At 44.4% G+C, this 144,179-nt stretch overlaps 2 protein-coding genes across 5 annotated transcripts; one reads left to right on the top strand and one right to left on the bottom strand.

Moving 5' to 3' along the window:
- The first annotated feature begins 36,070 nt into the window (after positions 1 to 36,070).
- Positions 36,071 to 36,851, top strand: LOC138772895 (E3 ubiquitin-protein ligase RNF182-like). The gene has a single exon (XM_069953652.1). It carries the CDS (start codon positions 36,071 to 36,073, stop codon positions 36,770 to 36,772), a length of 702 nt encoding a protein of 233 aa, XP_069809753.1. The 3' UTR covers positions 36,773 to 36,851.
- Positions 36,852 to 47,910: 11,059 nt separating this feature from the next.
- Positions 47,911 to 115,195, bottom strand: ZNF335 (zinc finger protein 335). 4 transcript variants are annotated; one of them, XM_069952154.1, is made up of 29 exons: positions 114,957 to 115,195; positions 87,716 to 88,594; positions 86,121 to 86,322; positions 84,140 to 84,214; positions 82,529 to 82,747; positions 82,023 to 82,127; positions 81,765 to 81,893; positions 80,541 to 80,739; positions 78,490 to 78,667; positions 76,933 to 77,045; positions 75,938 to 75,956; positions 74,768 to 74,884; positions 74,586 to 74,662; positions 63,720 to 63,880; positions 63,051 to 63,274; positions 61,912 to 62,014; positions 61,688 to 61,779; positions 60,548 to 60,807; positions 59,932 to 60,031; positions 59,681 to 59,857; positions 59,427 to 59,569; positions 59,165 to 59,244; positions 58,482 to 58,552; positions 55,794 to 55,871; positions 53,364 to 53,447; positions 52,558 to 52,623; positions 52,250 to 52,334; positions 52,032 to 52,169; positions 47,911 to 47,956 (listed from the first exon to the last, which is right to left on the bottom strand). In XM_069952154.1, the coding sequence occupies exons 2-28, from the start codon at positions 88,577 to 88,579 to the stop codon at positions 52,081 to 52,083; spliced, it is 4,110 nt and encodes a 1,369-aa protein (XP_069808255.1). In that variant the 5' UTR covers positions 88,580 to 88,594; positions 114,957 to 115,195; the 3' UTR covers positions 47,911 to 47,956; positions 52,032 to 52,080. The 4 variants fall into 4 exon arrangements, with proteins under 4 accessions (XP_069808255.1, XP_069808252.1, XP_069808256.1 ...); XM_069952151.1 differs by lacking the exon at positions 47,911 to 47,956 and having other exon boundaries at positions 50,615 to 52,169; XM_069952155.1 differs by lacking the exon at positions 47,911 to 47,956 and having other exon boundaries at positions 50,615 to 52,169; positions 52,250 to 52,331.
- Positions 115,196 to 144,179: the final 28,984 nt, after the last annotated feature.

Below are 144,179 nucleotides of genomic sequence, written 5' to 3'. Positions count from 1 at the left end.
CACCAAAAGGCTATGTTCACACAAGGTGAATGGTTTCCCGTCCAGTTTTTGGACGGCCATCACTTTGGTGCAGAATAGTGCCCATTTGATGCAAATTATGGCAGCAATTTGCATAAACCACCTATAATTTGGCACCAAAGTAACGGCCGTCTGAAAGAACGTCTGCAAAACGGGCGAAAAACGTTAACAGCGTTTTCCTATTGAACTCCATTGAGTTCAATGGGTACGGAATAGCAAAAAAATCTGCATTTAATTCAGCCCTGATTTTTACAGTGTGAATAGGGTCTTATTCTGAGCATCCACAGTCTCCGTCTCTGGGAGCTCAATTCTGGTTCTTCTGATTTGTACTACCGATTTGTAGTCAATATTTTCCGATGCAAAAAATGTCATTTTCTGCTTATGGACCGTTACGCTTATAGTCTGAACAGACTCTTTTTCTTGTACAAAAAGCCAAAATGAATAAAAAAAAATAAAATAAAAATTTATAAATATGCTGAAAAAATTATAAACCTGCATCATAAAACACATAAAAGTGTAGATTTTGTGGCATTTTTTTCAAAACCAAAAGAAAAAAAAAATTGCAAAAAGTGTGTGTGAAGGAAGCCGAAGAAAAGTTTTACTATCCTGGTGAGTCCTGACAAACAGCTTCCGTAGCGATACAGAGAAAGGTGAAATATAATGATGGAACCCAAAAATATGGGGTTTTTTTATATTAAAATAACCATGTGCAAAGCTGGCATATAAATACATTGGTTTACTACCAGATTTACTAGTTTTGTTGTTGCTTGCACATAGTTACTAGCTGACTACCCTGGGGACATCGAAATGAATGGGGCCTGTGCCAATCCGAGCCAGGATTTATCTTACTGATTGACGCTCATTTGTATCCTTGCACGGCCAATAAAAGGACCCTTAGATCTGTGACAAGAATTCCCTTATAAGCTTCAATAAGAAATCTTTTTTTTTTTTTTTTTTTTTTTAACTGTTGACGCACCCACTTTGTCAGGTCAAAAATGCAGGTTGTGGGTTTGTTTGGGTTTCTTCTTGTAACATGCCACCAATAGCTAAACATTGTGGTACACGGCCTTAAACCGGGGATGGGAAATCTTGCTTTGCTATGGCTATGTCTTTGCTTTGCTATGGCTATGTCTATGTCTTTGCTTTGCTATGGCTATGGCTATGTCTTTGCTATGGCTATGTCTTTGCTTTGCTATGGCTATGTCTTTGCTTTGCTATGGCTATGGCTTTGCTTTGCTATGGCTATGGCTTTGCTTTGCTATGGCTATGGCTATGTCTTTGCTTTGCTATGGCTATGTCTTTGCTTTGCTATGGCTATGTCTTTGCTTTGCTATGGCTATGGCTATGTCTTTGCTTTGCTTTGCTATGGCTATGTCTTTGCTATGGCTATGTCTTTGCTTTGCTATGGCTATGTCTTTGCTTTGCTATGGCTATGGCTTTGCTTTGCTATGGCTATGTCTTTGCTTTGTTATGGCTATGTCTTTGCTTTGTTATGGCTATGTCTTTGCTTTGCTATCGCTAGGTCTTTGCTTTGCTATGGCTATGTCTTTACTTTGCTATGGCTATGTCTTTGCTTTGCTATGGCTATGTCTTTGCTTTGCTTTGGCTATGTATTTGCTTTGCTATGGCTATGGCTATGTCTTTGCTTTGCTATGGCTATGGCTATGTCTTTGCTTTGCTATGGCTATGTCTTTGCTTTGCTATGGCTATGTTTTTGCTATGGCTATGTCTTTGCTTTGCTATGTCTATGTCTTTGCTTTGCTATGGCTATGTCTTTTCTTCGCTATGGCTTTGCTTTGCTATGGCTATGTCTTTGCTATGGCTATGTCTTTGCTTTGCTATGTCTTTGCTTTGCTATGGCTATGGCTTTGCTTTGCTATGGCTATGTCTTGGCATGATGGGAATTGTGGTTTTGCAACAGCTGGAATCCCTGCCCTAAACTGTTGGGGTTTGGATTGGAATAGTAAATCTGGGCAACTACCTGAAACCCCTGTGTTAAAGGGGAACTCCTGCAAAAAAAGTATTTCAAATAAACTGGTTTCAGAAATATATATGTGTGTGTATGTAAATTACATCTATTTCCAGTACTTATCAGCTGCTGTTTGTCCTGCAGGAAGTGGTGTATTCTTTCCAGTCTGACACAGTGCTCTCTGCTCCATCTCTCTCCATGTCAGGAACTGTCCAGAGCAGGAGAGGTTTTTTATAGGGATTTAGTCTGTACAGTTCCTGACACAGACAGAGGTGGCAGCAGAGAGCACTGTGTCAGACTAGAAAGAAAACACCACTTCCTGCAGGACATACAGCAGCTGATAAGCACTGGAAGACTTGAGATTTTAAAAATCTATATAACTTTCTGACACCATTTGATTTGAAAGATTTTATTTTTCAGGAGTGCCCCCTTTAGGCCCAAAAATAAAATCTGTAATAGCTATTTGATTAAAATTTTGCTGTTTATATGTGTTGCAGAGCCTCTTACCCTACCTTATACATAGTATTACCGTACCTTATACATAGTATTACTGTACCTTACACATAGTATTACCGTACCTTACACATAGTATTACCGTACCTTATACATAGTATTACCGTACCTTATACATAGTATTACCGTACCTTACACATAGTATTACCGTACCTTATACATAGTATTACCGTACCTTACACATAGTATTACCGTACCTTACACATAGTATTACCGTACCTTATACATAGTATTACCGTACCTTATACATAGTATAACCGTACCTTACACATAGTATTACCGTACCTTACACATAGTATTACCGTACCTTACACATAGTATTACCGTACCTTATACATAGTATTACCGTACCTTATACATAGTATTACCGTACCTTATACATAGTATTACCGTACCTTATACACAGTAAAAAATAAAATTAAAAAAATTCATATATCAATAACAAATAATAGAGGAACTAATAAAAAAAAGTCTATTACATGGGTAGGAAACCTTGGCTCTCCAGCTGCTGCAAAACTACAACTCCCATCATACCTGGACAGCTAAAGCTTTTGCTGTCCAAGCATAATAGGAGTTGTAGTTTTGCAGCAGCTGGAGAGCCAATGTTCCTCATCGCTGGTGTATAAGAACTCCATGATGGCAGCGAGCAGTGTCCGACTGGCCCACCGGGGGACCGGAGAATCTTCCGGTGGTCCCGCAGCTTTACAGCCCACACTGACACTGACATGATTTCTTACTGGTTGTTCATTGGTGGGCCCCCAGAGATTTCCTCTGCTGGGCCCTAGATACCCAGTCCGACACTGGCAACGAGTACATAAAATAAGATGGTAAAATATCAGCAAGTTCTGGAGAAGGGGGGTGGGGCGGTCCCCTCACAATCTGCTGCTGCTGCTTATAGCCGAAAGGGAAGGACGCTGTCCCGGTCTCGTGTGAACAGATGGAGACTACGACACGGAGGAAATCATATATTTATATCAATTTGTCGGAGCTGCAATTTTTCCTTGGAGTCTATATACCACGCTATGCCCAGATAACATACAGAATGACAATGTCATGCTCCGCATCCCTCTCTGCATATAGAGGATGTGCCGCGCCATGACGTGAAAACCAATTACAGTCTAGTAATTGGCTGCAGGTGGCCACGACTGTAAACCAGAGACATTTCCAGGGATAACAATCTCCCCCAGACAAATTTTTGAACCCTCCCCCCTCCCATGTTTCATCTCTGCTGTCACATCGGTGTCTGCAATCCCACCGGGGTCATCGAGCAGCCGGCCGAAATCAATACCTAATAAATGGAAGAGACGTCCGGCCGGCAATTCAATTATGTTGTAAGGTTACACAGACTTGTTTCATGCATGAGGTGCTGCGGCTGATAACAGCAAGGAAGTACTATATTACTAACTGCTACATCTAGGCGGGAGCTCCCCCTCACCTCCGCCGCCATTAGGGACATCCGTCATGGCTCGCATCACTAAAGGGAGACGGCTCGGCCCCAAAGAGGTTACCGTATAGAACGGATGAGGTGATAGATTCAGTGTCTGGTTTACCTCGTCTTCTCACAGCCGCGTGACTTATACGAGCGGACAGAGATCTATCCCGCTATCCCACTGTAATGAATATTTTAAACTACTGAATGGAGAAGCCGTAGAAGAGCGGCTACACCATAAGCGCGCTCCGTGTGATTCCAGGACGCAGCTAAAAGCCTTTATCTTCCATCCGACATCGCAAACAAAGGAGGATATGTACTCTGGCGGAAATCTTTTATTTCTTTTAAATCAACTGGTTTCGGAAAGTTATATAGAGTTGTAATTTACTTCTGTTTAACCCCTTCAGGACCAGGCTAATTTTCATTTTTGCATTTTCGGTTTTTTTTCTCCTTGTTTTTAAAAGGCCATAGCGCTTGCATTTTTTTTTTTTTACCTACAGACCCACATGAGCCCTTATTTTTTGCGCCACTAATTGTACTTTAAAATGGCCGACTTCGTTTTTCCATAGAGTATGCTGTGAAACCAGAAAAAAATAATTTGTGCAGTAAAATTGACAAAAAAAGGAATTTTTTTTCATTTTGGGGGGGGGTTCGTGTTTACGCCATTCGTAGTAAAACGACATGTTATATATGTTCCTCACATTTGTATGATTACAACAATATGAAATTTATATCACTTTTATTTTATCTGACTACTTTTAAAAATTTTAAACCTTTTGAAAAAACTAAATGTGTTTTAAAATCGCCCTATTCCCATCCTTATAGCACTTTTATCCTTCGGTCTATGGGGCTGTGTGAGGCGACTTTTTTTGCGCCATGATCTGTTCTTTCTATCGGTACCTTGCTTGCGCATATGCGACTTTTTGATCTGTTTTTATAACAATGTTTATGGATTTGATGCGATAAAATATGTAAAATTTTGGTGTTTCTTTTCCACTTTTGCCGTTTATCGTGCGAGATCAGGAATGTGATTAATTAATAGTTTGCGCGATTACGCACACGGCGATACCAAATACATTTGTTTATTTATTTTTATTTATAAAATGAGAAAAGGGAAGTGATTTAAACTTTTATTAGGGGAGGGGATTTTTTTATTAATAAAAATACTTTTTTTTTTTACTGTATATTGTTACTTTTAGTCTCCCTGGGGGACTTTCAGTATTACTGCAGTGATTTCCCATAGAGATGGCTGCAGGATACTTAATACAGCAATGACCGATTAGATCGGTGCTGTATTACTCTGGTCTGCAGCAGACCAGACACAGATTGCCGAGCGTCAGTGCGCCGCTGAGCCCCGACCCGGCAAGCAGGAGGGATCTCCCCTCTGCAATTGCACTGCGGGGGGGGGGGGGGAAATCCCCATAGAAAACATCAGTCCATGTTCCTGACATGGACAGAGATGGCAGCAGAGAGCGCTGTGTCAGACTGGAAAGAAAACACCATTTCCTGCAGGACATACAGCAGCTAATAAGTATTGGAAAACTTGAGATTTTTCAACAGAAGAAAATTACAAATCTGTATAGCTTTCTGAAACCAGTTTATTGGAACAAATAGGACTTTCGCCGGAGTACCCCTTTAAGCACATTCTTCAAATCTTGTTATATAAGAGGCAAAGAAAGTTGTGAATCTAACTTTGATTTAAAGAATTTGACCAGTTATACAAAACTGTATTCAGCTGTACAAGTCATGTTAAAGGGGAACTCCAGTGAATTTTATTCTCTTTCAAATCAACTGGTTTTAAAAAAGTAATATAGATTTATAATTTCCATCTATTTAAAAATCTCAAGTCTTCCAGTACTTATCAGCTTCTGTGTGTCCTGCAGGACATGGCGCTTCCTTTTTCTATGGGGATTTGCTGCTGCTCAGAACAGTTCCTGACATGGACAGAGGTGGCAGCAGAGAGCACTGTGTCAGACTGGAAAGAATTTTTTTGTCGGAGTACCCCTTTAAAAACCTCTTCCCACATCAATCAGTACATTTACATCCTGATACGTCCGCCATAATCCCAGGTGCTGTTTGTAGCCCGGGAACACTGCTATACAATTAAATGCAGCTGTCAAAACTGACAGCTGCATTTAAATGTACTATGTCCCCCTTTCCCTGGTTTCTAGTGGGGGATCTCCCCCCGCAATGTGATCGCAGAGGTAAGATCCCTTCTACTGAGCCGGCTGGGGCTCAACGTCGCACTGATCCTGGCTCAGCAATCCATCTATCTGGTCAGCTGCAGACCAGACTAATACAGCAATGATCTAATCGATCATTGCTGTATAAAGTATACTGCTGTAATCTCTATGGGAGATCACAGCAGTAATACCGAAAGTCTTCCAGGTGGACTAAATGTAACAGAATACAGTAAAAAAGTGGGTTTTATTAATAAAAAATCCCCTCCCCTAATAAAAGTTTGAATCCCCCCCCCCATTTTATAAATAAAAATAAATAAACAAACATATTTGGTATCACCGCATGCGTAATCACCCAAACTATTTAACTATCACATTCCTGATCTCGCATGGTGAACGGCGTAAGCGCAAAAACTTGTCTAAGTGCAAATTTGCACATTTTTTTTTGTCACATCAAATGCATAAAAATTATAATAAAAAGTGATCAGAAAGTCGCATATATGCAAGCAAGGTACCGTTAGAAAGAACCAATCATAGCGCAGAAAATGTCACCTCACACAGCCCCATAGACCAAAGGATAAAAGTGCTATAATTCTGGGAATAGAGCAATTTTAAACACATTTAGTTTTTAGTTTTTTTTTAAAAAAGGTTTTTGTTTTTTCAAAGTAGTAAGATAAAATAAAAGTTATATAAATATTACACATCATTGTAATCGTATTGACTTGAGGAACATAGATAACATGTCAGTTTTACTATAGAATGAATAGAGTAAACACGAAACTCCCCAAAATGAAAACAAATTCCTTTTTTTTTTTTCCAATTTCCCTGCACAAATTTTTTTTTCTAGTTTCGCAGCATACTTTATGGAAAAATTAAGTCTGCCATTGTAAAGTACAATTAGTGGTGCAAAAAATAAGGGCTCGTGTGGGTCTGTAGGTTAGAAAATGCAAGGGCTATGGCCTTTTAAACACGAGAAGGAAAAAACGAAAACACTAAAACAAAAATTAGCCCGGCCCTAAAGGGGTTAAGGCCTCTGCCCAGTGCTGGTTTACTCATATCCCTAAACTCCTGTGGTGTTTCATGAGAACTGACAGAAGAAGAAGAACATGATGTGTTCATCACATTAAGCATCCCCTTTAATTCCTGTACTGATCACACAGATCACTGCAGGGCAGGGAAACAGAGAACTCTGCATCTGGGATTAAACAGCCCCACAGTTTTCTTGGCCCCCGGCCGCGTTTTAATGTTGTTGCAACAGGCAAATATCTACCAGATCATCTATATGGGTCAAGCTGGCGGCACTACTGGATAGATCTCAGTGAAAGCATCCATTTTTATTTTCATTTTTTTTAAAAACTTCATTTTTTATGTGAATAGTGTCAAAGGGGTGGAGCCTATTGTTTCCAGGTTCCTTGGATTGCGACACAGCGTATGTCCTTGATTATGCAAATGGTAGGAAAACAGCATGGGCGTATAAATGCTCGGGCCTAGAGCAGCGTTTCCCAACCGGGGTGCCAGGAGAACCAGCCAGGGGTGCCGCGGGATCCCAGTGGGAAATGTGCGCTGTCTCTTTAAGCATCCCGAGAAGCTGCGGCTGCGCAGCTTCTCCGGATGCACAGATCACTTTGATGTTTCGCTCGTACTATGATCGGGCGGAACATTAAAGTAAGCAGAATATAGGAGCACTTCATACCAGCAGCCTATGGGAGGCCGGGACGTGACCTCTCCGCCAGGCGTGATGATGTGACGTCATCACGCCTGCCGGAAGTCCCGTCCCCGCGGCTCGCAAGATGGAGCCCGAAGTGGAGGAGGAGAGCTGCTGCCTACAGCGCGGATTAGGTGAGTAGGATGTTTGTTTGTTTTTTTAGGGGCAGAGCAGGGGGCACAGTGGCGTAGCGACCGTGGTCGCAGCGGTCGCTGCTGCGACCCGGCCCGCCACGGAGAGGGGCCCGCGGCCCCTCTCCCTGTATCCTCTGCGCCCGCCGCTCCGCTCTCCAGGACGGCCCCCGGCTGACGCTGGCTCCCTCCTTTCATCCCCTGTGCCCGCCGCTCCGCACTCCCGAACTCCCGGCCGATGCTCCACTACCTGGCGGTGTCCCCGGGATTCCCCTGCAGCACATGCACCAGGAAGGTCAGTGTGCGCGGGGGCTTTTACTTCCGGGTCAGGGAGCGCTCCCTGACCCGGAAGTAACAGCCCCGGCGTACACAGCTCCCTGATGCGTGTGCTGCAGGGGAATCCCGGGGACACCGCCAGGTAGTGGAGCATCGGTCGGGAGTTCGGGAGTGCGGAGCGGCGGGCACAGGGGATGAAAGGAGGGAGCCAGCGTCAGCCGGGGGCCGTCCAACACCGCAGATGAGAAGAGAGCTGCAACGGGGGAACGAGGTTAAAGGTGAGTTGTTGTTGTTGTTTCCCCCCCCCCCTTTTGTTTTTATCTACTTGACAAGGGGGCATATACAGTGGGGGCAACACAGTGGGGGCATATACATGGGGGCAACATGGTGGGAGCATCTACATGGGGGAGATGTATACGAAGACAACACAGTGGGGGCATATGCATGGGGGGCAACATAGTGGGGGCATATACATGGGGGGGTAACATGGGGGGGGATGTATAAGAAGACAACACAGTGGGGGCATAAACATGGGGGTAACCCCCCTCGGATCTCCCAGCAGTCGCGAAGCTTCCGTCAAGCCGTCCGCGCCTTTCAGCTTTTCGACCTCTGGCGAATCCACAACCCCTCTGCCCGTCAATACTCCTTCTACTCGCTACCCCACAAGACGCATACCAGGCTGGACCACTTCTTTGGTAACGTACTCGCCCTACGCACCCTCACCTCCTCCCACATTGAACCTATCACCTGGTCGGACCACGCACCTGTGCTCCTGAACCTAGCTGTCTCCCACCGAGCCTCGCGTAGATGCCATTGGCGACTGAATGAGAGGCTTCTTAAGGTCCCGGAGCACAGAGACGTCCTGAAGCGACACTTGTCTGCCTATTTCTCCCTTAATGATCACTCTGTCTCCTCCATTGCTTCACTGTGGGAGGCACACAAGGCGGTCATGAGGGGTCACTGCATCTCCCTGGCGTCCCATCTCAGGAAAAATAGGATAGAACAGGAGGCCCACTGGCGGGCCCGCCTTCAGTCCTTGGAGACTCGAATGCTTCTACGCCCCACGCTCCCGGTCCTGCGAAAGATTGTAGAAATTCGGGCAAAGCTCAAAGACTTGGCCATGTCGCAGGTCGAAAAGCTCATGCACTATTCTAGACGCCTCTACTACGAGAGGGGTAATAAGGCCCATACACTCCTTGCAAAACAGCTTAGGGACCGCCAGGCGCAGACTACTCCTTTTAGTATCCGCTCCCCGTCTGGCAACCAGGTCTACGACCCGGATGGGATCGCGGACCTCTTCCGAGACTACTATACCTCTCTCTATTCTCTCCCCTCCGCCCTGCCCGAAGACCCTCTCGAAAGGCAGTCACTTATCTCCTCGTTCCTCTCTACTCTCCCCCTCCCTAGCCTCCCCTCGGAGGCCCGGGACCACCTGAACTCAGCCATTGACTCCGAGGAGCTGGAGGAGGTTATTAAAGCTCTGCCCAACGGCAAGTCTCCCGGTGCGGATGGGTTCCCTTACCTGTACTACAAATCGTTTGGAGAGGTCCTCAACCCACACCTCCTGAAACTGTTTGCTTCGTTTCTCCAAGGGGACCCCATCCCAAACACTATGCTCTACTCACACATTGTTGTTATCCCTAAACCGGGAAAGGACGGCACAGCATGTGCTAGCTATCGGCCCATCACTCTTCTCAATTCTGATTTAAAAATTTTTGCTAAAATTCTGGCCAACCGCCTCAATGTCTGGCTTCCGCAGCTCATTCATCATGATCAAGTGGGCTTTGTCCCTTGCCGCCAAGCAGGAGACAACACCCGCCGGACGATTGACCTGATTGATGTTGCCGATAGACAAAACTCCTCCATGCTCCTCCTGAGTCTCGATGCCGAAAAGGCCTTTGATCGCCTTCTCTGGCCGTTCCTTTTCACCACCTTGGACCACCTGGGCTTCCGGGGTGAGTTTATTACTGCCCTTCATGGTCTGTATTCCACCCCGATGTCTGCAGTCCGACTCCCCCACGCCACATCCTCCTCCTTCCCTGTGTGCAACGGCACACGCCAGGGATGTCCGTTGTCCCCGCTGATCTTCGCTCTGTGTATAGAGCCCCTTGCGGCCGCTATCCGAGCTCATCCGGACATCCATGGGGTGCGCTTGCGCGACAGGGAATTTAAAATCGCCCTCTACGCAGACGACGTCCTCCTTACCATCACTCAACCACTGATTTCCCTGCCCTCCCTACACGCCCTTATCTCCTCCTTTGGCAAGCTGTCCGGCTATAAAATTAACACCTCCAAGACCGATGCCCTCCCCATTAACATCCCTAGTCCTCTCCTGGCCTCCCTCCAACAGTCCTTCCCATATACTTGGCAGTCCTCTTCCATCTCGTACCTCGGGGTCAAGCTAACTCCCTCATACTCCCTCCTGTTCCAGGCCAATTTCACTCCCTTAATCGCTGAGGTCTCCCGGCTGTTAAATTCGTGGATGCACTTACCTATCTCCCTTATAGGTCGCATTAACACGATAAAAATGGCGATCTTACCCAAATTCCTGTACCTCTTTGAGACTCTCCCTGTTATGGTACCCCGCCCCGCCCTCCGACGTATCCAGGCTCTTTTCCTCAGGTTTCTCTGGAAGGAGGGGCGCCACAGAATTCCTCTCTCGGTCCTCACCTCGCCACCTCATAGGGGCGGGTTGTCGCTACCTGATATATCTCGCTACTATTTGGCCGCACATTTGCGCACTGTCCCCGCCTGGGCGTCCCTCCGTTCCTACAAGAGATTTGTGGAGATCGAGAAGCTCTGGATAGCCCCTATTCATCCTTGCGCCCTCCTTTGGGCACCACGCCGTGTCTTGTCAGACTCGGCGCTTCTAGCCACCATGGCCTTTCTCGTATCGATTTGGTCCCAGTGTCGCTCCAAATATGATCTTTCTGCCCACTCTTCCCCGCTCGAACCCTTCCTCTTCACCCCCGACTTCCCTGTCAGTGTCACCTCCTCCATGACTCAACCCTGGTACTCTGCGGGCCTGTTTAGGTTCTATGACCTAGTCAATCCGGTTTCCCGGAAATTCCCAGACTTCTCAGCCTTGCAAGAGAAATATGGTTTGACACAGCGTACTTACTTTTCCTACTTACAGATCCGTGACCTCTTCCGCTCCCGTTTGGGCTCATTGACCTGCCCCCGCCCTAACCAATTTGAGCTCTGCTGTTTGAGAGGTGCATCCTCCAAGGGGCTGATTTCAGACCTTTACCGTCTGCTCTTCCCGGCTGACCCCTCGGGGCATGGTTATATGCGCAAATGGGAGCGAGACCTGGGCCTTACGATCACGCCATCTATGTGGCAGGTAGTGTGGCGTAAAGCGGCCACTTCTTCCTTATGCACACAATACAAGGAGGCCCAGTACAAACTACTCATGAGATGGTACCACACCCCTCACCTCCTCCATAAATTTAACCCCGCTTTCCCCAACACTTGCTGGCGGTGCTTGTCCGCCCCTGGGACACTACTCCACATATTCTGGGACTGCCCCCTGATCGCTCCTTATTGGGCGATGGTGCAAAGCACCATACGAGAGGCCCTCGAGATACAGGTCCCACTGACCCCCCTACACTTCCTCTTTAATATCCCCCCGAGGTCTATTGGGGCACGCACTGCCAAGGTCCTCCTCCACATTCTTACGGCGGCGAAATGCCTTATTTCCCTGCATTGGAAGAGTACTTCCCCCCCGTCCTCGCTGGATTTGCTGACGAGGATTAGAGATGTCCGCAGTATGGAATCCCTTACGGCCATCTTGAATAACACAGTGGATGGGTTCAGTGAGGTCTGGGCGCCATGGGATGCGTTCTGGGACAGACGTCCGAGATAACCCTCCCCTTCTACCCTTCTCTTTCCCCCCTTCCCTCTGATCTTCCTTCTACCCCATCTCTTACTCTGTCCCCTCTTTTTCTATCCTCTTCTTATCCGAATCCTACCCCGGACTCGGGCCCATCCTCACTCTGCATTGCCTGCGGAGCCTAGGGTTCTCCTTATGCCCTGCTGTCAATCACTGGGTCGTCCCTGGCCCACACCCGTCCGGCCCACCGGGTCATGCACTCTTTTAGTGCCTATCAGCCTAGGTGGCACCTTCTACGGGCCCTTCTCCGGGCAACTGTTTGGTTTAAATTTGCAAATTGTTTTTGTTATGCTTGCTTACTAGTCATGTTTCCTTACTCTCCCCATGGACTTCCTGACTATGCTTACTACCCATGACTATGCCAGCTTTTTCTTCATTTTGCTTAATTCTGTTGTGTTGTCTTATACTGAAAATCTTTAATAAAAAGACAATTATTAAAAAAAAACATGGGGGTAACATAGGGGGGGTATTTATAAGAAGACAACACAGTGGGGGCATATACATGGGGGGTATGTATAAGAAGACAACACAGTGGGGGCATATACATGGGGGGTATGTATAAGAAGACAACACAGTGGGGGCATATACATGGGGGGAATGTATAAGAAGACAACACAGTGGGGGCATATACATGGGGGGAATGTATAAGAAGACAACACAGTGGGGGCATATACATGGGGGGATGTATAAGAAGACAACATAGGGGGGTATGTATAAGAAGACAACACAGTGGGGGCATATACATGAGGGGGAAAGTATAGGAAGACAACACAGTGGGGGCATCTACAAGGGGGGGAAACATAAGGAAGGCATCTATATGGGGGAAAAGATAAGGGGGACAACACAGAGGGGACCATCTAAAAGGGGGGACTACACTGAGAGGGGCTGTCAAGGAGATGCACATGGGGGACATATATATGGAAGACTGAACAAGGGGCCATCTCTACACAGAGGGGGACATATACTATAAGGGGGGGGGGGGTAACAGAGTCAGCCTACCCACTAACTGAGGGTGTAAAGGGGCCAATACAGATGTGCAGTTTGTATAGAGATGAGGATGGTGACAGAGTGAGGAGCCTAATATCTCTGTCTGGCAGATTATGTGGATTCATGGCTCGGAGAAGTTCTCATAATGGCCCAGATGGAGAAGATGATGAAAAGGGAAGAACTCTGATCAAAGAAGACGTCCCCTGTGAGTCACCTGATGTAAGTGCACTGTAATGTATATGGTGTACAGAACCTGTGTAGAGCTGGGTCTGCCTCTTCTGGATGAGGTGATAGTGATCTGTGTACAGTGGATGTTATTCAGTACCAGCGGTGGTATTAGTCAGTATGTGGTGGTGTTAGTCAGTAGCAGCAGTGGTGGTAGTATGTGGTGGTATTAGTCAGTATTGGTCTTAGTATACTGGATTTGGTCAGTAACAATATGGTGGTGATGGTAGTGGTTGTGGTGTGGCGGTAATATTTGCGCCTTGGTAATATTGGTCTCAGTATACAGGATTTGGTCAGTAACAGCATGGCGGTAATATGTATGGTGATTATATTTCCATCCTATATACTGGTATTATTGGTAATATCAGTCTTTATCTATCTATCTACCTATCTAAGAAATTCAGAGTGAATGCAGCACTCGTGTAGCGATGAATGTGGTGTCAAGCGGTATATACCAGTGACCACCCGGTATAAGTTATATAAATCAGAAGAATACCGCAGCACTCATGGGATAGACACGTTGTGTTGAATTCTATCCCATGAGTGCTGCGGTATTCTTCTGATTTATCTATCTATCTATCTATCGCATAGCTTGGTCAAGGAAGGGGGGGGGGGCCCAAGTTGAACTCTTGCACCAGGGCCCAAGGGACATTAGCTACGCCCCTGAGGGGGCATTATTAGTTCATGGGGGCACCTCTGGGTGCATTATTAGTTCATCACAGCAGGGGATCCTACATACAGGGGGCACAGCAGGGGATTCTACATACAGGGGGCACAGCAGGGGATCCTACATACAGGGGGCACAGCAGGGGATCCTACATACAGGGGGCATCCCACATTCCTACTCGCTTTACTGCACATAACACCAAACAGTGCAGTTACTTTGGGAGCCGACAGGAGGGAGAAAGGAAAGGAAGTTGCTAGAAATGTGTGGAGCCTAAATTGTTTGTCTTGCAGGTTCTGAAGAGATGAAAAGTAGCTGGAAGAAATCATCATGGCGGATGTAGAGGAAAGGGGAAAGTGACGCCTCAGATCAAAGAAGACGTCACCTGTGAGTCCCTGTATGACCGTTTTCTTATTTTGTAGAACATTATTTAGTAGGGGTGCCCCGAGGAAATTTTTTTTTCCAAGGTGTGCCCCGAGGTGGAAAAGGTTGGGAAGCACTGGCCTAGAGAATATTCAGCTCCGCCTCTTTGACACTACTCACTGTCCAAATAAAGGTTTTTTTTTTAGTTTTTTTTTAGAAAATAAAAATAGACACAGACAATAGAGGTATGTTCTGAATGCTTTAAATAATATTTATCCATCGGTGGCGCCAGCTCCATAGGAAGTTAGAGGGTCACAGATTCACTTAAAACAAATTCTAACCTACTCTTCTTATTAGATTTAGGGTTTGTTCTATTATTTATACTACACATATGTATAACTGTGGTGCCTACCCCATATGGAATACATGAGGGCTGCAGCTTGAGGTGATAAAAAGGGACGGGGATAGCTTCCTCCATTGAAGTCTATAGGAGTCACAGAAAGAGCTAAGAACATCAAAGGAAGAAGCCATGCATGTGTTTTTAATTTCCTCAATTTGTGTCAACAAAAAAATCTAAGAGCGGAGCACCCCATAGTGCGATACATTTTTAGGCTAGGTTCACACACAGTATTTTTGGTCAGTATTTTGCAACCAAAACCAGGAGTGGATTGAAAACTCAAAAAGGCTATGTTCACACACTGCTGAAACGGAGTGGATGGCCGTCATTTAATGGCAAATAACGGCCACTGTTTTAAAACAACAGACTTTTTTTGCCATAAAATGGCGGCCATCCACTCAGTTTAAACTGTGTGTGAACATAAGGGGAGATCTATCAAACATGGTGTAAAGTGAAACTGGCTCAGTTGCCCCTAGCAACCAATCAGATTCCACCTTTCATTTTCCAAAGAGTCTGTGAGGAATGAGAAGTGGAATCTGATTGGTTGCTAGGGGCAACTGAGCCAGTTTCACTTTACACCATGTGTAATAAATCAATCCACTTCTGGTTTTGGTTGCAAAATACTAAGTAAAAATGCCGTATGTGAACATAGCCTTAGATTGCAGACTGATAACCAAACCTTTTAAGAAAGCCTTCTCATCTTTGAGAGGTGCAAACAGTGTAGCTCATAGAAACTCACATTAAAACCAACGAGAGTTACGCTAACTGCTGTATTCTGTAGATTTTCGCTACCACTTCTGGGGGCTGCTAACAGGCCGGAGGGGTTCGGGAAGCCGTCAGCCTTAAAGGAGCTGTTCATCATTTTTTTTTTCTTTCAAATCAACTGCTTCCAGAAAGTGCCAGAGATTTGTAATTTACTTCTATCAAAAAAATCTCAAGTCTTCCAGTACTTATCAGCTGCTGTATGCCCTGCAGGAAGTGGTGTATTCTCTCCAGTCTGACAATGCTCTCTGCGGCCACCTCTGTCTGTGACAGAAACTGTCCAGAGCAGTAGCAAATCCCTATAGAAAACCTCTCCTGCTCTCCAGATGGGAAATAATACCACTTCCTGCAGGACATACAGCAGCTGATAAATACTGGAAGATTTGAGATTTTTTAATAGAAGTAAATTAAAAATCTCTTGCACTTTAATATACCCCTTTAATATAAAGTCTGAGAGGTCTGGGACCCGCATTTAGGAAACCCTTCTGGCATATCCAGTGGATATATATATATATATATATATATATATATATATATATATATATATACCCTTTGTGTCTGAAAGCTCACAATGAGTTAAGCCTGTTCTCTATGGTAAACTGTGCGCCTCCACAACTGCTCAGCCCACTCACAGCTCCCCTGCTCCATATCCTCCTTAGCGCCAGCATCATTGAAGTGTTCAGAATCAAATTATTATTAAAAACATACTCCCACTCTGAGTCAGAAAAGTGAAGCAGAACTGAGGGAAGGAGATCAGAAGGAAAAGTTCATGCAAAAATCTGCGTCCCTATTCACACCCAGAATCTCACAGTACAGCCCCCTCCCTCCCGTCCGCCTTCTCCATGATGTTCTCTTTTACTTCAAATCCTAATTACAGAGTTTTCCCACTAACCATCTCCAATGGGGGTCAGTACTGGTTCTCACCGTAATACTCAGCTATAGACAAGCTATAGGTAGGAATACAAGGAAGAAGATGTAGATTCATTCATATTACCTATTAGTTGTGCACAGTAACCCTCTAAAACAAGACTGTGGCATATACAGCTTTCGGTATAAGACCAGAACTGTCAATCACACTGCACTCATTTTTGTTTTCGCGTTTTCGTTTTTTCCTCCTTGTGCATAAAAGGCCATAGCACTTGCATCTTTCTACCTAGAAACCCACATGAGCCCTTATTTGTTGCGCCACTAATTGTACTTTGCAATGACAGGCTGAATTTTTTCATAAAGTACACTGAAAAAAATTCAAAGTTTGGTCAAATTAATAAAAAAACTTTTCTTTTCTTTTTTTATTTTTTTATTTTTTACGCCGTTCGCCCCGGGGTAAAACTGACTTGTTATATATGTTCCTCAAGTCGTTACGATTACAACGATATATAACATGTATAACTTTTATTGTATCTGATGGCCTGTAAAAAATTCAAACCATTGTTAACAAATATATGTTCCTGTTCGCTCCATTCCCAGGCTTATAGCGCTTTTATCCTTTGGTCTATGGGGCTGTATGAGGTGTTTATTTTTCCGCCATGATGTTTACTTTCTATCGGTACCTTGATTGCGCATATACGACTTTTTGATCGCTTTTTATTACCATTTTTCTGGATTTGATGTGACCAAAAATGCGCAATTTTTCACTGCGGGATCAGGAATGTGATTAATTGTTTGGGCGATTACGCACGCGGCGATACCAAATATGTTTATTTATTTATTTTCTATTTATAACATGGGAAAAGGGGGGTAATTCTAACTTTTATTAGGGGAGGGGGCTTTTTATTGATAATATAACACTTTTATTTGTACTTTTACACTTATACTAGAAGCCGCCTTGGGGTTAGAGTTATTCCCCCTGGGGGACTTCTAGTATAAGTGCACTGATCTCTCATACAGATCTATGCTGCATAGATATGCAACATAGATCGATGAGATAGGCACATCGATTGCTTCAGGCCGCTGCAGCCGGAAGCAATCGAGTGCAGAGCCGGGATCAGCACCATTACGGCACTGACCCCGGACGGGGTAAGATGTGTGGATCGCTCCTCTGGGACAACCAGGGAACGGGCTGCATCAAGTAATCGGATGCAGCTGTTAACTTTGACAACTGAATCCGATTACTGTATTAGTGGGCACGGCGATCGGACCATGCCCGCTAATAGCCGCGGTCCCATGCTACGAGCGGCAACCGGGACTGTGGCGGTTCAGAGTGCGGACGCCGCAAGGCCCCGTTCTAAACACATGGAGGCGGCCCTGGACGTACGGGTACGTCCAGGGTCGTCTAGGGGTTAAAGGGAATCTGTCGCTAGGTTTATTCTGCCTTAAATGAGGGCAGCATAAACTAGTGACAGAAATGTCGAACAGATGGGTGTATTACTTACATCATTCTGTTCAGCCGTTCTCCTAATATGCAGAATAGGATTCTTGCCACACCCCTCCAGCTGTTGATTGACAGTTGACTGCCTATACATAGCATGGATAGATAACTGCCATTCAGCAGCTGGTGGGCGGAGTTTTCTGCTTCTCATGAATATCCAGGACTACTGGGCTCATGCACATAATGGAGAGGACTACTTTTTGTCCACGTTATTCAGGAGGATCTCTATGGATCAGCTGCCCAGAACAGTGATTTAAATTACTTCTATCAAAAAATCTCAAGTCTTCCAGTACTTATCAGCTGCTGTATGTCCTGCAGGAAGTGGTGAATTCTTTCCAGTCTGACACAGTGCTCTCTGCTGCCACCTCTGTCCAGAGCAGTACCCCCCCACACACACACACACACAAGTTAATATCAACACTTAATGATAAAATAAATTAAACATTGGGGGGGGGTTGTATGTCTGCTGTCTCCGACCTAGCATCTAATGGAGGTTTTCCTCTGGCAGCTCGCACCATCATGTGCTGGCCTCCTCCTGATCTCTACAGTCTGACCCCTGCCATATGCGTCTCTGTCTCTACTGCATGAGAGATAAGGGTGGCCGTGCTCTGCGGAGGAGACAGGTGGTGTGCCTTGGTTTCTGGGGCCGCTATCATCTATCTGCTGGACACCTCTTCTGCACTGCTGAACTTCCAGCTGGCTAAGATGATAAACCTGCAAAGCCTGTATTTATATCAAAACCTTCCTTTGATGGTCTGAGCCTCCTGTATCTGTATCACTGCACAGCTCCATTGAGAAAACAGGGCTCCACAAACGACTAAACTGGGATCAGGCCATATTTTTCATCCCTTTTTTATTTGGTCTTACTACGTTTATAAGAGAAAATACATTGGTTTTAAAACACTTGGTGTAAGAAAGTTATAAAAATGTGTAAATTACGTTTATTTTAAAATTTCAAGTCCAGTACTTATCAGCTGCTGTATGTCCTGTGGGAAGTGGTGTGTTCTTTCCAGTCTGACACAGCACTCTCTGCTGCCACCTCTGTCCATGTCAGGAACTGTCCAGAGCAGGAGAGGTTTTTTTTTTATAGGGGTTTGTTACTGCTCTGGACAGTTCCGGTCTCAGACAGAGGTGGCAGCAGAGGGCACTGTATCAGACTGGAAAAAATACACCACTTCCTGGAGGACATACAGCAACTGATAAGTACTGGAAGGCTTGAGATTTAAAAATAGAAGTAATTTACAAATCTGGATAACTTTCTGGTACCAGTGAATTTAAAAACTTTTTTTTTCCACGGAGTACCCCTTGAAATACCCATTGTAACTGGTAATACGTTCCGGTTTCTCCACTCTATTTTGTATATTTAGATTTATACTTTTATAACAATTGACGCTGATAAGAGTAGAAGGTGTGCCAATAGGGGAATGCCTATATCTGGGGGCAGCTCTGAAACCGAATATGGTTATTAAAACATTCTACAACCCTCCATGGATCCAAGAAATAAGTTTGTGGATGGAGATTTAATTCCTGAAGTGCACAGCCTGTAGTATCTGCAGCTGCCAGTTGTGGCCCCTCCCACCTGTCAGACTAAGGAGGCATTCACGTGTTCCATAATTGCGGTTCGTGCACAGAATTTGGAACTCCCGACATCATCATCATTACGATACCAAGAGATCCGAAACTGTTTAAATCTTCGCGCTACTGTACTGACACACTATTGTCAGTATAGTCAAAAATTCCTTTGCTGTCAGATAACCCAGGTTATTGTATTTTTCCTGGAAAGAAAAAAAGAGGACAAGCTGAACTATCTGAAAGCCAAGATAAGTTTTCTAAGAAAACACTAGATCAGAGAGAAATGATTCAGAAAAACCTTAAAGGCAATCCGTCATAATGAAAATGCTACCTAAGCTATTAGGACCAACTTATAGAGCAGAAGGAGCTGAGCGGATTGATATATATCTTTATGGGAAAAGATTTAGTAAAACTTGTAATTTATTGACTGAAATCTCTGATGTTTCCATGTTAAAGAGTCCTGTCCATTGAGTGACCCCGCCCACTGGACTCCTAAGCCCAAATGATCAGGAATTTCTATTAAGATGTTACAAGTTATACTGATTTTTTTTCCAACAAAGATATATATCAATCTCCTCAGCTCTTCCTGCTCTATAACATGATGCTGATAGATTAGATAGTATTGTCTTGGTGAAAGATTCCCTTTAAGCACAGAAAATTATCTAAAATAATTATACAGATGCAAAAAAACATGTGTATCTGAGCCTATACTGCCCATTCACAAGCACTCTACTGAACTAGAACAGATGGTCTATACCAGGGGTGGGGAACCTTCAGCCCTCTAGCTGTTGCAAAACTACAATTCCCATCATGCCTGGGCAGCCGAAGCTAAAGCTATAGAAGTTTGTCATTATGGGGTGAGTAATTCTCAGACTGCAGTAGTCATTAAGAGCAGCACTTTGTGTTGGATTCGGAGAATCACTAGTTTGTGCTATTTTAATGGTTCTTGTTTGATTGTTATGTTTCTGCACACAGCTGAGTTTCTAATTGTTTGGAATAAACCTAATTTGCAATCGGGGGTTGAATAATTTTTACTGCGGTTGCATGTACACCGCATTATCTTATAGCTGCATGTAGTTAGTTTTCATTATTGATGACATTCCAAGACTTTCTAGTAGCATTCCATCTGACGGCAATACACCTGCATAGTGGTGATGGAACCATCCGCGGAAGCACTAGTGTTGCAGACTTAAAGGGCTTATCCAGCGCTACCAAAACATGGCTACTTTCTTCCAGACACAGCATCACTCTTGTCTCCAGTTCAGGTGTGGTTTGCAATTAAGCTCCATTCACTTCAATGGGACGGAGTTCTAAAACTCCACCCAAACTGGAGACAAGAGTGGGGCTGTGTCTGGAAGAAAGTAGCCATGTTTTTATAGCACTGGATAACCCCTTTAACCCCTAGGCGACCCTGGACATACCCGTACGTCCAGGGCTGCCTCCACGCGTTCAGAGCGGGGCCGCACTCTGAACCGCCGCGGTCCCGGGTGCCGCTCGTAGCCCGGGACCGCTGCTATTATCTGGCACGGTCAGATCGCCATGCCCGCTAAAAGAGTTTGACAGCTGCATCTGATTACTTGATGCAGCCGTTCCCTGGTGTCTAGTGGGGACGTTATCCTGGAGGAGCGATCCACACATCTTACCCCTTCCGGGGTCAGCGCCGTAATGGCGCTGAACCCAGCTCGGCACTCAATTGCTTCCGGCTGCAGCAGCCGGAAGCAATCAATGTGCCTATCTCATGGATCTGTGCTGCATATCTATGCAGCACAGATCTCAATGAGAGATTAGTGTACTTATACTAGAAGTCCCCCAGAGGGAATAACCCTAACCCCAGAGGGAATAACCCTAACCCCAGGGGGAATAACCCTAATCCCAGAGGGAATAACCCTAACCCCAGGGGGGCTTCTAGTATAAGTGTAAAAGTACAAACAAAAGTGTTATTATACATAAAAATCCCCCTCCCCTAATAAAAGTCAGAATCACCCCCCTTTTCCCGATCTCGCAGGGTAAACGGCGTAAGCGCCAAAAAATCCCAAAGTGCAAAATTGCGCATTTTTGGTCGCATCAAATCCAGAAAAATGTAATAAAAAGCGATCAAAAAGTTGCATATGCGCAATCAAGGTACCGATAGAAAGTACACATCATGGCGCAAAAAATGACACCTGACACAGCCCCATAGACCAAAGGATAAAAGCGCTATAAGCCTGGGAATGGAGTGATTTTTAGGAACATATATTTGTTAACAATGGTTTGAATTTTTTACAGGCCATCAGATACAATATAAGTTATACATGTTATATATCATAGTAATCGTAATGACTTGAGGAACATGCATAACATGTCAGTTGTACCCCAGGGCGAACGGCGTACAAACAAATAAACAAAATGCGTTTTTTTTTTTCAACTTCACCACACTTTTTTTCTGGTTTCGCAGTGTACGTTATGAAAAAATTCATCCTGTCATTGCAAAGTACAATTAGTGACGTAAAAAATAAGGACTTTCTAGGTTTCTAGGTGAAAAAATGCAAGTGCTATGGCCTTTTAAGCACAAGGAGGAAAAACCAAAAACGCAAAAATTGAAATTGGCCCGGTCCTCTAAGGGTTAAAGGGCTGGCTGCACTTTTCAATGTCACAATGACTAGAGTTTGTCCTTCTCTCTGACCCGCGAGTAACACCTTAAGCAATGACATGGCTGTACTGTAGATATTGCTGTAGTTTTTGGTGCACTAGGGCTCATTGGTTTACAATGTCATGGCCTGCTGCAGTTGGGGCCCCCTTGTTCGTATATGTGCCAAGACGCCAAGACACTAGGGTAGGGCTGGGCGATATGAACGATATGCAAAAATATTGTCATCAATTCGGATGACGATATAGATTTTCGCCATATCGTCATATCGCGATACATGCCCACGGAGCGGTAGTGAATAAGCTTCTCACTTACCGCTCCGTGATACCGCGCTGCAGGGCCTTTCATTCACGCATCGTCAGCGCGCTAGCCAACGATGCGTGTGACGTCAGGTCTCTCCCAGTGCATGCTGGGAAGAAGACGCGGCCCGTCTCGCCTCGCGGACTCCATCAGCCAGCCCTGCAGGAAAGGTAAGTAGCAGAGGGGTCGGGGGGTGCAGATGGCTATGGCATGGGGCTGATGATGGCCCTGGCTGGGGGGACATGATGTGGCAATGGCATGGGGCTTGGCTGGCACATAGGGAAAGCTGATGATGGCATAGGGGAGGGGGAGATGACTGGCACCGGAGGGGGGGGGGCTGATGACTGGCAACGGGGGGCTGATAACTGGCAAGGGGGGGGCTGATAACTGGCAAGGGGGGGCTGATAACTGGCACAAAGGGAGGACTGATAACTGGCACAGGGGAGGGCTGATGACTGGCACAAGGGGGGGCTGATGGCACAGGGGAGGGCTGATGACTGGCACAGGGTGGGCTGATGGCACAGGGGAAGGCTGATAACTGGCACAAGGAGGGGCTGATAACTGGCACAAGGAGGGGCTGATAACTGGCACAGGGGAAGGCTGATAACTGGCACAGGGAAAGGCTGATGACTGGCACAAGGAGGGGCTGATAACTGGCACAAGGAGGGGCTGATAACTGGCACAAGGAGGGGCTGATGGCACAGGGAAAGGCTGATGACTGGCACATGGGGGGCTGATAACTGGCACAAGGAGGGGCTGATAACTGGCACAAATAGGGGCTGATGGCACAGGGAAAGGCTGATGACTGGCACAAGGGGGGGCTGATAACTGGTACAGGGTGGGCTGATGGCACAGGGGAAGGCTGATGACTGGCAAGGGGGGTGATAACTGGCACAAGGGGGGCTGAAGGCATAGGGGAGGGCTGATGACTGGCAAGGGGGGGTGATAACTGGCACAGGGGAGGGCTGATGACTGGCACCAGGGGTGGCTGATTGCACAGGGGAGGGCTGATGACTGGCACAAGGGGGGGCTGATGGCACAGAGATGGCACAAAGGGGGCTGATGGCACAGGGCTGAGCCGCTGATGGCACGTGGGTGTGCCGTGGTGTGTGTCACATTATCTTGTTAATGCCCATGCTGTTTGGTTCTAGTCTTCTTTATTGTTAATTTAAGATGTGTTATTTTCGTCGTTGAAAATAACGCTTTATAAGTATAAAAAAAACCTTGGCTCCTAGATTCTGATGAAATTTGTCAAGCCCTGACATAAGGGATGATGGTGCTGGCTGGGAGAAAGGATGATGGCAAAAAATGGCATGGGGCTGATGTTGTATACACACACAAAAAAATTGATATATCGTGATATATCGTTATATCGTGCATGCATCAAATTATATCGTGATATAAATTTTAGGCCATATCGCCCAGCCCTACACTAGGGCTTGAGAAGTTGCTTTATATTGGGTTACTAAAACATATAAACCAGAGATGAGTGTGACTTGAGCATGCTTGGACCCATCCGAACCAGAGTTTACCAGTGGCTGAAGAAGTTGGATGCAGCCCTAAGGCTGTCTGGAAAACATGGATACAGCCATAGGCCGTATCCTGTTTTTCAGGACTCCCTCCAACTTCTTCAGCCAGAGCTAATAAAATGTTGCACACTCAGGTTCAGATGGATCCGATTATGCTCGGTTTGTGCCCATCTCCAACAGAGTGGAGGTGCCCAGCTAGGACAGTTCTAATAAGTGTAACCTGTGATGGCAGATGGTGGCTAGTAACATGGCGTTAAAGCAAATGTTCTATCAGGTACATCGCTTTTAAATTTTTGCACTAATACACCGGCACAGGGGATTGAACTGCGGCCTGGTTCCCGTGCACGGCGTGGGTGTAGTCCTGTGGTCTGGCCAAATCAAAAGGCACAGGTGACCCCTCAGACTCTGAAAAGTAACTAGTATAAGGGTACTATTACACAAAGCGATTTTTTGACGATCAACGACCTGAAATCGTTCACCGAATTACACGAAATGATGATCGTTACTTATGATTGTTATTGCATTCGTCCTGACGCCACTGCAAACGACCAAACGCCGTCTTATTCATTAATTCTATTAAACGACCAACGATTTCAGTTCGTTTCAGTTGCTTAATCTTTTACAATTACCAGAATGCATTTCTTCCTCTCACTTCTTCATCACAGCCCTCCCACTCTGCCTACTCCCCTCCCACAGCACTCTTTATGGTTTCCTAAAGCCAAACAAAAATCCATATCTCAGGAACTGGCACCGTTGTAATCAGCAGGGCGCCGCCGATCTGTTAGTTTATGTAGCTTATTTGAGCATGTGTAGTGAATGTGATAGATTCCCTTTAAGGAACCTCTTGATGCTGCTTTGAGTCTGAAGGCATCCACAATGGATGCTTATAATTGACTTATATATATATATATATATTGGCTAAAATAATGTTTAGATAATAATATAAACTAATATATCGGTAAAACAGAAGAGGTTAAAGGGATAGTTCACCAAAAAAATGTTTTCCTTCAAATCAACTGGTGCCAGAAAAGTGCCAGAGATTTGTAATTTACTTCTATTAAAAAAAATCTCCAGTCTTTGAGTACTTATCAGCTGCTGTATGTCCTGCAAGAAGTGGTGTATGTCCATGTTAGGAACTGTCCAGAGCAGTAGCAAATCCCCATTGAAACCCTCTCCAGAGTTGAAAGAAGATACAATTTCCTGCAGGACATACAGCAGCTGATAAGTACTAGAAGACTTGAGATATTTTAATAGAAGTAAATTACAAATCTTTGGTACTATCTGTCACCAACTGGAACTATCTGAGTTAAAAGATTTTTTGGGGGGTGAATAACCCCTTTAATCCATCCCATGCAATGAATTATCTCATGTGAAATCATGGAAAAATGCATTTAAAGGGGTTATTTAGGATCATAGAAACAGTGGCGCTGTTTTTGGAACAATGCAGCTAGGTTTTCCTAATCCGGGAAAACTCCTTTAAGGTATACAATCCTTTTCTGTGTTTAAAGAGGTTATTCAAGCTTAGAAAAACATGGCTGCTCCTTAGGTATGGTTTGTCAGCTCAGTTCCATTGAACTGGATGGAGCTGAATTGTAATACCACACACAACCTGAGGACAGGGGTGGGGCTATTTTTAAAAAATCATATTTCCAATCCTTAAAGTGTGACTGTTGTTATAACTTTCAAAATCTAAATTTGCAGTAGATATGAAGTTTGCAATTTACTTAAATTTTTTGTTGTTTTCATGCTGCAAAACAAAGCTGTACTTACCAGAAATCCAGGTCCAGTCTCCTGAAGGCAGATTTTCTGACTTGTGCTGGTTGAAAAAAAAAAAAAAAAGACTAAACACAGGAATTCCGGCCAGTAAAGAGTGTCACGGCTCATTGTGTCCATCAATCACATGACATGATCGCTCAGATGGCCTGGGATACACAGGACTTCCTGTTTTCTGACTGTTTCCTGTTTTTTGAGAAAAAAAAAATCAGAAAACAGGAAGTGCCGTGTTCTCCATGATAAAAATAAAAAATAAAAAGAATGTAAATTGCAAACTTGCTTTATATCACATCTACTGCTGATTTAGATTTTGAAAGTTATAACGACAGCGACACTTTAAGAAGGAGGACTTTTAAAATACTACTGGAAAAATGACTCTTTCCCATATCTCTGGAAAACCCTTTAAGATGGGGTTTACACACAGTATTTTATAGCAGTTTTTTTTTTTATTAGATCCAATTGGATTTAAAAGAAATATAAAGGAGACTTGTACTACTCTTCATGCTGGATCGACTTTTGTCTGTGTGCCCCCAAGGCTGGCTTCACACTGCCTTAAAATTGTGGAAAAAACGCCAATAAAAACGCCATTTTTTTCAATGGGATTGTTCTGGTTGTCTTAAAAAACGCCATTGCTGTGCGTATAGCTTTTTTTTCTGGTGTTTTTTTTTTTACCTTTTGTGGTCTAGCAACTAGGGAGGGAAAAAAAAGGAACCACAAAAAAAAGTAAAAAATGCTAGAAAAGAAATACCAGAAAAAAACCACAATGGTAGTTTTTTTTTTACTTTTTTTTTTTTTTTGGAGGCCTGAAAAATGCCACACAAAAAGCATGTGTGAGGGCATCCTAATGCTGGTTTCACAGATAGCTGTTTTTTATGGAAAACTGTTATTGCAGTTTTTGAGGCAAAACGAGTAATGGGTAAAATAAAGGTCTCCTACCTGGTGGATCCACTTCTGGCTTTTGCTCAAAAACTGCACCACTGCATGTGTGTATGCGGGAAACCAGCACAGGATTAAAGCGACTCTGTACCCACAATCTGACTCCCCCAAACCACTTGTACCTTTGGATAGCTGCTTTTAATCCAAGATCTGTCCTGGGGTCTGTTCAGCAGGTGATGCAGTTATTGTCATAAAAACAACTTTTAATCCGGCAGCGCTGTGTCTAATGGCCGGGGCTTACATTTGTATATGCATTAGGCTGGCACCACCTCTCTGTCCTTCCTCCCCACCCTCCTCATCATTAGGAATGCTCCAGGCAGATTGCTTCCTATTCCCCACCTGTCGCAGCCCGGCACATGGGCTCGATCGTTAATACACCTGTGCAAAGCTCAAACAGCAGTAAATGGGTCATTCCTAATAATGAGGAGGGTGGGGAGGAAGGATGGAGAGGTGGTGCCAGCCTAATGCATATACAAATGTAAGCCCCGCCCGTTAGACACAGCGCTGCTGGATTAAAAGTTGTTTTTATGACAATAACTGCATCCCCTGCCGAACAGACCCCAGGACAGATCTTGGATTAAAAGCAGCTATCTGACGGTACAAGTGGTTTGGGGAGGTCAGATTGTGGGTACGGAGTCGCTTTAAAAACCATTGCACATTTCTGCTTGTGATGGAGGATGAGTGTCTTACAATGATGGAAGTAAAGACCTGCATGAATAATACAGCGATCGATGGTGTCGCTCTGCCCACACAATAATAAAACCATGTAATAGGCTCCTTAACTCAGCACTGATCTACATGATCAGCACTTCCATGGGGCCTAGGTCTGTCAGTGTAATATCACCCTAACTACTCCTTATAATACTTTTTACTGTTATTTGCCGCTAATATAATCAGCCCCAATATAAATAATATAAATTCCTCATAAACTTCTTACATCTAATAGAAAGACATAGCTAGAACTGCTCTCCCCCAGGATGTATTTATACCTAGGACTGGATCTGTAATGGGGGGGTATCCTCTACACCTAGGTGAAAAGGTTTCCACATCAGCACAGAAGGGATTATTTACGGTAAAAGCAGTGAGATTACGGAACTCTCTGCCAGAGCATTTCTGGAGTGTAATAAGATTACAGGTTATAGTCACTAGAGTCTAGAGAAGGGTCTGTGATCCAGATATTAATTCTGGTTGCCAGATTTAGTGTTTAATAGAAAAAACACTCCCGACACCGTCAAACGGGTATAACCGGGCGCAGGTCCAAGGAAGGAAGTAGATGATGAGATAAGAACGGTTTATTGCGCGACCAACACATTTCCAAACTGTATTGGTTTCTATTTCAAGAGTCATGGACTTATGGCCCTTGAAAAAGAAACCAGTACGGTTTGGAAACACGTTGGGTTGCAATAAACACGTTTTTGTCTTATCATCTACTTCCTTCCTTGGTTATGTTAACTCTGAGTCTATTAAAGTTTTCCAAAATTTTTGAAAACAAACATACACAATCTGCATTGTACAAACAAAGTACACTCAAGTATAGAACAGAGAAGCCATGCGCTGATACAAAAACTGACAGAGTAAGAAACGCATAGATAACAGTCCGCTTAATACAAATGGTGAGTCCAGGTTAAACAAATGAATACACAACCCGTCTGGACAGAAGCGAAGCCTCCGAAAAAAGAAAGCACTCAGGACATATCATGAGCTTTCAGCACCAACTAGCGAGCCAGAGCCTGGACCCCTTGCTAGGGAAAAATAGGACACACACAAGACAACACATTCATGACGAGACGTGAAACGAACGTACTTAAGACCAAATGTACTCTGACGGGTAAAGGGAAGGGTAGGGGGGAAGGGAGAGGAAAGGGGGGGTGCTGAGGGGGACAGAAGGAGGAGGGTTGTCAATGGAGCAAAAGATCCTTCCCCACTCGTCCCCAATGCCAGCGGGAAGTGAGAGTCAACACAGCAGATTAGCAAAGTTAGGAGAGTCTACGAACAGAATCCAAGGGTTCCAAACCTGAGAGTAATTTCCGGAGCGATCCTGTACCTCAGCCACCAACTCCTCTGCCCTTTGGATATTTTTGAGTTCGCTATACCATTCGGCCAATGAGGGGGCACGGTCGTCTTCCAGTGCCTCGGGATCACTGTGCGGGCCGCTGCCAGAAAGTGTCTCAGCATGCTTTTTTTCTGACTTGCCAGCGTGCCTGGCAACAGGGACAACAATACGACCTGTGGTGTGTTCCCCAGTGTCTTACCCGAATAAGCCTCATAGACCCTCAGGACCCCCTCCCAGAACGGTCTCAGTTTGGCACAGCTCCACCAGATGTGCAAAATAGAGCCTTCATCTATGTTGCAGCGCCAGCATCTGTCCGATACCTCCGGGTAGAAACGGTGCAGGAGTGTGGGGCACCTACACCACCTGGACAGTATTTTGTAGCCCTTCTCTTTTGAGTGGGAGTCCAGGGACAGGCCATGAGAGAAAGTACAAATCTTAGAGATATCTTCTGTTGAGAAAGTGACATTGAGGTCCCTTTCCCAAGCAGCAAAAAAGGGCGCTGTGGAAGTATTGCAAATGGATAGGAGTAGCGAATACATCCGCGACAGTGTCCCTGGACTCCCCTCGGCAGACAAGATCCAGTGGTCGAATTCCGTCAAGTCAGGGCTCGAGGGGGACCCCATCCGAGAGGCACGCACAAAGGAGCCGAATTGATTATAGGCAAACCATGAGAGCACTCTGTCAGGGCATTGGGCTTGGAGGTTGGGTAAAGAGGGGACAGAGGACATTACTCCAAGATGGTGGAGCCTAGGAGCATCCGCTCGTGCCCACAGCAAAAATAATTGGCTGGTGAGGCCAGGTGGGAAGGATGAGTTAGAGAATAATGGGGTCATAGGACCCGGGCTGAAAGATAACCGATGTCGAGTCACCCATTTGTCCCAGATGCAAAACGTGTGCCTAGTCAGATAGGCCCAAGAGGGCCAGGAGTCTCTGCCAGTTTTGGTGATCCACGGGGCCCCACTGAGATCGATGGACGCAATTTGTGATTCCACGTCAACCCATTGCTTAGCCGTCGTCCCCCGTCTCCAGTCGACGATCCTGGAAAGGACAGCCGCCTCATGGTAGAGCCGCAAGTCAGGTAGGACGGTCCCCCCCCTGAGTTTAGGTTGCGTGAGAATTTGGGTTTTAATCCTAACTTTACCGTTTCCCCATACATACTGGGAGAATGCTCGTTGCAATTGTTTAAAGTAGGCTGCAGGGACAGTGATCGGGACGGTCTGAAAAACATACAGAAAGCAAGGGAGTACATCCATTTTGAGGACATTCATACCAGGAAAGGAACTTACGGTGGTAGGCCTGCAACATGTCCAGAGTTTTCCGGTGCATGGGAAGGTAATTCAGAGTGAACAAAAGCTCCAGTCTGGCTGGGATCTGTATCCCTAGGTATTTTATTGAGTAACCAATAACCAATTAACCTTAAAATTGCTCAACCTACCGAAGATAGTAAATTCGTGGAGGACGGAGGGAATAGTGATGTGCGGTTGTGTTACATATAGCAATAGATCGTCGGCAAACAGGGCAAGCTTGTGATGACGGTGCCCCAGCACCACCCCCCTCACGTCCGAGTTAGTCCGCAGTGTGATGGCCAAATGCTCCATGACGAGTATGTACAACAGGGGCGACAAGGGGCACCCCTGTCGCGTTCCGTTTTTTATGTGAAAGGCCTCCGACAGGATCCCATTGGTCCGCACACGTGCGGTAGGGCTGGAGTGTAAAGCCATGACTCTCGAAATTAAGTCATCACCCAGTCCCATTTGAGCCAGTGTAGCTGACAGGAATTCCCATCGGACCCTGTCGAAGGCCTTCTCTGCGTCAACTGAAAGCAAGCACAAGGGAACACCAGCCGACCTCGCGTGAGAGATCAGGTTAATAGTGCGTGAGGTGTTATCCCGTGCCTCCCTACCCGGGACAAACCCCACCTGATCAACATGAATGACCTGTGGGATAATAGAGTTGAGGCGGACGGCCAGTAATTTGGAGAACAGCTTAACATCACAGTTGATCAACGATATTGGCCTGTAATTGCCACACTGGGTGGGGTCCTTCCCGGGCTTGGGGAGCACAGACACGTGGGCTTCCAGGGATTGCCGGGGAAAGGGAGTAGTAGCTGAGATCTCATTGAAAACTCTAGTGAGGAAAGGAGTGAGGAGACCCTTGAAGGCCTTAAAGAAAGCTGCGGTATACCCGTCTGGCCTGGGGCTTTTGCCGTTTTTCAAGGAGGCCACTGCAGTGGTGAGCTCCTCTACAGAGAATGGTAAGTTGAGGGCCTCTCTCGATTCCTCACTAATCACCGGCAGAGCTGTCGTCTCAATGTAGTCTCTGATTTTGGCCTCTAACCGAGAAGGGGGAAGATCAGCAAAATGACCTCTCAGAGAATATAGAGAGCGATAGAAATCCCGGAAACAATTCGCGATCTGTCTAGGGTCATGCAGGGATGCCCCAGATGGCGATTTTATGAATGGAATGTATGTGGTGGAGGAGCGTGGGTGTATGTATCTCGCTAGTGCCCTACCACATTTATTGTCATTTGCATAGAGGTAGCTCCGGAACCTAATTCTCTGGTTAGTGTCGGCTTCAGTTATGAGAGCTTTAAGGCGCTCTCGCACTGATGTCAGTTCATGTAAAAGGGTCGGGTCAGGCCGGAGCTTGTGAGCTTTGGACAGGTCTGCTAACTCATTTGTTAGTTTATTGATTTTAAGCCCTTTGTCCCTCTTGAGGCGAGCTCCCTGTTGGACAAATACGCCCCTGAGTTCGCACTTTAAGGCCTCCCATTGCACCGGAAGAGAAGTGGAATCATGTTCATGCACCCTAAAGAATTCAGTTGTGGCGGATTCAACTGCCGCCTTGCAAGCCACGTCGCGTAGGAGAGCCTCATTGAGTCTCCAAGTCCATTCTCTAGGGGTCCCATCGGATGGAATCAAAGTCAGGAATATTGTCGCATGGTCTGACCACACCGCCTGTCCAATGGAGGCATTGGGACTGAGAGTAAGGGCACGATGAGAAAGGAAAAACATGTCTATCCTGCTGTGAGACAGGTGGGCCGGAGAGTAGTAAGTGTAGTCCTTGTCTGTAGGGTGTAACACCCTCCAAACATCCACCAGCTGATGAGCACACAATGTTCGCTGAGCCATGGTCACTGCAGCCTTGGGTACCACCGATCTCCCAGCAGAACAGTCCAGAGTCGGGTCTAGTGTCATGTTAAAGTCACCCCTGATAATTAATATACCCTCCAGGAACGAGTCTAGATCTAGGAGTATGTCACGCAACGCCCTCCCTTGGTCGGAATTTGGTAGATACAGGTTACCAATAGTGTATACTGTTGAGGCTATTCGCAATTTGACACAAGCAAACCTACCCTGAGGGTCCAACTTGGAGTCCAGGAGAGTGTGCTGCAGTGATCTATGGAGCGCAATGGAGACTCCCCTCGACTTAGAATCCGGGTTGGTGCTGTGATACCAATGCGAATAGTAGCGAGTCTGCAGCCGAGGCACATGACCGGTCCGGAAATGGGTCTCCTGCTACAAGAGAACATGAACATGTTGTTTATGCATGGCATAGGAAACATGGGAGCGTTTAGAGGGTTCATTGAACCCCCTCACATTAAGTGAGGCAAACTTCAGGGAAGAGGCCGCCATTAAAGATGTCTGAGGGAGGTAAAATTGGACCAGGGGGCTAGGAGAATACTGTAGGGGGGGGGGGGGGGAAGGGGGGGGGGAGACACACAGAGGAAGGGCACAACGCAAAGACTAGGACAAGACACACACACAAGAGACAGGACAACAATTAGACAAACCAAGGGCGCACAGGGGGTCCCCGGAACTGTAGAGTACTAAACTCTACAGAAATAAATGTAAACGACAAGCGCTCAAGGCGCTACAACTAGAGAGGAGCCTGACTACCAATAACAGTAGCAGCCTCCCCCACGAGGTCATTAACAATTTGCTTGAACTGAAGGAATAAACCCCAGCAAAAAATAGGGAGGTAAAACCCTCCACCCTCCCTTCAATAGGTATCCCTCCCCCACCCGCAATGAAAGTGCTCATTCCAACCGCTGTGCTCTCAAGTGAAAATTACACTACCCCTGATAACTCTTTCTGCTCTAACATGACAAATATGCAACAACAGGGGCTGACAAAAAAAATAGATGAAAATAAGGAGCTAAAAAAAAGGGGAACTGTACGCTCAACATGGTGACATAGTACGAGTAGGGGGAGCAACACCCAAGCAACAAAACAGTCCCCTCTCCATGGACCGTGCAGTAAATGCAGGACAAAGCACAGTTCTTAGCCCTCCGCATCCATCTGATCATTGCGTGCTCGAGCAGGTCCTCTCTGGTCTGGAAGAGGGGGAATCAGGCACCAATCTGGCAGAGTCAGTGGAGGCAAATTCAGGGCATCCAAGAATGGAGGGAGCTCCGCCGGATCCTTCAGAGTAAGGCGTTTCCCGCCATGGCGTACAGCAAGATGAAAAGGAAATCCCCAGGTGTATGGAATCTTCCTCTCCGTCAGCAATTGTAGCAGGGGTCTTAGCGCTCGGCGCTGTGACAGGGTATGGCGGGATAAATCTTGCAGGAAGGTGATCGTGGCGCCATCAAAGTCAATAGTCTCTACCGACCTAGATTTGCGCATAATTTCTTCTTTGATGGGAAAGTGGTGTAACCTGCATATAACATCCCGAGGTCTATTAGGATCGGGGTTCACTGGGCCCAGAGCCCTATGTGCCCTGTCTATGTCCATGTCTTTAGAGACCGGCCTTTGTAACAGCATGCTGAAAATCCCCTGAAGCGTGGGAATAAGGTCAGAAGATTGCGTCGCCTCCGGCAAACCCCGGATTCTTATGTTGTTGCGCCTGCTTCTATTCTCATTATCATCATGCAGGCGGTAGAGCTGGGCAATATGTAGGTCATGGGATTTTGTGGTAGCTGCAATATTAGTCACCTGCCGAGACAAGGACGACTGGTCAGCTGCAAGTTCCTCAACTCTGGTTTCTGTCTCTTGTATAGCATTTTTAATGGAGCTCAGCTCCTGCTTATATGAGTTCTCCAAACGTTGAATAAATTGCTCCATTTCCCCTCTGGTTGGAAGGGATTTCATGTGTTTCTGCCAGTCCCATGGTGAGGAGGAGGAGAGGGGTGCAGAGGACAGAGAAAGGGACCCTGTATTCGGTGCAGAGGCCGGGGACGCCATGTGGCCTAGTGAAAATGGCGCCGCCATCGGCGACAGTCCTTCCTTGGTTATACCTGTTTGAAGGTGTCGGGAGTGTTTTTTTTCTATTGTTTCTATCCTCTGTGGATATTGGGAGTGGCTGCAGTCTGTTACTGCCTACATGAGAGTTGTGCCTCTGCTGTATGTACAGCTCGCACAGAGTTACCTGCCCCAGTACACACTGATCCTCGCCATGGAGCGCTGTCCTTTGGTTTCTGGCTAGATTTGAAGTATGGGAGAAATTCTTCTCCTAAATTGAGAAAATTTGGCTTCTATGTCATGGTTTTTTTTTGCCTTCCTCTGGATCAACAGCTTTTTTCAGCCTTAGGGTTGTATTACACGGCCGATTACTAATGTAAATGAGCAGTGATCTGCTAGATCGGCACTCGCGGACTGAGCCTATTACACAGCTTGATAAGTGTGCAGCAAGGGCTGTGTGTGTATATATATATATATATATATATATATATATATATATATATATATATATATATATATATATAGCGATGTTAGGGATAGTCCGAACCTGCCGAGGTTCGCGTTCGTACGGACCTGAACACTCGGCAATGATTCCCGCTGTCTTCCACCTCCGTGGAGAGGGTGGATACAGCCGGAGGACCGCCTGGAAAACTGGGATACAGTCATAGCCATAGGCTATGTATCCATAGTCCTCCGGCTGTATCCACCCTCTCCACGGAGGCTGCAGACAGCGGGAATCATTGCCGAGAGTTCAGGTTCATACGAACCCGAACCTCAGCAGGTTTAGACCATCCCTATTTAAAAATCTCCAGTCTTCCAGTACTTATCAGCTGCTGTATGTCATGCAGGGAGTGGTGTATTCTCTCCAGTCTGACACAGTGCTCTCTGCTGCCACCTCTGTCCATGTCAGGAACTGTCCAGCGTTGTAGCAAATCTCCATAGAAAACCTCTCCTGCTCTGGACAGTTCCTGACATGGACAGAGGTGGCAGCAGAGAGCACTGTGTCAGACTGGAAAGAATACATCACTTCCTGTATGTCATACAGCAGCTGATAAGTACTGGAAGACTGGATATTTTTTTAACAAAAGTTATTTACAAATCTACATAACTTTCTGCCACCAGTTGATGTAAAAACATGTTTCCCTCTTGAGTATCCCTTTAAGTACAGTAAACAAATCTTAATCGCAACGATACATAAATGATTCAATGTGAGTCACATCTAATAAACGGTAACATGAAAAAAAACAATCTCCTTACATGTCTAACGTACGCACGTTTTTCCATCCTCGGAGTGTTTCTATTCACTGAAAGCAAGCAGAGGTTATGGAAATGGCTGAAAAGTGATCAGAAAGTTGCAGAACTTTATATATGGGACTTGCTTATCTGAATCCCCTTTAAGGGCTTCGATTTTGCACTTTAAAAAACCCCACAAATACACGGTCGGCTTCAGATTTTGTGCTCTGGAGAGATGCCAGAACTCGGTGTTTATAGAGCGAGTAAGATTTGTTAGATATCTCGGTGAATCATAGAAGATAAGTTATGGATGATGCGAGTACTGACAAGGTTAACTAGGGGCATGGTGCTACCTGTGTGTGTAGAGGGGGTATACGGCGGTGTATATAGGTCAGTGTATATGTCCTCCCTCGTTTCTGGCCGCAGATACTGCAGTATGATGAGATGGCGAGGTCTCTTCGCTCTGTTTCCATGACGACCACTGGGCTTATTCCATGTTGGCTTGATAGAGAGCTGAGCTGCATCGTTCTACGTAACACTCTCCATCCTCCCTCAATACCTATTACTCTCGCTCCAGCCCACTTTTTATCACTGTCTCCTTCTTATACCATTCCGGTTTCCACTGTCCCCAATTCCCGACTTCATCTCCCTCAGATTCTCTCCATGAAAACGGATTACTGCTGACGACTCAGGAGGTAGGTGGCAGCCCCCCCCCTCACTAAGACAAAACCCTCGCTGGGATCATCTGGTGTAGGTGGATCGGGGGTTACGGAGGTGGGAGTGTGTGTGTGTGTGTCATGCCTCGGCTCCTCACAATGGCTAACTTGACCTTTGATGTCCGTCGACTTATTAAAGCTGATCCTCAGCTCCGTCATCTGTGTGATCTCATCATCCACTAGAATAGATCATGACTTTTTTTTGTTGTTGTTTATCCCCAGGGCCTGTCCTTCACCGCCAGCCTGTGCGCTCCTATAGTCCTTGCCAAAATGACCAGCAGTGACGGCGATTCGTTGGAACCGCTACTCGGTCCTCTCGAACTGGAGTGCAAGATATGTTACAATGGATTTGATACCAGACAACACCGACCTAAAGTTCTTGGTTGTGACCACCGCATGTGTGCCCGCTGCCTGAAGAAGATGGCCTCGAACTGGCCTCAAAGCCCGCCTGCTACCATATGCTGCCCGTTCTGCCGTCAAGAAACTGCGCTGCCGGAGGACCTCCACCTCTTACCGGATGACAGCGGCCTCTTGTCCAAACTCAGCTGCCACGAATGGATCCACAGACGGGGTTGCACTGTGGCGCCAGAGGTCCTTTTGAGTCCCGGGGACTTGTGTCCTAATTCGTCAGAGTGCCTGGTCATCACCATCATGGAGGTCTCCGATGAGGCTCCTGAGCCCGGGGAGCAAACTCCGGTGCTAGACATCCTAAGGGTGAAGATATCGTCGAGTCTATCGTGGCTTCCTGGATGGTGTGTCCCCTTCCGCTGCTGTCCTTGCAGGCCTGTGCCACGACTCCTGCTAGGGTTCCTGTGCCTCGTCTATATCAGTTCGCTGCCCCTGGGTGTTTATCTCATGATGACTGGGCATCTACTGGGCATCATCCTGGTTAGTTTAGTGCCCTGCACCCTAATTCTCAGTCTTCTCTGCTATTGTTTCTGCCATGAGCTAGCTACCTGCCTTTCTGACTAACACGGACTCGAACCCTGTGCAGCCAACACTGATTGTGTAAAAAAAAAACTGTGTCACCAGCATCCTTTCACCTTCACTGACAGTGCCAAGCCTATGCCTCTAATACACATTGGTGTGCCAAGCCCATGCCCTATTACTATTCCATATGTCCTATAAACCATATCATCAGCCATGACTGTGTGCTTGCACGTCGGGAACGCCATCCCGCCACCCACTCTATCACTACTACTACTACTATGCTATGTTTGCTTCTAATCATATCACAAGTTACTGATCAAATTCCGACTACTATTTTTAGCAACCGCGATTGGTGTTACGTTACTTTCCTTTGGTTATGAAGCTGCGATATCAATTTTATTCGTCATCTGCTATTTATACAGACACTTTATTACATTTTTCAGTACCAGCGGCCATTTTGATCACCATAGCGGACATGGTCAATGGTAGGAAAACTAGTCGATGACCCATACAGTGAATCCTTTGTATTGGCCATCACATCATGCTAAATCAGGGGCTCTCCAGCTTTTGCAAAACTACAACTCCCATCATGCCTGGACAGCCTTTGGCTGTCCAGGCATGATGGGAGTTTTAGTTTTGCAAGGTCCCCTACCCCTGTGCTATATGTTCCATAAAACCCATCAACACTAACAAAGGCAATAAGAAAACCAACTCAGCGAACATTTCCGAGCCAAAACCTGTTGCGTTAAGGAGGCACTCCGGCGCGTCCATCATCATCATGCATGCAAGAGCATCAGGAGATTAGCATCAGTATTACTAATACCATTGTTTTTGCATAAAGTAATATGCAAAAAAAAAAGTTGTGTACTGAGATTTATCTATAGAGAATGGAATATATTGTGCAAACTATAGTCTATTATAAGAAAGTTAGTGGCGCTTTCCTGAGTGGGATGCGGTTTTAATAGTTCAGGATGTTAATAGGCAAGGGCTACGGCTTCCCATATTTATATGTATACTGGTATATTTTATTATCCATGCTAGCAAAATGATGTTGCAGATAAAGTGAGTTTATTTTCTATTATTGTGTATGCGTATTTCTTATGTTGGAAAATTAGGTTTTAGGCAATGTTCACACAAGTTTTTTTTGCTTGTTGGTTTTTGGACATTTTTTTAGTGCCAAAACTCGGACGGTTTTTGAAAATTTGCACAAAATGGCTGCATTTTGGTGGCAAAGTGATGGCCGTCACATAAAAGAGTGGCCAAATAAGGCTTTGTGTGAACATAGCCTCAGGCTATGTTCACACAACATATTTTAGTAACTGTGGCCGTAAATAAAGAGCATGATCATTATTTACAGCTGTAATGATTAAATATGGCTGTATTCTGCCTCAAAAAAAAAAAGTTCTGTGAATATACCCTTAAAGGGAACCTGTCACCCCCCGTGCCTGGGTGACAGGCTCCCGACCCCGTTAGAGCCCCATATACTCACCTAATCCCGCCGGGTCCCGCTTCTGGAGGTGGTCGGGTGACGGAGATCTCAGTCGCTGCAGCCCGGCGCGCGCGCTGAGAGATGAGTCCAACACCCATAGAGAATGACGGAGCGCTGGACTCTCCTGTCATTCTCTATGGGTGTTGGACTCATCTCTCAGCGCGCGCGCCGGGCTGCAGCGGCTGAGATCTCCGTCACCCGACCACCTCCAGAAGCGGGACCCGGCGGGATTAGGTAAGTATATGGGGCTCTAACGGGGGGTCGGGAGCCTGTCACCCCGGCACGGGGGGTGACAGGTTCCCTTTAAAGGGATTATCCAGCGCTACAAAAACATGGACACTTTCCCCCGCTCTTGTCTCCAGCTCAGGTGTGGTTTGCAGTTAAGCTCCATTTACTTCAATGGAACTAAGTTTGAAACCCCACCCAATCTGTAGACAAGAGAGGGGGAAAAGTGGCCATGTTTTTGTAGCGCTGGATAACCCCCTTAAGGCCGTATTACACAGAACAATTATTGGCCGTTTTTGGCCGATAATCATTACATGTAATAGAAGGCAATGATCAGCCAACATGAACTATGTCGGCTGATCGTTGCAGTCACTTGTCTTTCAACATGTTGAAAGACAGATGACTCATATAAAAGCGATTTGCTGCCGTCGCTCCGTGTTCCCACACAGAAAGGCTATAATCACACACTGCTGAAATTTAATGGATGGCCGCCATTTAACCGCAAGTAATGTCCGTTATTTCAAAACAACGACTGTTCTATAATAAGTGAGCAAAAATACTGTGTGGGAACATGGCCTTAAAGTGGGTTTTCATGGACTTATTCGAATAATTGATGGCCTATCTACGGGATGGGCCGTCAAATGCTGATCTGCAAGAGTGGCAACATCCAGCAGCCAACCAATCAGCTGTCTGGTGTATAGAGTAAACTCTGCTGGAAGTCTGGTGCCATTCATTATATAGTGGTGTCACTGGAACTGCAACTCAGCTCCAATTGAGGTAAATGGGAACTGAGCTGCAGTTACCTGTGGCCAACACTATAAAATCATGATGGAAACATGGCCTACCTTTAAAAACCATTTACCTGTTTAGTTAATATAAATATAATATAATAATATGAGCCTGTAGCAGTAGATGGCCTGAGCCTGTAGTAGTAGATGGCCTGAGCCTGTAGTAGCAGGTGGCCTGAGCCTGTAGTAGCAGATGGCCTGAGCCTGTAGTAGCAGATGGCCTGAGCCTGTAGTAGCAGATGGCCTGAGCCTGTAGTAGTAGAGGGCCTGAGCCTGTAGTAGTAGATGGCCTGAGCCTGTAGTAGTAGAGGGCCTGAGCCTGTAGTAGTAGATGGCCTGAGCCTGTAGTAGTAGAGGGCCTGAGCCTGTAGTAGTAGATGGCCTGAGCCTGTAGTAGTAGATGGCCTGAGCCTGTAGTAGCAGATGGCCTGAGCCTGTAGTAGTAGATGGCCTGAGCCTGTAGTAGTAGATGGCCTGAGCCTGTAGTAGTAGAGGGCCTGAGCCTGTAGTAGTAGATGGCCTGAGCCTGTAGTAGTAGAGGGCCTGAGCCTGTAGTAGTAGATGGCCTGATTTTAGTGATCGGTGCTGGCTAAGAGAGCCTTCCCATGGCTTGATCAGTTGTGTGTCTGACCACATGAACGGCTGCTGGGTTGTTCGCTCAGCCTTTGCTACAACCAGCTGTCAGCCATAATCCTCTAGTATACAAGGAGATTGGCGGCCAATGATCTGGTCGCTAACCATATTATTTCAGCATGCTTAGTCAATAATGACCCCGTGGAACAGGACCCTCAGATCCCCAGTAGCAACTACAGAACTCTCATTTCTAGTCTGAAGACAATGTTACCTTCGGCTAATGTGTCAGTGGAGGCAATTGTGCACAATATCAATTCTCCTACAGTAAAGAGTCAAAGAAAGGTGGTGGTGTTGGGCTGCGCTCTAGGACGCCTCACCACTCTTTCCTCTTCTCTATGAATATTCTGTGCTGCCGGGCTTCCTGACGCCTCCCCTTCCTGGTCCGTAAATGCGCCGCTGCTGTCAACAATGGCAAATGCAGTAAGCTCACAGCCTCTGCCATTTGTTGTGCATGGACAGACTGGAAACATAGAGCAGGGGGCCGGGCAGCACAGATTATTCATATAGAAAACAGAGGAGGAAGTAGTGGTGAGGCGTGGCAGAGTGACACGAATGATGAGCCACAACTTCTCTTTGACTCTTCTTTACAGTAGGAGAATTGATATAGTGCACCATTGCCTCCATTGACACATTAACCAAAGGTAAGATGCTCACTAGTGGACTTCCACCACCACCACGGGTCGGGTCCAAATGCGGATGACAGATTCCCTTTATTGGTGTCTTCTAGAAATAGTGCCACTCTTGTCCTCAGGTTATGTGTGGTTTTGCAGCTCAGGTTTTGTTGAAGTATAGTGTAATACACTGCACAAACTGGGGACTTTCTGGATTCTTCTCTATAAGCAGAGGGGCGCTGTAAAGAATGGCACTAGCTTTGGAGGTCTTTAAGTCACCGTATATTAAAGCGGATCATTAAGGCCCATGTGCAGTGTTCAGACAAGTGATGCCCAGAGGCCTTCCTAATGATGAGGAGAGGGGGGAGGAGGGACGGAGGGGCATCGCAGGCCTAGGGTACATACACTCTAGGCCACACCAATTTGACACAAGGCTGCAAGTTTAAAAGTAGTTTTTTAGGACAATAACTGCATCACCTCCTGAACGGACCCCAGGACAGATCTTTGATAAAAAGCAGCAATCTGACTGCACGAGCGGTTTGGGGGGCAGATTGTGGGTAGTCACTTTAAATGATCATCCACTAATCTGAGCTGCAGTGGTTCTCCAGGTAGATGGGAAAACAGGGAAGCCTTTCCTCTATACTTTTTTTTTTTTTTTTTTTTTTACTTTTGGGGTTTCTTTTAAGTAAATAAAAAAACAACAAAAACATCATATGTACAATAAATCGACCTGGGTGGATCTAGCCATAGAAAATAGCAATTGTCATACAGAAATGGCACCTTAAACAGATGGAAACATTGGCTTATTACACAAGGCAATTATTGGCTTTTCTAAAGGGAAAAAAAAAAAAAAAAGTTCGATGTATTATTATTCATTTCTGCAATGTTAGAAAAACAGCATCAATATATTACAGATGATGAGCAGATGAAAAAGTTTTCATTCTCTGAAGAACAAAAGAAGTAGGTGAGGAAGGGAAACACTACGTATAAAGTATATGAAGTGGGGGTTTTCATTATACGGTGATTAAAGGATTATACCGTTTCCAGGCTTCTCTGTTTCATGTAAAAGGGCAAAAGAAATCCGTGGTTGAGAACAGATGAGATCTCAGTGTTCAGACCCCATCAATCAAGAACTCGAACCCATTCTCTTGTATGAGTGAAGGGAGTCGCACTACACGCTGGCTCCTGGTCATGAGACTGGGAATCGCCATGTAGTCCTAAGCTAAGTGTCTGATCGGTGTGGAGCCCACCAACCCAACGCCGTTATATTCCCAGGCACCGGCCCGGACTGAAGCACTAGAGGCGGGCTCTTTGATGCGGCTCCATTACATTCAATGGAGCCGCACCATAGAGGGGTGGGGGGGGGGGGGGAGTTTCTCCCACTGGGGGCAGCCGGCCCGCCTCTAGTGCTTCACCCCCGGCCAGCGCTCAGTAATACACCAGTGCCGTGTGTGGGGAAAAAAGGACGGCGGCACCAGCTTCCCCGTGCCGAGGGCCGTTCTATTCATGTGCAAAACTTAAAGGGGTTATCCAGCGCTACAAAAACATGGCCCCTTTTCCCCCTACTGTTGTCTCCAGTTCAGGTGCGGTTTTCAACTAAGCTCCATTTACTTCAATGGAGCGGAGTTTCAAAACCCCACCCAAACTGGAGACAACAGTAGGGGGAAAGTGGCCATGTTTTTGTAGCGCTGGATAACCCCTTTAAAGCAAATGTACTGATGGTACAATTGCTTTAATATATATTAAGATTTCTAACGGTAAAAAGGTGAAGATTTTCGGCTGTGAATTTACATGTCACCCAGAACATTTACAGCCTTTCTGTGCCATGTGAAAGCCGCCTTTATCTAGATGTGCCATGTTTGACAGCGGCGTAGCTATTCATAGCTCGGTTAACTCACGGCCTATTCTGCATTCATCTTCAAGAGTAAATATGCCATAGACTATCATGGTGTAGATTCAGCAAAAGGCACGGGGGAATAAAGCCGGGTGTAGGTGGCACATCAAAAACTCCTTCTATTAATAGTCATAAAATACACTGAATAGGCACTTTCTAACTTCTTGGGAACATTTGCACATATTGGCCCCTGGCATTCAGCCTCTTTAAGATACCAAGGGCATTGCCAGCATGTTAAATAGATGAAAATATAGTCAGAGATTATATAGCTATATTTAATATTATGTAAAGGCGAGCGGCATTGTGGCTGAAATGCTATCTATAAATAAATCCCCTTGAGCATAGGACATTCACATTAAGCAGCTCTAGCTGTGCAAGAAACAAAGGTCAGAACATCTCGGTACATTCTGCATAAAAGCCTTACCTGAAAATCTTACAGGCTTCCCGTAGACCTGATAATACAGCGCATAACATTATCTCCGCACCCCGGCCAGATGCTTCTCTAGTCACCATGGCAGGACTAGCCACGGGCTCCATGTATAAATCTACTTAGGAAAGAAAGGAAGCAGCTAGACGGGAAAAGAGGGAAAAGAGAGAACATGAGATGGGTTTCACATTTGTCAATGTCACGGCTATGTAGTGGCCATACTGCATCATGTCAAGTACCAAACAATGCTCCGCGCTGGAGAAAGCCGAACGTATACCAATATAGCTGGGAACAATGGCCACAGAACTCCTAGAAACAACAGAGTCATCCATTATTATTATTATTATAATGGATGGTTAAAACATTTAACCCTTTGAGGACTGGGCCAAAAAATGACCCAGTGGACGGCGACAATTTTTATTTTTGCGTTTTCGTTTTTTCCGCCTCCCCTTCTAAGAGCTCTAGCACTTTCAGTTTTCTATCTACAGGGCCATGTAATGGCTTGTTTGTTACAGGAATAGTTGTACTTTATAATGGCGTCTTTCATTCTACCATAACATGTATGACGGAATTCCAAATATATTATTTATGAAGATATAAATTGGTGAAATAGAAAAAAAATAATTTTTGGGGGGGTTCCAGTGTCTACGTAATGCACTATATGGTAAAAGCGACATGATACCATTATTTTATAGGACAGTCCGAACACAACCATATGCAGGTTACACAGATTCTCTTATGTTTTAATTTTTAATTTAATCCTTTTTTTTGCAATTAAGTATTAATAAAAAAAGCCTATTGTGACACTTATAACGGTTTTAGCTTTTCACCTACGGGGCTGCATGGGGTGTCATGTTTTGCGCCATGATATATACTTTTTATTAATACCATATGTGTGTAGATCGGATGTTTTGATCACTTTTTATTTTATTTTTTTATATATAATGCAAAAAAAATAATCTGCAATTCTGGCACTTTTCCCCCCCGCTTTTCGTTTACGTCATTTGCCGTGAGGGATGGTGATTGTTATATTTTAATATATCGGACAATTACGCACGCTACGGTGTATAATATGTTTATTTATTTAAAGTGACTCTGTACCCACAATCTGACCCCCACAAACCTCTTGTACCGTCAGATAGCTGCTCTTAATCCAAGATCTGTCCTGGGGACCGTTCGGCAGGTGATGCAGTTATTTCCTAAAAAAAATACTTTTACTCCCTTAAGGACCGAGGCAATTTTGATTTTTGCGTTTTCGTTTTTTTCCTCCTTGTGCATAAAAGGCCATAGCAGTTGCATTTTTCCACCTAGAAACCCACATGAGCCCTTGTTTTTTGCGTCACTAATTGTACTTTGCAATGACAGGCTGAATTTTTGCATAAAGTACACTGCAAAAGCAGGAAAAAATTCAAATGTGTGGTGAAATTGAAAAAAAAAAACAACACATTTTGTGTATTTAGTGGATTTGTGTTTTTACGCCGTTCGCCCTGGGGTAAAACTGACTTGTTATATATGTTCCACAAGTCGTTACGATTAAAACGATATGTAACATGTATAACTTATATTGTATCTGATGGCCTGTAAAAAATTAAAACCATTGTTAGCAAATATACGTTCCTTAAAATCGCTCCATTCCCAGGCTTATAGCGCTTTTATCCTTTGGCCTATGGGGCTGTGTCAGGTGTCATTTTTTGCGCCATGATGTGTTCTTTCTATCGGTACCTTGATTGCGCATATACGACTTTTTGATCGCTTTTTATTAACATTTTTCTGGATTTGATCCGACCAAAAATGCGCAATTTTGCACTTTGGGATTATTTTTGCACTTACGCCGTTTACCGTGCGAGATCAGGAATGTGATTAATTAATAGTTTGGGCGATTACGCACGCGGCGATACCAAACATGTTTATTTATTTATTTATTTTTATTAATAACCTGGGAAAAGGGGGGTGATTCTGACTTAGGGGAGGGGGCTTTTTATTGACAACAACACTTTTTTTTTAAACTTTTACACTTATACTAGAAGCCCCCCTGGGGTTAGGGTTATTCCCCCTGGGGTTAGGGTTATTCCCCCTGGGGGACTTCTAGTATAAGTGCTTTGATCTCTCATTGAGATCTCTGCAGCATAGATATGCTGCAGAGATCCATGAGATAGGCACTCGTTTACTTCTGGCTGCTGCAGCCGGAAGTAAACGAGTGCCGAGCCGGGATCAGCTCCATTACAGCGCTGACACCCGGCCGGCACAGACACCGGGATCGTTGTCCCGGAGGAGCGATCTCCCCACTAGACACCAGGGATGACGCTGCAAACGGTAATCGGATGCAGCTGTCAACTTTGACAGCTGCATCCGATTACTGTATTAGCGGGCACGGCGATCGGATCGTGCCCGCTAATACCCGGGGTCCCGGGCTACAAGCGGCACCTGGGACCGCAGCGGTTCAGAGCGCGGCCCCGCTCTGAACGTCCTTAACGACCGCAGGGCGTAAATATACGCCCACGGTCGTTAAGGGGTTAAACTTGCAGCCCTGTGCCAAACGGGAGTATCTGTGCCCTAACTTTGCACCACCTCTCTGTCCCTCCTCCCCACCCTCCTCATCATTAGGAATGCTCCAGGCAGATTGCCTCCTATTCCCCACCTGTGGCAGCCCGGCACATGGGCTGGATCGTTAAGGACCTGTGCAATGTTCAGCATGGAGAAAATGTTTTAGTGGCATTCCTAATGATGAAAAGGGGAGGATTGTGCAAAGTTAGGGCACAGATACTCCCTTTTGGCACGGGCTTCAAATTTAAAAGTATTTTTTTAGGACAATAACTGCATCACCTGCCGAACGGACCCCAGGACAGATCTTGGATTAAAAGCAGCTATCTGAAGGTACAAGTGGTTTGTGGGGGGGGGGGGGATGGGGGGGGTGTCAGATTGTGGGTACAGAGTCGCTTTAATTATTTTTATATGTTTTATTTATATTATGGGATAGGGGGTGATTTTAATCTTTATTGGGGGAGAGGCTTTGGGGTATTTTTAAAAACATTTAAACTTTTTTTTAAGTTACTGTAGGGGACTATTACCTGCAATCTTTAGATTGCATACACTGGTCAGTGGTACGCCATAGGCATAGCATTGATCAGTGTGATAGGCTGTGGCAGACTCAATGAGCAGATCGGACCGCACCGGAGGAAGGTAAAAGACCTCCGGCGGTCCAACAAAATGATCAGGACCCCCGCAGTTAGACTGCGGGGGTCCCAATCGGTAAGTGAGAGGAGCTGCTTCTGTCACTTACACTTAAACGCTGCAATCATGGTGTTTAATGGGTTAATGACAGGCTGCAGCGCGATCGCTGTAGCCTGTCATTAACGGTGAGGGCCGGGCTACTGAACGCAGCCGACCCCATCTGCTATGAAGCTTCATAACCCAGGACGTACCTGTACGCCCAGGGTGGTCTGGTGACAGGCGGACAGTTCGTTCAGGTACATCCTAGGTCATCTAGGGGTTAAAATGCATAGCACCGAATGAGGATAAATAATCCTGGCACACTATCTCATTCTACGTTTAATGCAGAGACACCTAATGTTGAAGAAAAAAAAAAGGGTTTTAAATCAACTGGTGTCAGAAAATTATATAGATTTGTATATTACTTCTATTAAAAAAAAATCTCCAGTCTTCCAGTACTTATCAGCTGCTGTATGTCCTGCAGTAAGTAATGTATTCCTTTTAGTCTGACACAGTGCTCTCTGCTGCCACCTGAGTAGTAGGAAAACACCATAGAAAGCCTTTAATGCTTTGGACAGTTCCTGACATGGACAGAGGTGGCAGCAGAGAGCACTGTGTCAGAGTGGAAAGAATATATAATTTCCTGCAGGACATACAGCAGCGGATAAGTACTGGAAGACTTGAGTTTTTTTTATATAGAAATTATTTACATATCTGTATAATACCAGTTAATTTGAAACTTTTGTTTTCTCTCTGAGTAATGTTTAGTATATTAACAACAAGATCCTACATAGATACCAGCACTATCACTGGCATATGCTTGAAGATCAAAGAAACTTATAGCACATTACCACACCCAAATAAAAAAAAAAACTGCCTATGTGTCCTATATGCAGAATCCTGATTCCTGTGCAAAAGATTTGTAAATTACTTCTATTAAAAAGATCTCAAGTCTCCCAGTACTTATCAGCTGCTGTATGTCCTGCAGGAAGTGATGTATTTTTTCCAGTCTGACACAGCGCTCTCTGCTGCCACCTCTGTCCATGTCAGGAACTGTCCAGAGCAGTAGCAAATTCCCACAGAAAACCTCTCCTGCTCTCCAGACTGAGAAAAAATTTACCACTTCCTGTAGGACATAGAACAGTTGATAAGTACTGGAAAACTGGAATTTTTTTTATCCCAAGACAAAGACTAACTGGGGGGAACCTACCTTATGTTGAAAGAATTATAAGCTGATGATCAGCTACTCGGCTGATCGTTGTCTTATTACATGGGGCGATATCTGTCTTATATGGCCCGTGTAATAGGGTCCTTATGCTTCACATTCTTCCAGCTCAAATGGTAATAATGCCCCCTTGGTGTCTCACACAGTAAAGTGGGTAAGTGGATGGGTTGTGGGTAGGTAGGTCGATCCTTTCGAAAATAAAAAAAGATGGTATACTTACCTGTCCAGGCTCCCCTGATGTCGTCCCAGCTTGTTTTTTGGATTCTCTACTCACCGCCACTTCTGAACCAGTCTCTCCAGTGACAGGCGGCTCAGCCAATCACTGACCAAAATGCGACAGCCCCCGGCCAGCGATTGGCTGAGTGGCCTGTCACTGGAGGGACAAGTTCAGAATTGTCAGCACTGGCCGCGGCGAGTAGGGAATCCCAGAAACAAGCCAGGACACCTGGGGAGCCTGGACAGGTAAGTATACCATCTTTATTATTTTCTATATAGCGATGTTGAGCAGATAAATGTTATTTTTGAAGCTCCTATCTTTGCTCACTTTTTTGCATAAAGCATACATTCTTTCACACATACAAAAGCCATAAAAATACACCAGACATTTTGTACTTTATGAATCAATTTAATATAGTTGTACATTGGTCACAGGCATAGCCTGTTCCTTATGCATCTTTATGTGGTCTTGAAAATGGGTTGTTGTTTTAGGCACAGACATGTAGTCCTATAGAAAATACAAATATATACATATACATACATATATATATATATATATATATATATATATACACACACACACATTATACAATATACAAGCATGCGTGTGATCACTATGTACACTCACATTAAGGTCAGGAGAAAACACTTCAAGTAAACGTATTCTTTCTTATTAAAACTGTTAACCTGCCCTGTAATGGTTTGGCCTGTCATCTAAGCCGGGAGGACCTCAGCAATTGTGCCACGTGCGGTCAGCAGAGCCATGTGCAGGATGCTGTTTAGTGGCAGACGCTGTCTCTTCACACTCGGTGTGCCGCCATATGCTGCCCTGCATGCCTGAGATATTCTCAGAACCTCTGGAATACGGCATCTGACCACATTTTCCCTGTCGGAACCCTAGAGACCGCACCAGTTTCCCCACCTCATTGCCAATTATTATTATTATTATTTTTTTTTTAACTACATGTGGATTCTTTTCAAATAGAGGTCATTAGAGGTTTTATTTGTTTTACTAGTTTATTTATTTTTTTGTTTGTTTAAGGCTGGGTTCACACTACGTTTTTGCAATCCGTTTTTTTTTTTTCTTTTTTCAAAAAACGGATGAAAAATAGATAGAAAAAACGGATGCAAGTGTGTGCATCCGTTTTTACATTGACTTCCATTATAAAAAAAAAAACATGAAAATGGATCCGTTTTTTTTAGCGGACACAAAAACGTGGTCAAAAAGGATCCTTTTTGATCTGTTTTTTTTTTGTTTTTTTTATAATGGAAGTCAATGGAAACACGGATGCACACACTTGCATACGTGTTTTGCAACAAAACGGATGAAAAAAATGGATTGCAAAAACTTAGTGTGAACCCAGCCTTAATTGTGCAGTAAAGAGGTCATATAGACATTATGGACCAAGTTCATACTGAACAAAAGCGCCAGAATTCCCACCTGCCTGTCAATGGGATGCTATGTGCGCCTCCACTCTCTGCTCAAAGAATTGATATGTCCGCCTCTGTGAACATACCCTACGCATTGCAACATTTAAATTTTTTTAATTGACGATTTTTCTTGTAACTAGGGCTACTAGAGTCATTAGCCCCGGTTACAAAGGGAATAATACTACAGATCTGGCGATCACATGATTGCTGGGGAGACAAAAAAAAAATAGAAGATTTCAAGTGACATGATTTCCACACTGTTGAGTTGTGGATTGGCCAACATTTTATCCACGATTGGAAAAACATAGTTGCTTTTTCCAAAAAAAAACAGTGCCACACATGCCCTCAGGCTGTGTGCGGTATTACAGCTCGGCCCCATATACTATAAAGGAAGTGAGCTTCAATATCGCACGCAAACTAAGGAGAAGTGTGGCGCTGTATTTGCAAGAGAAAGCAGCTATGTAGAAACCCTTTAAGTCATTAAGCGGCGGTTAATAATATTATTTATTGTGATTATTATGAGCGGAAATTATAAAGTAATATTCATTTCAATCATTTTTAACAACAAAAATATACTTTTAAACAGGGCTGCGGCTGTTTTTTAATACAGGATTAGATACAGGATTAGCGAGTGTCAATGGAGAAAGGATATCTATGTGAAGAAGGCAAAGTGTGGCATCAGTATATCTGAAATCTATATTTATTAATTGCCCCATGCAACATGGGGCCAAGGGGCAATTAATAGATGGAAGATGTGCTGACACCACAATTTTCCTACTGACCTGCTGCTAGTAATGATGGCGTTTTGGTGCAATGTTATTAGTATCGCTATGTGTCAGTCACCTGCATAGGACTGAGCTGTAAAATAAAGATACATTGGTCCCATAGAGGATAAATTTAAAAAACACGCGTGGTTGGAACATGAGATGTCTGAAATTGCGGTTCATCTGCACTGACTAATACAGCTTGGCGGCAATATCATATAGCTCATGGACAGGAGAGGTGCTAAAAGCACCTTTAAAGAGATTCTCCAGGATTAGAAAAACTTAGTTGCTTTCCTTTAAATACAGCGCTGCCAAGGTTACATGTGGCATTACAACTCTGCCCCATTCACATCAATAGTAGTGCGCTGCAATACCACACACAAACTGAAAAAATGAGTGGTGCTGTTTCTGGGAAAAAAAGCAGTGATGATTTTCTCATCCTGGGAAAAAAAACCTTTAAAGTGACACTGTCGCCCCCTTTTTGCATTCTGACTTCTCTACGCAGGTGTAAAAGGTAAATTTGGCACTTTTCATACCTTATTTTATACCATACGTCATGGTGCTTGTTCAAGTACAAAGTGATCTTTTATCATCTGCAGATTGTGCTGGGGGGGGGGGCTTCACAGCCACAGTGCCACTTAGCCACGCCCATCCATGATGTCATATGCTTATAGGCCCCGTCCCCTCGCCGACCATTGGAACAGGCTGGCCTACAGGTCTAGGCCCCACCCCCTCTAGGCCGACCGATACCAATGGGCGATGAGGGCGCAGGGCCTATGTGACTATGACATTATGGAGGGGCGGGGCCAATGGTGTCACTGTGGGCGGGGCTCAGTGGCGCTGTTGCCATGAAGCCCCACCCATTTTGCATGATCTGCAGTTGATAAAAGATGACTTTTTACTTGAACAAGCATCATGATGTATGATATAAAATAAGGTATGAAAACTGCTAAATTTACCCTTTACACCTGTGTAGAAAAGTCAGAATGCAAAAAGGGGGTGACAGTGTCACTTTAAACCCTGACTCTCCTCTATTAACTTCTGATGATCTCTACAAAATTTAAATAATTATTTCAGTTTCAATAAATTTATCTTATTCAACTTCATTGTCAGAATTTGTGGACAAATCGTAATTTGATATCTCTGGTTACGGTCGTTACCGATGTCCTTGCAGCCTTTGTTTCATACATTACCTGTCCAGGCGCAGGTCTTCTTCTCCCGGTTCCGCGCCGCAGCAGCATCAGAACGGGGCTGTCTGAACACACAGACCGCTCAGCCAATCACTGGCAGCGGAGGTTTCGGACAGTGATTGTCTGAGCGGTCTGTCAGCTCAGACAGGGCGCTCTGAAGCTGCTGGGCGCGGGACCGGGAGAAGACCTGCAGCCCGGACAGGTAATGTATGAGGTTTTAAAATCGTCGGTCCACGTAGCGATGTGCGGGTGGCGACCGATGATTTTAGGTTTGAACCTAAATGAAGAACGATCAGCTGATGACACAATCATCGGCTGATCATCGCTCCGTGGAATAGCGAGAACGATCGCCCGAATCGGGCCGAATATTGCTCCATGGAATAGGTCCCTTAGTTTACAAACCACTTGGCCTGTAGCCCAAAGTCTAATAAAGGCCTGAGTGCATATAGGCCTTAGAGCGCTGTGGCTTTTATGGAGTAGTCCTGACTCTGCTGATCTCGATGAGGGATCAGGTGCACAGAGAGGATTCTCATTTGGCACATCATCCTCACATAGAGGACGACAACATCTGACAAATCAATAGAGTCCCGGGGAAAGGAAACAAACTCAACCGCAGTGCAGGGCAAGGCGAGAGAACGACTACCCCCCCTCCATCACTACATACAGCACTTAAACTGTTATCTGCCATGATGAACGGCCCCTAGGAGGGTGGAGGTCAGCTTCAATGGCTAATGTGTAGCCAGATGCCATGGACAAGTGTTTATTGCAGAGGAAAAAGGGAGGAAGAGGATTACCCGATTTTATGATTATCCTTGTACTCGGGGGATTAAATACCAAAATCTGCCCTAATCCTTTTAATCTGCTAAGAGAAGAGGGAGTAAAATCACAGATCAGACACCAGTTTCTGCACCAGTAGTATAGTGCGTTGTGATCATTGCCTTTGACTCTTCATAACCTGTGTCCGTGTTAGAAGGAAGCAAACGCTTGCATGAGAGAAATCAACATTAGTGATGAACCAGCCCGGGGCCGTGTCGGCCGTTCAAGCCAGTTTCCTCAGCAACTGTCAGGGGCTCAATGCACACAGAGCACGGCTAACAACTGCTGGCACGCTCAGGGAAGCCAAGGAATGAGTGACACACAGCATCAACACACTCCTGATCAGCTGATCATAGAAAACGTTCTCAGCCATTAACCTCACCGGACGTCTTATAGTCCATGATTGGATTGCAATGTAGAAGGTCCAGACACTATTCTGCCAGGGTAATGACATCGTACTGTAGAGCCGGCTCCGTTTCCGCAGTGTACACAGTCTGAGCCATTGCTGCATCTGCCACGGCTGAGAGACAGGGAAGCTGGTTAGGATTGTGTACACCATACAGGTACAAACGTTCATGCATTTTTACATGCGCTGCTAACCTGTGACGGCAGAGTGTGCGGCGGCTTCCAGTTGTTCCTGAGTCAGAAGCTGCTGTGTGGGTGACATGGGCACAAAGTGGATCTGCTGGAGAAATCCAATGATTAATTAACACTTTGCCCCGAGCCCTTCTGCGTCCCCCTCACTGACCTTGATAATAAGATATGGCTCACTGAACCAGACAATACCCATTAGCACTCTAATAACACAGGCCAAAACAAAGCGGCCTGGATGGTGGGTAGGTTAGTGCAGGTCTATTGTCATACATTGGAAGGTTACTAGCATGCTAGTAAACAGGATATATAGTCACCTGAGGGTCCTGAATGAACGGTCCTCCCGGTTCGTACTGGATGTGTGTAATTTGCCCGTCCTGAACCTAGAAACAAATCATAGTTAGCGGACGGATAAAGACCAAAGCGATCACATATTCCACCATTTGTGGCCTGAATTATTCACAGTAATATAAGAGATGCTGTGATTTACAGACAGCAGTGTAGATCATCTAACCTGCTGATATGTTCCTATTGCAATGAAGTTTCTTACCTTCATCCTCTGCGCCATTTCCAGGCAGTTTGTAGCTAAATCTACGGGCTAATAAGGTGGTTTGGTGCACTGGGGGCAGGACTACCACCCCCAGTGCACCAAATCGCCTCATTAGCCTATGGATTTAACGACAAACTGCCTGGAAATGGCGCAGAGGATGAAGGTAAGAGACATACATATTGATCCTGAGCGCCCCGTGCACTATAAGGACATATAAGCAGGTCTGATTCATCTAACCTGCTGATAGTTTTCCTTTAAGGTTACCATACACTTTCAATAACCATGGTGTAACCATTTTTTTAGTCATCAGTTAGCTCTCCTGTCCTGCCCCTATCCTCCCCACACAGGGGAACGTTCGGAATGGCCAAGCAATCCTGTGTTCTCTATAGGGAGGGGATGGTTATCTCACCTAGAACAAAGGGGTCGGGTGGTGATTTTCCATCAAGCCTGACCCCTATCTCCACTGCCATCATCTGTCAGGGAGCCCCATACACCTTACGCTTATCGTGAGCGGTGGGTATGGCTGACAAAAGTCCAAGGTGTTGGAGACCTTTAATTAACACCAGAAGTTACCTGAATATGGTGACCTTCAGGGAGCACAACATATTCCTGTGGAATCAAGTGGGGGACTCCATCTTGGGAAATGATGTATTGTACCTAGCGACAGACATATTAGCATTAAGTACTGTGAGACAAGGACGCAAAAACAAATACAGAATCTCGCAGCAGATATAAAGTAGGGATTAAAGGAACACTGGGTGACTGGAGGAGACTAATACCGAGGCAAAACCGAGACATAAGAGGATGTTAAGGTGAGCATTATCCGTGTATAAGCAGCCGGCCACTATGTATTCCTCTCTGAAGATGAAGCTTGTTAGTCTGAATAGCAGAAGATCCAATTGATTGTACCAACCATGGAGGGATTGGGGGGTATGCAGTATAGACAGTATGGGGACTACCTGCATAGGGGAGATATATACAGTATGGGGGAAGAACTACCGGGGGGGGGGGGGGGGTATACAGTATGGGGACTACCTGCAGAGGGAAGATATATACAGTGTGGGGGAAGAACTACCGGGGGGGGGGGGGGGAATATATACAGTGTGGTGGGGCCTTGCTGCAGAGGGGGGAGGGAGGTATACAATATGGAGGCTTAAAGTGACACTGTCACCTCCTTTTTGCATTCTGACTTCTCTACACAGGTGTAAATTTAGTGGTTTTCATACCTTATTTTATATCATAAGTCATGGTGCTTGTTCAAGTAAAAAGTCATCTTTTATCAACTGCACATTGTGTTAAGTGGGTGGGGCTTAGCGGCAACAGCCCCACTTAGCCCCACCCACAGCCCAACCGTTGGTCCCGCCCCTCAATGACATCATAGCCACATAGGCTCCGCCCCCCTGTCGGTCATTGAACCAGGCTGGGCTAAAGGTCTAGGCCTCACCCCCTCTTGGTCGGCCCACCAAGGGGCATCGAGGGGGCGGGGCCAACGGTGGTGCTGTGGGCGGGGCTAATGGGCGTTACTGCCGCAAAGCCCCGCTCACTTAGCACAATCTGCAGTTGATAAAAGTTCACTTTTTACTTGAACAAGCAGCATGACGTATGATATAAAATAAGGTATGAAAACGGCTAAATGTACCCATTACACCTGTGTCGTGAAGTCAGAATGGAAAAAGGGGGTGACATTGTCACTTTAAGTACAGGGGAACATACAGTATAGAAGCCTAACAACAGTGGGACATACAGTATAGAGGATAACAACCTTATAGAAAGGGCTCCAGTGTAGGGGTATACCACGTATTTGCAAAAATAAGACCTACCCACAAATTAAGAGAGAAACAAATATAGTTTAAGAAACACAGTACTATGATGGGTGCTGTGTCTCTTTGCTGCATGAAGACTTTCAAGCCTATCATCAGCTAGAATGCGCTTGGCCGAGCGCTGCTGCCCCTTTGGTTTAGTGAGTGGTGAGGATTTCAGCACCATTTCAGACCCTTACCAATCAAAGTTTCTAACGCATATCTCCCTACCGTCCTGGATCCAGTGAGACAGTCCGATTTTGCGGATATCCTGCCGTTAAAAGGATGGCCCCAATGTGTCCCAATGCACTGCAACCCCAGCCCACCCGGAGTCCCCCCCTTTCCCCCGCAGCTTTTTTGGCACTGACAGGGTGCTGACAGGGGCCCTTTCACTGTGAGTACTCCTGATGAGCACTCACAGGGACACTACTTAGTAAGAGCCATTGGCTTCCTGCTCTGCCAATACACTTGTGGCCGATTATTATGCCTCTGGCCACAAGAGGCCGCTCCCTTTCCCATGGCTCTGACAATCAGAGCTGAGAGAGGAGACACCGGAGTACAGCAGAGCTCTACTGCAAACAGGTGAGTATATGGTTTTTTTTTTATTACATAGGGGACAGTGGCTACATGGGGAGGGGGCAATGTCTACAAGGGAAGGGAGCTCAATACCTCACTACTAGGAGACAATAGCTACATGGGGGAGAGGGCTTCCTAACAGGGAGCTGTGGCTACATGGGGGGGGGCTTACTATCAGGAGACAATGACTACATGGGGGGCTTACTATCAGGGGACATGGACTACATGGGAGGGCTTACTATCAGGAGACATGGACTACATGGGGGCTTACTATAAGGAGACAATGACAATAGCGCTATGTCACTATGTGGTGAAGCTGCGATGAGATTTGTTCCTTATATAATGGTAATAGGTGATGCGGCTATGGCGGCGTGGTTTTGGGGTTGTGGCGATAGGCGGCATGGTACATTGCTGTGAATGTCCTTCTTTCCTCCCAGCAAAAGTTGGTAGGCATGCCAATGTGTCTCATAAGTTTTCTGAAACTGCAAATTCAATCTGTTAAATAGCAGCAGTAAAGAATATTGCAAGTGAGAGACAGGGCATGCGGTTAGGGACCACTCCGATCTACATAGCGCGTCCTCTCTTCAGATGGTTTGTCCTGTAATAAAACCTGCTGTAGAGAAATCACCTGATTATCCGCCGTTACGAGCTGCTGTAGGGTCTGTCCGTCTGCGGTTGTGATTTCCTGAATGTACGCTGTATCCTCCTGAAGAAGGCAGACCAAAATAAAAGCTAAAACTCAGAACAAGTCAGGCTGTTTTCAGATGAATGTAATACGGCCATATTGTTATGCCGGCCTGAGTACAGGTCTAATGACTCGGATTGAGTGCATCATAGGGATCGATGATGCTTTCAGTTTGGGTCATTAGACCCACAGAAGAGGAACATGGACAGAAAAACACAACTATAATACTCTTATAACTGTGTTATTACGGTAGTGGTCATATATATTTACACACATATATAAGTGGTCTGCCCAGAGGGTATCCAGCCACTGTTAATTCAGCAAGAACAATCTGACAAGGAGAAGGAACTAAGATGTGCATGCATGACCGATAGCAGCCTCGCTGTACAGACAGTGGGGGCGCTAGATGCCCTTTAATGAGCATCTATACTATGTAGGCAATGGAGGATTTTGCAGAGTGCTGTAATCCGTGTAAGACATGCTAGGAGAAGTGTGGGAAGACCTAAGGAGCCGAGATCGAAGGGGACAGAGACGTCATTGTCCTACGTACAAAGCTTCTTGTATCTTCAATAAATGTCTCTTTTAGATTAAATGTCTTTTTTATATTACATGGCTGGATACTTTTCTGACCTCGTATATATCCCCCTTCTCTCTAAATATCAATGCTATTAAATTTACTTCCAAAGGCAACCAGTTAATGGCCATTAAGGAAAAGACTATAAAATATACACAGTGGTACCTTGGTTTAAGAGTAACTTGGATTGACAGCGCTTTGCAAGAAGAGCTCACAGTTTTTCAAAATTGCGACTTGGTGTAAGAGCATTACTTTGATGTAAGAGCTCCCTGTACTGGGTGGGAGCGGGAGTGGGGGAGGGGCATGGTCTGCATAGCGTGGTCTACAGCACTGTACTCTGACCCAGGAAGTCTCCCTTACCTTCCAAATCATAGTAGATCCAGTTCAGGCTGGGGCTTACATCAGGGGACAGGACGGTGGAGTTAATCTCTCCATAGCTGTAACCCCTCTCTCCCAGACAGAGTACTGCTATACTGTGCTCATCCTATACCCTGCTCATTCCTTCATGCTCCCTTTAGTGTCTATCATCCGTTGTGTTTCCCATACTCTCCATTCCTGCTATAATGTGCCTGTACTTACACTCAGCTATACACACTGCTGCTATAATGTGCCTGTACTCACACTCAGCTATACACACTTCTGCTATAATGTGCCTGTACTCACACTCAGCTATACACACTGCTGCTATAATGTGCCTGTACTCACACTCAGCTATACACACTGCTGCTATAATGTGCCTGTACTCACACTCAGCTATACACACTGCTGCTATAATGTGCCTGTACTCACACTCAGCTATACACACTGCTGCTATAATGTGCCTGTACTCACACTCAGCTATACACACTGCTGCTATAATGTGCCTGTACTCACACTCAGCTATACACACTGCTGCTATAATGTGCCTGTACTCACACTCAGCTATACACACTGCTGCTATAATGTGCCTGTACTCACACTCAGCTATACACACTGCTGCTATAATGTGCCTGTACTTACACTCAGCTATACCCACTGCTGCTATAATGTGCCTGCACTCACACTCAGCTATACACACTGCTGCTATAATGTGCCTGTACTTACACTCAGCTATACACACTGCTGCTATAATGTGCCTGCACTTACACTCAGCTATACACACTGCTGCTATAATGTGCCTGTACTCACACTCAGCTATACACACTGCTGCTATAATGTGCCTGTACTTACACTCAGCTATACACACTGCTGCTATAATGTGCCTGCACTCACACTCAGCTATACACACTGCTGCTATAATGTGCCTGTACTTACACTCAGCTATACACACTGCTGCTATAATGTGCCTGCACTTACACTCAGCTATACACACTGCTGCTTTAATGTGCCTGCACTTACACTCAGCTATACACACTGCTGCTATAATGTGCCTGTACTCACACTCAGCTATACACACTGCTGCTATAATGTGCCTGTACTTACACTCAGCTATACACACTGCTGCTATAATGTGCCTGTACTCACACTCAGCTATACACACTGCTGCTATAATGTGCCTGTACTCACACTCAGCTATACACACTGCTGCTATAATGTGCCTGTACTCACACTCAGCTATACACACTGCTGCTATAATGTGCCTGTACTTACACTCAGCTATACCCACTGCTGCTATAATGTGCCTGCACTCACACTCAGCTATACACACTGCTGCTTTAATGTGCCTGCACTTACACTCAGCCATTCAGGTTTATGCACTTACTATACATTATACTCCACATGCTGATTGCTATACTGTACAGTATGTAAGATCACATATTCAGCTGTTTCTAGATGTTTGTTTTATCTGTTCAACATTATTCAGAATAAAAAAATGTTTTTGGGGTGTGGAATCAGTGATTTTTTATGGGAAAATGTGCTTTGGTGTAAGAGTGGATTTGGATTACAAGCACGGTCCTGGAATGAATTATGCTCGTAATCCAAGGCACCACTGTACCAGCTTTTTGCAAACACTAATATACTGCATATATATATATTATAGAAAGTATTTCATCATAAAGCATTATGCCCATTCTGACCTGGTTGCTCACAGTTTCCTCCTGAGCCAAGAATATGTGCTCCTCATCCAGACCTGGGACAGACGTCAGTTCTGAAGAAAAAATGACAAATGAGGCTGACAACACAGGAATCATTTAAAAGGAACATTTTGTTTTCTCATAAATATGATACTTAAAGGGGTACTCCAGAGAATAAAATTTGTTTCTAAATCAACTGTTATTAGAGTTATAAATTACTTCTATTAAGTACTTATCAGCTGCTGTATGTCCTGCAGGAAGTGGTGTATTCTCTCCAGTCTAACACAGTGGTATCTACTGCCATCTCAGTCTGAGACAGGAATTGTCTAGAGTAGTAGCAAATCCCTTTAGAAAACCTCTCCTGCTCTGGACAGTTTCTGACATGGACAGAGGTGGCAGCAGAGAGCACTGTGTCAGACTGGAAAGAATACACAACTTCCTGCAGGACATACAGCAGCTGATAAGTACTGGAAGACTTGAGATTTTGAAACAGAATCTGTATAACTAAGTACTACCCCTTTAATAGTACAGGGGTTGTCTGTTATTAAAGGTTATCTGGTTGTGTCTGCTATTACAGATCAGCCCTATCAACCTGAAGGAGGAGGAGATCTAACTTAATACCAAACATTTCTGGAAGATCTTGTAGATCCTCCCCTGCTTAGCCATACTCTTGCCCTTACACTTACCTGTTCGCTGTGGCTGCTCTACATTTGCTCCAGTGTGAAGTCTTTCAATATGGAACTTTAGGTGAGCTTTCCTATTAAATCTGGAAGAAAATAGAAATACTTGTCTGAATGGAGCTCAGGGGCTTTCAGTGTATGGTAGCAGAAATGTGCTGGTCACTCCGGGATACCATACTAAACACAGTTGTGCCATAAGGATAGAGCGGAAAGGGGGGTAAGTATATAAAAACAAACAGAGATGACGTTATAGAGCCGGCATCCCTACCGCTGTCCACACAAGTGACATGAATGAGGCCTGTGGTTGGTGTGTGTCATTGCATGTCTGCTTAGATCTTTCTTATTCCTGGAGGCAAAACTGCATTGGTTGCAGCGGTGAGGTCGAAGATCAGAGTGAAGAGTCATGTGTTCCTAGCAGGAAACAAAATCCAAGAAAAGTCAGCGGAATACAAACATAACAAAAAAAAAAAAAAAAGGAACAGATGGCTGCAGGGTGGGGGGCTGAGAGTGCTGAGGTCTTACCCTGATGGCGTCCCATGTTTCAGCAAAGAAATTCCCACAGTCTGGACATCTGAAGCCGCTGCCCCCTTCTATGTGGGCTCTCTTGTGGCTCTCCATTTCTGCCCGTCCCCAGAAGGAGGAATTACAAATTTTACAGGAAAACTTTTTTGTTGTGGGCGCAGGCTGATTGGAGGCAACCTGATGGAATAGGCGGGTTATTAGGATACTGATACAGGATGTTATCTATTAGTGACTGGGTGCGGGGTTCTCACTTGTGGTGGTTGCGGCTTGTTCAGGAGCTGTACAGCGCTCTTGTCCTTTCCACTTTCAGCCAGCATCGTATGAGGAGATCTAGGGGGCACATCATTCTCACTAAAACCACAAGAATAATGCCTGTTACCATTCATACCTGAACATATTCCCGTGGAATACATATTTAAGGGGGTACTTTTTCTATCAAATCAACTAGTTTCAGAAAGTTATATAGATTTGTAATTTACTTCTATTTAAAAATCTCAAGTCTTCCCATACTTATCAGCTGCTGTATGTCCTGCAGGAAATGTTGTTTGCTTTTCAGGCTGACACAGGGCTCTCTGCCGCCACCTCTGTCCATGTCTGGAACTGTCCAGAGCAGGAGAGGTTTTCTATGGAATTTATCACTGCTCTGGACAGTTCCTGTCCCAGACAGAGGTGGCAGCAGAGAGCACTGTGTCAGAATGAAGAAAAAAAAACACCACATTTTCTGCAGGACATACAGCAGCTGATAAGTAGTAGAAGACTTGAGATTTTTAAATAGAAGTAAATTACAAATCTATATAACTTTTCTGAAACCAGTTGATTTGAAAGAAAAATATTTTCGCTGGATAACCCCTTTAACCTCTGCTATACCTGCACAATGGAGCCTGCATGTTGTCTGCATTTATGAGGCTGTATTCAGCAGTGGTGAAAGCTGTATTGATGGTGATTTGCTGGACGGTACCCTCGTAGCCTGTCTCTGGCATGCCAGTCTCTTCATAACCGGCCTCTTGCACTTCTGCAACTTGTCTTTCATCCATATGTAAAGTTAGAACCTGAGCCATGTGTTGCTCCTGAGATGATGCTACCGGCTCTTGACCGTCAATACACGGTGCAGACTTTACCACCGCCACCTGCAGAAATGAGACAGGAGACCAATTTGGACCATTATCTACTATGTCTTCTAATGCACAGACTATGTGATGGTGTTCGGCACCTTCTATGCCAGGGGTACTCAACAACTTTTAGTGAAAGTTCACTTACCGGGGTCTATTGTCAGGTGAAGGTCCGAGCTGAACATCATTAGTAAATGTGTTGCTGTCCCCAAGAAGTATATAGCCCCCCTGTTGCTCCCCCAGTAGTATATAGACCCCCGCTTTGTGGTCCCCAGTAGTATATAGCCCCCGTGCGCTTCCCCAGTAGTATAAACCCCCCCGTGCGCTCCCCCAGTAGTATATAGACCCCCGCTTTGTGCTCCTCAGTAGTATATAGCCCCCCTGTGTGTTCCCCCAGTAGTATATAGTCCCCTGTGCTTCCCCAGTAGTATATAGCACCCCTGCTGTGTGCTCCCCAGTTATATAGCCCCCCTGTGCTCCCCCTCCCATATAGCATATAACATAAAAAACAAACACTTATACTCACCTGGGTCCAGGCGTCTCCTCTTCTCTTCCCCCTGCAGCGGTCACAAGAGGCCGCTCTTCCCTTTTCCTGGCGTCAGTGCTCCAGTGACGTCACTCGAGCGCCGAAACCAGGAAGAGGTCACAAGAATGACTGACAGGGGGGGAGCCGATGGCTGCCACTTTGTCAGTGCTGCTCCTGCACGGTAACTATGAGCGCCCGTTACAAGCACTCATAGTTAGTGTGCAGAGGGAAGCAGCGCAGATCAGTAGACAAGTATACTGAGCTGAAGCAGGGGTCTGGACAGCTGGCCTCCACAGTCCGTGTTCGGACCACGGTCCACCAGTTGAGGACCCCTGTTCTATGCAGTTTTACGTGATGTGTTTGTTAATATACCTGTAATGGTCCTCCAGCACCATCTCTTTGGTTGCTCATGTTCAAAAGCAGATCTAAAGCTGCTTGTGTTGCAAGTTCATCACCTTCTCCACCTACGATAAAAAGAAGAAGTGATAGATGGATTTCTGCCTCCCGCTCTTAAAACACCACCTTACAATTACCAAGGAAATGGCATTCTTTTTTTTTAACCCATGCATCAACACCGTAAGATCTCCAAGTCTCACCTTGTTCATATATGATAGTGGCAGCTTCTAGTGTATTTTGTGTTTGCCCTCCTTCCTGGGTTGGTTGGTGAAGCATGTGGTAGGTAAGGCCTCGGGGTGGATTCTGTATGAAGATATGAAAATACCCAATAAATACCCACCTCCTACCATCAATTTTACATGGTTTTATCAGATTTATTAGAATTGTCAGAGTTCCACTGTCTCCTATAAGATAGAAATCCCCACTAAAAAGGTATGAGAAAGGGAAAAATTTAATTAACTGGTGCCAAAAAAATGATACAAATTTATAAATTATGGGGGAGATTATGGGCAGGATGGGAGCAGATCAGTGCGCTGGGGTACCCTCCAGTGCTCCAGACGGCCTTTCTACATGCCAGATTAAACTTGCCTAACCTGCTGATAATTTCCCTTTAAAAGGGGAACCTAACAGTAATTAAAGGTATTGCAGTATGGGCCAAATATATATGTAGTCCTAAGGCAGACAACTATACTTACCTTCCCCTGGTTACCTGCTGGTCCTGCTGCAGCTCCTGTTCATCTGCTTCCAGTCCACAACGGCTCATCTGTGCCGAGTGCTCTGACCCAGACCTGCTCACTAAGACAGCACTACGGACAGTGATTGGCTGAGCAGGCAGGCCCTGCTTAAAATACTCGCCTAAGAAGCAGGCAGATGAGAGATGAGAGGTGTGGGAATTGAAGATGAACAGAAGCTGCAGTGGGACCAGGGGAAGGTGAGTATAACTTTTTTTTTTCTTTTTCACAGCCTCTGAACTGAATTGTTTGCCCCACACTGGAATACCTCTTTAATCTGTAAAGTTCAGCTCTATAAACTTTTTAGGAAGTCCATAGTAACAGTAGCCAACAACTGATTCAATGGAGCTGTGCAAATCTATATTCACACCACTCGGCCGAAACTTGATGACATTGGCATGAGCGCAGAAATACAGCAGAGATGCCAAGCATTACATATATAATAGTGAGTCTGCTGAGCAATCAATCTCACCCTGCTCCGGGCACTCAATATAATCAGAATGGACCTGAAAATACTGAAACAGAGACACAGTCTACACGTTTTAGAATTATATTGCTGCACTCAGACATACACAGACACATAAGAAAGTGTGCGGCAATTCACTCACTTCTTGTGTTGATGGAGTCTGGACCACTGGCTGCTCATTCTGTTGTTTAAGCTGTTCAATCTGTTGCGGTGAAAAAAAGGGACGCCGTCGACTTGGCGCTTCCTCTGGGTGGCGCTGTACCCACTCTTGATATAGTTGCGTGTGCCGACATTTAATATGTAACCGCAGGTTCTTCTTGTGCTTGGTGGTGAAGTGACAATAGTCACAGGCAAAGGGCTTCCCAGCTGACAACATAAATGAAGATCATCACCATTCATGGCCCATCCAAACACCTAAGGAGTGTTCTCTTAAAGGGAACCCGTGACCATGAAAATGCTTCCTAAGCTATAGGCATCATGTTATAGAGCAGAAGGAACTGAGCGGATTGATGTATATCTTTATGGGAAAAAATTCAGTATACCTTGTAATTTATTGATTGGAATCTCTGATGTTTCCTTGCTAAAGAGTCCTGTCCATTGTGTGACACCGCCCACTGGACTCCTTATCACAGAATGAGCAAGAATTTCAATTAAAAAGTTATAAGTTATACTGAATCTTTACCTATAAAGATATATATCAATCCGCTCAGCTCCTCCTGCTCTATAACATGATGGTGATAGATTAGATAGCGTTATCTTAGTGACAGTTTCCCTTTAATATCGGCCATGCTAATAAGTTATAAAATGTTACCTAAATGTTTGGTTGCCTGGTGAGTGAGCAGGAAGTCTTGTCGGAAGGTATGATATTTACATTGATTGCATTTAAAGGGCTTGTCATTCATATGAGTGAGCTGGTGATTTAGGAGCTGCTTCCGGTCATCACACATGTACTCACAAAATTCGCATTTATACCTGAACCAACAGAAGATAAGGAAGAAAATTCGCATTTATAAAAGAACCAACAGAAGATAAGGAAAACACTGCCGGAAAATGTCATTTTCCTTAGACAACAATAAAAATTCTGCTTCTAGGTCATAACAAATTGCAAGGAGGTACAACCCCTTGCAGGAATTATGGAGCCACCATGGGTGTGGGTTTTACACCTCAGTTCCATTTAAATGTATGGAGCTGAACTGTAATACCACACACAGCCTGAGAACAAGGGTGGCACTGTTTTTACAAAAAAAATAAAAAATTCTAATCCAGTATAACCCCTTTAAATGTGTAGTGCAGCAAAAAAAAAAAAAACTTTCAAATCAACTGGTGCCAGAAAGTGAGAGATTTGTAATTTACTTTTATTAATAAATCTCAAGTCTTCCAGTACTTATTAGCTGCTGTATGTCCTGCAGGAAGTGGTGGATTCTTTCCAGTCTGACACAGTGCTCTCTGCTGCCACCTCTGTCCATGTCAGGAACTGTCCAGAGCAGGTTTTCTATGGGGATTTACTGCTGCTCTGTAGAGGTAGCAGCAGAGAGCAATGTGTCAGACTGGAAAGAATACACCACTTCCTGAAGGACAAACAGCAGCTGATAAGTACTGGAATATTTGAGATTTTTTAATAGAAGTAAATTACAAATCTCTAACACTTTGTGGCACAAGTTGATTTGAAAAAAAAATAAAATAAAACAATTGTGAACTAGCACTTTACTACACAAGCTCCCATCTGTACAAAAATAACAGAGCTCGTCCACGACTATAAAGAGAGATCTGTAAAACACTTGAACTCACCAAAAACACAGAAACAAAGAGATCAATACAATATAAAACCAAACAAAACAAATGCATAAACAGCCGGTGAAATATGGTCAATATATATTAAGAATAACCGAATCCAAGGTCATGTGCACATGAGGAAGATTTCACAATAATCGGAAAAATCTACGGCCGGGAGACAGGAAATCAATGCATTTAATATAAGGGAATATTTAGAGGCTGATCCATTTAATTATAAAGTAGTTAATGATCCATTTAAAGGAACGACCGCTTTTCAAAAATCACATTAAATAAGCTATAGCAAAACACGCAATCAATAGACGTGACCTTGTGGTTACACCCGCTCCAAAGTAAAAAAAAAACAAAACACCAGAATAACTAAGAGGAAGAATAATGAGGTTTCCGAAGGCGGGCAAAAGAGATTAAAGCTGTGAAAGGAATCAGATAAAAACATAATAAACAAATAATAAAATAAACAAATAATAAATAATAATAAAACATATAATAATAATAATAATAATAATAATAATAATAATATGGGAATAACCCTTTAAGACTCAGTTCACATTTATGCAAGGACTCCATCTGGAGTTTCTGTTGCAGACTCCTTCAAATTTCACTTAAAAATAGCACTGCCCGCGTCACAAGAACCCATTATAAGTGGGGTCCATCTGGTGCCAATGGTTAACAGCTGCGAAATGGATGCAGCTATGCGACACGGTTTCTGTTCTTAACATGTTCCACGATGCAAGTGTGAACACAACCTAACAGAATGTGAGAAAGACAAATAGGAGGATAAACAGAATGAGAGCGAGAGAGAGATGATAGATAGGAGATAGATAGATAGATAGATAGATAGATAGATAGATAGATAGATAGGAGATAGATAGATAGATAGATAGATAGGAAAGAGATAGATAGATAGATAGATAGATAGATAGATAGGAGATAGATAGATAGATAGATAGATAGATATTAAGCTCTTCTGATGAGGAATGCTTTGTATCAGGGGCGTAGCTAATGTCTCTTGGGCCCTGGTGCAAGAGGTCAACTTGGGCCCCCCCCCCCCCCCCCCCTTTCTCGATGCTATTGGTAGATATATATCTCAAGACTGATATTACCAATAATACCAGTATACAGGAAATATTATCACCGTACATATTACCGCCATACTGTTACTAAACAAATCCTGTTTACTGAGACCCATATTACCAGTACACAAGGGGAAATATTACTGCCACACCACAACCATCACCACCATATTGTTACTGACCAAACCCAGTATACTAAATCCAATAAAACACAGTACCAGATAACAACAAATAATACCACCACATACTGACTAACACCACTGCTGCTACTGACTAATACCACCACATACTGACTAACACCACTGCTGCTACTGACTAATACCACCACATACTGACTAACACCACCACTGCTACTGAATATAATCCTCTGTACATAGACCAATATCACCTCATCCAGTCATATAGAGGTGGATGCAGCTCCACACAGGCTCTATACACCATATACATTACAGTGCAGTTATATCAAGTGACTCACAGGGGACGTCTTCTCTGATCGGAGTTCTTCCCTTTTCATCTTCTTCTCCATCTGCCCTGGGCCATTATGAGAACGTCTGAGCCACGAATCCACAGAATCTGCCAGACAGACATATTAGTCTCCTCACACTGACACCATCCTCATCTCTAAACACACTGCACATCTGTATTGGCCCCTTTACACCCTCATTTAGTAGCTAGCCCTGACACTATGTGATCCCCTTATAGTACATATCCCCCTCTGTGCATGCCCTATTGTATACACCCCCCATGTAGTCCACCTTATAGATGGCCCCCCAATGTTTCCCCCTTATAGATGCCCCCCCATGTTATCCCCCATATAGATGCCCCCCATGTTATCCCCCATATAGATGGCCCCCCATTTTATCCCCCCCATGTTGTCCCCTCCTCCTGCCCCTTCATCACCATACTACTACCCCTTTCATCCTCCTGCCCTCCATCATCATACCACTACACCCTTCATCATCCTCTTGTTCCTTCATCATCATACCACTACACCCCCCATCATCCTCTTGTTCCATCATCATCATACCACTACACCCCTCATCATCCTGTTGTTCCATCATAATCATACCACTACACCCCCATCATCTTTTGTTTCATCATCATACCACTACACCCCCATCATCCTCTTGTTCCATCATCATCATACCACTACACCCCCCATCATCCTCTTGTTCCATCATCATCATACCACTACACCCCCATCATCCTCTTGTTTCATCATACCACTACACCCCCATCATCCTCTTGTTTCATCATCATACCACTACACCCCCCATCATCCTCTTGTTTCATCATCATACCACTACCCCCCCATCATCCTCTTGTTCCATCATCATCATACCACTACACCCCCCATCATCCTCTTGTTCCATCATCATCATACCACTACACCCCCCATCATCCTCTTGTTCCATCATCATCATCATACCACTACACCCTCCATCATCCTCTTGTTTCATCATCATACTACTACACCCCCATCATCCTCTTGTTTCATCATCATCATACCACTACACCCCCATCATCCTCTTGTTTCATCATCATACCACTACACCCCTCATCATCATACCACTACACCCCTCATCATCCTCTTGTTCCATGATCATACCACTACACCCCCATCATCATACCACTACACCCCTCATCATCCTCTTGTTCCATGATCATACAACTACACCCCCATGATCATACCACTACACCCCCATCATCTTCTTGTTCCAGCATCATACAACTACACCCCCATCATCCTCTTGTTTCATCATCATACCACTACACCCCCATCATCCTCCTTTTCCATCCTCATCATACCACTACACCCCCATCATCCTCCTTTTCCATCCTCATCATACCACTACACCCCCATCATCCTCCTTTTCCATCCTCATCATACCACTACACCCCCCATCATCCTCTTGTTCCACCACCATACCACTACACCCCCCATCATCCTCTTGTTCCACCACCATACCACTACACCCCCCATCATCCTCTTGTTCCATCATCATCACACCACTACACCCCCATCATCCTCTTGTTCCACCATCATACCACTATACCCCCCATCATCCTCTTGTTCCATCATCATCATCATACCACTACACCCCCATCATGTCCTTTAAAACAAAAAAATCTTTACTCACCTGAATGGTTCCTCTTGTCTTCTAGTCACGCGCGCTGGCGGGCTTCTCGCGGCGGGGGCGGGGCTTCCGGCGGAGGGGGCGGAGCTTCGCGGGACCTGTCTTTTTGCCTACCTGATGCTCCCAGCCCCGCACGTCAGCCGGCCCCGTCCCAGCCGCCTCTTGTGATCGCAGGCAAAAACTTGCTTGCGGTCACAAGAGGGAGTGGGAGGGGAGCAGTGCAGTGGCAAGGGGGGGCCTCGCGGGCCCCCCCTTGGTAGCGGCCCGGTCGCGGCGGCGACCGCCGCGACCGTGGTAGCTACGCCACTGCAAGCAGCTTCGGGGACACAGCAAGGTGGCATGGGGGGCCCAGCCGGGCCCCCCTGGCTGGCGGGCCGGGTCGCAACTGCGACCGTTGCGACCCCTGTAGCTACGCCACTGCTTTGTATTTCCCAACATGTTCCTCTCTTCGTACAGAAGACTAGGTCTCGCTGACCTTCACAATGAGACAGACTTGGACCGTGAAGATGACTTTAGCATGACATTCTAGTCTGGCCAAAGTACACGCTCACAAGCTGCCGTTCTGTGAACACTTCTAAGGATTTGTTCCTACAACCAAAACTGAAGTCAACAGGATAAACAAAATAGCAACTTATACTTAAAGGGGTTGTCCAGCAAAAATCTTTTTCTTTCCAATCAACTGTACACAGTGCTCTCTGCTGACATCTCTGGCCGAGACAGGAACTGTCTAGAGCGGGAGAGGTTTTCTATGGGGATTCATAGAAAACCAAGACAGAGTTCCTGTCTTGGCCAGAGATTTCAGCAGAGAGCACTGTGTCAGACTGAAAATAAAACAACATTTCCTGCAGGACATACAGCAGCTGATAAGTACAAAAAGACTTAATATTTTTAAATAGAAGTAAATTACAAATCTATACAACTTTCTGACACCAGTTAATCTGAAAGAAAAAGATTTTCACTGGATAACCCCTTTAGGGTACAAACTCACTGGGCTGATCGGCAGCGAGTTCCTCGCTGCAAATTTGCAGTGAAACCCGCTGCGGATCCCTGCCCTGTACAGTCTATGGGCAGACAAACTCACAGCAGGATGTACATCCCGCTGCGAGTTTGTCAGCAGCCCGCCACATTAATACCACCGCCCCCCCCCCCCCCCCCCCCCCGCTGGCTGGAGCATATACATCACCGGGTCCCTGCTCCGGGTTGCTTCGGGGCTCCCGATGTCTTCACATCCCGCTCGGCCAATCAGTGCGCTGCGGCGGGGCTGGGAACCCCCGAAGAAAGCCGGAACGTGGAGAAGGTGAAGTATACGCTCCAGCGCCCGGGGGTTAATGTGGCGGGCTGCTGACACTCGCAGCGGGATATGCATCCTGCTGCGAGTTTGTCTGCCCATAGAGTCTAGTGAGTTTGTACCCTAAAAGTGATTTTGCGGATATTTAAAGCAAGTATGTCACCTCCTGACCGCGGTCCGTTTTTCAAACTGTGGCCTGGTTCCCATGTACAGGTCATCCCTGAGGAAGCCGCTAGGCGGCGGAACGCGTGGGGTGACCTTTTGCCTATCTGACCCGCTTCATTTTTGGACTGTACATGTTGACAGGTTTCACTTTTCTGCCTTATGTCCATACTTATAATTCTTCCTGATTTGATATGTCATAGGGACTTTGTTTAGGCAGCTTGGTTCAGGATTTATATGGTCCAGGGGTCAGTGTGGTTGTTAGACCTTGCTGGTACGCCGGCAGGTCTCATGTTGACATTTTAAGTGTTTTTAATGTAGGGTAGTGTTTGGGGTTTGTCTCCCTTATTGCTATACCCCTGCATAACTTATTGTATTTTCTGTACTTTTGATATTGTCATAATAAAGTATTTCTGTGATGTGCTACCTTTTGTGCATATGCTTTTGTTTTCTGTGACAGTTATTGGTTCCCATGTACGTCGCCGTTCTATCCAGCGGTACCGAGCCGTGCTGAAGCACTGGAGGTCGGCCGGCCCGCCCCCAGTGGGAGGAAATTCCCTCCCCTCTAGGACGCGGCTCCATTGATTCTAATGGAGCCCCGTCATAGAGGGGAGGGGATTCCCTCCCACTGGGGGCGGACCGGCCGACCTGGGGGTACATCCTCTTTTAAATTGCTTGTTACTTGGGTTGCAAAGTCCTTAGTGGTCCGGCATTTCTGACATTCAGGTTTGGGTTCAAACACAGCAAAAGCAGCTTTCTTACAGGGGTACTTCCAGTACTTATCAGCTACTATATGTCCTGCAGGAAGTGGTGTATTCTTTCCAGTCTGACACAGTGCTCTATGCTGACACTTGCTTCATTGTGTGCTGTGTGAAGTTCTGATGCGGGTGCGTGCTGATGCGTCCGAATCAGAACACTAGGGCCGGAAAGATCATCCGGACGGTACTTAAGTACCGGCCAGAATGATCTTTGCACGGAGCGGCCAGTCTCTCACCTAGTGTGCACATAGCCTCAATCTGAAAACTGTTGATTTGAAAGAAAAATATTTTTGCTGGAGTTCCCCTTTAAGAATGAGAAGAAGATACGTGCGCAAAGAATAAAAGGGACAATTCCAAGGGAGCGCTGAACCTTTCATCTCAACCTGTGTGTACTCTAGTGGAAAGATCTGTCAGAGAAATGCTATATACGCCACTCACCACTAAGAAAAGTGCTACCAAAGCCATAGATTGAAATTTCCCCTTAAAGGACAACTCCCATGAAAAACTTTTTCCCAGTAATTGAAGCACATTACAAAGTTATATAACACTGTAATATACTTCAATCACCTGTCTGTCCTCCTTCCCTGTCTTTTCCCCCCTCAACCCCCCACCAGGAAGTGTAAGAAACTCCTTCATACCTAATTACTGTCGTCACCAGGCTGCTCTCTCAGCTCCTTCTAGTGAAGATGAGTCATCAGCAGGAGGGCTGGTCTAGGTCCTGTTACACCAGCCTCCCCCTCCCCTGTCTGGTCAGGTGACTAGGCTTGCTCAGCTCCCATTGGCTGAGCAACTGTAAGCCATCTGACATTCTGCAACTCAATAATGACTTGTGACTGACTCCCGGCACATAACCAGCTACAGGACCCCCTCCCCCATACTCCCTCCTGCTGCTGAGTGGACTCAGTGAGTGAGTGATGTCACTTGCTTATCTTTCTCCTCACTCCCGGCATGTCAGCTACACAGACGTCTTATCTCTCCCCTGCTGCCCTGACCTAATCCTGCAGAATGTACACTACAGTGAGGTGACAGTATGTGTGTGCAGCTTCAGTGTGTGTATAGCAGCCTGACTGAAGAGAGCCAGAGAGGGGGTCATGTGTAGTGTATGATGGGAGTTGTAGTGAATGGAGGGGCAGGCACTTGCTGTGTCACAGCAGGGGGCTGGCTTGTCACAGCCAAGTGCATCATGGGAAGCTGAAACCAGGAAGCAAGGAAGAAATGAAGAACAAGACTAGAAATCAGAAGGTACACAGACAGTGGGAAATTCAAACAGTGACAGCTCAGGAGGGATGATAAGTGTATAAACTATGTTTCTGATTGGTTTTTGTTTTTTTTCCTTAGCGCGGGAGTTGTCCTTTAATATCATTAAAAGTGACAGCCGGAATGCCAGATGTCGACTTATTTTTCATACACACTAATGGACAAAAAAAAAAGAAAAATAATAATGCAGCCAGGAGGAAAAGTTGTATTGCTACAAACCTCAGCAAGCAGGTAGGTCTTAGGGTTCTTTTACACGGGACGATGATCGGAAATCAGGAAAGCTCACTGTGAATACACATCCCGTGTAAAAGAGTGTATATTTGGTGCACTGGGCGCAGATGTACGCCTTTTAGTGAATCCAGCAGGGGAAAGGGGTGGGGCCTAATTTAAACTGGGTATAATGATACACAGTAGTGGACTATAATAGGTCCGTTTCAGGCGGTAGCCCGGGGCCCATGGCCACCCAGAAAGACTTGCTTTTTTACTGCAATTTTGCACAAATCAGGGCATCATGACATTACCTATCCCGTACTATGCCCACCACGCTAGTGCTGCCATAGTTACAGTGGGATGGGGGGACCCAGGTTTGGTGAACAGCCCAGGGCCTATGGTAAAGTTAACCCGCCCCTGATGATGCATGAGACCGGTCAGGAGAGATCTGATCGGTGATGTAATCAGGTAGTTCACAGGAAGCCAGGTACACAGAAGAGACTGTCTACAAGTTATACCATAAACTGAATGTCCCGATATGCCACATTGGTATATATCTGACATATTCCATACAATATAAAGCTTTTTTTCTTACATGGAATTGGTGTACACCTGGTCTTCTTCTATGCATCAAGTTGGGACAGTGATTTGGCCTAATTTTGAGCAGTCAGTATGAGGCAACAATCCTTTACCCCTCTAAATCACCTTAAACAATTTGATCTTCATGCCTACTGTTTTCCTGGCATGACTAAACGTCAGAGACTACGTGGGTGCACAGAAACTACCCCCGTATTTTTCTTCCTTCTTTTACCTCTACATGATGTCTCGATATGTTGCAACATCCGAATGTGCACAATTTGACGGGAATGTGGTGCGATGTCCCTGCACGCCCTGGGACTTTTCTATAAATGATGTTGGACCTCATCCCAACAAACAAGCAGTGTATTCCTGCTTTGTTTACGTCTACCATTAGCTATGAATCATTTTATTTTGTCTCCTCACTTTTTATTATAACTTTCACGTTGACACTCATTGAATAACATTACTGTGTATTGAAGAAAAAAAGAGAAAAAAAAAACCCTAACGTTAATTTAGTGGTGCTAGACTGGAGGTCACTACCTGCAGCAGACCAGGCTACAGTAATGAAATGTATTGCTGCAGCTGAGCTGGGATGAAATAAATGGCACTGCAGGGATACTGGAGGAAAAAATACAAAGTGCTTCAGTAAGGGACATCAAAATAATCTATACTTATTATTAAAGAAAAAAATAAAAGGTCTGTAGTAATACACATTAACACTAACTATGTGAAAACAGCAGCTTTCCTGTATCATTGTCACCCTTTTTAGCCTATTTCTTCACCTCTCTGCTGCTCTGGTCTCTTCATATTCTGTGAGTGGGCCCCAGTGTGATCATGTGACTAGAAAGCTGCTGTATTTCTCAGGACTGTGTTGCAGTCTAGGCCTTGTTACTACAGATGACTTCTCCTGTCTCCTTCCAATGAACTGTATACAAAGTAGTGCCTCACACACAGCTCCAGAGAGCTCACCAATACATAGTGCTATAGGAGCTAATTTTTACTCCTCTATCTCCACCATTTTATCCTCCCTATTTACTCCTCGTGCTTCATATGCTTCCTGTAAGCACTTCTATAGGCTTGTATATGTAGCCTATGTATATGTAGCCTAAGAGAGAGAACAATGGCACAACACATAGTTCCTCTATCACAAAGAGACTGATGCAATGCTATGAATTTGTTTCCTCTCCCTTAACATAGACAGGTTTATGGAGGTACATGATATAATAAGGTATCAATGCACCTTGTAAGAAGGCAGAAAGCCAGCTAAGGAACCTATAGGTCCACTAGGTGGTGGACACAGAAATCAGCAGAACAAGGTACAGCAGGGGGCGCTACCACTGACATCACTGTAAGATATCTTATAACAGAAACAGAATTTTTAATTAATTGCTGTAAGTAAAACTGATGTATTCTTGCACGTGTACAACAGAACTTTCCCTGACTTCCGGATGAGCAGTAGCAAGTAAGCATAAAAATATTTTTAGTTCTAGAACTAATGTGTAATTGTATGATCTGGGATTTAGACTGATCATGAGGCGGAGTGGATAAACTGAGCTGTTCATAAGACCAAATGTGCTTAGCCATCCTGTATCTCTCCAGCTGTTGTTGACGATCTGCTGTCTATTGTACGGCACATTCAGGAAACCAAGAGTGAGATGTCTGTGTGTAGCTGGGGCCATATTATAGTAAGTGAGTAAACTGAACAGCCTTCTATTCTGCAGGCAGCATGTTATAGAGCAGGAGGTGCTGAGCAGAATGATATATAGTGTTATGGCAAAACTTTCAGGATAACTTATCATTTATTCATTTACACCGAAACAGTCAAGTAGGTGGCGGACACTAACTAAAAGTTCTCTATAACTGCCAGTCATTGAGTAGGATCACCCACTTGACTCCTTAGCCCAGAACAGAGATTTATTTTAAAGTGATACTGTAGCGCCAGGCACTGCCACCAAACCCCCTGTACCCGTCGTTACTTTTCTCAATCCATGCCTGTTTTTACTTCTTTTATTTCGCCATTGCAGGGTGGCGCAGTGTCAAAGGGGCGGGGCCTAGGCCTGCCGAAGATGAATATCCAGCCCAGGGAGGGGGAGAGGCGCTGCAGGCCTCGGGCATCCCCCTCCCTAGGCTGGATATTCAACTTCGGCAGGCCTAGGCCCCGCCCCTCTGACGCCGCACCGCCCTCCACCACTGGAATAAAAGTTGCCCCAGGAAACAGATAGACCCTCAAACCAAGCACGGATTGAGAAAATCTAACAAAGAGGGGTTTGGGGGTGGTGTCCGGCGATACAGTATTGCTTTAATAAAGTTGTCCTAGAACTATATCTCGATCTGCTCAGCTCCTCTTGCTCTATAACATGGTGTCTCCAGACTGAATTGCATTCTCAATGCGACAGGTTTCCTTTACATCAGATAAGTTACCTGTTTTCTTCCACACAGTGCAGATGAGTCAAAAGATGATTCTTAAATGTATATCTCTTTTTAAAGGCTTTTCCACACTGCAAAAAGAAAGAACATGTCATGAGAATTAATGTAATAAATGGAAAAAAAAAATTAAATACAAAATAAACAAATAAAAAATAAAATAGTACTGGGTGACGCACCTTATCACACATGTGGGGTTTCTCAGTGCTGTGCGTCTTCATGTGCTGAGTCAGTCGTTTTTGCATGGTGTACACCCGACTACACACCGGGCAGGGGTAGGTGATGTTCTTTGCAATCTGTAGAGTCAGAACGGAAAAATGAAGATAGAACTTCAGGCAGAATATTAAAATTCAATAATGACTGCAGATGGTACCATACACTTCAGATATCTTGCTCAACCAATAGCAATCTCACCAGCATGCTCATGTTAACCGAGCATGTGTGTTTCTTACATGGAGAGAGGGGGGCGGGGTAAACCGCTGCCAATGTGCTATGGCAGCTGTTGAGGGCGACCACATAATAGATAGTCAGCTAGTACTGTCAATATTGGTAGGTTTATGGTTAGCTTAACCATCATCATCAAAAACACTGGCTCTAAAGGCGCAAACAGGATCGGTCACTGCTTGGGCTTACAAAGGGAAACATTTACAGCTAAACATTGTGTTCCCTCCATGACACAGACAAAGATGTGAGCCTAGGCTCCATATTAGGGGGCAGGTGACTATGCAGAAAATGGGTCACTGTCACTTTAAAAAAACTTTTTGACATAACAGTGTGACTATTACAAGTGTGACAACTTTCGTTCAGTCGGAGTCTGGCTGTTCAATCCCCCGCTGATTGCTAGATAGAACAGGGTGTGGCAGTCACCTGGCTTACTTTAAGTCTATCAACCCCCCCCCCCCCCCCCCCCCCCCCAAGCAAGATGGAAAGAGCAGCCAAAAAAGCACTTCTCCCGACTCATTGTAGCAATTGTGAAGGTCGCTGAGACCATTCAAAACTTTTACCATGTCTCTATGGCAGCCTAGCTCTCTCCCTGCACTGTGTCTACGGCATAGGACACCAGTTTTATTATCGCAATGTGCTTAGAGGCCGATATGTTCAGGTTCGGGGTAGAAATATGCTTGAAAATACTCTAGTAAATGAGGAATCTTTGGCCCTCCAGCTGCTGCAAAACTACAATTCCCATAATGCCCGGGCAGTCAGAGCCCTGGATTTGGTGTCCAAGCATGATGTGAATTGTAGTTTTGCAGCATTTGGAGGGACAGATATCTAGTCTAGTTGTATGAAGGAGCGTTAGGAGACGGCAAAATTACTGTAACCCATAGGAACATTGACTTTATTTTACTTACATTTAAACATTTCTTATTTCTGGAAAAAAAACAAAACAAAACAAAAAGACAGGTTATTAAAGGATAACAGGTCTTATACTTCTCAAGGACTAAGATACATAACATATTTGTGAAGTATTTGTTCTTCCAAGAAGCCTTCTCTTCCTGTCTGATACAACTCAGTCTTAATGATTACAAATGACCTTGTTTCTAAGCCGCAAAAATCTGCTGAGCCAGTGGGAAAAAATTATTTTGGATGAAATATTGTCATCCCTTAAGAGCGGCAACGACTGAAACCATACATGTAAATGGCAATTGTCGGATACAACAGAGATTTCTTCTCCGCACAAGTAAATAGATGCAAAGTGTAGAGGTCATGATTTTTTTTCTACAAGCAATGCCAAAGGGGCCAGGTAAGAATGACGTATATAGCAGTTTTTTTTTTTTTTTTACTACTTGACGGCTTTAATTTTGAAGAGTTGAAGCTGTGATGTTTACACGACTTTCAACTTTCCAGTGAAAAAATATTGATGCCCTATGCTGAAAATAGGCCATTATTATACGTTGGCACCCCTGCTGTTCAGGGGTTACTGATGCATTAGCTTTGAAAGGTGCTAGGTAAGCAGAAATGTAATAATAATAATAAGGCTCAGGTTACACTAAGCACTGAACTGCTACCTAGATAGAAAAGCCATGATTTACCTTTTAGGGACAGTAAGAATGCTCTGGATAATGGAAGCTCAAAGATGCAGGTGCAGGTACACAGCCTAGACTTTCCCCAGGACAAAGCAGTAGCTAAGCCCCGCCCACACTTTCTGTGTTACATCTTGGTCTATCTATAACTAGAGCCAGATTTCCTCTAAGAGGCAGTAAAAAGCAGAGTGCAGAGAAGTGAGACACCTAGTGGCCAATACTTTAGAGCTGTATTTCTGGGGTGGAGAGTTATTTTTGGTAAATTAAGTCATCTGGAAGCTGTATGAAACAATAGTAACCATTTAATAATTAAAAAAACTTACCGCTCTTGCTGGTGTACAGCAGAATGTCTTATCACATCCTTCTTGTAAACACTTGTGTAGTTACATTGATCACATTTGTGCGGTTTATTTCCCTGGTGGTTGAACATGTGTTCCTTATAGAAAAGAGACAAGTGCACAATAATAAAATGTAATCTAAGTTAACATACTCCATACAAACATATAAGGTAGCACATAAGGCTTTGGTCACATCACCATCATTTTTCAATTTTTTTGGTAGAATCTGCAAACAGGGCCGTTATTTGAAGTTAGGCCCAAACACAGGCCTCATGTCAATTATCAGACCCACAATCCAGCTAAGATTTGAGGGGCCATATTATGCTCATCTAAAACCAGATTCAGGGGACTAGAATTTAGACCAGGGCAATCCCTGTTAACTAGAGTTAGAGTGTCACTGTCGTCTTTTTTTTTTTTGCAGAAATCAGTAGTACAGGCGATTTTAAGAAACTTTGTAATTGGGTTTAATAGGCAAAAATGCCATTATCTGCATTCAAAGAGACTTTCCCCAGGTCCCCCCCCCCTCCCTCTCTCTCATCCACTGCTCATTATCAGGAAATCTCGACTCTTTTACATCAGTCGAGCCCTGTGTGACCTATGGAGAGGGGAGGGGGAGGAGGGAGGAGGAAGATTAGTCACCAGAAGAGAGCAGAGAAGAAAGGATTACACAGTGGGAGCTGATATTCAGAGGTCAGTGGTGACTTCAGAGGAGATAGCCCGGTGATGTAGCTGTAAATTAACTCTTTGTTGTTCTGTTTTGGTGCCTCATCTCCCTCAACCCCTCCCCTCTCCAAAGAAAACCCTGAAGACAGAGGGGAGAGTTTCAAACTGCTTTTTCATGATAAAAATGCATTTTTCAGCTAATAAACCCAATTACAAAGTTTCTTAAAATCGCCTGTACTATAGATTTCTGCAAAATAAATTTAAACAACAGTGACACTTTAATCAAAGTTGGCATGTTTTCCAGGAAGTACTCGTAGTGCATCCAGGCAGCAGGATTTAAATGCTGATTGTTCATGTTTGTGCCCAAACTCATCTCTACTGCTAACACTTGCACAGGCACAGTGTGGTGCATATCAGACAATCCCTTTAACACCCCCCTCCCCCTCGGTTCTGTCAGGAATAGGTCAGAAAGCTGTGTCGGCACTTTGTCCAATCATTCGGGATGCAGTCAGAGCGGCCATCCTGACTGTAGACTATAAGATGCCGGCACTTTTTATTGAGACATTGTCTTGCTAAAAAGTGCATCTTTTAGTCCAAAAAATATGATATATTGAAAGCCCCAGTGAGACAGAGACTAATGTGAATACTGTGCATAACCCTTAGCAATGTACTCCAGATATAAATAATAAATTATTCTGTTTCTGCCCATTGTCATACTGTCAAAATGGGAAGTTCATGTGCGGCCCGACATGTTGCCGATTGGCCCGTAGACTTGAACATTTGGCCCGTCAGCAACATGTCGGCATTCCTCTTTGACAAGATGCTGACGCACAGCCCGATGTAGAGGTAACAAAGTTATATGGGAAAATAAATGCTCACCTTTAGGGAAGACCATCTCCGGCACTGATAGTTACACTGCTGGCACCTAAACATCTGAGGGTCATTGCTATCATGCGAGTTTACGTGGAAGGAATAATCTTCTTGTGTAAGAAACCTGGAGCCACAAACGCGGCAGATGAAAGGTCTGAGCAGGGGTTTATTGGGCGGTTTATAATACCTGCATATACAAACAAACATTCATGGATTTAGTCTAAAATCTGTACACCCAAAAATAGAATTCATTACCCCTTAATGGTGCGTTCACACCTACAGGATCTGCAGCTGATTTTCTGCAGCAGATTTCAGTTAAATAACTGAACACAGCATCTTGATGCTGTGTTCAGTTATTTAACTGAAATCTGCTGCAGAAAATCAGCTGCAGATCCTGTAGGTGTGAACGCACCCTAAGGCTGGGTTCACACTATGTATATTTGAGGCTGTATTTGGTCCTCATGTCAGGTCCTCATAGCAACCAAAACCAGGAGTGGATTGAAAACACAGAAAGGATCTGTCCACACAATGGTGAAATTGAGTGGATGGCCGCCATATAGCGGTAAATAACTTCCATTATTTCAATACCACAGCCGTTGTTTTAAAATAACAGCAAATATTTGCCATTAAATGACGGCCATCCACTCAATTACAACATTATGTGAACACAGCCTTTCTGTGTTTTCAATCCACTCCTGGTTTTGGTTGCTATACAGCCTCAAATATACAGCCTCAAATATACGTAGTGTGAACCCAGCCTAAAGGGGTATTCCACACAAACATAACTTTATATGTTGCTGCCCATGGTTAGACTAACAATTCATTCCATACTTATGTAAGTTATTATCTAGTCAGTCTCCTTCCCCCAGCTTTTGCTGCTTTCTGCTGAAGACACAAAAATCTTTGTGTGATCTTTTCTCTTCGTCTCCCCTCCTTACCCCTCCCTTCTGAGACAGCTGATGTAAACAAGTCCCTATCTGCAACTTTGTAATGTAATAATCACAGTGACTTCATCAGCAACTTAACCTCAGATTAATCCTCCCAGCATTACAAAGAAGCTAAAAAAGTTGCAGATAAAGCCTGCCAGAGACTTGTTTACATCAGCCGTCTCAGAAAGGAGGGGGGAGGAAGGGGAGACAGAGAGAAAAAGACTCACACAGATTTTTGTGTTTTCAGCAGAACGCAGCAATAACAAGTATGGGAGGAATTGTTAGTCTCACCATGGGCAACAAAAGTTAGGTCTGAGAGGAATACCCCTTTAAAACCCTTTTGTGAATAACGAGAACCATTTTTACAGGTTAGCATTCAGAATCTAAAACTTTTTTACTTCTGCGTCGCAGGTGAAGAAGGCCTTGTTATACATGCGACAAGTTGTACTTTGTAAAGCGAACACTCTGGGGTACATATATGTTGGGGGTCGTTTGCCGCTAATCCCAGCCGTTCCAGCAGAGGCATGGCTGTGTATAACAGCTACGCTCCTGCCACTAATCTTGTGGGGACAGTACCCATGAGATTATTCAGCCTGCTATATCCATGGTAGATCGTTCAGGGGTTAATGTCACTGACATAATCCCATAATCATTCATTATGTATGTGTCAAACTGTCAAGAATGTGAATTATGCAGAGTATCGTGTATATAAGTATGCACTATGCTCACTGTCATTGCCTTAAGTTTTACAGCTCTCGTAATGCAAGCTGCCACAGAATCCCCATGATTTTTATTCCCAGGTCGATATTAAGGCAGAAACGGTTTATATCCATCAAAAGAGAATTTACTAAATCTATTACTTGATTTAAGTCGGGGCGGCCACATGGTCATCTACCAGTAGGTCACCATTGACTACGTCCACCTAATTTACCCCAGTACCATATCTGGCATATATAAGCTATAAATGTTACTCTAAGTTAAAAAAATAAATAAAAAGAAGTTATTAGGTAATTTGAGCAGCACAGATGTGCGGGGGGCCGGAGCCGGAGGATGAGCAGATGTCTTACTGACAATCGGAGAGATGATGAACTGTGTATTATAGTGAGTACCACAACGTTATCACGTACTAACCTTCGGCTTCTAAAGCGATGATACTTTCGACCTCTGAAGTGTTTAGGTGGACGGCCGCGTGGTCGACATATTACTTTCTGCTCTTCTTGTGGAGAGCAAGAGGAGGGGTCTTTGTTTTCAAAGTCGGAGAGGATGATGTTAATTTCCACTGGTTCATTCATGGTGGGCAATTGTGGGGGAACGGGATCCACTTCAGGAGCTGTGAAAATAAAACAGTACTTCTGCTTGCTCTACGCCAAGATATCATTCTGCCTTTCAAACCCAGACTCCATTACCTTGAAGCCAGGAATTAAAGGGGATTTCCAGGGAAAACTGATTGATGGCTTACTTACAGGATCGACAAGGTGCCAAAACCAGACTGGAAGTAAACAATGTATGGAGCCAAAGCATGCGTGTGGTTGCAGCACCATACAGAGCCAAACACTTCTGGCTCCAGTTACTGTATAGTGCAGGTGCCACAGCAGTACGGTACAGCTGATCAATAGGGGTGACAGGTGTAGGCATCCTGCCAGATAAGCCATCAATTGGTTTTATCTGGAAAACCCCTTTAATTGGTGGGCCTTAGCACTGCCTGTCCTCAGGATGGGTCATTAATATTTGACCACAATCCCCCTGATCCGCTGTTTGGCAGAGCTGGGAACAGAAGGTTCTCTTCACTGTGTACTACTGGCTGTGCTGGGATACTGTAGCTCAGTTCCTACTAATGGGAATAGGAGCTAAGCTGCAGTACTTATCAGCTGCTGTATGTCCAGTAGGAAGTGGTGTAGTCTTTCCAGTCTGACACAGTGCTCTCTGCTGCCACCTCTGTCCATGTCAGGGACTGTCCAGAGCAGTAGCAAATCCCCATAGAAATCCTCTACTGCTCTGGACAGTTCCTAACATGGACAGAAGTGGCAGCAGAGAACACTGTGTCAGACTGGAGAGAATACACCACTTCCAGAAGGACATAAAGCAGCTAATAAGCACTGGAATACTGGAGATTTTTATATAGAAGCAATTTACAAATCTGGGGGGGCTCGTCACACTGGGGGCGGACGGCCCACCTCCAGTGCTTTAGGCCAGGCCAGTGCCTGGGATTACACTGGAACCACGCCGGCGCCAGTCTATTGATGTAAGGATCTTAAAGTGATGTACCTGCTGGTACATTCGCTTTAATAAACAGTGGGGACTGTCTTGTATGTTAAGATACAGAAAAAACTATAACAGAGAGAAGATTCACAGTACCTTGCAAACGAGGGACCTTGCGTGGACGCCCAGGCCGTCTGCGTGGCCTTTCTTTTGCCAGCGCACCCATACTTGATACAAACTGATGACTGCGGGTGGCATCCTCGCCTGGACTATAGTCACTATCATCTGGAAATGGAGGGGATGGTCACATTACCACAAAGTGAAGGAAAAGAAAACAATAGAGTATTGTCCTTCCTAGAACTACTGCCTAATGGAAGTGCATTACCCATTTAGTGTAAAAACACGATTTCTTACCATCAGCATCATCTATGGCTCCAGCATCCACAATATCATCTTCCTCTTCTTCCTCCTCTTCTCTAGGTCGTATCACTTTGCGGAAAGCCCTTTCATCTTTATTGACTAGAAGACAAAAGAGTGATGAAACGTACCTACAAAGAATTAAGTGGTTGAGGATGATCAGTGCCGCATCACATTCATCACTGTAAGATGAATAACACTCTCACACGACAGCCAAGAGCTACCAGGATACACAGCCATGTAATTATATATATATATATATATATATATATATATACACGGTGCAGAACTGGGACAAGAAGGCTCAAATTACACAAAGTGCTGAGGATAGGATGTAAGTGTGTAAGATGTGAGCAGCTCTATAGCCCAGGAGTGCTGCTCGGACGGCCTTTTCATCACCATTAACAGAATAGGTTACATAGGAGGTCCTGAACATAAATGGAGCAATTGGTGGACCATAAAATCCTAATGATAGTTAGGGCTGTGCTAATGAATGCCTTTACCTGAATAGACGTGGCGCTCTTTTACATGGCGGAGGAGAGTGGACTTGGAGGTACTCTTGTATTGGCACATCTTGCACTTGTACTGCTGAACCACGACTACTTCCATCATTCCTTCTAGAGCTTCCAGGTCAGACACTAATTCAGGAGCACCAGATGAATGTGATGGGGATCGCTCTCCAACCACAACAGGACTCACCGTCAATGGGTAACTAGTGGGGGCTGGGAAAAAAATAAAATATGTTTAAAAATATATATATTCTCTCTCAAGAAGAGTTAAAGGGGAATTATCAGCAGGTTAGAGTCGTCTTTACTGCACAGGAGATGAGGAGGAAGGTATGTGTCTTACCTTCCTCCTCAGCACCGTTAGTCGTGTGCTCCACAGTCCGGGGAGAGCGTTTGGAGCACTGGGGGGGAAGGGTCACTAGGAGCACTGCCCACCCATTGTACGGACTACAATTCTCTTGCTGTGTACTGGACATCTACCTATGACAGCACGTTCGGAGCATTGTGCGGATCTGCTTGGTTATGTATAGGATCGCTTTATTGCATTTTATTGTGTTTTCAAATGAAGAATTAAAGAGACACTGTTGTCACAAAGAACTGGGTCTAAGTGTTCAGACCCTAACCGAAAAGTGCAACGTTTTTTCTGATAACAGTGATAACTTTAAAGTGTCACTGTCGTTTAAATGTTTTTTTTTTTTTTGCAGAAATCAATAGTACAGGCGATTTTAAGAAACTTTGTAATTGGGTTTATTAGCCGAAAAATGCATTTTTATCATGAGAAAGGAGTTTGAAGCTCTCCCCCCTGTCTTCATTGTTCTCTATGGAGAGGGGAGGAGTGGAGGGAGATGAGGCACCTAAACAGGACAACAAAGAGATAATTTACAGCTACATCACTGGGCTATCTCCTCTGAAGTCAGCACTGACACCTCTGACCTCTGAATACAGTCTTTCACACAGCTACCGCTGTGTAATCCTTTGTTCTCTGCTCTCTGCTGGCGACTAATCTCCCTCCTCCCCTCTCCATAGGTTACACAGGGCTTGGCTGTCGAGATTTCCTGATAATGAGCAGTGAATGAGAGAGGGGGGGGGGGGGGCCTTGGGAAAAGTCTGGGGGAAAAAACGACAGTGACACTTCAAATATCTAAATTGATTGGATATATTTGGTTGTGTGTTTCTGATTTATTTTTCCGTAGGTTGTATTATGGTAATTTTTCAAAGCTCCTTACCTTTGGTTATTTAACCATAGTTAAAGGGAACCTGTTATAAAGACAATGCTATCTAATCTATTGCCATCATGTAATAGAGCAGAAGGAGCTGAGCAGATTAATATATATCTTTATGGGAAAAGATTCAGTATAACTTGTAACTTGTTGATTGTAATCCCTGATCAATCTGTGTTAAGGAGTCCAGTGGGCGGGGTCATTTAATGGACTGGACTTTCAGGTAATAAATTACAAGTTATACTGAATCTTTTCCCATACAGATATATATCAATCCACTCAGCTCCTTCTGCTCTATAACATGATGCCGATAGCTTAGGTTGCATTTTCATAAGGACAGGTTCCCTTTAATGACATAATCAAAGTTAATGTGGACATTCTTCCTTACCGCCCTCGGGTTCCTGCAGGATCAGGTACTGGGTGATCTCAGAGTTTCTGCCTTCTGTGCTTGTAACTATGCAGCCTAAAATGTAGAACAATACCATTTAACTCTATATGTTGATAATCACATTACAATGAAAGTTTCCATCTAGCCGACCGGTCTGATGTGATCATCTTAAGAATTGGTTGCACAAATTAAATTACAAAAAGAAATGTAAATTTTGCCATGTTTTGCTCTAAATAAATATTTATAGGAATGTTCCTTGACCTGCTTCTTCTGTTCTGGCAGATAAAGTCTTCACGTGCTTCATGAGCATATGAGTACTGCATCTATTAGGGAACATCTTTAAAGGGGTAATCTTTTTCTTTCAAATCAACTGGTTTCAGTTATATAGATTTGTGATTTACTTCTATTTAAAAATCTCAGATCTTCCAGTACTTATATGCTGTATGTTCACTCTAATAAAAAAAAAAAGGTCAAAATTTCTAATAAATTATACAGGAAACCTGTACATTAATAAGTACCTGTCCTTTTAAAAGACTTTAACCCTCTTTTTAGGCCATTAATGACCCCTCAATTTTTATGTTTTTGTATTTTTCTCCTATTTGTTTCATCTTCAGAACCATATGAGCGCTTTTTTTTTTTCTTTTTTGCATGAACAATTATACTTTGTAGTGAAAAAGTATGAAAAATCATAAAAAGTACTGCAAAACAGCAAAAAAAAAAAATACTGGTGGGGGAAAAATAAAAACATTAATAATAATAATAATAATAATAATAATAAAAAATAAATAAATAATTTGCTGACCCCCTACAAGTTTTTTTATTTTATTTTCTGTCTATAAAGCTGTTTGGGTGCATATTTTTTATGCCATAATTTGTAGTTTTTATTGGTATCATTTTGCCACCAATCAGACTTTTAGATGATTTTTTATTCCATTTTTTGGGATGTAATGTCACAAAAAAAAAAATTCAGGCAATTGGTATTTAACGTTTACGCTATTCACTGTGTAATTTCATTACCATTATGGGACAGATAGTAATAATAATAATATTCACTTTTTCATGCGCCACTCTATTTTTCTGTGTTCTTGCTCCAAGCAGACGTAGATTTGTGGTCTAATTTTTGCCTAATCCAGGCGAAAATGTTAATAAATTTTGCGGATGGGAAGGACACATCTCTTTGCGCACAATGCTGGGGAAACGTGTCCGGCAAAATTTTACACAATTTTTGTGTGATAGGGGTCCTTCAGCAATAATTTGCTGCTTCTTGCTGGTTTGCGCTAGGAGCAGAGCTTGATGCATCGGCCCCTATGTTTTAGTAGTTTGGATTTTTTTTTTTTACACTTTTTAACTGAATTACTCCCCATTTTGGGGAGTAGGGGCATAACTGGTCTGTTTCCCAGCAGCACACACTCAAGGACTTCCTTTTGCTATGGCGTTTCCTTATCTCCTAACAACTATTGAGTGGAGAGGCCAAACGGTTCGGAGAATGTCGCTAAACCCGAACGGTTCGGCCTCTCCGCTCCACACTAGAACTCTCGGCATTTGACTCTCCGTGACTGCAGAGGTTGAATGCAGTGATCAAATGGCGCACCCTCATGTCCGAATGAACCAGAGCGTGCTCCAGATTCGCTCGTCTCTACATGAAAGAAGAATTTGGCTACAATTCCCCTTCCTTCACCTCATCATCAGACCTTTGTAGCTGACTTGGTTTTGTTGGGAAACATTTCGGTATTTCCTGAGTATTTTTGTGTGATAGACATGTGAATGCTTCTTCACCGAGCGCACAGGTCGCAGACGTCAGACCTAAATAAACACATGGAACTACAGAATGGCAGGGTTCATACGGGGACAGAATCCCACTGACAGCTTGAAGTACATTTGGAACAAGTTCTTCTGAGTCACGGTGTTGCTGATTATAAATGTACACATAGCAGAGAGACGTAAATGACTCAGAAATGTTAGTTTATTTATTTCTTCTTACCTTGAATGAGCTGAGGATTGATTGAGCCATGTATAATCCTATCCACTGCCGAAGTGGCTGAGTAGGTAGTTGCCGGGACTTCAGATGGTATGAGGACAGGCCGAGGAGTCTGGGTAAGGATGGACTGACATATGCTGCATACCCCAGGTACAGAGCAGGCTTCAGACTGACAAGGAAGAATTGGTGTGTGGGATATTGCCTCCTTAAAGGAAAAGTTATTGAGTTACTATCGGTTGTTCCGGACAATAATCGTTTTGTGCAATAGCTCATGTTGAAAGGTAACATGCATGATGTCGGCCAATCGTTGTTTTGAAACTGTTGTTTCAGAACCAATGTCACAATGACGATAGCAACGGCCTGCTGAACGTCGCTCCGTGTAATAGGAGCAGCAGATGCCGCTCTCTTCTATGGGCCACCGGGATTATCTAACGATCATCCGGGCAGCTCCTCCCCCAGCTTTCCTATTACAAGCACAGACATCAAGCGGGAAACGAGGAGCAATCGAGCGCTGACATGACAGGTCGCCGCTCACTTGCTCCCTCATATCGGGCCATGTAATTGTACCCTAAGGCTTATGAAAATGTTTTGTTACACAACCTGGTCAGCACCAGCGCGTAGATCCGATTATGCGGTTCATTTTTCAAATCAACGCCCGTTTCCCACTATCTGCACTGGTTTCTTCATGTGCAAATAGGGCCACTCAATGCACTGGAGGTGGGCCCAGCGCCCCCTTCCCTCAAGTGCATAGAGCAGCCCTATTTGCATATGAAGAAACCAGTGGCAAGAACTGGGCGGTGGTTTGAAAAATGGACGGCTCCACTGGGATCCACATGCCAGCAACAGCCAGGAAACATAGAAAAAAAAATTAATTTGCCTTACTGCGATTATTTGTTTTAAGGACCTATCTCCTTGTCAGCATTCCATGCAAACATATTAATGTCAAAATAATATGTGAACATTTCAGGTACGGTCTTAAATTAAGCCCCGCCCCCTTTCCCCGGTCGAATTTAAGAGGTGCACGCCTCTTAAATCATGATAAATGCGTCGTTGGAGGAAAAAGGCATGTTTCCTACCTCCATCCTCAGGGCCGTTTCCGTGATATTAGCAATTTAATCAATATGCTAAATATTGACCAAACTTCTAATATCACAAAAACAGTGGAAAGGATGAAGGTAATAAAACTTCTGGTGATAGTAATGTTACTCTCAGTCATGTAAATTGCACAAAGTCTCCTCCTCAATCTCCCTATAGTGCTGTCAGCAGCCAAAGCTTTCGCTGTCCAGGCATGATGGGACTTGTAGTTTGCAGGAGGCTGCAGATCCCCCTTCCTCACTATAGGGTACCTGAATTTACATGCAACATCTAGGTAGACGGAAAAAGCGATGATATACACATATACCAGGCAGTTTTGGAGAAGTGGCCTGGAAACGACCTGGCGACTTGTGATTCAGGCAGTATAAACATGAAAACAGGTTCTCTTAAAGATGATTTACAGCACATTATCAACTACAAGAATTGTATATGCCCTATTTCCCCTTTTAAACCATAGCAATCTCCTACAAGCAAGTATGCTAAATATATAGTAAGGAACATACGGTGTAGTCGTGATGCATGGTGACATCTGGCACCTGGGCAACCACAGTGCCTGTGTCCTGCCCCCTGGCAGCATCTACAAGGTCCATACTGCTTGGATTCAGTGCAGGCTGTTGAAAATCCATGTTATCTGGATTCTTCATGTAGGTTTCTGGCACAATATTAATTTTCAAACTGGAGTCTTCTATTTTCTGTACATTTACAATTTTAGCAATTCGTTGCATGGTCGTCTCAGGCGCCTTTATGTCACTGGATACAGATATGGCATCTACGTCTCTACTGATCGGCTCATCGGGGTGGGCGTCATTTGAAGGATAGCTTTCAGCGCCCAGATGTTCCCTCTGCATCACCTCCAGATGTTGGGTGACTAAATTGTCTCCTATATGTGGGTTAACCATCTGAAGGCATTGAGCGAGATCTAGGTTGTGCGTTTCTGTGTTTGCAGGATCCTGTTCTACGAGAACCGCATCTGTGCTCAGGTCTACTGGACCCTCATTCGCGTCCTTGCCCATTGATTCATTTGTGCCAACCACATGATCTTGGCCCTTGTTATCGGAGTTGTGCTCCATATCTGGTTCCTGGCGTAAACTTGATTTTCCTGTGACCCTTTGCTGTATACTACAATCATCCCTGGACTCTTCGCTGTCTGCAGACACCTGTATCTGAGAAGCAATATCATCTGAAGCTAGCTTAACAGGACCGTGTGAACTTAGATTTAGCTTGAGTAAAACTGTTGCATCGATGGTTTCTTGTTGAGTAGTAGGCGTCTGTAGTTCGGGTTGGCTTGCGCCATCTTCATCTAACACAACAATGGGCTCTTGTCCTCCATCAGTGCTTGTTTTCTCTAGGTCTACATCTTTCTCCATTTCAACACCACAGATCTGTAAAGCAAATAACAAGGTTTAGTGTAGGCCTTGGTAAAAAGAGAAGCTTTTGTATGCCATACTGCAGGATCTGTCTTCCTTTGATGGACATAATTTTTAAATAATGGATCGAAACAGATACATTTTTTATATTTTTTAACGTACACAAAGACATGGTTGGCTGAGTTTTTCTGTACATTAAAATTAAATGCAGGAAACAGCAAGAGGAAGGGAAACAAGCGCTTATGTGTGGATCCACAGGTTTGTTTTTTTTGGTGCGGAAGAAAACTTGCTCGCTCCACAGTGTTGTACAGAAGGCGCGAGACCTCTAATCGCATGATGTTCAAACCGCTCAGGATCCAAAGGGAAGGACCGTTCCTGCAGCCCAGGATCTTGCTTGCAGCTTAGACTAGATACCAGTATATAATCCAGGTAATTCGTGGTGATCAACACCACAAAAACCAATCCAACAATAGCCTCTGGGACCTGTATCGTGAACATTTACTCACACAGCAAAGTGTTACTAGACCACAATGATCTCTTCATCAGGCTGTAGTGTACACTGCCTAATGAAGAGACAGGAACGATGTAGAAATGCGTTGCTGGGTGAATACATGTGTTAAAGATGATTTCCAGCACCTATCCATGGATTGTTTTTTGTAGTGTTGAACACATCCGTAATGCTACACCAAGTCCTGTGGTTTCCCATTTACTGTAAATGAATAAAGATGAAGAAGATGTATAAAGATGAAGAAGAGGAGAATTTTAATGAGGCAAACAATAGTGGCTCGTCCTCTCCGAACAAAAGAAATATAAACTGCAGTTAAAGGGGTTATCCGAGGGGAGAAACGTAATACTTCTTCTCGCTCCCGATGCAAAACTTCCAACTCTCTTGGCTGAACAAATCTTGGAAACACATGTAGACTCATGTAGCCGAGCCGAGCGTGACTGTGTGCGCAGGGGGATGGGAAGAGAGTGTTGTTGGTAGAACAAGTGGTGGCATCTAATAAAAGGAATATAGGCACCTACAGTAAGATTGTAGTTGTTACAAAGAGTCATCAACTAGCGTATTGTAATGGAAAAACCTGAAGGGTTAGTTATATCATAATTTTACTTACATATATAGTGATAACTTATTCTGCAGGGCTGTGTCCATGGCCTCATCCAAGTCCATGACCGATGTACACAACAATGAAACAGAATAAGGGAAAATATGAAAAAGTAGTCGAATTATTAAAGGGGTTGGCCACTATATAAAATTATTCAGTGTGCAGTATTAGTAACTGCTGTGAACAGCTGCGCTGTCCTGCTCTGTGGTGATTCTGTATATAAGATAGCCAACATGGAGGAGCATGTGACCATGCCCCACCCCCCGGTGTCCTTCATTGGCATATACAGGGTCAGTGGTGGACACTGGGAGGGGGGGGGGCGGGACATGGTCACATGCTCCTCCATGTCGGCTATTTTATGGACAGGGTCACCACAGAGCAGGACAGCACAGCCTGGAGGAGGGGAGTCTCTATGGGGTATACAGAGAGCTGTTGTCAGTATATACAGTAAGAACACTTACTTATACTGCACACTGAACTATTCTACTATAAAAGTGGCCAACCCCTTTAAAGGGGTAGTCCACCCAAAAAAAAATTCTTTCAAATCAACTGGTGCCATAAAGTGCCAGAGATTTGTAATTCACTTCTATTAAAAAATCTTAAGTCTTCCAGTACTTATCAGCTGCTATATGCCCAACAGGAAGTTGTAATATTTCCAGTCTGGAGAGCAGGGGAGGTTTTCTATGGGGATTTGCTGCTGCTTTGGACAGTTCCTGACATGGACAGAGGAGGCAACAAAGAGCACTGGGTCAGACAGGAAAGAAAACACCACTTCCTGCTGGACACACAGCAGCTGATAAGTACTGGAAGACTTAAGATTTTTTAATAGAAGTGAATTACAAATCTCTGGCACTTTATGGCACCAGTTGATTTGAAAGAAATTTTTTTTGGGTGGACTACCCCTTTAATGCTAATGCTTTTCTGGATGGCCTGGGTGCCGTACTGTTACAGGGTTTCAAAGCACATTGGGGATGACTGAACACACATCAACTTAATTGTGAAGCATATTGCGTGTTATATATGTTTCAGTAACTTTTGCTCAACTTTTCACCCTGCATCAACTTGTATCATAAGCGATGTCAACTAGTAATGAGTGGACCTGCTAAACTTTTCGGATTCGATAACATTCTCCAGCCGACGGAAGTCAAATACTGAGCGCTCGGATTCAGGGAAGTTGGATGACGTCCTAGGGTGTCCTGCAAAGTATGGATATTGCCATAGGCTGTATGCATGTCTTCCTGGCAGCCCTAGGGCGGCATCCAACTTCACCAGAGTTAAATGCAGAGTGTTTGGGCTTGAAGAACACGCTGCCGAACCTGCACAGTTTAGCAAGTCTGCTCGACACTAGTGCCAACTAGTTTCTTCTACATACATGCCCCACCATGGCCACCAATCTCAGGTTTTAGGGCAGGTTCACAGAGTTTGGTGCTATGTTTGCACGCAACATGGCATAAGAAATTGTCAGAAACAAGCTGCACGTATATAGCTAGAGGAAATTTGAATACAAATCATTTGTCACTCTCCGTCTATACGTCTTCCAGGCAAATTATTTTATTACTTTAAATAACAGCAGCCGGAAAAAGAGAGGGGAAGATAAAACATTGTTCCTATCTGACGGTCCTTAGGGTTTTTCCACAATGATGCCCTGTGTCTGGTTTTGTGTGACAACTATCCAATACGTATATGAATCACTGCTGAGGAAGTGATCCGGTCGCAGGTATGACTCAGAAAAAGTCACCACCCCTCCCCTATCTATAGGCAGGTCTGAGCCAAGCGTTACATCTTGTTTACTAACATTTCCTTCTTATGGCGATAGCCAACCATACAAAAAAAACGAATAGGGAAAGGGTTACCGTCATTGCCTGTGCAAAAATATATCTGGAAAATGAGGGAACCGATCCAGGACTGGATACACAAAATGTCACCAATCTCACAGCTACCCGTCTCGCATATCTCACAGAGTCGCCTTAAAAAGGGAGCAATGTGCAAAGTCATTGTGTACACACCAGTGAACCTCTACTGAAAAACAAGCCCGAGGGGCTCGCCATCCAGATTGCTCTTGTTAATGTGTTAACAGGAGCTGCAGACCCCAAAATACTTCCATTTAAATAACAGGACATGCTCGACGGAGCCCTCGATTAGCCCTGGCCAAAGCCGAGCTGAGATTCCCCACCACGGTGCATCCCGCCCATCCGTACAACTGGCTTCTGCAGATAACATTTTATTCACCTCACTGGAGCAAGTAATACGGCAATTGCTACTGGCATTTATGCATGCATTCAGATAGTAATGTCTTCCAAATAAAAATGACAGAACGCAGACGAGAGAGAGAACGGGAAGGGGGGGGGGGGGGGGGGGGGGGGGAAGAGAGAGAGAAAGATGTCACATACTGTCTCCTGCCCTTTACAGAGAAGCCGCACAACGTGAAGCCCAGAGACTGAGCGCAGGAGGTCAGAGGTAACATCTACCGTCTCGTACCGTCATTACAGGGGCAAATTTTCCACCAAAATAATAAAGTAATGGAGTTGTTAAGCTACATCTATGTCATGCTTCTGCCCTTCCATTTGCCTTCTGCCCAACATACCTACTGACCTGAAAAAAGTCCACTCTATTTGATCCATTTTGTTAAAGTGTACCTGTCGTTTAAATTTTTTTTTTTTTTTTTCTGCAGAAATCAATAGTCCAGGCGATTTTAAGATACTTTGTAATTGGGTTTATTAGGCGAAAAATGCATTTTTATCATAAAAAAGCAGTTTGAAGCTCTCCATGGTTCTCCTATGGAGAGGGGAGGGGTGGAGGAAGATGAGGCACCAAAACAGGACAACAAAGAGTTAATTTACAGCTTCATCACCGGGCTAACTCCTCAGAGGTCAGCACTGACCTCTTTGACCTCTGAATACCGCTTTCACACAGGTCCCGCTGTGTAATCCTTTGTTCTCAGCTCTCTGCTGCCGACTAATCTGCCTCCTCCCCCCTCCCCTCTCCATAGATTACACAGGGCTCGACTGAAGTAAAAGAGTCGAGATTTTCTAATAATGAGCAGTAAATGAGAGAGGGGAGGGAGGGGGGACCTGGGGAAAGTCTTTTTGAATGCAGATAATGACATATTTGCCTAATAAACCCAATTACAAAGTTTCTTAAAATCGCCTGTAATTGATTTCTGAAAAAGTCGCACTTTAATGTATACACAATCAGGGTGAGAGACTATGAAGTGTGATTGACCACGAGTCCAAAAGTGTGTAAACGTGTGGCTCCCTAATGTCAATAGGCACATCGGGCTCTAAGTATGCTTTGCGTGTTGACAGCCTGCCAACCTTGAGTTCAATGTAAGGGCAGAAGCACGATGTGAAAGAGAGACTAGAGGACGGCAACAGGGTTGAGGCTTAGTTAACACTAGGCTAGACTTTTTTTTTTTTTTTTTGCCTAAGAGCCGTACTACATGTGACAATTGTCGCTTGAAACATCGTTAGATCGGATTTAAATGATAAGCGCTTCATGTAATAGCATGCAATGATTAAAGCCCCTATTCCACGGGGCGACTAAGAGGATATATTAGCGCTCGTTTGCTCCTCATTCCTTGCTCGCTGCCGCTATTCTACGCGGGAGCAGGTGAGTGCAGGAGGGGCCGCGGGGAGCTGCGGAGGGGCTGCCCGGGTGATCACTAGATCGTCCAGGCAGCCCATAGAGGATAGTAGCGGTCTGCTGATGCTGCTCCTATTCCACTTAGCGACGGCAGCAGATCGCTGCTATAACAGTCCTTTGTTTTTCAACAAAAAGACAAACGACGCAACGATCAGCCGACATGGCCGATAATCGTTCCGTGGAACAGGGCCTTAAACGACCAACGAAAAGACTTGATTGTTTGATAAAATCTGGACCAAATTGTTCACGAATCGTTCGGTATAATAACACGTTGTTCTGATGTTCCCTGATCTACCAGCCAGGAAAGGACGAGCGCAAGAACAACCATAACGATCATCTTCCCGCGTAATAGGGTGAATGATTTAAGATCGTTTTTCATAGAGGTCGTTTGAGATTGTTTATTGTTAATCGCTGAAAAATCGTCCCATGTAATGCCACCCAAAATCAGGTGGATGTGGTTAAAGTCAACATCAGGATCCGTGAGGATGCCATTATGCTAGTGTGAACATAGGCTTAGCGTGGAGGAATTCTGGACTGAAGCCAATCTGATTAGTATATATATATATATATATATATATATATATATATATATATATATATATATATCCTACAGTGGCAGTAAAAGCATGCTGCTTGCCCCAAGGCCTAAACTGAGATTAGCTAAAAAATAATTACCATAATAGAAGTTAGGGGGACATTTATAAAAGGTACGCCAGAGGCCTCCGGCAGGGAGATGGTGCAGAATCACCCCTTCTCCCTGGCGTACGCCTCCCGTATGCCCGGCTCGTCCGATGGGCAGCCTGGCGGAGCTTGGGGGGGTTTGATAAGGTGGGGAGGAGGTGTGGCCTCCTCCCGCGCCTCATTTATCATGATTCACGCCTGCTCGCAAGCGTAAATCATGACGCAAATCTACACCTGCTAGAAGAAAGTTTAGATTTAGATTTCGCGACCGGCTGGATTCACTAAGAGGCGTACGCCCCTTAGGCGGAGCTTAATGTAAGAACGGCATACTTGTACGCCTGTCTTCGTAAATCCCCCCCTAAGTGAAATGATAAGATAAACTAAAAAAGTAGTATACCTACAATATGGGTGTGCGTGGCTGCAGCTTTCAAAGACAATAGATACCTATTAATTTCGGTGGGTGTTCTGCCCAACCAAAGCAAGAGACCTTTATATCCTGAATCACCTCTGCCCTATTACACAAAGTGATTATCGGACGTATTTGGCCGTAGTAGGAGTAGCGGCAGCAAACCTGCAGACACCTCTGGTGGCAGCTTAGCTCCCTTGAGAACAGAAGGATTGGACATACCAAAAACCAACAGCGCGATCTCACTCAGCATTCGCCACATCAGACAACTCCAGCGTCAATCTCTGTGATCGTTGCTTGTTTACAGGGCCCTCACAAGGCTCGATAAGTCGTGCAGCTGGGTGCACAATTTCTTGATCAGTTGGACCCATTTTATCAGCCATAGGTTGACGGACGAAACAATGCAGCACGCAGTAACTTTTTGTCTGGTCAGATCCAGAGGACAGACACCATGTTAGAAACTCAATGGACCCCATTAAAGGCAATGGTCTCTATTAGGCTCTGTTTCGCAATTGATCCCCTTGCTGTTTTTTTTTTCATTCTTCTGCTCGCAGATTCAAATAACAAACACCGGAGCTTATGAAATGTGAACATATCTTAAAGTGTCACTGTCGTTTCATTTTTATTGCAGAAATCAATAGTCCAGGCGATTTTAAGAAACTTTGTAATAGGGTTTATTAGGCAAATATGCCATTATCTGCATTCAAAAAGACTTTCCTCAGCCCCCCCCCCCCCCCTCACTGCTCATTACCAGGAAATCTCAACTGTTTTACATCAGACGTGCCCTGTGTAACCTATGGAGAGGGGAAAAGGGAGATTAGTCGCCAACAGAGAGCAGAGAACAAAAGATTACACAGCGGATGCTGCATGAAAGCCGGTAATCAGAGGTCAGAGAGGTCATCGCTGACTGTCAGAGGAGATAGCCAGTGATGTAGCTGTAAACTAACTCTTTGTTGTCCTGTTTTGGTGCCTCATCTCCCTCAACCCCTCCCCTCTCCATAGAGAACAATGAAGGGGGGAGAGCTTCAAAGAGCTTCAAACTGCTTTTTCATGATAAAAATGCATTTTTCAGCTAATAAACCCAATTATAAAGTTTCTTAAAATCGCCTGTACTATTGATTTCTGCAAAAAAAAAATTTCAATGACAATGACACTTAAAGTTATAAAAAAATAACACTAAGACTTCTCAAGATTTCATGTTTAAAAACTCAAACCCAAATCCGGAACTAAATCTGTACATGTAAGACGCACCCTTACACATGTTGGGTTTTGCTGGTGCAGTTGATGAAGTTATGGATCACAAGGGGTGAGAAAGTATAAAAGAGATGACAGACGTCTCTATTCTACATCCATCCCAGCTTTAGCTTCCAAACCACATAAAAAAACGCGAACAAAAAAAATGATCAAAATCTGAATGTATAAGAGAACTTTAATGGTGCGTTCACACCTACAGGATCTGCAGCTGATTTTCTGCAGCAGACTTCATTTAAATAACTGAACACGGCATCAAATCTGCTGCAGATCTGCTGCAGATCCTGTAGGTGTGAACGCACCCTAACAGACGAAAAGTGAATGAACCTGTGTGAGAAATGGCACATCTAGAAATACAATGCAATTTCTTAAAGAGGTTGCTGACTGGTTTAGAAAAACCATATTTAAATTCCTTTTTTTTTTTTTTTTTTTTTTAAGGAATTCTGTGTTAAAGGGAATTTGTCGTCTGAAAATCACCAACTGTTTAAATCATGTTTTTATGTTAAAGGGGTATTCCCATCACAAATAATTTTTTAGGTGATAGGGAATTGAAAAGCAATTTTGCAAATACTTTGGATCAGGAAAATTGGTTCCTTCTGAAGATGTGTCCCTTTTTTTCCCTTTAGTGTTGATAGCTTGTTGCCAGGGTTTGTGACCACCACTCTCCACTCTGGTGGTCGGGACATCGGGGAGCAGTGAGTATACTTTATTCTCCTCCACTGTCTGCAACTGAGGTCACACTCATCTCCGGGGCTTGGATTGTCCCTGGAAACATGTGTAACCTCAGTGGGAGACAAAGTGATGCCGAGCTGATTCAGCTCAGCACTGCCGCATCCCATCCTCACTCCCCCGCACCAAACCACCAGGTGAACAGAAATGCAGCAGTGCAGAGTTGAAACACTTTTAAAGATTTAAACATTTTTGGTGATTTTCTTTTCTAATTTTTAATTTTATTGCCTATACTTTAAAATAATCCTAAAATCTTGCATTTTCTATTCTCACTGCTAGGCCTAAAACGTCATGTTTCGTCTGTGATGATAAGGAGGAGACTGATATGTCCAGCGTTACAGCGAAATGTGACACCAGTAGAGAAAACAGTAGATGTTCATAGCTCATTGCCCCCCCCCCCCATGGAATGGTGACAGACACCTTTCCTATTCATGTCTATAGGACAGCTTCTGTCCATTGTTGTCTATGTCCATGGGGCTTGATCACTTAATGCTGTTTTATGGGAACCTGTCACCCTGGCTGCCGGGGTGAAGCCCGCCCGAAACCCCGGTGGAGTCCCTTATACGTGCCCCTTCCTTGAAGTCTTGGTCCTGGACCACGTCCCGCGGCCAAGAAATTCTCGACGGAAGCAGTGCGCGCGCTCACCAGAGATGAGTCCGATGCCCATAGAGAATGACTGCTCCAGTCATTCTCTATGGGCGTCGGACTCATCTCTGGTGAGCGCGCGCATGGCTTCCCACTGGGATTTTTTGGCCGCAGACTTGGTCTGGGACCTGGACTTCGACAGGGGGATAAGTAAAGGGGGCGCCACCGGGGGGGGTCAGGCAGGCTTCACCCCGGCAGCCAGGGTGACAGGTTCCCTTTCTGATTTGTTATTTTTTTTATTTCTTTATCTCTGTAGATTATTATGGGGTGGACATCTTGCCTTAAAAGTTTTTATACTTTTAAGGCAAGATGGCCACCCCATAATATTCTACAGAGATAAAGAAATATAAAGAATTACAAATCAGAAAGTGGTTTCTTTCACATCCCCCCATGACCATAAAACCAAAGTAATACCACAAGTCAGACAATTTAGTTATTTGCACGTAAAAAAGGCTACGTGCATACTTCTAGTGACGATCGCGGTCCCTCGTAGTGTCGCAATGCTTTCCTGTTATTCACGCTTCCCCAGTGATGTAAATGCTTTGTCGTTGTTATGTAATAACTAGAGAAAAGTATTTTTCTCATCTTTCCAGGGATCGTGAGACAACGTTAGCATTTGTTACATTGTATACATTACTCATTTATGATAATACTAGTCCCTAACTGGACAAATTTGGGATGTTGATAATTTTGCAGATTTTAGAGCTGAAATCTCCCACCTCCTGGTTGTATAGAGCTTGCTCTAGTTTTTCTGTTCAGATAAGCTGTTCTTTGTATATACATGAGTAGCAGCACTATTTCTGGCCATTATATTACTTGTTTATGGTATTTTCACCAATTTTCCTCTCTGATGTCTCCATCTCTGATTGTCAGTTGTCCTTGGACATACACAGAAGAGAAGATCCGCTCACCAATATGTCTACAGCACAACCTCAGAAGCAGCAGCAGCATGAAGGGCATTATAGAGCAGCGCTAAGCAGTGAAAGTTGTGAAGTGGGATGACATCTATAAGCTATATCCTTTGTCTTTCTCTAGTCACTCTGACTGTATCTCAGGACTGCAGTGGGTCTCATGTCTGATAACATGTCAAAAGTTACAGCAAATGAGAACAATGTGAGCGGATCTCTCTGGAGACAGATTGAGCCATTTTTGCAGAATGAAGAACATGGAAAGAAGGGGGTGGGGAGGAAAGAGGCCTGATTTGGAGAAAGCCATTATTTGTCACAAAACAAGAAACAAAGGGGGAGATTTATCAAACATGGTGTAAAGTGAAACTGGCTCAGTTGCCCCTAGCAACCAATCAGATTCCACCTTTCATTCCTCACAGACTCTTTGGAAAATGAAAGGTGGAATCTGATTGGTTGCTAGGGGCAACTGAGCCAGTTTCACTTTACACCATGTTTGATAAATCTCCCCCAAAGTTTCTTAAACTTTTAGACAGTTAAACAGAAACAGATCTGCTTTAACCCCTTAAGGACGGGGCCCATTTTCGTTTTTGCATTTTCGGTTTTTCCTCCTTGTGTTTAAAAGGCCATAGCACTTGCATTTTTCCACCTAGAAACCCACATGAGCCCTTATTTTTTGCGTCACTAATTGTACTTTGCAATGACAGGCTGAATTTTTGCATTAAGTACACTGCAAAAGCAGGAAAAAATTCAAAGTGTGGTGAAATAAAAAAAAAAACGCATTTCTTTTATTTGGGGGGGACTGTGTTTTTACGCCATTCGCCCTGGGGTAAAACTGACTTGTTATGCATGTTCCTCAAGTCGTTACGATTAAAACGATATATAACATGTATAACTTTTCTTGTATCTGATGGCCTGTAAAAAATTCAAACCATTGTTAACAAATATACGTTCCTTAAAATCGCTCCATTCCCAGGCTTACAGCGCTTTTATCATTTGGTCTATGGGGCTGTGTCAGGTGTCATTCTTTGCGCCATGATGTGTTCTTTCTATCGGTACCTTGATTGCGCATATACGACTTTTTGATCGCTTTTTATAAAATTTTTTCTGGATTTGATGCGACCAAAAATGCGCAATTTTGCACTTTGGGATTTTTTTGCGTTTACGCCGTTTACCGTGCGAGATGGGGAATGTGATTAATTAATAGTTCGGGCGATTACGCACGCGGCAATACCAAACATGTTTATTTATTTATTTACTTTTATTTAAAACCTGGGAAAAGGGGGGTGATTCAGACTTTTATTAGGGGAGGGGGCTTTTTACTATTAACAACACTTTTTTTTTTTTTTTACACATATACTAGAAGCCCCCCTGGGGTTGGGGTTATATACAGTTTGATCTCTCATTGAGATCTTTGCTGTATAGATATACAGCAAAGATCAATGAGATCGGCACTCGTTAGCTTTCAGCTGCTGCAGCCGAATACAAACGAGTGCCGAGCCGGGGACGGCGCCATCTTGGACGAGTCCCCGGCCAGCATCAGAGAGGGAGATCGCTCCTCTGGGACAACGTCCCGGAGGAGCGATCTCCCCCACTAGACACCAGGGAACGTTTGCCTCCGGTAATCAGAGGCAGCTGTCAACTTTGACAGCTGCCTCCGATTAGCTAATTAGCGGGCACGGCGATCAGACCGTGCCCGCTAATAGTGGCGGTCCCGGGCTACGCGCGGCCCCGCTTTGAAATGCTATTGAGGACATGTGACGTATGGGTTAAAGGGGTAGTGCGGCGCTAAGAAATTATTCACAAAATGACACACATTACAAAGTTATACAACTTTGTAATGTATGTTATGTAAGTGAATGGCCCCCTTCCCAGTGTTCCCCGACCCCCGCCCGTGGACCCGGAAGTGTAGTGCATTATACATACCTGATTCGTGTCGACCCCCGTCCGCCGTCTTCTGACAGTGATGTAATCTTCGGGAGGCCGGCCAACCCGCTCCTGCCGTCTCTCATGCCGGCCCCCCTCTGCCGTGTCATAACTATGTTCAGTTGCGATTGGCTGCGCACAGTTATGCTCAGCCAATCGCGGCTGAGCACAGTTATGACGCGGCCGGCCTCCCGAAGATTACATCACTGTCAGAAGACGGCGGACGGGGGTCGACACGAATCAGGTAATGTATAATGCACTACATTTCCGGGTCCACGGGCGGGGGTCGGGGAACACTGGGAAGGGGGCCATTCACTTACATAACATACATTACAAAGTTGTATAACTTTGTAATGTGTGTTATTTTGTAAATAATGTCTTAGCACCGCACTACCCCTTTAAGCCCTGCAGAAGTGGAGGATTCTTTCCAGTTGGACCTCTGTCCGTCCAGGGCAGTAGAAGATAACCAAATAGAAAACCTCTCCTGTTTTGGACAGTTCCTGTCACCAACAGAAGTGGCAGCAGAGAGCACTGTGTCAGACTGTAAAGAATACATTACTTCCTGCAGGACATACAGCAGATGATAAGTATTGGAAAGCTTGATACTTTTCAATAGAAGTAAATTACAAATCTATATAGCTTTCTGATCCCAGTTGATTTAAAAACTATTTTTTTTCTCCAGAGTACCCCTTTATGTCAGTCATGGGTCTACTTAAAGGGGTAGTCCACCCAAAAAAATTTTCTTTCAAATCAACTGGTGCCATAAAGTGCCAGAGATTTGTAATTCACTTCTATTAAAAAATCTCAAGTCTTCCAGTACTTATCAGCTGCTGTGTGTCCAGCAGGAAGTGGTGTTTTCTTTCCTGTCTGACACAGTGCTCTCTGTTGCCTCCTCTGTCCATGTCAGGAACTGTCCAAAACAGGAGCAAATCCTCATAGAAAACCTCTCCTGCTGTCCAGACTGGAAATAATACAACTTCCTGTTGGGCATACAGCAGCTGATAAGTACTGGAAGGCTTGAGATTTTTTAATAGAAGTAAATTACAAATCTCTGGCACTTCATGGCAGCAGTTGATTTGAAAGAAATTTTTTTTTGGTGCACTACCCCTTTAAAGCCTCCCGGCCAGATCAGTAAAATTACAGTATACTGCAATACGAATATATTGTTTATTATACATGTTTAATTTCTCTGTATATGTTAAAAAGAAGAAAGCTTTCGAAAATATAAAAAAAATTAAAACTATCAAAATATAACTTTCGTCGTAGTATTGTGGTATCTGAGGCCTCTCAATCACACATCCGTAGTTCTGTCTCCAACTGCAGACAGCACTACAGACCCATGAGGTCCCGTTCACAAGTCCGTGCGCGTTACCAGGCTGTGATCTGTAGCTGCCCGCAACGCACAGACATGTTCATTGAAGAATAGTGATAACCATTAGAGAAGAGCAAATTTACATTACAAACCAAGCGTATAGCTTTGTTTGCTCGGCACTCAGCTTATATGCTGTCTTTGACCTCAGTGCTGCTCCACCCCAGGTTCCTGGAAAAGCTGGATGCAGTCCTGGGAAACGTTTCCAGGACTGGATCCAGTTTTCCCAGGCAGCCCGGGTGGAGTGGCAGGTGTCAGCATGGAGATGAAAGGTAGTCGGAATATAAGGTGAGTGCCGAGCAAACACAGCTATTTGTTTTGTTTGTAATGTAAATTTGCTCATCTCTAATCACTATTCTTCAATGAACAGGTCCATGCATTGCGGACAGTTGAGGAAGGCTTGATGCCGAAACGTCCCGTCATATGTATTTTGATGACTTTTCTTCAATAAAATAACTTTGAAGCATGATTTGGTGAGTGCCGAGAATGGACTTTTGACATGCATTGCGGACGACTGCGGCTCGCACTACATACTTGTAAATGAGGCCTAAATGGCCTCAAAAGCCCTGCAAGTACCTACTGTCTACTCACTGTCCCCAAGGGCTCAGGTGACCCCAAATCTAAGGGTTTGGGTATGAAATGATGGAAAAGCTGACAAAGTATGGGGCTTCATTGAAAATTTCCAGTAGCACTTACATAAAATATAACAAAACCATGAAAACAATAAGGAAGACGACTTTTATCAGGCACATTATGCATAGAAAATGAGTAGAAAATTGTTTCCGCAAACCTCATAAGTAGAGTATTGTATACTACCGCTTCCCGCTAAAAATCAATTAATTCTGCCATGGTTATCCCAGGAGCTTGGGAACAATGAAGAAACCCACATTCTCAAACCATTGTAATAATAGCTATTATTGAGCTTTTTAATCATTTCTTTGCCTATACCGCAGCGTGCTTACGCCTGTCAGCGATCCCTGTCATCTATTTCCCAACAAAATAAACATCAGACCTCCAGCTAGTTAATATAGGTAGAAGGAAGATGTGGTAGCCGCAAAGCTGGTTGTTAGGATGTCACATCCTCCTGTGAAGCCACCGAGCTATAGAAATGAGTAGACATCTGCTGCATGCAGTCCTGGTGATCGCGGCTGCCAGCATCGGAATAAATGGTAATTATAAGCTAGATTTAACACCAAGCCTTGTGCCAAGCCGTGTATTGCCAAGGCTCCCTAGTGGCATGATGAGAGGGAAAGGCTGGCACCTTGTTACATAAAGGATGGTGTCATAAAGATTACTTTGGAGATTCTCACAGTTAAGACGGTCAATGGACAATAAGTAGATAAAGCAAAAAAAAAAAGTCCCAGTAAAAGCATAGTGAGCGTGGACTTACGGGATAGAAAAATATATAAATATATGGTTCACAGGGCATGGTAAAATAGCAAATATTATATATACCTATCCTCAACGCCCTGCTGGTTCATCCAAGCACCCGTTCTTCTTTCGGTCCTCTGCTATCCATTACTTCAACTTGCTCTGAGTAGGTCCTTCCCGCTCAGCCAATCACTGGCCGCAATAGTGTCTCGTCTCAGCCTGTGATTGGCTGAGGGGGAAGGTCCTGCTCTGGGCCCAAGTGGCGGGGTACAAGAAAGAGGAACGGCGCTATGGCAGGACCAGGTAAGTTCATTTTTTAATATACAGAGCTCAGGAATATACAGGAATGAATGGAGCAGCGGGTCACCTGCCATACACGCCGGCACTATCCAATACAAAGGAGCCGCAGGCCAATAAAGAGATTGTGGGGGGTACGGAGGTCTGACCCACAGCAATGTCTTACTTCTCCCCTTTCCTATGGAGAGGGGACAGGTCTTCTAGCACTTTAACCAGTTAGCCACAAATTGTTAGGTTTCTGGGATCGGTCACCAAATGGCACCACTATGACATGATCACTGGATGTCCAGGGCATACCACTAAATGCTGTTAAAAAACACTCAGGCAAGATGGACTAAAAAAAAAAAAAATGAAAATAGGGACTGATTAGAAAAAAAAGGTTTGATTATCTGGTTATAATCACTAATAACACGGAGGTGACTCATTCCCCTTAATGTGACTAATGATACAAGGGTATAGAAAAGAAGAAGAAAAGGCAGTGAGAAAGGAGCCTATACTACAAGGAAACCATTATGTTTGTGATCACAGATACAATCCCGACCATTTTCCTCCCTACAAATAAGACGTACAGTAAATTGGCGCCATTCAGACATAATAAGATGAGGCTCAAAAGCCCAAGTCACAAGCATAAAAAAAAACAATGGACGTGCTGCTAAAACCATTCATGATATATCTGAAAGGTAGATACATATATAATCTGATACAGATGGAAGATCTAGGAACCATGCCAGGAAGGCCACACTTCTAACCAAAGCCTTTTATACGACTGCACAACTCCGACACTCATGCAAGTGAACAGGGGTGTGCTGCAAATCACAAGTGGCCTTAACCGCAACCCCACAGTCACAAAATATCCATCCAAGATTAATTTTTTGTGATTGCGGGGTGGGAACGTGACTGTGGGTCGTAACGTGGCCCATCTGTTTGCATGAATGGCAGCATCACATGATCACAGTGGTTTTTGGGGGTGTAACCACCATATTGCCCTATACAGTGGTACCTTGGTTTAAGATTAACTTGGTTTAAGAGCGTTTTGGTTTAAGAGCTCACAGTTTTTCAAAATTGTGACTTGGTTTAAGAGCATTGCTTTGGTGTAAGAGCTCCCTGTACTGGGTGGGAGGGGGAGTGGAGGGGGGGCATGGTCTGTATAGCGGGGTCTACAGCACTGTACTCCGACCCAAGTCTCCCTCACCTTCCAAATGATACCAGATCCACTTCAGGCTGGGGCTTACATCAGGGGACAGGACTGTGGAGGTAATCTCTCCATAGCTGTAACCCCTCTCTCCCCGGACAGAGAGTGCTGCATGTATGTGCCCACATCTGCCCTGCTCATTCCTTCATGCTCCCTGCAGTCTCTGTCCGCCCTGGTGTTTCCCATCCTCTCCATTACTGTACAGTAACTTATAATATCACATATTCTGCTGTTTCTGAATGTTTGTTTCATTTGTTTTACATGTTATTCAGAATAATAAATCATTATTTTTGGGGTGTGGAACCAATTGTCTGCATTTCTATGATTCCTTATGGGAAAATTTGCTTTAGTTTAAAAGTGGATTTGGATTACAAGCGCGGTCCCGGGACGAATTATACTCTTAATCCAAGGCACCACTGTATAGTAATTATTATATAGCCCTGGTCGTATAGGTAAAGGGGGCTTTAAAATGCATTAAAATGGCTAACCTCTTTCCCTGAAAATAAGACCTGGTAGAGGTTTGGCTGGATTGCTGAATATAAGGCCTCCTCCAAAAGTAAGACCTAGCAAAGTTTTTGTTTGGAAGCATGCCCGCCGAACAGAACACCAGGGCATGCAGCTGTGATTCTTTTTAGCCCGCTGCCATTGTCCCCTACCTTCACCGTCCCTTGCAGAGCAGCTGTCACTTGTCGCCAACCCCGATGTTTCGTCACTTGTAAATGTGCAGGCAAGGCATCAAGAGACCCGTCACCTGCCCCCATCCCTGTTGTCCTCTACCACCTGATGTAGAGCTGCACACAGTCTACAGTTATCCTGTCGCTATACCATACGCTGTCCCTGCTGTGCTGTATGAATGTGCCGTGGTGAGCTCCCCCTGGTGGCCAGAAGCCACAATACCGCACGCTCTGTCCCTGCTGTGCATGTGAATTCTTTTTCATGGAATTATAAGACATCCTCTAAAAAATAACACCTAGCGCATCTTTGAGAGCAAAAATTAATATAAGACACAGTCTTATTTTGGGGGAAATATATATATAACACTGGTGCTAGATAGGTTTCCTTATCACAAAGTGGAATGAGCCAGGTCTAGGCGCAGACTATGATACGTTGCCAACCCAAGCATAGCGATTCCTGTATCCCAGCACGTCGGAGAACAAGGACAGGTGTAAATATAGTATATACACATTATTCAGGTGCTGCCAGGGAATACATCAACCTTGAGCAGACAGTAAGAGCGCATCAAGGATGAACCTACTGACTGTCTGAATGGGAGCTGAAACATTATGTACTTATTACCAGGGTCCTTCAAAGAAACATTACTAGCTGCTTTATTTGATTTAAATGCTATTAAATATATTACATTGTGCTAGGCAAATTTCTGATGTACAGTACCAGTCATAAGCCTGCATATGCCTTTTCAGTGATAATAGAGCGGGAAGCACATGGCTGTGTCCCTGGTGTACTGCATCTTATAAGCCCTGTGCTGATGCGGCCCTGTTTTGTAGTCATGGGCACCTTCATGCAATCTTGCATCAAAACCTGACATTTTGTAAAGAATGCAGAGAAATTCAAGTTTGTGGCTAAAAACCAAGCAATTTTTTCTCTTGGTGTCACATTGTCAAGAGTTTCGACTGGGTGAATAGACGTGTAACTTCTCATCTTGTATGTCCACTATCTAGGAAAACAGGATGCCAAGGAATACCACAGCTTGCTACCATATGATCCAATCATTTCATTGTACCTAACATGATCTAAAAGTAACAGCGTTCGGCACATGTGACCTCTCCTGACATGAACAGAGGTGGCGGCAGAGAGCACTGTGTCAGACTGGAAAGAATACACTACTTTCTGCAGGACATACAGCAGCTGATAAGTACTGAAAGACTTGAGTTTTTTTTTTTTTTAAATATTAGTTTACATATCTGTATAACTTTCTGAAACCAGTTGATTTAAAAAATATAATTCCGCAGAGTGCTCGTATAACTATTAAATAAAACCAGCTGTATGTTGTACTCACTAACCTATGTGCATACAGTTCCTCCACTGGAGTTCTGCTGAATTGGTGACTGCTCAATAGCACTAATTTCCCTGATATTTGTCTGCACCGTGTCTTATGTTTTCACTGAATAGGCAGTAAATAGTATAAAAAACAAACAATCCAAAAAATAATGCAGGAAGTGTGGTGACACAGCAAGGAAGTCTAGCTGCTAACTGCATGAAAAGACTGTGATGAAAGAGAGTTAGGAATCAGTCTGTGAGTCTGCAACCTCCAGAGCTGGAACTCCAACCCCAGCTCTAAATATACCTCACAGCGAATGATGAAAGGGCTCTTAAACATGCACAGCCTTGAAACGACTTCCCAAAAAAAACGAGAGAAACGCTTTCAACACCCACCTTGTGACGATATCCAAGTGAGGCAATATTAGGTAACTATACCATAAAATTATATTTGATAATGGAGATAGAGCTAGCGTTAAAAAAAAAAAAAAAAACAGAAAGAAAGAAAAAGGTTAACTACTGAATGGGATTAAGGCCCTATTCACACATCCGCCTCGACAGCTGAATAGCTGAGCTGCCTTGAGACGTCACGTCTCAAGCCCCAGCTCAGACCAGGAAGGGGCCGTGGGACAGAAGAAAGGGGCAACGCGATCCGGTGACCCGGCGATAGAACCGGGGAGGTAAGTGAGCGGCGGCTTCTATTTCCACCCCTTCCCCGGCCATACCCTACAAATAACCCCAGCCCGGAGTACCTCTTTAACCAGACTTTTTTTATTTTTGCAGATCACCTGGAAATTTAGTTAGGTTCACATGTGCGCCAGAGGCCCCACTTGGGGTCTCTGACACCGAATCTGCCCAGACGACAAAAATAAAAACAAAACTCTAAAATGAAGCCTCGGACAACGATGTAAACCTTTTTTTCAAATCAACTGGCGTCAGAAAGTTATACAGATTTGTAATTTACTTTTATTTAAAAATCTCCAGTCTTCCAGTACTTATCAGTTGCTGTATGTCCTGCAGGAAGTGGTGTATTCTCTCGTCTGACACACTGCTCTCTGCTGCCACCTCTGTCCATGTCAGGAACTAAGCAGAGTAGTAGCAAATCTCTTCATCTTCAGAGATCACTGTGTTAGGGTGGATTCACACTACGGAATTCTCGCGGACAATGTCCGCGGAATTCAGTCAGCTGTCCGCCCGCACGGGCACAAGCTTTTCCGCCGGCTCCATAGACACCATTCTATGGGCCGGCGTATTCCGCGATCCGCAGAAAGAAGTGACATGACACTTCTTCCAGCGTACAGTGGAATACGCCGGCCCATAGAATGGTGTCTATGGGGCCGGCGGAAAGGCGCCCAGATGTGCGGGCGGACAGCTGACAGAATTCCGCGGACATTTTCTGCGAGAATTGCTCAGTCTGAACCCACCCTTAGGCTTCATTCCCACTGAGGAAAACTAGCGTAATTCTGCGGCGGACAGCTGACGGAATTCTGCGGACATTGTCCGCGAGAATTCCGTAGTGTGAACCCGCCCTTTAGAGTGCGTGCACACTACAGAATGTTGACGGACATTCTGCAGACTGAGGCGGGAGCTCGCGTCTCCGCCCGTGTCACAGACTTCATTCTATGTACGGGCTGATTACGACGTCTGTCAAAAGAATATACATGCGTGCTGCGGTAAAGTATGAGGAGATCTGTCTGTTGCGCTAATTTTCATAAAACTTTAGTAACATCGTGCGGGGATTAAACTTGCCTTGTACGTCTTTGCTGGAACATTGCATATGTTATTTTTATATTAATGGGGTTTTTTGCTTTATCATGTTATTATTTGGGGGGGGGGGATTGCAAACTTTTGTGAAGAAAATTGCCATGTAAGCTCAAGATCTCTTGTGGGAAAGAGACGGCAAATTTCGGTGGACATTGAAGCAGATGATTCGAATGACATTACTACTATTATTTACATTTAAATGAGTTGAGCTTTTTACATTTGATGCAGTTTTATATAAAGTGAAGCCTCCATTGTGTGAGGTAATCCAAAGCAATTCTCCCAACCAAGAGAGGTAATAAATGCAGAAGCTACAGGCGGGAGACGTCCACTAATCATCACCGTGTCATGAGGTGCACAGCAAAGAGGAAAATGGATATATGAGCCGTTCTATATACCGCCACGGCTGCAGGATGACAACCACATGTCATTACAACACCCACACCGCAACATATTTCGTGACTGTATTACAAATAGTAGGTTTCAACAAAAGACGACCACTGCCGACTGTAACTACACTTTAAATGAGTTGTCCAGGAAAGAGAAGTTTTTTTTTTCTGCAGGTCTGGGAGTGGTATAAAAATAATAATCAAGATGTACTCACCTCCTCCGGTCCCCCCTATCACACTCCCACTCTCACTGGTTTCTACATCATTACAGAGATTTGTAATTTACTTCTATTAAAAAAACACTTAAGTCTTCCTGTAATTATCAGCTGCTGTATGTCCTCCAGTATGTGGTATTCACTCCAGTCTGGAATAGGTTTTCTATGGGGATTTGCTCCTGCTCTGGAAGTTCCTAACATGGACAGAGGTGGCAGCAGAGAGCACTGTGTCAGACTAGAGAGAATACACCACTTCCTGCAGGACATACAGTAGCTGATATGTTTTGGAAGACTTGAGATTTTTTAATAGAAGTAAATTGCAAATCTCTGGCACTCGTTGATTTGAAAGAAATTTTTTTTATGAACAACCTCTTTAAGCCTGGCCCTCCCGAGCGAAATATGCTCTTCCTGCTCTAAGGCTTCGTTCCCACTGAGGAAAACTAGCGGAATTCCGCTGAGGAATTGCCTGCCACGGAATGCCGTTAGCCTCCCTCTCATAATGGGGGTCTATGGGAGGCACGCGCTCCTGCTCTGTCCGCGCTGAAGAATGAATATGTTCATTCTTCAGCGCGGACAGAGCAGGAGTGCGCACCTCCCATAGACTCCCTTATGAGAGGGAGGCTAACGGCATTCCGTGGCAGGCAATTCCGCCGCAGAATTACGCTAGTTTTCCTCAGTGGGAATGAAGCCTAAGGGTGGGTTCAGACTGAGCAATTCTCGCAGAAAATGTCTGCGGAATTCTGTCAGCTGTCCGCCCGCACATCTGGGCGCCTTTCCGCCGGCCCCATAGACACCATTCTATGGGCCGGCATATTCCACTATACGCTGAAAGAAGTGTCATGTCACTTCTTTCACCGGATCGCGGAATACGCCGGCCCATAGAATGGTGTCTATGGAGCCGGCGGAAAAGCGCGTGCCCGTGCGGGCGGGCAGCTGACTGAATTCCGCAGACATTTTCCGCGAGAATTCCTCAGTCTGAACCCACCCTTATAGAGGACACAACTATAAACTTGAGAACAGGATAAATAAAAACATTTTAACATTCTAATTTCTTTTCAACATCTTTTTGTTTTCTATGTCTTACTTTAAATTTGTAAATGCAATCAAACATTAAAGGGATTGTCTCAAACCGTATGCCCTACTACAGCACATGAACAAGAAAAGGGGGAAAAGGGAGATCTGCAGCTCTCCATGTATTACAAGGCCAGACAATCTGAATGGCTGCCATATGATACTAGAGCTCCCCTGCCGGGCTAAACAAGACCATTGTTTCTAAAGAGACAACCTCTAAATAACCATCCTGATCATGAGGGGCACACTGAGGATGTATCACTTACTGATGGGATCCCGGGGGGAGATCACTTCCTCTATTGATGGACAGAAAACTGAACTTTAGAGATCAGTGCCAGGCAGCAGCTGCAAAGGCTAATCAAATAATGGGATGCATCAAAAGAGGCCGAGATGCTTAAGGTGAGAACATAGTTTTGCCCCTTAAAAAAACACTGGTCAGACCACACATGGAATACTGTGTATATAAGTATATGAGAAAGACATGGCTAAACTGGAGCGTGTGTAGAGGAGGTCATTAAAGGGGTTATCCAGCGCTACAAAAACATGGCCACTTTTCCCCCTCTCTTGTCTCCAGTTCAGGTGTGGTTTGCAACTAAGCTCCATTTACTTTAATGGAACTGAGTTTGAAACTGCAACCAATCTGGAGACAAGAGAGGAGGAAAAGTGGCCATGTTTTTGTAGCGCTGGATAACCCCTTTAACCCTTAGGCGACACTGGACGTACCTGAACGTCCAGGGCCGCCTACATGTGTTCAGCCGTGCCCGCTAATAAAGTAATCGGATGCAGCTGTCAAAGTTGACAGCTGCATCTGATTACATGATGCAGCCGTTCCCTGGTGTCTAGTGGGGTGGATAGTCTCCTCCGGGACGTTGTCCACACATCCTGCTGCCGCCGGGCTCAGCGCCGTAACGGCAGCCGGAAGCAATCAATGTGCCTATTTCATCGATCTATGCTGCATATATCGCAATGAGAGATCAGTGTACTTATACTAGAAGTCCCCCAGGGGGAAATAACCCTAACCCCAGGGGGGAATAACCCTAACCCCAGCGGGGCTTCTAGTATAAGTGTAAAAAAAAAAAAAAGTGTTATTAATAAAAAGCCTCCTCTCCTAATAAAAGTTTGAATCAACCCCCTTTTCCAATGTTATAAATAAAAATAAATAAACATGTTTGCTATCGCCGCGTGCATAATCGCCTGAACTATTAATCACATTCCTGATCTCGCACGGTAAATGGCATCAGCGCAAAAATCCCAAAGTGTGCGTTTTTGGTCACATCAAATCAAGAAAAATTGTAATAAAAAGCGATCAAAAAGTCGTATATGCGCAATCAAGGTACCGATAGAAAGAACGCATCATGGCGCAAAAAATGACACCTGACACAGCCCCATAGAACTTTTTACAGGCCATCAGATACAATGAAAGTTATACAGGTAACTACGGCGTAAAAACGACAAATAAAAGAAATGCGTTTTGTTTTTTTTTTCAATTTCACCACATTGAATTTTTTTTCTGGTTTCGCAGTGTACTTTATGAAAAAAATTCAGCCTATCATTGCAAAGTACAATTAGTGGCGCAAGTGGTTTTTAGGTGAAAAAATGCAAGTGCTATGGCCTTTTAAGCACAAGGAGGAAAAAACGAAAACGCAAAAATTGAAATCGGCCCGGTCCTCTAAGGGTTAAGGGAATGGGTGGGTTACAGTACCAGGACAGGTTATCAAGCTTGGGGCTGTTTAGTTTAGAAAAAAAAAACATCTTAGGGGCGATCTAATCACAATGTACAAATATATGAATGGACAGTACAGAGATCTTTGAAGTGATCTTTTTATACTCAGACCTGTAACCATGACAAGGGGGCGTCCTCTACGTCTAGAGGAAAGAAGGTTTTGCTCGTCCCATAGGCTCTATTCTATGCTTGGGCAGATTCCATTCTTTGGGCGGACGAGGAATCTGCCTAGTGCCACTATACTATCGCTAGTGACTGTGGACTTTAATAGGTTATTTGACAGGTAGCAGTCCTGACAGGGTTCTAATCATTTGCCATGGACAGTTACAGTGGCCACCATGTAAAATCCACCACATTACTCTACATTGCAAAAACCTTTTTTTTTTTTTTTTTTTTTCTATTATGCACTATTTGCCCTTCTCCCTCAGTTCCACTGCCCTCTGCACTGACTGCAGCATACATAGAAATAAGTGGTGACTATATGAGGCGTCTGCACTTACAGCCTGTGCTGTGTATTACAGTACACGACCTGTACGATCCGCACCGGGACATTTGTCATGATTCCACCATTGTCACATTGAGCACATGCTTCATCGAGAAGCTAAAGCGGAAATAACTTTTGACAAGTCTACATTTCTGTGGAACACAATATAAGAGAAAGAGATAGAAGCTGACAGGTTCTCTTTAAATGTTTAGTTCAATTCATTACAAAAAATAAAAATTCATTTTACCGGAACATTCAGAGCATTACCTTCATTACCAATCACATTGATGTAACCTGTGGCCGCCATCTGCAATATACAGTATCAGGCTCAGCATGAACACTGTGTGGCCTGCTTGACTTCTTCTCTAGAGCGCTCCTATGCAACACATACATACATATATATATATATATATATATATATATATATATATATATATATATATATATATATACACACACACACACACACATATACTTATGACGGGTCACACTACTGAAAACACTGCAGCCAGATGTTACCTGAAGGCCAAAAGGAAAATAAAATACTACAGTATATTTTTGCACTTATCCAGATTGTGGCATTTCGACCTTTATGTTTTTTTGTCCAAGCTTAAAGGGGTATTCCAACGAGAATTTATTTATTTCTAATCAACTGGTTTCAGAAAGTTATATAGATTTGTAGTTTACTTCTATTTAAAAATCTCCAGTCTTCCAGTACTTATAAGCTGCTGTATGTGGTGTATTCTTTCCAGTCTGACACAGTGCTCTCTGCTGCCACCTCTGTCCATGGCAGGAACTGTCCAGAGCAGCAGAGGTTTTCTATGGGGATTTGCTGCTACTCTGGACAATTCGTATGAGTGACAGGGGTGGCAGCAGAGATCACTGTGTCAGACTGAAAAGAATACACCACTTCCTGCAGGACATACAGCAATTGATAAGTACTGGAAGACTGGAGATAGGAAGACAGGAGTACCCGGAGCACAACGCATGTATCAACGTGTGTTGCATTTTTTTTTTTTCATTTTTCAATAGAAATCCTTGAATCACATTACTTGCAATAAGAGAAATGCAACTTGAAGGTGGCCTAAAGGGGTTATCCAGCACTACAAAAACATGGCCACTTTTCCCCCTATTGTTGTCTCCAGTTCAGGTGCAGTTTGCAATTAAGCTCCATTTACTTCAATGGAACTGAGTTTCAAAAGCGACCCAAACTGGAGACAACAGTAGGGGAAAGTGGCCATGTTTTAGTAGCGCTGGATAACCCCTTTAAGAGATGCTCCCCAGAGAGGGGAGGAGCAGTAAACTAGAGACACAGAGAACTATGAATGCTCTAGGGCAGGCATGGAGAACCTTTGGCCCTCCAGCTGTTGCAGAACTACAATTCCCATCATGCTGCGGCATGATGGTAATTGTAGTTTTGCAACAGCCTGAGGGCAGAAGGTTTCCCATCCGTACTCTAGTAACTGTTATATACCCCGATGCTGAATTCACACTTTACTCAGAACTGCTCTAATGATGTCCTCCATGCTGCTGCTTACGGCAAGGAAATGTGCTACCCCACATGTACACACGCACCAGCTGATCTTTAAAAGTTTGTTGAATAGTTAATGACCATTTAAAGGTGTTATCTTGGCAAAATTAACTGTCTGGGTGCCAACACCCATTTTATTCAACTATTTGAGGCCCGCACTACACGGTGAACATTGTCTCCGATAAAGAGTAGACAAACTGCTTCAGGCCCCATTCACTTTGCAGTGCAGGTGCCCAACAGCTGATCAGGAACGAATAGAGACACGGGTCGTGTGCCAACCCGGGGCTCTATTCATAACATAGCCGGTGGGATCAGATACAGAGATCGCCAGGGGGTTCAGTTGTCGAACCCTCAGCGATCTTCATTTCCCGGAATACCCCTTTAAGCAACAGCTGGAGGGCTGAAGATTCCTCATCCCTGTTCTAGGATCTTCAGAAGCAGCTGCTATATATATATATGTGGGAAATGTGCTACAGCAGGGGTAGGAACCTTGGCTCTCCAGCTGTTGCGAAACTACAACTCCCATCATGCCTGGACAGCCAAAGCTTTAGTTGTAGTTTTGCAGCAGCTGGAGAGCCAAGGTTCCCTATCCCTGTGCAACAGGAAGCCATATGAAACCTGTATCCTGCATGTACCACCGGATCTCATCTTGTATCCAAGCTAGAGGAACCTAATGCTGCATTTACAATTATCGTTCAAATTTTCACAATAACAATCGCATCTGAGCGATAATAAATCCGTGTAAACACAACAATCAATCAAGCTACGAGCGAGAAATCGTTCATTTTGATCTTTCAACATGTTCTCAAATCGTTTGCTAAAAATTCAGATCTCTTCGTGTAAACAGCCTTTCAAAGATTCACCCTATGTGTAAGATGGGCTTAAGCGATCTTAAAAACGATCGCATTAACGATTTTTCTAACGATTTATTCATCTAAAAGCCCTATTCCACGGGACGATTATCGTTAAGTCGTTTGAATCTAAGCGATAATCGTTCGGTTGAATAGCAGTCAACAATTAACTTCCGAACGAGAAATCGTTGATCATTTTAGAAGACCTGGACCTATTTTTATCGTCGCTCGTTCACACTAAGACGTCGTTCGCAATAGTGACGACAAGACGACCGCGAGAACGAGCATAAGTAACGATTATCGTTCCATTTAACAATAGCGATCGTTTATCGTTAACGATTACGCGAACGATAATCGTCCCGTAGAATAGGGCCCTAAACGCTGATCATTATAAAAACCAAATCGTTAAACGATGGATTGGGCGAATTATCGGTTCGTGTAAACGCAGCATAAGAGTCCTATGTATACAGTATATATCCCATCCCCCTCCTCACATCCCGTCACAGGACTCGGACTAGTTCTCTGCCATTAGTCATAGTATATCCCACCATGGCGGCCCCCAGCCCGGTCAGGTCCCCCTCAGCACGACACCACGTGAATGAGGAGGAGGACACGGCACCTGTAGGCGCCACAGACCGCACGAGGCTCACGCCAGGCCCCCTACTCATATAGTGAGGTGGTGTAAGCCCGCGCACAGCGCCTCACTCCCCCCGGGGTCCTCTCCTCCGGGCTGCCCAGTCACTGCCTGCCGCCAGCCGCCATCTTGTAACAACCACCCGAACAAAAACTAACACAGGACTCATACAGAACCACATAAGCAAAAAGCCGCCATACCCTCCCTCCGGGCTCTCCTCGCCGATATTTACCGCCAATATCCCAACCGGAGGCTTCTCGCTTTACTCAGCACTGGCCGCAATGTTCGCTCCGGCACCTACGAGGACACCAACGTATCCCTCCGCCCGGGACTACGTGATGAGGAAAGCGCTGTTTCTCCTCTATGTTCTGATTCCATTTAGATTCTGTAGAACAATTCTCTTTATCCGAATTCGACTTACAAATGCTACTTCAACAGCATCTACTTGGGACTATATTTTGTCAAACTGCGGAGTAACACTACAGGGCCTCCGAGAGAGGGTTTTTCTCTGATGACGTCATGGATAGGGCAGATCTGCGGCGGCCATGATTGATTTGGGCAGGAATGGTTACATGGAAGGTTATACAGTCCAGTAGGGGTAACCTAATGGACAGAGAAGGCAGAGGAGGGTGGGAGCCATACACAGGCTGCATTTAGGGAAGAAGAGCTTGCATTAGATTTACAATACATTTATCTGTTTGTCATACACAGTTGAGTCAGGTGTTTATTTGTAATTAGGGATGAGCGAATGTACAGTAATGGCGCAGTGCTTTGCGAGTCTCTGCGGTCGGCTTCTTAGCCAATCCAGGTGCCTGGAAAACTGCATCCAGTCCAGAAAAACTTCTCCCAGTTTCGGATCCAGCTTTTCCGGGCACTTATCTATCTGACAAGCCAACCACCGAGACTATTACTGTAAATATGCTCATCCCTATTTGTAAACCATTATGTACGGTCTTTGATGACAAGAAATAAACAATTCCGATAATTCTTTAAAGAGGTTGTTCACCAATTTTTTTTTTTTTATTTCAAATCAACTGGTAATAGAAAGTGCCAGAGATTTGTCATTTACTTCTATTAAAAAATCTCCACTCTTACCAGCTGAAGTATGTCCTGCAGGAAGTGGGGTATTCCAGTCCAGAGAGCAGGAGAGGTTTTCTATGGGGATTTGCTACTGCTCTGGACAGTTCCTGACATGGACAGAGGTGGCAGCAGAGAGCACTGTGTCAGATTGGAAATTTTTTGTTTGTGAACAATCCCTTTAACCCCTTAAGGTCCAAGCCAATTTTCGTTTTTGCGCTTTTGCTTTTTCCATTTTATGTTTAAAAGTCCATAGCGCTTGCATTTTTTCACCTAGAGACGTATATGAGCGCTTATTTTTTGCGAAACCAATTGTACTTTGCAATTACAGGCATAATTTTTCCATAAAATATGTTGTGAAACCGGAAAAAAATCATTTGCGCTGTCAAATTGAAAAAAAAAACAAATTTGTTTTGATTTCGGGGAGTTTTGCATTTACGCCGTTCGCCCTATGGTAAAACTGACTTGTTATGCATGTTCCTCAAGTCGTTACGATTACTACGATATGTAACATGTATAACTTATATTGTATCGGATGGCCTGTAAAAAATTCAAACCATTGTTAATAAATATATGTCACTTAAAATCGCTCCATTCCCAGGCTTATAGCGCTTTTATCCTTTGGTCTATGGGGCTGTGTGAGGTGTCAGTTTTTGCGCCATGATGTGATCTTTCTATCAGTACCTTGATTGCGCATATACGACTTTTTGATCGCTTTTTATTACATTTTTTCTGGATTTGATGCGACCAAAAATGCGCAATTTTGCACTTTGGGATTTTTTTGCGCTGACGCTGTTTACCGTACGAGATCAGGAATGTGATTAATTAATAGTTCGGGCGATTACGCGCGCGGCGATACTAAATATGTTTATTTATTTATTTATTTATTTATTAATTTATATTTATAAAATGGGAAAAGGGGGGTGATTTGGACTTTTATTAGGGGAGGGGATTTTTTATTAATAAAAACACTTTTTTACTTTTTTTTTTACATGGACTAGAAGCCCCCCTGGGGGGCTTGTATATACACAGCATTGATCTCTATGAGAGATCATTGCTGTGTATATACACAGCAAAGATCCATGAGATCGGTCATAGATTGCTATGGCCTGCTGCAGGCCATAGCAATCTACTGCCGAGCCGGGATCAGCGTCATTCCGACGCTGAGGCCCGGCACGGCCAGAAGAACGGATCTCCCCCCCGCGATCGCATCGCGGGGGGGAGATCCGACCCACTAGACACCAGGGATGTTGTGCATAAAGCACTTCAATGCAGCTGTCAGGTTTGACAGCTGCATTGAAGTGCTTAATTAGCCGGCGCGGCAACGGGACCCGCGCGGGCTAACAGAGGCACTGCCCGGCGGGACCCCGCTCTGAACACCCCCCGCGGCGCCATGACGTATTAGATACGTCATGGGTCGCTAAGGGGTTAAAGGTCATTCCCAAATACAATCTACAATCTAAAGAATAAAAAACTAATTGGTTGCATAGTCTGACCATTGAGACCCGGTCAATCCCAAATATGCTCCCTGAATAACTGGAGCGCCAGTGAGTATGTGCGACCTGCACTCTATTCATACCCTATAGGGCTTACTAGCATGGCTGAGTTCAGCTCTTGTGTCCAGAAGCCCCATACACATGGGCACTATTTTCATGTGTTCTTTCAATCCCAGTGGCCGGACCCTCACTGGTCCGCTAGTTCTCAGTATATGAAAAAAAAACAACATTTTTTTTTTCTAGAAAAGAAATAGCGGAAGGGCACTCACCATAAAACTTAACTTTTATTGTAGCTTCATAAAATCAGTCCATTCTATTTAGGTGATACAGACGCCAGCACCATGAGGTGAGCAACACGTAACAGCCGTTTCGCGTGCGTCAGCACGCTTCTACAGACGTAAGTCACTCCCCCTGCAACCCGGGTGTTATAGCCCGTCGGGCTTGCGCAGTGAGTTCCTTTGCCCAATACTTAAAAAACATCAAATATGATTAAAAACAAATAAGGCAGTTCATCTTATACATTGCAATGAATTGTGATACAAAAATATATAATTTTCATTCAATAAATACATTTCCTTATATAAACATGTTTAGTTCAATTCCGTCATTCAGCCATTTGTTTCTAGAATGACACGAGCTTCGCTTTGTAACGGCCGTTTATTTGTGTCAGTCTCTGAATTGGCTGTAATCTTTTTCAGTCCCTGAAAGCGCAATACATTTACATCGCCCCCATGCATGTTCTTCACATGATTAATCTTGGGGCTCCTTTTTCAGTTCTAAAAGATCTCATATGTTCGTAAAATCGTCTATGAAGTGGGCGTGTTGTTTTGCCTATGTAGAAAGCTCCACAGATGCATGTAATGGCATTGTAACGCCTGGAGTAGTGGATCCACTGGACCGTCACTAGCGATGGCACTAACCTCACCAGGGAGCGGAGTCTAAGGGGCCGCTGGTTTTCACCAGAGCCTGCCGCAAGGCGGGATGGACTTGCTGCGGCAGGCGACCCCCAGGTCGCTACCCCTGGCTTGGTTGCTAGTGACGGCAGGCGAGGCGTGGCAGGAGCAGTAGGCAGAAGATGCAGGCAGAGGACTGTAGACGTGATCGCAGGTGGCGGACAGGACTCAGGAACAATGGGAAGGCAGCGGGCAAGGACTAGGGACAAGGACTGCAGACAGGAACAAGGGACAAGGACTAAGGTCAGGAACAACAGGGAGCTTGGCCAAACGCTATGGAAAGCATGCAGAGCCTCCAACACCTGTAGTGGGGCAGGGCAGGAATTTATAGGAAGTGATTAGTGCACCTTCCAATTAGGGGCGGACTGGCCCTTTAAATCCGAGACAGCCGGCGCGTGCGCGCCCTAGGAGGCGGGGACGCGCACGCTGGCCGGCACAGCGGGTGACAGGAGCGGGGCGAGGTAAGGCGCCCCCCGGGGCCGAACTAGTAGCATCGCCGGGTCCCTGCACATGGACCCCGGCAGCTGCATGGAGAGGTCGCCGCGGCGGCCCGGGGCACGGGACACCGCCGCGGCCGTGACAGGCATAAACAACATTAGATGAACGACAACAAATCAATTCTTTTATGTTGTAGGTTTTACCTTCGATTTGTACAGACTTTCCAGGCGCAAAAAATCCGCACCATGAACAGTTTCCACAGCGGAAATTCCCTTTTGGGGATGCATTCTCCAGCCAGGTAAGTTGTTTTTTTGTACTAGTATATTTACTTCTAACTAGTTTGTCTTTCAGATTCTGACATCTTTTAAATGTTATCAGAGGTCTTCCTTTGTAATGCCTTGCCAGTACAGGATCGTTCTCTATAATATCCCAATGTTTGAGGATTGAATGCTTGATTTTATCCGCCATTGGACTATACTTAAATGAGAATGCAAAACGTTTTGTTTCAGAACCCTCTTTAGATATTATTTTATTTCTTTTTTTGTTACTTTTTTTATGCAATAGAGTATTCCGTACTTGTTTTGTAGCTTTCTCATTTGCTTGTTTCAAAACCTCTAGTGGATATCCTCGACTGAGGAATCTTTCGGTTAATTCTTTGGCTTGCTGCTCGTAGTTTTCTTCTGAGCTGTTTATCCGGCGTAAGCGAAGATACTGACTGTAGGGGATCGCTCTTTTTACATGATCCGGATGGTAGCTTGAGAAATGAAGAAAAGTATTAGTAGCTGTTGGTTTACGATATGTTTTAGTTTCTAATTTCCCATTTTCTGCTGTGACTGGTACATCCAAGAATTCCATTTGATTTTTATCTGTTTTGCTTGTGAATTTCATGTTTTTATCATTATTATTTAAATATTTTACAAAGTCACCGAACTCAAATTCATTACTGTCCCATAAGATAAATACGTCATCCACAAAGCGTAGATATAGCTTTATAGCAGGCAAGAAAAGATTATTTTTAGAGAATACTAGTTCACTTTCCAAAACTCCTAGATAGAGATTCGCGAACGTGCATGCGATGGGCGTGCCCATCGCGGTGCCTTCGCATTAAATAAACCACTGGTCATCCAAAGTAAAAGCATTATTCTGAAGAATAAAAAATAAAGCATCACTTACAAAGTTTATAAAGTTCTGACTGTGATCTGTTTTCTCCAGCAGGTGACGAATAGCCTCCACTCCTTTTTCATGGGGTATTCGAGTATATAGGTTTTCCACATTTTTAAGAGTATTAGCTAATTTCGGCTGTAATGAAAATACCTTACTTTGCACTATAGATGTGGAAAACCTATATACTCGAATACCCCATGAAAAAGGAGTGGAGGCTATTCGTCACCTGCTGGAGAAAACAGATCACAGTCAGAACTTTATAAACTATAAAAGTGATGCTTTATTTTTTATTCTTCAGAATAATGCGTTTACTTTGGATGACCAGTGGTTTATTTAATGCGAAGGCACCGCAATGGGCACGCCCATCGCATGCACGTTCGCGAATCTCTATCTAGGAGTTTTGGAAAGTGAACTAGTATTCTCTAAAAATAATCTTTTCTTGCCTGCTATAAAGCTGTATCTACGCTTTGTGGATGACGTATTTATCTTATGGCACAGTAATCAATTTGAGTTCGGTGACTTTGTAAAATATTTAAATAATAATGATAAAAACATGAAATTCACAAGCAAAACAGATAAAAATCAAATGGAATTCTTGGATGTACCAGTCACAGCAGAAAATGGGAAATTAGAAACTAAAACATATCGTAAACCAACAGCTACTAATGCTTTTCTTCATTTCTCAAGCTACCATCCGGATCATGTAAAAAGAGCGATCCCCTACAGTCAGTATCTTCGCTTACGCCGGATAAACAGCTCAGAAGAAAACTACGAGCAGCAAGCCAAAGAATTAACCGAAAGATTCCTCAGTCGAGGATATCCACTAGAGGTTTTGAAACAAGCAAATGAGAAAGCTACAAAACAGGTACGGAATACTCTATTGCATAAAAAAAGTAACAAAAAAAGAAATAAAATAATATCTAAAGAGGGTTCTGAAACAAAACGTTTTGCATTCTCATTTAAGTATAGTCCAATGGCGGATAAAATCAAGCATTCAATCCTCAAACATTGGGATATTATAGAGAACGATCCTGTACTGGCAAGGCATTACAAAGGAAGACCTCTGATAACATTTAAAAGATGTCAGAATCTGAAAGACAAACTAGTTAGAAGTAAATATACTAGTACAAAAAAACAACTTACCTGGCTGGAGAATGCATCCCCAAAAGGGAATTTCCGCTGTGGAAACTGTTCATGGTGCGGATTTTTTGCGCCTGGAAAGTCTGTACAAATCGGAGGTAAAACCTACAACATAAAAGAATTGATTTGTTGTCGTTCATCTAATGTTGTTTATGCCATTACATGCATCTGTGGAGCAAAACAACACGCCCACTTCATAGACGATTTTACGAACATATGAGATCTTTTCGAACTGAAAAAGCAGCCCCAAGATTAATTAATCATGTGAAGAACATGCATGGGGGCGATGTAAATGTATTGCGCTTTCAGGGACTGAAAAAGATTACAGCCAATTCAGAGACTGACACAAATAAACGGCCGTTACAAAGCGAAGCTCGTGTCATTCTAGAAACAAATGGCTGAATGACCGAATTGAACTAAACACATGTTTATATAAGGAAATGTATTTATTGAATGAAAATTATATATTTTTCTATCACAATTCATTGCAATGTATAAGATGAACTGCCTTATTTGTTTTTAATCATATTTGATGTTTTTTAAGTATTGGGCAAAGGAACTCACTGCGCAAGCCCGACGGGCTATAACACCCGGGTTGCAGGGGGAGTGACTTACGTCTGTAGAAGCGTGCTGACGCACGCGAAACGGCTGTTACGTGCTGTTCACCTCATGGTGCTGGCGTCTGTATCACCTAAATAGAATGGACTGATTTTATGAAGCTACAATAAAAGTTAAGTTTTATGGTGAGTGCCCTTCCGCTATTTCTTTTCTAAGTTATGATTCATGCCGTCTCACTTCAGTAGGAACGGAGCACCCCATAATATTTGTATGTTAAGGGCATCATCACTAAACAGGATATCCTCATAAAGACCGTGTTCATATTTCTCACTACTGAATTTTTTTTTTCTAGAATTATTTTTATTGAGATTTTCAGAAAAAGGCATAGAAATACAACAACAGGGACGGACAGCACACAGAGGTCTCGTGGCCAGCGGTGGACAATGAGGTGCCCACTATATTTATGCAGGGCCGCCATCAGGAATTTCGGGGCCCCATACAACCAAAGTGTCTGGGCCCCCCACATTAATAAAAAAACAATTGTGTGTTCGCCCCACGCCTTGCTGGGAGGTATAATTTGGTTCAGATCAATTCTAGAGAACTGGCTCATATACCCCATTTTCCCCAGTGGCTTAAAATGTAACCTCTGTTATACAGTTATAAAATTGTAGAAACTAAATGTGAACAAGGTGCAATGTAAATGTCACCATACAGACACTTACTTGTATAGCCGCCTCTTGTGCTCTGTATGCAGTGCATTATATTCACCCCTGCAACGTACAATTTATAGCGTGTCTACAAGCCCAGCGGGGCTCATTATGATGGAGACTAAAACTTATACAAGAGTGGGGTAGGGGTTCCCCTGTATTCAGAATGCTGTTGAGTACTAGGCAATGCCCCGTTTGGGGTTATTGAATTTCGAGGGTCTGGGGGGCTGTTTGATTTGTATATGTTCACCAATATCCCCTCCCCCCGGTATGCTCACTAACATAGAATATGTTGATAAGGCTAATATAATGAGGCTGTTCCATGTTAGTGAGCATATACAAATCCTACCCACCCCCAGGCAGACTAGTTTAGCTCACCCAAGACAGTGATAGCGAATACATGGCGGTGAGAACGCTTTCTAGGAGATCCTGTTTGTGCAGCAGAGGTGCCTTTATCCTGCTCTGCATAGACCCTCGAAATTCAATAATCCCAGATGGGGCATTGCCTAGCACTCAACAGCATTCTGAATACAGGGGAACCCCTACCCCACTATTGTATAAGTTTTAGTCTCCATCATAATGAGCCCCGCTGGGCTTGTAGACACGCTATAAATTGTACGTTGCAAGGGTGAATATAATGCACTGCATACAGAGCACAAGAGACGGCTATTAAAGTAAGTGTCTATTTAAATTGCACCTTGTTCACATTTAGGTTCTACAATTTTATAACTGTATAACAGAGGTTATATTTTAAGCCACTGGGGAAAATGGGATATATAAGCCAGTTCTCTAGAATTGATCTCACACACAGACACCAGCACACATGTATACAGACATACAGACACCAGCACACATGTATACAGACATACAGACACCAGCACACATGTATACAGACATACAGACACCAGCACACATGTATACAGACACCAGCACACATGTATACAGACATACAGACACCAGCACACATGTATACAGACATACAGACACCAGCACACCAGGGCACGATGAAGTTTGAACTTCTGCAACCTGGAGAAATCACCTGATATCACCTGCAGTCCTATGTAACACCACATAACACAGTGGTATCTCTGAGTACAGATAATGTAGTAGATTTCACCTGCAGTCCTATGTAACAGCACAGATAACACAGTGATATCTCTGAGTATAGATCATGTAGTAGATGTCACCTGCAGTCCTATGTAACACCACAGATAACACAGTGATATCTCTGAGTAAAGATAATGTAGATGTCACCTGCAGTCCTATGTAACACAACAGATAACACAGTGATATCTCTAAATACAGATAATGTAGTAGCTGTCACCTCGGGAGCGCCCCTACTAAATGATGTTCTACAAAATAAGAAAACCGTCATACAGGGACTCACAGGTGATGTCTTCTTTGATCTGAGGCGTCACTTTCCGTTTTCCTCTCCATCCGGCCCAGTCCGCCATGATGATTCCTTCCAGATACGTTTCATCCCCTTAGAACCTGCGAGACAAACAATTTAGGCTCCGCACATTTCTAGCAACTTCCTTTCCTTTCTCCCCCCTGTAGGCTCCCATAGTAACTGCGCTGTGTGGGATGCCCCCTGTATGTAGGATCCCCTGCTGTGCCCCCTGTATGTAGGATTCCCAGCTGTGCCCCCATGAGCTAATAATGCCCCTAGAGGTGGCCCCCATGAACTAATAATGCCCCCAGAGGTACCCCCATGCACTAATAATGCCCCCAGAGGTACCCCCATGCACTAATAATGCCCCCAGAGATGCCCCCATGAGTTAATAATGCCCCCAGAGGTGCCCCCATGAACTAATAATGCCCCCATATACTAATAATGCCCCCAGAGGTGCCCCCATATACTAATAATGCCCCCAGAGGTTCCCCCATATACTAATAATGCCCCCAGAGGTGCCCCCATATACTAATAATGCCCCCAGAGGTGCCCCCATACACTAATAATGCCCCCAGAGGTGCCCCCATATACTAATAATGCCCCCAGAGGTGCCCCCATATACTAATAATGCCCCCAGAGGTGCCCCCATATACTAATAATGCCCCCAGAGGTGCCCCCATATGCTAATAATGCCCCCAGAGGTGCCCCCATACACTAATAATGCCCCCAGAGGTGCCCCCCATATACTAATAATGCCCCCAGAGGTGCCCCCATATACTAATAACGCCCCCAGAGGTGCCCCTAAAAAAAACAAACATCTTACTCACCTAATCCGCGCTGTGCAGGCAGCAGCTCTTCCTCCTCCTCTTCGGGCTAAATCTTGCGAGCCGCAGGGACGGGACTTCCGGCAGACGTGATGACGTCACATCCTCACGCCTGCCGGAGGGGCACATGATCACGGCCCGGCCTCCCATAGGCTGCTGGTATGAAGTGCCGGCAGCCTATGGGAGAGAATACAGGAGGAGGACGCTGACAGGTCCTTCTCCTGTATTCTGATCGCTTTAATGTTCCGCCCGCTGTGCGGGCGGAACATTAAAGCGATCAGTGCATCCCGAGAAGCTGCGCGGCCGCAGCTTCTCGGGATGCTCAAAAACAGGTGGCAAGGGGGGCCGTGCGGACCCCCCTAGCGTAGCGGGCGGGGGCGGCGGCCGGCGGGCCCGCCGGGCCCCCCCCCGTGTCTCTTAGGGTCCGGGCCCCATACGGCAGTACCACTTGTACTGCCCTATCGGCGGCCCTGTATTTATGGGTGGCATAATAACACGTCTCCGAGTCAAAACCTCCCCCTTTCCCATCACAGGCGTGCTGCAATTGTAGCCCGGGCAGCCCATTGCATATAGCAGCAGTCTGATGCCACTGCTCCTATTCCACGGAGCAACGGCAGCAGATTCCTGCTATCGTTCATGTCGGTTGATCGTTGTCTTCTGTTACACAAGACGATTATCGGCCGAATACTCGTTAATCGTTTCATGTAATAGGACCTTAACACTTTCTGTTTTGTTGCTATTCACCCAATGCTCAGAGATAGATGGATTTTACTATTTGGTTAACTTTCTGCGCTTTAACCCGAATAGTCAGATTGGTGGGAACACTGAAAAAGGGGAGTGACTCAGGGGAAAGAATGAGACTCGGGGGGCTGCGAATATGAATCTCCTGATCCCAACAGTCCCACCCTGATCCCAAACAATTTTAAGGGGAATGTGTCACCTAGATTTTGTGGAAATCTTGGTAGGGGGATAAACAAGACGCTTATCTACCCATGTGTGTGTTTTAGCCTTCTAGTTTTGGGCCATGATCACACAACGTATGTTTTGTATAAATTCACGGCAATTTGCAACAACGGCCGTGAATTACATAACACATACGTTATATGCACGGAATGCACGGAAAATTGACATGTCAGTTTTCTGTGGTTGCTATTCATTGAATAACAGCCACAGAAGACATGTCAGTTCACAAAATGAAGCAAGCGGCTCCAGCCGCACGCTCCATTGTGTGCAGAGGTGAATTGGGATGTGGGCGCACACAGGTGCACCTGCATCCGAATTCACCAGAAGTGAAGATCATCTGGCCGGTATTGCAATACTGGCCGGGATGATCTTCAGTAACACCGGCCGTTCTGTGATCCGTTCTGTTCACAGAACGGCCTGTGTTATACTTAGTGTGAACATGGCCTTGGTCTGTAAAGAGAGGGGTCTGGTGTGTGTATACAAGTCAACCAGTTTTGGGTCGGAGTTCTATTTTAAACTCTCAAATATTCCAGTACTTACAGCTGCTGTATGTCTGGCAGGAAATGATGTTTACTTTCCAGTCTGATACAGTGCTCTCAGCTGCCACCTCTGTCCGTGACAGGAACTGTCCAGAGCAGTAACAAATCCCCATAGAAAACCTCTCCTGCTCTGTGTCAATTTGGACAGAATACACCACTTTCTGCAGGACATACAGCATCTACTAAGTACTGGAATACTGAAGATTTTTAAATAGAAGTAAATTACAAATCTGTATAACCAGTTTTAATAATTCCTGGTGTCTTTCTGTTTGCAGATAACCCCTCAGAGGAGACCGGTATTGAATGTGTAATCTAGCAGTGTCAGGGGGATGGACGAACATTGTTCTCCAATATTGGTCCGGCTCCGCGAGCAGCTGTGCTCCACCGTGACATTTCACCATTGTTCTGAATGTAGAAGACAAAGCCAGACTGCTTATAATATATCATGATGCCATATCCTAATGTAACAAGGCATCAGGCAGCAAGTAGTTCTAGCTGTAATAGCAGCTCCCATTGCAACAGACCTCTCCACAATAAGAGGGCGTCTATCAGCTCCCCTGACTGAAGGAAGTCAGCAGATGCCACTGTACGGAGGAGGGTGGTATATGGTAATTACAGTGGCATTCGTATGGTAATGTCGGCAGGCACACAGGGACGGCTGTCACTCATCATGCTAGACTGCCTGGACCCATAAGATTCACATACATCGACTCTTTTCCCACCAAACTACATTACATCTGTTCAGTGTAATGCGACTTCCCTGACTATATACCCTATCCAGACGTGTTCTCATAATTAGGTCTCTGTACGCTACCACAATGGATCTGGTACCAAGCCATCAATATGTCACTGTAGTGTAGATTTTCAGCTTTACAAGGAATATATCACCTAATTTTTTTTATTTTATACTGATAAGGGCTATGTTCACACAACGGCAACAACAGCCGTGACTAACACACAACCTATGTGCTGTTAGAGGGAATCCCGGCTGGAGCGTATGCACATAGTATACACTCCGGACGGAACCGCTAGCAGCACCACAAAAAACTAACATGTCAGGTTTCTATTTGTGGAGTAGCGGCCACAGGAGACACGTCAGTGCACACTATGGATCGCGCAGCTCCGGCCGCACGCTCCATTGTGTGAGGCGGCGAATTGGGATGCGGGCGCACAGTAATGCAGTACCGGCCAGGATGATCTCTGACACTGGGCCGTTCCGTGACCAGGCCAGGTCACGGAACGGCCCAGTGACCTATGCCGGTGTCTTACATGGCTTACAGCCAGATACTTAAAGGGATACTTCAGCGGGGAGTAGGTAGCTGAGAGAAAAGACGTCTACTCACCTCCCCGGATCCAGAAGCGGGTCCCGTATCGCAGCGCTCCTGTTCCGGGCCGCTTCCTGGTGTCTGACGCAGGCTCGAGACGTGACGTCTCCAGTCCACTCAGCTAGTCAGTGGTAGAGGCGGGATCCGTTTCAAGTCCCCTCAGATCCCGCCTCAGTCACTGACTGGCTGAGCGGACAACACGTCTCAAGCCCGAGTCAGACACCAGGAAGCGAACGGGGACCGGAGCACCGCGATACGGGACCTGCCGCTGGATCCGGGAAGGTGAGTGGACGTCTTTTCCCTCAGCCACCTCCTCCCCGACCAGATCCCAAAATACCCCCCCAGCCCCCGCTGGAGTCCCCCTTTAAACATGTTCTTTTTTTCTAATCTGAATCTAGTTCCTGACTGAAAGTTTTTCATATCATGTTATGTATGTTTTTATGGTGGCAGCCATCTTGCCTGGGTTATTTTCAAAGGGAACCAATCAGCACGATTGTGCTGATACGGTTCCCTGCTGCACGGTACAGATCTACTGGGCAGTGCCCCAAGGCTACCTGCGGAGATAGATTTACATAGGGGTGAAAAGTAGTTTTATTCTGGGAGAAGTGTGGCAACTAGTCATCTGAGCAGGGAGCTGGCCGTGACTAGTCACCGCTCTCTGCCTGTGAGTGCACTTTGCGAAGATGATTGACAGGCAGAGAGACCCGTTAGTGGCTGAAAATAAGACAATGCCTTATATTAATTTTTTATCCAAAAGAGGCACTACGTCTTATTTCTCTCCCTCCCCCGACCCCCCAACAACCCCCTTTCCCCCGCCGGAATACTCACCAACGTGTGACCAGCAGTGGGAGCAGGAGGGTGCGGCAAAACGTGCATCACTTGACCTTTGCCATGCGTCTGGACGTGCGGAAGGACATGGGGGCCATTGACCTGTATCGTGAAGGTCCTCGAGGGGATTAGGTAAGCTTTAGCTTAGGGGGTGCCTTAGTTTAGGATGGGGGTGCTTTATTTTTGGGGGGATGCCTTACTTTAGGCTAGTTGGTAGACTAGTTTGGGTGTCTTATTTTAGGAGTATGTCTTATTTTCGAGGAAACACGATATCAATCATCCCTGCAAATTGCGCCGGAATAAAACGGCACTTTCCCCGATGTAAAGCTAGCGACGCAGATGCAGCTGGTAGCCTCGGGGCACTGCACAGTAGATCTATATTGTGCAGCTGGGAACCATATCAATCGTACCGATTGGTTCCCTTTAATAGCATTTAGAGATAATACAGCATGGACACAGGCAACAATAGACAGAAGATGTCCCATCGATATGAGTAGGAAACATCACTGTCTGTACCCTGTGACCTTCCACAGGGAGGAGGCTGAGCTATGAGTGTTATCTATTGTCTTTACTATCTAATGGTGTCACCTGTCGCTGTTATGCAGTACAAATCACTTTCCTGCAGCCTCCTCGCTATCATCACAGACAGAGTTAGGAAGTCCGCCTAATGGCGCAAATAAAAACTACAAGATTTCAAGATCATTTTAGAAGCCAGATAGTAAAATGGAAAATTAGCAAAAAAATCACCAACAATTCCTAGAAACTGGTTTAACGTAAAAACTTGATTTGAACAGTCAACATTTTCTGATGACACATTCGCTTTTAAAGATTCATTAAAAAAAAATAGCATTAATTGTTTAGGAACTACAATCATTGATTACACAGTCGCTGTGTGTTTATAGGGTCAGAAGTCATTAGACACATTACCATAATGATCAATATAAGGATTATATGGATGAACATACTTTGCATTCAATGTATGCCTGAAGTCTGGAACCATGGACGTCATCTTTAAGGGGTATTCCACTCAAACATAACTTTTCATATGTTGCTCCCCATGGTGAGACTAACAATTCCTCCCATACTTGTTATTATCTATTCAGTCTCCTTCCCCCAGTTCTGAGCTGCTGCTTTCTGCTAAAGACACAAAAAAACATGTGTGAGCTTTTCTCTCCGCCTCCCTCTCCTCCCCACTCCCTTTTAAGAATTTAGATCATAAATCCTTAGTCTCCTTCTTCTTACTGTCATCTTTTCATCATTGCTGTACAATTATCTTCTGTTTCATTTTGTTCCTGAATTGGTTTTTTTGAAGCCTTAGTGTAGTGTGTCTCATTGAAGTGACTACCAAAATGGCCTATGGAGACTTATAGGCTGTGCAATGATCCATGGGAGAAAAGTATGCAAATTAGCTCTATTCCAGAGAGAAAAGAGCTTGCCCTCTACTATCACCTATAGGAGGAAGCCCTCCCTTCAACTCTTAGGGGGAGATTTATCAAACATGGTGTAAAGTGAGACTGGCTCAGTTGCCCCTAGCAACCAATCAGATTCCACCTTTCATTCCTCACAGACTCTTTGGAAAATGAAAGGTGGAATCTGATTGGTTGCTAGGGGCAACTGAGACAGTTTCACGTTACACCATTTTTGATAAATCTCCCCCTTAGAGTCCTGTTACATGGCCCTATCATAGGCCTAGTTCACACTACGTATAACACCGGTCATTCTGTGACCCGGACAGGTCACAGAACGGACCGGTGTTATTGAAGATCATCTCGGTCGGTACTGTAGTACCAGCTGGATGATCTTCATTTCTGTTGAATTCGGATGTGGGTGCTCCCATGTGCATCCCAATTCACCGCTGTACACAACTATGCACACTCAACTATGTGTTTACACTCGGCTTGGATTCCATTCATTCCAATATAACGTATGTTTTGTATAAATCACGGCTGTTGTTGCAAATTGTAGCAACGGCCGGGATTTATGCAAAACATACATTGTGGGAACATAGCCATAAACTGTTTACTGAGCAATTACACAGGCCGACTATTGGGCAGCAGGGCCTGCACGGACATCGTTAGTGATGTCCCTGCAGACCTTGCCTTTAGTGTAAAATAATAAAGTATTAACTTACCCTACCACGTTTCCTGTTGTCCTTGGGCCTTTCCTGGTGTCTGCAGCTCTGCGCTGACCGGTCAGCTCAGCCAATCACTGGCTGTGGCCTTTCTTGGCCAGTGACTGGTGGCCTGTCAGTGCAGAGACCGGCACAAAAGGGACCAGAAGACAGAGCTGCAAAGACCGGGGAAGGCCTCCGAGGACACAAGAGAACGTGGAAAGGTAAGTTAGTACTTTATTATTTTATAGTACAGTCACCAGCCTGTTGGCCGTGCATCTCTATTTCACGTAGCTATTACATGTAGTGATGTGCGCCCGACGCCCGGTAATTTTTGGTCTGGACCTAAAGAAATGATCAGTCGATGATTGTTTCGCTTATTACCTGGAGTGATAATTGGCGCAAATCGTCCTGATTATCGCTCCGTGTAATAGGGCCTGACTCTTAAAGAGCCGTGAATATTAGCCAAACCAGACTTTCTCCCGGAGAACTTCTAATGCAGGTGGCCAGCACCCATGTATGAATGGATTTGAAAAGAGGAGAAATCTCAGTCTTTCCTTTATGACCGGATCTCTGTTTATAGTCTGCTTCTGGCTTTGGCTTCAAAAATCTGTCTGATAAATCTCTCTGTGTAAAGGCACCCTTAGGTCAGAGACCACACATACTCACAATGCTTCTTTGCAAATACACCGGTACCGTAATTTATTCCTGGTATTTTGTACATGAAATGCTCACACACTGAAACACCACGTGTATGGGGGTTTACCACTATCCTATACCACACCTTTTGTACATGGATTGTTGTCAAAGGGGTTGTCCAGAGGAAATCTTTTTCATTCAAATCAACTGGTGTCAAAAAGTGATATAGATTTGTAATTTACTTCTATAAAAAAATCTCAAGTTTTCCCATACTTATCAGCTGCTGTATGTCATGCAGGAAATGTTTTATTTTCAGTCTGACACAGCTCTCTGCTGACATCTGTGGCCGAGACACGAACTGTCCAGAGCAGGAGAGGTTTTCTATGGGGATTCATAGAAAACCAAGACAAAGTTCCTGTCTTGGCCAGAGATGTCAGCAGAGAGCACTGTGTCAGACTGTATCAGCAGCTAATAAGTATGGGAAGACTTGAGATTTTTTAATAGAAGTAAATTACAAATCTATATAACTTTCTGACACCAGTTGATTTGAAAGAAAAAGATTTTCGCTGAACAACCCCTTTAAGGTGGATTAGGTGGAACCAGTGTGGAGGAATAATTGTGTGTAGTGCGGTATCTGGTAGATATTCATTAGGTGACCAGGACCTACCACTGCACAGCTGGTGCCAGTGCCCACTACTGCCAGGTCTTAGTCACCACCTGTCCATCACCAGGAGAAGACTTTGTCCTCCAGTCCTTCTCTTGCTTCCTCTTCTTCTAAGACACCCATCTTAGGACGACTCTCGCTTACCCTGGTTTTACCCGTCTTATAATTTAACAAGTATTGCACTTGCAGCTTGCAAAGCCGCCATTGTTCCCTATGTCTGCAGCAAATTAGATGAATCCGTCAGGTCTACTCTATCTGATAGCAGCTTACCATGGAGGGGGAGATGCTGAGCTCAGGGATATATCGTCTTCAGTGATTTGATTCAATGACCCCCATGTAAACAGCTGTGCACATGCAGTGATTTCCCCCACCCACACAGAGTGACTGACAGCTCCTCCCGTATAGAACCTCATACAGGAAAGGCTATCAATCACTGCATGTGGGTGGGTGAGGCAGGACTCGCGGGCTCTCTCTATAAATCCCAGCACCATTTACACAGCTTTATACATGACTATACTAAATTAATCCCACAATAGGCATAGGAGATCTGTCAGAGACGTTTAAATATAGTACATCAACCTACTAAGTACTCATCATCAGTAATAACAGGTCCATTACAGGGGATGATTCTTTAGAAATAAATACAAACAGTACTGAGTATATAAGCTTCCAATAAGAAGGAGTTACTGAACTGTGTGCTTCACATACTGTGTTTCCCAAAAAATAATATAGTGCTTTATATTAATTTTTGCTCCCAAAGGTCTTATTTTCCGGTGATGTCTTATTTCTCCATGAAGAAGAATTCACATTTTACATGCAGAGCAGGGACAGAGCATACAGTATGGCGGCTTCCGGCCACCAGGGGGAGCTCACCACAGCACATTCGTACAGCACAGCAGGGACAGCATATGGTATGACGGCAGGCGACGGGTTAACGGCAGATTGTGTGCAGCTCTACATCTGCTGATAGATGACAACAGGAATGGCGGCAGATGACGAGCCTCTTGATGGCCTCCTCCCACGCCTTATTTATTATGATCCAAATCTACCCCTGTAATCCAAATCTACACCTGTAGATTTGGTACGTCGGGCGCAGAGTCAGGCGTCCAGACGGCCAAATTAACTAAGAGGCGTGCCCCTCCTAGTGAATTTGGCCTGGGAAAAGGGTCCTATTTTAAGACTGAGTACAAGTAGGACGGTCTTTATTAATCCCACGTACTTAGGTCATGTAGAAGCCTTAGATGGGTGGAGAGCACAACCAAAAGTGGAGGCAGCCATACCACCATATGGAACCAATAGGATATAGCACATTCAGTATAGCAGTATAGCAGTATTCACACCTACATAGAAATCGTGGTATTAGGATTGTAGCAGCTTGTACTGCTAAGTCTGCAGTTCTAGGCTATTATCAATCATAAATGGCTTTTAGTATTCCCTTTGTTTTCCAGCATACAGACATCCATCTTCCTATACGCCTCTACCTATCCATGATTAATGAATGTATTGAATGTACAGTAAAATTGTAGGGTCATGTCAGCCTCTATGTAGTACTTATAGCTTTACCGGCTGCCATGATAATAATGCCAGGTTACAGGCTCACATTATCATTCATATTGATGTACATTGCAATTATTATTTCAACATGTCTTTTAAGATGCAGTATGGAAAGCTATGTGCTGGTAAAGATAATCCATGCGTTCACATATCCCTAATATAGCGAGGCAAAGGCTGGCAGGCTTCCCACATCCGAAAAGCACAGCGAAGACGGAAGAAGAGTGTCATCTGCTTTACAAAACTGATTGTCACATGATCAGGGTGTTTGAGGTAATAGAGCATGGCGTGGGCCACTGGTTTGGGGGCCGAGAGGCTACAGAGAGTGGCTTTGACTCTGGACCATCTAATTATTCATCTCATCTCATATATGATTATAATATCCACATACAATAACATATATTATTCATCTCAATACAATGGCATCTTTACCATCTGCCGCACAACCACGGTGCCCCAAAGTCCCCACCCTTATTTTCTATATATTCGTTAATCTTAAAATCTACCCTTTCTACCTTTAATCCCGGTGCCCAGGGGAATGATCGCCCGTTCACAATTCTTCCCTCTTCCATCTCTCTTCTCTACTCATTTCATGCATCCAATGTTGCCCTTTTGTCTGTACCTAAAATTTGATCCCCTAAGGGCCCTATTCCACCGGACGATTATCATTCAGATTATCGTTAAATCGTTCGAATCTAAACAATAATCGTTCGGTTGAAATGCAGTTTAACGACCGAACGAGAAATCGTTGATCGCTTTATAAGACCTTGATCTATTTTTATCGTTGTGCAAAATGTTCGCAAATCGTTCGCATTAAATAAGACGTCGCGAAATAGAAATAGCGACAAAAAAAACGATCGCAAATACGATCATAAGTAACGATTATCGTTCCATGGAAATGAGTGAACGTTTTCAGGTCTTTCGCAATAGCGGTCGTTTGAGATCGTTAATCATTAACGATTATGCGAACGATAATCGTCCAGTGGAATAGGGCCCCAACTCACCCCCCCAACCCCCCTCCCCCATCGGTGGTTTAAAAAAAAATAAAAAATCTCCTACCATTTGGTATCAATACAGAACTACTGTTTTTCCCAGTATTTTACCCATAATTCAGTGTACTCCTTTCATTTAAAGTACCTTTTCTTCTTCCTATTATGCCACAGTTCATATGTTAAAATAGTACTCCCCAATTTCTTCCATTCTTTACATGGAGGTGGTTGTACCTCAATCCAATTTCTTGCTATTACCAATCTAGCAGCTAGAATTTTTATTTAGATACAATAATAAGTCTCTGGAATACCCCTTTAAGTCGTTTACCTAAATTTGGAAGAAAAAAAAACATAAATAAAAATAGAACAGTGTAAAAGGGGCCACAAGTTTTATTTTAATGCTGAACTTTCCTTTGAGTGGTTAGTTATGTTGAAAAGCCTTGGGTTGCAAAAAGTTTTTTTTATGTGTGTGTGTGTGTGCTTGCTCTATAAACATTATCAATGTCAAACGCAAAATAAAATAAACAGAATACTATGAAAAAAAATCACAGCATTGCAGCATTTGCTCCCACAGCTTTGATGGGACGGCAGATGTTAATTCTTTAGAATCCTTCTCCGACTCATTACTATAATTAGATTTTTTCCTCTGTCATTTCCCACGAGTATAGCCACTTCCAGAAGTGGGAAAAATCCCCATGAATCAGCTTCAAATGAAGAAGTTCCCTGAGACTGTGTGAGCGGCAATGAAAACCAGGGATCCTGCTAGGAGGTTATGCAGGTCAGAACCTGGTTCTCTATGTGCACATAATAAACACCTGTTTACTGGCCGCTCAACCCAGCGCCCTGTGTGCCGGAGGGATGTTACACGTTTCCTGTCAGATTCAGTAAGCTGTTTCTCAACAAAATCGGCTCATTTGTTAGTAGGTTCCAAGAATATTAAGAAACAAACTCAAACCACAGGGTGAGGAGAGGACTGGTCCAAGGCGGCCGTGGGGCGAGCGAGCACAGGTTTAGCAGATGTCAGGAAATAGCTATTTTAGAAAGCCCAATAAGATGATATAGAAATAGTGGAGGCGTTCCCCTTACTGGAACCCCTTCTATTAGAGCAGAGGGACGCTACTGTAAGGGTGCGTTCACACGTACAGAATCCGCAGCAGATTTGATGGTGTAGATTTGGTGCTGTGTTCAGTTATTTAGATGAAATCTGCTGCGGATCCTGTACGTGTGAACGCACCCTAAGGTTATGTTCACACTGTGTATGAATCCGTCCGTAGATCGTACACCGCCGTACATGTGCGGCTGAAACTACGGGCGTGGGAAAAACAGACATGCGGCCGGATGCGTACGAACCGTGAACATACGCCCGTAGTACAGTTATGCTTCCCTAGCTTGTTTCGAAGCGATCTGAAACAGGTCATTTACTTGGAAATCTTCGCCCAGCCCAATAAAACTTACAGAACCTTTTGAATCGAAAAATCAAGTTCAATTTGGCTGAAATAAGTACGGGACCGCATGGAAATCCACGGCCGTGAGTTTCAACATTTCCGTCCTCAAACAATGGTCTTGGTCATTTTTCACGACGCCGTATACGATCCGGCCGTAAGCTCATACGTTGTGTGCATTGTGCGGGCGTATATCTTATACTTCCCAGCGAACACATCAGCCTCAAAACTACGTGCGTATATTCGCGGTTCGCACTACGGACGGATTCATAGGCAATGTGAACATAGCCTAAAGGTGACCATACACCTTCAATAACTGTCAGCCAAATGGTCGTTCAGCCATCAGTTTTCTCTCCCGTCCTCCCTATACTCAGGAAAGTTCGGCATGGCTGAGTGTTTCTGTGTTCTCTATGCGGATGGGTAAGTTGCAGCCAGACAGCTCTGGCGGCGGTTTACCTCTCAGAGAGCAAAGGGGTCCAGCAGGGATTTTCCATGACACCTGACCCCTATTACCACCAACAAATCTCAGGAGAGCCCCATGCCCCGATGCCTGATCCGGTCACAAGCCAATGGAAGTATATAGGGACCTTAAGGGTCCTATTACACAGAGCGATTTTTAACAATTAACGACTAACGATAACAAACGAGATTGTTTATCATTAACCTGAAATCGTTCACCATGTTACACAGAACAATAATCGTTAGTTACGATCGTTACTATGATCATTATTGCGATTGTTACTATGATCGTTTACTCCTTCTGATCCCAGCAAAACAATGAACAATGTGCAATTACACTGAACGATTAGTGAACAAATGCGGAACTTGCGGAAATGCGAACGAATGTGGAATTACAGCGAATGATTGGCGAACGATTAACAAAAATTTTTGGTTCAGATCTAAATCAACGACATGCGAACAATTTTTCGATCGTTGCCTGCAATTACACAGAATGATTATCGTTTAAATTCGAACGATTTAACAATTTTTTGCACGATAATCGTCCCGTGAAATAGGGCCTTAAGCGTCCTTTTAGATGGGCAGACCCATGCCTGATATGAGGCTGATCTAGTATATTGTTAAAGAAACCTAGTACAATTATCAGTTGGCCCTGACTTACAATGCATTCCGCATTTGCTTGTCCATCTGCTGATCACAGGGCTGTAGGACACCCATACCTTTAATAGCCATCCTAAAAATTTTTGTTTGGTTGACTTCCATTCCTCCTGACCCCCTTCCATACACATGGACACTTGGTTTTAGTGTGTTCTAAATAGAGAGAAGGGTAGCGAGCCACTACCAGCCATTTAGGGCAGCGGTCCAAGGGCTCTTTTGGATGGCCAACCCATTCCCTTGAATATGAACCTATCTCTTAGATTGTTTACAAGACTCAACTATTGCGCCGCCCTCCGCTTCCGTTATTTGCAGGTGGCACATCCCCTATTGTATGAGAGATGTGCAGATGAATGAGGATTTTTTTTTTACCCAATAATGTTCACACAACGTATATTTTCATAAAACCACGGCCGTTGTATAATGGCCGTGATTTATACGGAAATATACATGCCATTGCTGCCTAGGAATCCCGGCCGGAGCGCATACACATGGTATATGCTCCGGCCGGGATCCCTAGCGGCGCTGTAAGGAACTGACATGGCTACAGAAAACCCTCTCAGTGCTCACTATAGAGCGTGTGGCTCAAGCCGCTTGCTCCATAGTGTGCAGTGGAGAGTTATTATGCGGGCACGCGTATCATAATTCTGCCGCTGTAAAGATCATCTGGCCGATACTGCGGTACCTGCCGGGACACGGAACTGCAGGTCTCTTACTATGTTTACACATAGCCTAATAGAGCATTTAGTTGGTTGATTTCTGGGCCTATCATTATTGTAGGGCCCTATTTGGGTATTCATCACCCCATGTAATAGACACGTAAGGGCCCATTTGCACTACGGAATTGGCACCCAAATTCTGTGCGGAATCACGGCACCTAATCCTGCCTTCTATCTGTTCGAATGGGAGGGCTTCCGTAACTTTGCTCTCTGCGCCTCTCCGTTTAAAAAACTGGCAGGGAATTAGGGCCACAGTAGTACTTGGTCATGCTTTTCCAACCAATGTCTGACCTTGTCTAGCTGGAAGATCCCTTACACCTCGGAGAAAGAAGGAGGAGTCCTCCGAAACATCAGCGAGAGTGTGGCATACCAACTGTGATACATCAGCTGTGTGTCTTGTTGTACGCTGCACCATTGTATCATATAGACCAAATGTTGCGGTATGAAGTTACTCTGAGTGATCGTTCGCCCTAAGTATGTACAGTGCGATGTGGAGAATGATTCATTCATGAAGATGCCAGCAGGTAAGAAAACCCATTTATTATACTCCATACTTACCTATAAGTAACGTTGCTTATTCACAATGGCGCCATTGGACCACTCAAGATACACATTGGCCAAAGCAGCAACAATTCCCGAATGGCTCAGTTTGCAAATTGGCCATTTTACCCATGAAGGCAATGAGGGATATTACACACCTTATATACCTGATTACAACACGTAAGCTTCATGATCTACGTATTGCCAATGTCAAAAGTACCTTAAAGTACCTTAAATCCATCGGGTACATTGCTTTTTATTCTTACATTAGCTGACCGGCACAGGCATTGATTCTAATGGAGCCCCGTCACAGAGGGGAAAGGATATCGTCACACTGGGGGGCAGCGGGCCCGTCCCCAGTGCATAAAGCCGAGTCGGTGCGCGGCAAAAGAACAGCGCCGAGCGTGGCACCAAGTGGCAGCTCAAAAAATTATATGGGCCACCAGCATCCCCACGCCACCACTGGTCGGCTAATGTAAAAATAAAAAAGCGATGTACCCAATGGTACATTCTCTTCAAGCTAAAAGGATCCCCATGCCGGCACTGATCGGCTAGTGTAAAAACAAAAATAGCACTGTATCGGATGGAAAATTCACTTTAAGTATTAGATTTAGACATGAGAATGTTCTATCTCTTCTTCAGGGCTCTGTGTTCCATCTTAGACCGAATCAGTTACCTCGGGATGACACTTTTTTGCTTATGATTTCAGAAAATTACAAATAAGTACTTTATGTCTTTGACATCATTCTTCTTTATACTGAATTTCTACAGGGAGAAATTGAAAAGCTAAAACTGAAGCTGCATAATTTTGACTTACAATTGAAGGCTATTACCACTTCACAGAAGCGGCGGTTATTCAGAGAACATTTGGATGGGTCAGTATTCAAGCACAGGGCTGAGACTGATAGGGTGGAAACATGTAAAATGGCAAAGAGATCCGGAGCAAGTTGCTGTAGGGAAAATGCCTGGCTTCAGGTCAGAGATATGTGTCGTGTAGCAATCAGATGGAATTAGGCTAGAGGTGTCATTCTGGTGCATGGTTTCCGTTATGACTTTGGTTACTTGTTCAGCTTGGTTCTGGTGTCATATATATGTTACTAGCTTGGTTCTGGTACTGTATTTAGCCTGTGAATTTTGTTCTGGCATTGTATTTATTTTTGAGCTTGGTCCTGATGCTATATAGTTGTTGGGAGCTTAGTTCCGGTGCTGTATTGTAATGCTGCTGGTTCCAATACTTTAGCGGTGACCTGGTCATGTCTGCTGCTGATTCCTACTCCAAGCTCAGTCCTGCTCTCCTGCTTGCCACTCAGCCACATTGTCTGCTTGGTCCATGGTAGCTGGTGTCCGCCAACATCCTCTCTTCTCCCAGTCTGGGTGCAATACTTCCGATACCGCTGCATTTCTTCTTCTACCCTCTAGGGCATGTGCACTCATCATCCTGAATTTAAGGGGCCAGTGTACTGCTAATTATTCTTCAACTACCAATCCTATTCCTTCTGCACTTATTTAAAGTTGCTCCACCTGTTCCCCAAGGCCTGAGCATTATATTCCCAAATGAATGTTTTTTTTCTATGTCTGCAATTCCATGTATCCTGACCTGACCTGGCCTGTATCTCAATTTTCTTCTACCGTTTGCCTGTCCCACCTCTGCCAACCTGGAGCTATATTTGTGTAAAGAAGTTAATTCTGACGGTGTGTCTAGGTTATGAGTTTGGTTCTGGTACTGTATTCGTATTCTGAGCTTGGTTCTGGTACTGTATTTGTATTCTGGGCTTGGTTTTGGTACTGTATTCATATTCTGAGCTTGGTTCTGATACTGTATTCATATTCTGAGCTTGGTTCTGGTACTGTATTTTTATTCTGAGCTTGGTTCTGGTACTGTATTTATATTCTGAGCTTGGTTCTGGTACTGTATTCATATTCTCAGCTTGGTTTTGGTACTGTATTTATATTCCGAGCTTGGTTCTGGTACTGTATTTATATTCTTAGCTTGGTTCTGGTACTGTATTTGTATTCTGGGCTTGTTTCTGGTACTGTATTCATATTCTGAGCTTGGTTCCTGTGTTGTGCTTTAGGTTATTAGTTTCTCATATATTAATTTCATCATGTTTTGAGCTTAGTTCTTGTACATTAAGTTTTAACCATTTGTATTTGAAGTGTGTGGCAGAAAAATCTGACATTTTCAGTGGAATGATGCATGTGCTTTACAACTCTCCTTGCTGTACAGGGTGCACAACCTAACTAAATAGGTTGCCCATATTTATGGTAATAAATGTGCAAATATAGGTCTATAAGTGAAGAATAAGTGTAATGTAGTGAGTGTGGGTAGATATGTATTCATCACTTATGTGTGGTAAACCAGTATAAAAATTGTGGCCTAGCAGCATGAACGTACTAAAGTCCATAGAACATACATCTATTCTGACATTGAAAATGTACAATGTATAGATAAAAGGAATGGTTAGTGAGCTGAATTTAAATAACAATCACTTTTCAAATATATGTAAATGAACGACTGATACCTCATACATACGTTAGCGCTGCATACAGTATGTTAATGGGAATGACTGGCATATCTGCATCAGCCAAGCCATGTTTTCTCCACAGGAGTAAATGAGTGCAAAGCTGGAGGTGCCAGACACTGCTAATTCTTACATCTTAACACAAAGCCATGGTACAATATGCTGCCTATTCTTCTCTTCTAAAATATCATTGTGTCAGCTCTGTTTATATGAAGAACTTGTGGTTTAACGGAAGCCCGAGATATAGTATTCTAATGCAAGGGTTAACCTAGCCCTAACATGTTCTAATTTTGTAAATGTCTCTTTTAGAAAACCCATTGACTTATCAGAGGGGGGTCCGTTCTTAAGCACTTTCATCTATTAACCAAAGTGCAAAGCATGTGTGACGGCTGGGGGCTTGTTTACACACGTCTTGTCCCTCGAGTTGGGAAACATTTATAGAAATCTATATATCACATCCGTAAGTATGAGAAGTAAAGGGGCTGATAAGATTCATATGTACACGGCTAGTTTTACAGCCGGAAATAGGAAGCTGCAATAAAAGTACACTTGGAAAAAAAAAAAGAGAGACTTCAAGCTTAAGGTTCATGCATCCACAGTAAAATGCAGAAGTTAAAAGTGTAACTGTCATGTAAATGTCATTTTTTAGAAATCAGAAATTCTGTAATAGGTTTTATCAAGCAAAAGAGTTTCCTTCTGTACTCAAAAAGCTGTTTTCCTACTTCCCCCCTCGCCTTAGAAGAAGCAGGATTACTGTGTCTATTATGGTCTATGGAGAGGGGTGGGGCTGAGGGGGGTGAGTGAGCACAGAGAGGAGAAAAGCAGAGCTGTACATAACAACATCCTGCAATAATCTCTCACCAAGCTCCCAGATAAGCAGTGACCTTTCTGACCTCTGAATCCAGTGTTTTATGTGCCGGGACAGTCTGCAAACTGTACAGCTTCTTCTCTGCTCTACCTGCTCACTCATCCCCCTTGACCCCTCCCACCTCCATAGGTTATAATGGACTCAGCAAACCTGTATTCACTTTGCTCCTCCAGCTTTGCCTGATAATGCACAGATAAGAAGTGAGGGAGGGAGGCTGGAAAACAGCTTTTTGAGTACAGAAAGAGGACTTTTTGCTTTATAAAACCTATTGCAGAGTTTCTTAAAATTACTTGTGCTGTTGATTTCGGCAAGAAAATGTTAAAAGACAGTTACACTTTAAGGTCTCTATATTGGACAGAAGCAAAGTGACTTCATTCTCTCTAGTGGATTTGCAGCCGTCTTCTTAATCCACAGGAGGGCGGCTAATGGGTAATTTGCAAACTGTGTACATAAAATGTAATGACAGTAAGTATCTTCATTACGTTGGTTCTGTTCGACTCAAGCATCCTTGGAAAGATAGCACACATAGCATGTAAGAGGTGGCACATGGAGTATGAAGCCGTCATGTCCACTTCTCTGCAGAAACCCCAGATGGAAGATGAATCTTAAAAAAAAAAAATTTAAAAAAAGTTTGGCTTTATTATGACAAAAACAACTTGAAAACTATTTTTCTGTCAAGTGGATAGGAATTATCATGTTTTACACCTGAAGTAATGAGCCTGATCTCAACCCCTTAAATGGGGTACTCCAGAGAATTCAACTGGTACCAGGAAGTTATATTGATTTGTAATTTACCTCTATAAAAAAAAAAATCTCCTGTCTTCCAGTACTTACCAGCTGCTGTATGTCCTGCAGGAACTGGTATTTTCTTTCCAGTCAGACACGGTACAATTTGTAAGACAGCATCAATACTCCTTCAAAAACAGGCCCTTTAAGCTTTGAGGTGACGCACCCTCCCTTTGAATGTAACGCTGACTACAATTGACAATAACCCCCAACATATTTGAATGAAATTTGGTCAAAATGTACTTTACTCATTGAGAAACTCCACCAATCAGAAAACATGATCCGGGAACCTATCAAACTTAAATTTAAAGGGATTGGCAACTTTATAGTAAAATTACTCAGTGTTCAGTATCAGTAAGTGTACTGACTGTATATACTGACAGCAGCTCCCTGTATACCTCATAGGGCTAAAATTAGATTTCCCTCCTCCAGGTTGTGCTGCCCTGCTCTGTGTTGTCTGTCCATAAGATGGCCGACATGGAGGAGCATGTGACCATGCCCCGCCCCCAGTGTCCACCACTGAGCCTGTATATGCCTATGGAGGACACCGGGGGGCCTGGCATGGTCACATATTCCTCCATGTCAGCCATCTTATGGACGGAATCACCACAGAGCAGGACAGCACAGCCTGGAGGAGGGGAGTCTGATTTTAGCTCTATGAGCTACACAGTGAATACAGTTACTTATACTACACACAAAACAATTTTACTATCAAGTGGCCAACCCCTTTAAAGGCAAGTGGAGACATTTTAAGTGCATGTTACAACTGGTTCCTGATACTCATTGAGTAAAGGATGGTTTGACCAAATTTAATCAAAATGTGTAGTTGGTCTTGGAGTTATAGCTGATTTTTCCAGCCCTCCAATTGCCTGTCTTAGGGTACTATTACACCAAGCAATTTTCCGACGACTAACGATTAACGATAAACGATCTTAAACGACCGCTAAAGCAAACGACCCGAAATCGTTCGCCCAAGTACACGAAACGATGATCGTTATCTATGATCGTTCTTGTGGTCGTTTAGTCGTCGTTCTTGCGTACGTTTCAGCTGTGAATTCTTATTCCACCGAACGATGTGCGAACGATGAGCGAACGATCAAACGATAAAAATAGGTCCGGATCCTATTAAACGATCAACGATTTCTTGTTGGTCGTTTAATCGTTGCTGCTATTACACAAAATGATTATCGTTCAAATCCGAACGATTTAACGATTTTTCGAACGATAATCGTTCCGTGTAATACCACCCTAAGGGTCCATTTACACAGAAAGATTATCTGACAGATTATCTGCCAAAGATTTGAAGCCAAAGCCAGGAATGGATTTGAAAAGAGGAGAAATCTCAGTCTTCTCTTTCTGACCCGATCTCTGTTTATAGTCTGTTCCTGGCTTTGGCTTCAAATCTTTGGCAGATAATCTGTCAGATAATCTTTCTGTGTAAATGGACCCTTAGGGCCCTATTCCACCGGACGATTATCGTTTGCATAATCGTTAACGATCTCAAACGACCGCTATTGCGAAAGACCTGAAAACGTTCACTCATTTCCATGGAACGATAATCGTAACTTATGATCGTAATTGCGATTGTTTTTCCTTCGCTATTTCTTCGCTATTGCGTTCGTATCTATTGCGAACGACCGAACGATGTCTTATTCAATGTGAACGATTTGCGAACGTTTTGCGAACGAGCAACTATAAAAAGAGGTACAGGTCTTATAAAGCGATCAACGATTTCTCATTCGGTCGTTAATCGTTAACTGCATTTCAACCTAACGATTATCGTTTAGATTCGAACGATTTAACGATAATCTGAGCGATAATCGTCCGGTGGAATAGGGCCCTTAGGGTCTAATTCTTAATTGGGCGGTTACCTGAGAGATAGAGTAGAATAGGTGACAGGAAGCTTAAAGGGGTAGTGCGGCGGTAAAAAATTATTCACAGAATAACATACAACTTTGTAATGTATGTTATGTCAGTGAATGCCCCCCTTCCCCGTGTCCCACCACCCCCACCCGTGTACCCGGAAGTGTAGTGCATTATACTTACCTGATCCGTGCCGACACGCGTCCGCAATC

This window comes from Dendropsophus ebraccatus, chromosome 14 (genome assembly GCF_027789765.1).
Source record: "Dendropsophus ebraccatus isolate aDenEbr1 chromosome 14, aDenEbr1.pat, whole genome shotgun sequence".
NCBI lineage: Eukaryota > Metazoa > Chordata > Amphibia > Anura > Hylidae > Dendropsophus > Dendropsophus ebraccatus.
This window is presented reverse-complemented; position numbering and strand designations above follow the sequence as displayed.

What these genes read in the sequence shown, in the direction of transcription:
- ZNF335 (XM_069952154.1), bottom strand. Translation starts at nt 88,579, where the DNA reads ATGGAGAAAGATGTAGACCTAGAGAAAACAAGCACTGATGGAGGACAA. An exon ending in CCTGCAGGAACCCGAGGGCG is followed by an intron (nt 82,748 to 84,139) that starts GTAAGGAAGAAT and finishes TTTTTTTCCCAG; the next exon opens with CCCCCACTAGTTACCCATTG. An exon ending in ATGCAGGCTCCATTGTGCAG is followed by an intron (nt 60,032 to 60,547) that starts GTATAGCAGAGG and finishes TTGTGGTTTTAG; the next exon opens with TGAGAATGATGTGCCCCCTA.
- LOC138772895 (XM_069953652.1), top strand. Translation starts at nt 36,071, where the DNA reads ATGACCAGCAGTGACGGCGATTCGTTGGAACCGCTACTCGGTCCTCTC.